General features: G+C 40.4%; 1 protein-coding gene across 3 annotated transcripts; it reads left to right on the forward strand.

Moving 5' to 3' along the window:
* The first annotated feature begins 36243 nt into the window (after nucleotides 1-36243).
* TUBGCP5 (tubulin gamma complex component 5) lies at nucleotides 36244-93889 on the forward strand. 3 transcript variants are annotated; one of them, XM_079924838.1, is made up of 23 exons: nucleotides 36244-36619; nucleotides 38979-39032; nucleotides 39150-39258; nucleotides 60369-60465; nucleotides 60874-60953; nucleotides 61355-61490; nucleotides 65127-65241; nucleotides 70629-70718; nucleotides 71481-71574; nucleotides 72073-72319; nucleotides 74047-74249; nucleotides 75310-75425; nucleotides 76924-77192; nucleotides 78168-78366; nucleotides 79849-80037; nucleotides 80848-81030; nucleotides 86673-86757; nucleotides 86990-87110; nucleotides 87586-87761; nucleotides 88851-88976; nucleotides 89976-90064; nucleotides 91702-91802; nucleotides 93340-93889. In XM_079924838.1, exons 1-23 carry the CDS (start codon nucleotides 36315-36317, stop codon nucleotides 93393-93395), a joined length of 3240 nt encoding a protein of 1079 aa, XP_079780964.1. In that variant the 5' UTR covers nucleotides 36244-36314; the 3' UTR covers nucleotides 93396-93889. The 3 variants fall into 3 exon arrangements, with proteins under 3 accessions (XP_079780964.1, XP_079780965.1, XP_079780966.1); XM_079924839.1 differs by lacking the exon at nucleotides 36244-36619 and adding an exon at nucleotides 36629-36898; XM_079924840.1 differs by lacking the exons at nucleotides 36244-36619; nucleotides 38979-39032; nucleotides 39150-39258 and having other exon boundaries at nucleotides 60373-60461.
* Nucleotides 93890-120924: the final 27035 nt, after the last annotated feature.

A 120924-nucleotide genomic window follows, 5' to 3' on the forward strand; every position in this document is an offset into this window, starting at 1 on the left:
AGTATCATTACTGCAGTTCAAGAGATCATTTGAACTGCAATTTATAGATAAGTAAATGAAAGTGTGAGAGATGAGTCCAAGGTCAACAGATCCAGAATAAGAAACCAGCTAGTTATGGTTTTTTCAAAGGCATGCATCAGCCACTTGGATACTTGATATGCTAACACTGTCCACCTAGACTTTAAATCCAACCTCACTGACCCATATATGAGGTGGTCGAGAAACATTCGGGTGCTTACTTGAATTCTTATTTAAAAAGTACCCTAGGGCTTTCCAGGGAATCCCTGGTGGCGCAGTGGTTGAGAGTCCGCTTGCCGATGCAGGGTTCGTGCCCCGGTCCGGGAACATTCCGCGGCCTGCGTGCCGCGGAGCGGCTGGGCTCATGGGCCATGGCCGCTGGGCCTGCGCGTCCGGAGCCTGTGCTCTGCAGCGGGAGAGGCCGCGACATTGAGAGGCCTGCGTACCACAAAAAGTACCCTTTACTGCTGCAACAGTGAAGTACAGTTCCTTAGTACATAACACTCCTTTTTTTTCTGGTCTACATTCTGGTTCTTTGTCACTATCCTGGGTTCCAAGTGAATATGAAAACACAAGGGGAAATAGTTTCCTTAAAATTACTAGTTCAACTGGTTTAACCTATTTACAAAAACAGGAAGGTCTGTCAGAATGAGAAAGTTCTTAGAGACCAAGGAGTTGGTACATGGGCACTCCAGCAGGTGACCACTACACCAACCATTCTTTTTTCAGATCATTATTCCTAGGGGTTTATTGATTTTATAAATCAAGTTTGGGCTTTGTTAATTTTCTCTATGGTTATTCATTTTCTATTTAACTAATTTCTGCTCTTTTTATTTACTTCACTTACTTGGGTTTGATTTGCTCTTTTTTTTTTCTAGCTTCTTAAGAGGAAACTTGGATAACTGGTTTTAAACTTACCTTTTTTCTTTTTCTAATGTAAGTATTTAAAGCTACACATTTCCCTCTAAGCACCACTGTAGCTACATCTTACCAAATTTGATATGTTACCTTTTTATTATCATTATTTGAAATATTATATAATTTCTTTGTTATTTCTTCTCTAAAGCATGGAGTTTTATGAAGTGTATTGTTCAATTTCCAAATATTTAGGGCTTTTCTAGACATCTTATTATTACTGTTTTCTAATTTAATTCCAGTGCGGTCAGAGAACATAATTTGTAATATTTTAATATATTGGTATACATTGACCCAGAATATCTCAGTGAATTTTCCATGTTTACTATGAAAAAATGTTATTTTTTTCTACAGTAGTTAGGTGGAATAGCCGATAAAAGTCAATTGTGTCAAGATTAATAGTGTCATTCAGAAACCTTCTATGTACATATTGATTTTTTGTGTAGATGTTCTATCAGCAAACTTTAATTATATATTTTATTCTTCCAACTTCTTTTCCAATATACACTTTTATATTCCATGTTAGTAGTTCACTAAAATTATATAACTCATCTTTGGAATTTCATAAACAATTTTAAACTGTAAACAATACTTATTAAAATTCAATAAATACATATAGGTGGTAGCCAAACCAACTTAATTATTAATTAACTAATTCATAGTGATCATTAAATAGGTAATGTTTTAACATTACAATTCCCTTCTAAGTGTTTTTATTTCCAGGTAACCCAAGTCTTTATAATAAGTTTATGAAATTTCAGTTTCTCATTTGGTCAGTCAGTGTTTCTAACAGGGCATTTTTAATTACTATTAAGAAATAACAATAATAAAGTAATGAAGTTGCAAAGAAAAGAAATAACATAGCATAAATTGTTCACCAACTACTGTTTTACATCCAAAATATTGACCTTCCTTCAATCCAAAATATTGATAGCCTTTACTTTGTTTTTTCCCCTTTGCTTACTGATATATCTGAAAATTAGATTGAAGGATAGCTGAGTCCCTTACATTTGATCTCTTTTAGAACACTAAAGATAAAGCTTAAAAAGTCAACACTTAGGGCTTCCCTGGTGGCGCAGTGGTTGAGAGTCCACCTGCCGATGCAGGCGACACGGGTTCGTACCCCGGTCCAGGAAGACCCCACACGCCGCGGAGCAGCCGGGCCCGTGAGTCATGGCCACGGAGCCTGTGCTCCGCAACGGGAGAGGCCACAACAGTGAGAGGCCCGCGTACCGCAAAAAAAAAAAAAGAAAAAAAAGAAAATCAACACTCACATTTTCACTGAGTTCAGGTTTTCCTCTATGTCTATAGGGACTAATTTTCCAACAGAATGTCCATGTCTTTTATCCATTCAACTAACATCAGTCGAGCACCTAAACTGTGTCAGGCACTGAGGTGGAGGGAGGACCTGCACAGCTACCAGCTAAAAGGTCAGAGGCCATCCTGACTTCTCCATTTAAATTAGCCTCCTTTCCACATAAGGGGTGTGTAGAAGTTCTCTTTGAGGGAATGATAACACCTGCGGGATGTGCAGGTGATGAGCAGGAAAAAGAGTATTCTAAGCAGAGAGGATAGTACCAGAGATAGGAAAGAACTTGGTGTGTTCAAGAAGCTGCAAGAAAGTTGGCATGATCAGAGGATAGTGAACAATGGAGAGAGGGTCAAAAGGTGAGATGCAGAGACAGGATACAAATCAGGCAGGGTATTGATCAAGGATTTGTGGATAATGCATTCTCTTATCCCATGATATTCTTCTCATGCATTGGTTTGAAAAGAGACATTTATTTTCTACTGCTGAAAGACAGAGAGAAAACATAAACAGGGAAGAGAATATATATCTGTATGTATGCAAGAGAGATCATAGCATCTCTGTGCCTGAAACTAAGGGATGTGTTAAGAGTGAACCAGAAAATGAGAACATATCTCTGCCATCCCATCACAGAGAAAAAACAACTAGCAAGACCCTGCAAATAGACAGTTCAATAATTCAGTGCAACAAATATTTATGATTTCGTCTGGGCAGGTCCCTTTGTTAGACACTGTGTGAAATCCTGAAAAGAGTGGCCACAGACCCTGTGCTCTGGTAAACATTTGTGAGGGGGGTTCAGTGGGAAAAGTCTAACAAGAGATGGATGGGAGAGACAAGAGAGGAAAACCCATTAGAATCTAGCATTGCTGATTGGAATACAGCCATTCAAATATAATGAAGTCTAGAGGAAGGATTCTTGGTGAGGATAGGAGAGGTTTGTGTCTGTGTGTTTATGTTTTGGAGACAGAAGGGACAAAGTAGAGATAACAAACATAGTTTTAAAAGTTGAGATCAGCTACACTTTTCTTATCCTCTCGCTCCGAGTTTAGTGGTTCTCATCCCTGTCTTCCCATTAGAATCACCCAGGGGAAACTAACAAAAACAGACAAACAAACAAATAAAGCTTAATATAAGACTCCATCCCATCCCGTCCCATCACATCCCATCAAATCACATCACATCACATTACAATTAGAGCAGTCTCCAGCAGTGTGGCTGGATAGCAGCATATTTAAATATTTACCCTGAGTATTTTAAATTGCAGCCAGAGTAGAGAACCACGAGCCTAGCCTCTACTTTGGAAGAAAGTCTAAAACGATGAAAGCCTCAATATTTGAATTACTTTCTGGATATTTTTTATTGTTTCTGGAATTTCAATAAATGGTCTCAAAATACACGATGTGACCAACTGAATGATTGCCTTAGAGACTAAAAGGCTTTCAATGCATATACACTTTACTAATGCTTTTCCCTTAATTTACAAAACTACTTTCTAATGGAAATAAAATCAATGTAGTTCAGATTAAAGTAGACACAAATCTTTCAGTTATGGTATGTATAAAAGTTTTTTACAGTTAAAAAACCCTCCGGATTTTTTTTAAAAAACAGGATACTACAGAAGGAAATAAATTGCATAACACAACTTCATCAATTCTTTTCTTTTTCTCCCCTAAGAACTGGACAGTAATGGTAATAATCTGAAACCAGAAAGGAAAAGATAATTTACTTCTCTTAGACCTCTCAGAGCAAAACTCCATCCCATTAAGGTAATAAAACCAATTGAGATAATCACTAAAATAGTAATGATTATGATAATAGTTATGGATTGAACACTTTGGGCCTCAAATTTACTTTTTTAAGTTAGTTTATCCCTTCACAAAACTATTAGTAACCTCCAATGTACATGAGTGTATGTGTATGAGTTGGAAGGGGGCAGGATCAGAGCTGGAGGATGAATAATGTATGCACAACCACAGGGAGCCTTTTCACACATGTAGATCTAAACATTGGATTACCCGGGTTGGGTGGGGAGTGGGGTCTTCTGCACTTTAAAAAGTTAGCTTATTAATTCTGGTACATTTTCCTTCTGTACGGTTGAAAACTACCATTTAAAACTACGAGCCATTCAAGATGAATAAAAATCAAATAACATAAAAATATTTTAAAGTTTTCATTTTAATAGTAAAACTGGGAAAGTCCCAAGCAAAGTGGAATGATCAGTCACTCTAGTATAATCATCTATGGTACATTTTAACCCATATGCACCTTGAGAAATTTCTACTGTGGAGTGATGTCAGCATCATGGCAGAATAAAATGTCTCATTTTTGTGCCCCTCTCAACAAGAATTATTTGGCATCTGTCCATGGATTCAAGTGCCTTTGAGGGAGCTGTGGAATTCAGCACCATATATCAAGAGACCTGGGAAGAATCTCACCCACCCATGAATCGGGTAATAGGCATACAGACCTCGGTCCTAGCTGTGGTCCTAGCCCATGGATCAGCTCTAACCGCTCTTGGCCATGGTCCAGTACCCTCTGGAAAACAATATTTTAGACAATGACCCAAGAATGAGAGAGCTTTTGTGGAAATCCAGGTTTCCAGAAGAGAAGTTCCAGCACACCACTGGAACAAAAACAAAAACATATGAGTTTGGGTGCAATGGAGAGGAGTACTGAGTCATGAGCTGCAAGAATGGACGGTGGGAAAAGACTAGGAGAGTGGCAGATGGCACTCTCTGAGAGAATTAAAGGGCCACCGATCCTACTAACTGCATCACAAGTTCTATCAAGAAGCCTGCCCACAAGCTTCTGGGAGCACCTTACCTGAAGATACTCTGGATGGCCCACAGGCATCCCAGCACTCAGTATGCCTCACTTTTCCTCTACCTTCACCCCTCCGCCCCTGGGGCTAGCTCCCAACACAGGCACACTCCAGACAGCAGCAGCAAGAGTGAGATTTGGCAGACAGCTGGTGGGCATGCACAGATAATGGAACCAGATCAGGCCAGGAAGAGACCACAAACTTGAGTTTTAGTGCCACCTTATGGAAAACAAAGACTGTCAAAATCCAGCCTGGTGCATTGCAGGATTGAGGGCAGGCATACAATCTTAAGAATTTTACACTCCCTCTACCACCAAGAGGGAACAAGAGGGGTGGTGAAGATGTAACCACAAAAGGCTGGAGAAAGCCTCAGAATCACTAGCAGCACTGATAGAAGGTATTTCTCTCCTGAAGGCAGTAAAGACTGAAGGAGGTGACTGCTATTTCAAATGCAAAGACAGCAATGAAAAACTTCAAGGAACATGAAAAATCAAAGAAACATGACACCAGGACTTCCCTGGTGGCGCAGTGTTTAAGAATCCACCTGCCGCTGCAGGGGACACGGGTCAAGCCCTGGTCTGGGAAGATCCCACATGCCACAGAGCAACTAAGCCCATGTGCCACAACTACTGAGCCTGCACTCTAGAGCCTGCAAGCCACAATTACTGAGCCCATGTGCCACAACTACTGAAGACCGCGCGCGTAGAACCTGTGCACCACAACAAGAGAAACCACCACAATGAGAAGCCTGAGCACCACAACAAAGAGTAGCTCCTGCTCACCACAACTAGAGAAAGACTGCATGCAGCAGCAAAGACCCAATGCAGCCATAAATAAATAAATAAATTTATTTTAAAAAAACAAAGAAACATGACACCACCAAAGGAACACAATAATCTTCCAGTAACCAGCACCAAAGACATGGAGATCTGCAATTTACCAAATACAATTTCAAAATAGTTATTTTAAGGAAATTCAGTGAGCTACAAGAAAACACAGAAGACAATTCAACAAAAGAGGGAAAATAATACATTAACAAAATGAGAAGTTTAACAAAGAGATAGAAATCATACAAAAACACAAATTCTGGACCTGAAGAATAAAATGAATGACATGAAAAATGCCATAGAGAACATTAACATCAGAATGGATCAAGCAGAAGATAGAATCTGTGAGATAGAAGACTAGAACTTTGGAATTATCCAGTCAGAGGAGAAATAAGAAAAAAAGACTGAAAACGAGTGAGGAAAGCCTATTTGATCTACGGAATGACATCAATAGAGCCAATTTGCAAATTATCAGAGTTCCAAGGGGAGAGGAGAGGGAAAAGGAGACAGAAAGTTTATTTAAAGAAATAATAGCTGAGAATGTCCCAAATCTGGGGAGAGATTTGGATAACCAAGCTTATGAAGCTCACAGGTCACCAAACAAAATCAACTTAAAGAGTTCCTCTCAGTGACACATTATAATATAACTCAAAAAACAAAGACAAAGAGAGAATCTTAAAGCAGCAAGACCAAAGAAATTGTAATTTATCAGAGATGAAGAGAACTTAAAGAGATGAAAAAAAGATATTCCATGCAAATGGTAAACAAAAGAGAGAAGAAGCAGCTACATGTAGACAAAAATAGATCTTAAACTAAAAACAGTAACAAGAGAAAGACAAATTCTTGATGAATTGACCTCTTTATCATTATATATATAAAACATTCGTAAATATATGTGCACCCAACATCAGAGCACCCAAATACATTAAACAAATACTAACAGAGCTGAAGGGAGAAATAGACAACAACAGTAGGGGATTTCAATTCCTCACTTTTAACAATGGATAGGTCATCCAGGCAGAAAATCAATAAGTAAACATTGAATGTGATCTATACTTTATACCAAATGAACCTAACAGACATGTACAGAACATTCCATCCAACAGCACCAGAATACACATTCTTCTTAATGCACATGGAGCCTTCTTTATGATAGGTCATGTGATAGGTCACAAAAGAAGTCTCAGAAAATTTAAGAAGATTGAAATCATACAATGTATCTTTTCCAACCACAATGGCATAAAACTAGAAATCAATAACAGAACAAAAGCTGGAAAGTTCTGAAATACTTGGAAATTAAACAACACACCCCTGAATGGGTCAAAGAACAAATCCAAGGGAAAAGTCAAATATCGTGAAAAAATGAAAAATAGAAACAAAAAATATCACAACCTATAGAATGCCACAAAAGCAGTTCTAAGAGGGAAGTTTATAGTGATTAATACCTACATTAATGAAGCAACTGACAAAGATTAATCTCTAAAATTTACAACCAGCTCATGCAGCTCAATGTCAAAAAGCAAATAACCCAATCCAAAAATGGGCAGAAGGCCTAAATAGACATTTCTCCAAAGACGATATACAGATTGCCAACAAATACATGAAAGGGTCAACATCACTAATCATTAGAGAAATGCAAATCAAAACTACAATGCAGTATCACCTCACACCAGTCAGAATGGCCATCATCAAAAAATCTACAAACAATAAATGCTGGAGGGACTTCCCTGGTGGTGCAGTGGTTAAGAATCCACCTGCCAATGCAGGGGACACGGGTTCAAGCCCTGGTTTGAGAAGATCCCACATGCCGTGGAGCAACTAAGCCCGTGTGCCACAACTACTGAGCCCATGTGCCACAACTACTGAAGCCCATGCACCTGGAGCCTGTGCTCCACAACAAGAGAAGCCACTGCAATGAGAAGCCCGTGCACCACAACGAAGAGTAGCCCCCGCTCGCCACAACTAGAGAAAGCCCGCGTGCGGCAACAAAGACCCAAATGCAGCCAAAAATAAATGAAATAAAATAATTTTAAAAAAATAAAAATAAAAAAATAAATGCTGGAGAGGGTGTGGAGAAAAGGGAACCGTCTTGCACTGTAGGTGGGAATGTAAATTGATACAGCCACTATGAAGAACAGTATGGAGGTTCCTTAAAAAACTAAAAATAGAACTACCATACGACGCAGCAATCCCACTATTGGGCATATACCCTGAAAAAACCATAATTCAAAAAGAGTCATGTACCACAATGTTCACTGCAGCACTATTTACAGTAGCTAGGACATGGAAGCAACCTAAGTGTTCATCGACAGATGAATGGATAAAGAAGATGTGGCACATATATACAATGGACTATTGCTCAGCCATAAAAAGAAATGAAATTGAGTTATTTGTAGTGAGGTAGATGGACCTAGAGTCTGTCATACAGAGTGAAGTAAGTCAGAAAGAGAAAAACAGATACCGGATGCTAACACATACATATGGAATCTAAAAATGGTTCTGACAAACCTAGGGGCAGGACAGGAATAAAGATGCAGATGTTGAGAATGGACTTGAGGGCACGGGGAGGGGGAAGGGTAAGCTGGGATGAAGTGAGAGAGTGGCATAGACATCTATACACTATCAAATGTAAAATAGCTAGTGGGAAGCAGCTGCATGCATCGCACAGGGAGATCAGCTCGGTGCTTTGTGACCACATAGGGGGGTGGGATAGGGAGGGTGGGAGGGAGATGCAAAAGGGAGAAGATATGGGGATATATGTATTTGTATAGCTGTTTCACTTTGTTATACAGCAAAAACTAACACACCATTGTAGAGCAATTATACTCCAATAAAGATGTTAAAAAAATAATGCTAGAGAAACAGAGGCCTGTTGCTCAGTGAAAAGGCTTGCTCTTATCTTGAAAGCTGGGGATTGTCACTGAAAGCTTTTAGCATGGGAGTGACATGATCTGTGTTGTAGAAAAATCACTTTTTCTAAATGTAAGACTGACTTGACAAGAGGAAGACTGGTTAGGAGATGGTTGCATCCAGGTGAGGATGGGAGTTAATGAAGTAAGTCAGGGCAGAGGTTTGAACAGGAGCTAATATGAGAGCCACTCAAATCTTCAGGTTCTGGCATTGGGTTGGGCAAAAGTGGTGAGAGGGAGGCACTGAGGACGACCCTGAGGTTTCTGGCATGGGCAAATGAGTAGTGTAGGATGGTGGGTGAGACCTCTAGCCTGGGAGTCAGAGACACTTGGTTCTGGATACAAAAATTAAAAAAAAAAAAAAGGATCCCTGTCCTGGTGGGGGATACAGACTAAAAAATACTCACTTTCAATACCAAGTAGTAACAGCAAAGATAAAGATAAGCACAGGACCCAGCCTGGGAGGGGGAGGCGTGGCAGGAGAGTGGTTTAAGGCATGCTTGCTAGAATTATACGGCATTGGAGTAAAGAAGGTGAGAAAGGTGCTCAGGATGGAGGGGGCTACATGCCTAAGACACAAAGGAACAAACAGGATGGTGGCCTGGGAGATGTCCCTGACTCTCTGGCTTGGGTTCCACTCACCTGCTAACAGCACCCAGATCCACATTTCAGGCAGACTGCTGCCTCTGTCCACTGGCCACCGCCACATCAAAGTTCCACCTCAAAGCAGTGCATCTGTGAGTCTTCCCTGCACATGCAGCGCCCCCTCCTGAAGTGCCCACTCAATCTGCTCCTCACCCGCCTGGCCCAATGCCACTCCCATCCACACAGGCTACCACTTCTGGGATCCTGAGAACCAGCCTCCACTCCTGCCTCCCCTGCCCCATACCCAACCTGTCACCAAATTCTATTCCACTGTTTCAAAAGTTCTAGGACCTGCTCCATCACCATTACTACCTTTATTCCAGTTTCCAGCAGCCGTAGGAGCACCTCTCTCTTTTCACATTATTTTAATTGAAATATAGTCTACATACCACAATATATCCTTTTAAAGTGGCCGATTCAGTGGTTTTTTAGTATTTTCACCATGTTGTGCAACCATCACTCTTATCTAATTCCAGAGCGTTTTCATCACCGCAAAAGAGAAGCTCTGTACCCATCAGCAGTCCCCATTCCCCCCTCCCGCTTCCCTCTATCAACCACTAATCTACTTAATGGCTCTATAAAGTCCCCTGTTATGGACATTTCACAAAACGGAAATCATACAATATGTAGCCTTTTGTGTGTTTGCTCAAGAATCCATCTCAGGAATTCCTCGGATTTCTTCACTATTAATGGCAGTGATTTCAAAGCCTGCTTCACTGTGAATTTCATATCAAAATGAATTAAGCATAATGTTTTTAAGTTTCATCTATGTTGTAGCATGTATTAAACATGTTTTTTATTTTCTGTTTTCTGATGCTTTGACATCTGGGGCCTTGCTGACTCTGGAGGGATGGCCTCCTCTCTCAGGGCTTGCTAATTCCTAGAGATAGTAAATGACTTCTCTGCAAAGTGTAACTTTCATTTGCAAACCAACCAACTCACCACTGCCCATCTACTTTATCTGGGTCAATACCAATATCCACCTGTTCTAATCACCCCAGGTCCAGGTACCAGACAACTAGGGACAGCCTCTATGCCCCAGAGCCCACTGAAATTATTCAAAGTAGTCAATCTTAACCCTGCTTCCCCTGCCTTGCCCATTACTTGCCATGGAAACCACAATAAGTGTTTTCTCCTCACTCCCTCTGCCTCTTGAAGCTGGTGCTTCCCCGTGTGACTCCCTGTGGCAGGGTGTGCCCCCTCCTTTTGGGAACTGTGAGTAACAAGTATCTTTTCAATGCTAATTGTCTCCTGATCTGTTGCCCTTACTAAAACCCTCAAATTTTCTACTAATACACTGTATTTTTTAACAGTTGGAAAACCACTTATCTTTATTATCAGTGTCAGGGGTCCACCTTCAAGAAGGTGCGGCTCACCTGCATCACATCAGGATCCCCAAGTGCACCTAGGTACCTAGATCTGAACTTCATTTGTTGAACTTGTTCCAGGAAAATCCTGTGGTTTCTTCTTTTGCTTCCTCAGCCCTGATTAACCTGGACAAGAGTGAGATTTTAGCCACTCTGGCTTGTGATGGAATCCAAGATTGATTCAACATTCTTTGTTCTCACCTCTCCTGCACTGACTGACCCAATCAGTCACAATTTGTTTATTTTGTCTTCCAAGCTGGGCTCTAGCACCATCCTGGTGGAGGAAGCACCTTAGCAGACTGTCCAATCTGAGTACAAACATGGAGTAGTCTTTCCGTACTTTTGACACACAGCTTTCAATCCAGTATATAAATGCTGCTACTTTGCAGCCCGCTTTACCCTCTCTCCAGGGCAGCCAGGGAAGTGAGGGGTTCCAAAGCAGAGGTCCTAGGGACACTAAGTCAGCACACAGTTTTCAGGCTGACCTCCATCCACTCACACAGAAACACATTTCTCTCCTTCAACAATCATCATCCTTGTACCATTTCAATGGTGTGATCTAATCATGACTCAGCATGCTGTTTGTCTATTGTTATGTAACAAACCACCTCCAAATTTGGTGGCTTGAATTGAAAATAGAGTGTCAAATACATATTTCTGTACCCATATTCATAGCTGCATGATTCACAATAGCCAAAAATTAGAAGCAACCCAAGTGTCCATCGGCAGATGGATGGATAAACAAAATGTGGTATATCCATAAAATGGAGGCTTTACAAGGAAGGAAATTCTACACATGCTACAACATGGATGAACCTTGAGGACATTATGCTAAGTGAAATAAGCCAGTCACAAAAGAACAAATACAGGGCTTCCCTGGTGGCACAGCGGTTGAGAGTCCGCCTGCCGATGCAGGGGACACGGGTTCGTGCCCCCGTCCGGGAGGATCCCATGTGCCGCGGAGCGGCTGGGCCCGTGAGCCACAGCCGCTGAGCCTGCGCGTCCGGAGCCTGTGCCCCGCAGCGGGAGAGGTCACAGCGGTGAGAGGCCCGCGTACCGCAAAAAAAAAAAAAGAAAAAAAAGGACAAATACAGTGATTCCAGAAAACCTAGAAGAGTCAAATTCATAGAAACAGAAAGGAGAACAGTGATTGCCAGAGCCTTGCGGGAGGGAGGATGGGAAATTATTGCTGAATGGGTCTAAAGTTTCAGTTTTGCAAGCTGAAAGAGTTCGGAGATGGACGGGTGATGGCTGCACAACATTATGAATGTACTTAATGCCACTGAACTGTACACTTTAAAATGGTTAGGATAGTACATTTTATGTTATGCATATTTTACCACAATTTTAAATTTTTACTGGCTTAAAATTATGCTCTGTTATTATTTCTCAGAGTTGTGTGGACTGACCGGGCAGGGAGACATATTTGGAGACTAGCTACCACAATCCATCTCAGGGATTTCTCAAGTTTATTCTCTTTTTTTTTGGCTGCATCAGATCTTATTTGCATCACGCGGGCTCTTCCTTGTGGTGTGCGGGCTTCTCTCTAGTGTGGCGTGCAGGTTTTCTCTCTCTAGTTGTGGTGCACAGGCTCCAGGGTGCATGGGCTCTGTAGTTTGCGGCAGTCAGGCTCTCTAGTTGAGGCACAAGCTCAGTAGTTGTGGTGCATGGGCTTAGTTGCCCCGCGGCATGTGGAAACTTAGTTCCCTGACCAGGGATCGAACCCGTGTCCCCTGCATCGGAAGGTGGATTCTTTACCAATGTACCAATGGACCACCAGGGAAGTCCTTCAAGTTTATTCAGTATTACAGCAGTGACTTCAAAGCCTGCTTCATTGTGAATTTCATAGCAACAACCAAGTTCCCAGAGAGCTTGTTTCAACTTATAGAGCACTGGAAAAGTTGTGAGCTCTTCTTGGCATATCTGCTACCAACCTCCTTTCCCATTCTAGAAAAAAAAAATCTTAATTTCTTATGAAACTATGTGTCCTTTGAGATTAGGTTAGAAGTCAACTTCTAATTGGTAATTCATGAGGGCGTATTTTAGATAGGGTAACCACTCATATTTCAGAGTATATTTTGTGTTTCTATTATCAATGCCTAGCCCTTTCTCAGTTAGCATCGAATTTCCTGCAACCCAGGAAACCCATCAGCCTTAGGCAAACCAGGATGGGTGATCACTCTACTTTTAGACCTTCTCAATTTTATGAACTCACCTAATGTTACATAAGGCTGATATTCTCAAACCATGTATATGTCTTAAAATTGTGATTCTAATCTTGAGATCTCTACAAAATTCCTTTGTCTTTCTGGTGGTTGTCCCAATCCATGATGCTTTGTGTCTGGTGCACTTGACTCCAGAGCTCTATAAATCCAACGATCTGGCAATAAAGATGCATTTTTAGATTGGGCCTATGGTGATTATTTTAATCCAAGATACACTTGGACACCATATCTTAGATCCACATTCTCATATGATAAGCCAGTGTTAAAACGCAACACATATAAACCAGGGAGTTCACACAACCCAGACTTGATGGGGTTGTCGTAGTCAAAGAACCAGCAGTTTGGCAGGAAAATATAACAAAAAGCAATTCAAATTTTATTTGGCTTGTGAATACTAATAAACTACTAGTTTCCTCCTTGTTATAATAGCATCAAACATCACAAAGTAGAAAGATTTCTGAGTAGACTAGAATCCTGCTGAGCGGCTCTGTGCCCCGGGTGCGGACAGTGAGGAAGGATACCCAGCTCTGCTCCCTGAGGTCCTCATTAGAATTAGAAGACCCCTCAGAAATCAGTCAGCGTCAGTCCCTTTAAGTAGTTTTCTACGATGTCTCTGTTCAATGAATTCTGGGTGATAATGTTCTTGGATAAATTTAATCTCTTAGCCTCAATGCCTAACATATTTCATATTTTGGTAAAGTTATGAGCATCTGTATTCTAAGATTTAAAAAATATAGATAATATATTAAAATTTTAATGACAAATAATGATGATCCTATGGAAACTTTTCCATATGATCACTCTTTTTCATGACTACATTGACTTCAGCAATATTATGTTTGGAGATAGGCTCTACTTTGACTCTTTGTGTTTCCATTATCAGTACATTGTCTTATCCATAACTGACCCCTACGTCGCCTCATCATTTTTGATTCAAGGAGGCAGACAGCAGCCCACAGGAGGGTAGGTAGAGCTGAATAGTATGAACCTCAAAGGAGGGAGGCTATTGCTTAATGCAAGGTAAATGATGGCTTGAAAGTAAAAAGTGGGAAGGAAAGAAAGACAACAGCCCTGCTGGGCTCATGGAACTTGGGAATACGCAGAAAAATTATCAGGACTTGTTCCAGAGGGCTTCAAGGGAACAATACCCTCAGGGAAAACCAGGAGGTAGAGCAGGACTTTAGGAAATTGGGAAGGAAGTTGAGGACGAGGAGAATTTCAATTGCAGGGAAAGAAAGATTTAAGAGGGCTCATTGGAGCATTGGGAGGAAGAGCATAGAGAGGTGGTGGTGATCCCACAGGCCTGATGTTCCCCAGCACTACAGGCTTTCTCCTCCCCCCATGGTCCAAGGATAGCTGCATCACTGGAGAAGCCGCTTCCTTCTCTTCAGAGACAACCTGAAGCTCCCACCAACCCCATGCTGAGACTGAGGCACTGCCAAGTGAAGACCCAGCCCCCAGGACCTTGAGCTTCCCACCTAGGTAGGCCATTGAATATGATGTGCTGTTCCAAGTCCTCTTTGCATCCTTCCACCCTCACAAAAACAGCCCCTGGCCACAGAGAACAGTAACTGAGATCAGAGGCTTTAGAATTGGTAAGACCTGACACATAGCAGCCACAGAACCTACAACAGGTGAGTTATTAGCCATTCTAACCCTCAGTTTCCTCATCTGAACCATAGGGATAATCATAACTCCTTATAATAGTACTGGCCTCTCACTGAGAACTTAATTTGGTTTGGGCAGTGACGCTCTTGTAGAAGGTTGAGGTTTGGGCCTTCTAGCACAGGTATGCAAACTCTGCATTCACAGCCCTGCACCCTCAGGAGCCTCTTCTCCTACTCATTCTTGCTGTCCATCATGCCTGCCCACTTCAGTTCTGAAGAGGCGAGCACTCGTTTTGGGACTTACTCCCATTGGCTGCTTCCATTTTACTAATGCCTTTTTTTTTTTCTCTTTCAGTCATTTCTTTTTTTTTTGCGGTACGCGGGCCTCTCACTGTTGTGGCCTCTCCCGTTGCAGAGCACAGGCTCCGGATGCGCAGGCTCAGCGGCCATGGCTCACGGGCCCAGCCGCTCCGCGGCATGTGGGATCTTCCCAGACCAGGGCACGAACCCGTGTCCCCTGCATCGGCAGGCGGACTCTCAACCACTGCATCACCAGGGAAGCCCTCTTTCAGTCATTTCTAATGGAGAAACATATGCTACAGCTGCTGCCACTTGATGTTACAGAGCCAAAGGAACTGAAAACCATATTATGATTATGTGTGATATGAAGACAGGCAAGATATTTCTACTTATTTTGGTGCTTCCATAGTACTCACTGGTAGATATAAAATAGTTAAGCAGTCATCCTCTTGGAGCCCTTGCAGAAGACGGCGGGTGGGGATTTTTTAAATGGTACTAAACAGAAAATGTTGTGATGTCCTTCTTTTTGACGGGTTTTCACGTTCAGCTCCTACCCCGAATTGGGAAATTCTTTTTCCTACCAAAGAGTGAACCAGATAAATCCTTTCCTTCACCACAGTACAATAAGAGTTTCACAAAAAGCAGGAATGGCTGGCTATAGGGTCAAACCTCTGACTTCAGCCTCAGGGTCAACAATACAGGGGAGGTGGTGGACACAGAGAGATAGAGGAGGAGACATAGGAGAGAGAGAGACAGAGACAGAAAGCGACAGAGACAGAAAGAGAAAAAGAGAGGCCACTCCCTGGAGAATAAGTAGCAATAAACCTTTGAAAGAACTAGTAGAAGCAGATTTCTCTGTAACACCACAGGTTAGGACTCTGTTCTTAAATTTTGAGCAAACATATAAGCAGAGGCACAATACAGAAACATTCATTAGGAAATTGGAATTGAAACCAGAATCTCTGGGAAAATTGTTTATAGTATGTCTAATATCGTTTCCAAGTTAACTGTACGGACAGTTGCATGTAGCTCCTGTTCTGTTTGAAGACTCTCAGCCACTTTCAACTAATCCTTTTGTTGTCTCCATAAAATCCCAAGTTAAGTCCCCACTCCCTGAATATGCCTTAAGCAGACTAAATGTGGCCTCATTATCCCACCACAAATTCTGATAATAATCTCTGTGCTCTACTGACTTGTCACTAAAAGAAAATTACTAAAGTGGCTATTCACATATGGCATGTATTCTGTTTTCTAGTCTAGTTAACTTCTTACCTTAACCCAGGAACTAAAGCCAGGATGGCTCTGACCTCACAGCTGTGGTTGGTCATCACTGAATCCCAGACTGAGTGTCTCTGCAGGAGAGAGGGAGGTGGTGGGAAAGGAGGGAAAATAATCAGTATTTACCACGTGACTGCCTCGTCCCTGGCCCTGTGCTACCATGGATGTTCTGATTAATTGTCCTAACCACTTTATATCTACCTTCCAGATGGGGAAACAGGCTTAAAATGTTTGAGTAATTTGCTCAAGATCCCAGGTTAAGGACAGAGGAAAGCCAGAATTCCAACAGAGCTGTCCTATTCCAGTGCCTATGGTCTCTTCACGGGAGGTTTATGCAAATATCACCTAATCTCGAGCCTTTACTCTCAGTCTCAAATCACACAGAGCATTTCCAAATACACTTCTGATAATAGCATTATTCTAAGGCATGCTAAGGAGTCATGGGAATGATGTTTCATTATGGGAAGAGACATAGAGATGGAAAAAGAGTAGACAAAGGCAGACAAGAACTGAAGTGGTTTTACCGGGATAAAGCCAGTGTACCTAAGATTGCCTCAGACCTGTGTACTGCCTGGCCATCCCTCAAGCTTTGGCTCAAAGGCTGCCTGACCCCTGTGCTGTCCTTCATACTCCCCGCCCCTGAATCCCTTTGGCTCAATTAAAAGGCATTCATGTACCTGACTGCCATCCCAGGGTGAATCTATTCCACCATGCCTTCCTTCGCCCCACCCCACAATGCCCCAGGCAGAAATAGCTTCTAAGTGGGTAGAAAGGATCCTGAGCTACTAGGCCTCTGTCTCCATGCCAAAATGAACTCAGAGGTTCAGCCTGTGGCTTCAGTTCAAGGGAGCAGTAAGGACAGGACCAAAGGGGACCTACTAAAATGTAACTTTGAAACAGGCAAAAACCGTGCGCATCTTGCCGGATAAACCTATCAGTGTTACTCCCAGACTGGTGGTTCTTAAACTCTTTGAACCTCTAGTAGTAATAGTAGTGGTAGTAAATACTCCAAAGAGGTTTATGTGAGTACAAGAGTTTAGCCAACTCTGAAATTAGAGGGAACACAGTACACAAGATTTCCCTTACTTCTGTCAACAACTGCAAGTTTAGGGGTCCCTAAGATCACCCTTGGGTGTGATATTTCCCTAGAAAGACTCACAGAATTCACTGAAAGCAGTTATACTCATGATTATAGCTTATTACAAGAATACAGATTGAAATCATCTTACTGAAGAGTGCAAAGAGCAGAGTCCAGGAAAAATACCACACCTGGAGCTTCTACAGTCTTCTCGCCATGGGGTCAGGATGCCTCACCCTCCTGGCATGTGTGACAGCATGCACAGAGTGCTACCTACCAGGTGGGCTCACTCAGGTGTCAGTGTTCAGCGTCTTTACTGGGGCTGTATTAAATAGGCATGGGTGATCTTAGGCTCCAGCCCCGCTGAGGGTGACACAAAGAAAGACCCCACTCACACATTGATAGTCTTTCTGGTGTAGCCAGCGCCCGGTCTAAATCATATTGTTAGACTATCCAGTGGGACCCAAGGTTTGCAAGCAAACAAAGGTTATCTCCCGGAAGCTAAGGGCAAAGGGCAGAACTCTATTTGGGCAAAGTTAAATTTTTGACTATGCAGTGGGATATATCTATGGATGTTTACTAAATTAGAAATTAAAACAAAAGTTTTAAAATATTTACTGATTTGTGTAAAAATTATATATACCAATTACATGTTAACAAAAAATAGTAATTTAATGAAAAGCTATTTTCCCAAAACAAAAAAGAAATCAGTAAGAAGAGTTGCAATGTTTTAAATTTTTGCATATCTCTTTAATGATTGGCTTACTTTAACTTATCTTTTCAGGTAACTGTGGATACTCTTCTTTGATATGACACTAAAACAAAACTAGCTGTAGTTTCTTAAAGGTTAATTACAGTGTGGAATCTGAAGCCTTAACAATGAACTTTGTGGATTCTGTTATATTACGGTTTGGCTTATCTTGCACTTTAGATGCATTTTTTACCCATAAATGATTGTAAAACATCACTGTGATGGTTAATTTTATGTATCAACTTGACTGGGCCACAGGGTGCCCAGATATAAGGTTAAACATTACTCTGGGTATGTCTGGATGAAACTAACATTTGAAGCAGTAGACTGAGTAAAGCAGATTGTCCTTACAATGTGGGCAGGCCTCATCCAATTCACTGAAGGTCTGAATAGAACAAAAATTTGAGCAACAGAGAATTGCTCTCTCTGCTTATAGTCTTTGAGCTGGGACAGTTCCTCTGGTCAGACTCGGACTCAGACTAGAATTTACACCATCCACTCTCCTGGTTTTCAGGTCTTTCGACTTAGACTAGAATGATACATAACTCTCCTGGGTCTCTCTAGCCTGCAGATTTTGGGACTTCTCAGCCTCCATAATCATGTGAGCCAATTTCTTCATAAACATTCTGTTTCTCTGGGGAACCCCAACTAATATAACCATGCATTGATCATTTGAAAAATATGGGTTCACTGAGTTATGCAGCTATTCCAAGTATTAATATACTTCCTTATCCAATATCAAAAATTACATTTGCTTCACTGTTGAATAGAAAAGCCTTTAAGGACTGGGAAGCCGTCAAGCTCATGGTGAATACAAGTATTTCAAAATTATAATTTTTCCTTCCAAGCCCAGATTTTAACACTGGCAACACATTCTTTCAGTTGTTTTCCTTGAAGTCAGAGACTCACTTTGATTATTTTTAAAAAATAACTACCAAACACCCAAGTCTGAATATTCATAGTGTTACTGAGTCTAAGCTCGTACTACTCACCGCACGACAGGCCAATAATCAAGAGACGAGTTTTTGGGACAAGGAATAAGACTTTATTTGGAAAGCCAGCAAACCGAGAAGATGGTGGGCCCGTGCCCCAAAGAACCATCTTGCCTTAGTTAGAATTGAGGCTCCTTTTATACTAGAAGGGGAGGAAATAAAGTGAAACACTTCTGGGGCTTCCCTGGTGGCGCAGTGGTTGGGAGTCCGCCTGCCGATGCAGCGGACGCGGGTTCGTGCCCGGAACCGGGAAGATCCCACACACCGCGGAGCGGCTGGGCCCGTGAGCCATGGCCGCTGAGCCTGCGCGTCTGGAGCCTGTTCTCAGCAATGGGAGAGGCCACAACAGTGAGAGGCCCGCGTACCGCAAAAAAAAAAAAAAAAAAAGTCAAACACTTCCTGGTTCCCATCAGCCTCCAGAGGGAGAGTTTAATTTCTTCCTCTCTGCAGTCATTCACAGGTTGGCCTGGTCAGGATGTTTCCTGTAAGCTAAACAAAGGTATTTGAGCCTAATGCTCATTACCTGGGAAGATTCCCGGAGATGGACCATTATGTATTATTTAAGCTTATAGGCAACATCCCTGTAGTGATTAGCTTGTAATAGAATACAAAATGTTCTTCCCTATTACAATACTTTATCATAGTTGTTCTTCTGAGTAAAAATGGTGTTTCATTAAAAAAAAAAAAACAGTACAAATCACAACTCAACAATCACCCCAGTGTGTGCCTCAAGAGCCCATCTGGTCTGGGACAGAAGTAACAGGCACAAGGCTGGCAACATGGAGCCCCTGACCTCAACAGCACTGCACTGCCTAAGCACAGGTAACGTGAACTCACCTAGCAACTGGTACCTGAGCACTTAGGGATTAGGGGCCCATGGTGAGTGCCCCGTTCTCACAAGGGAGCAGAGTGGGGCTGCCCACTTCATGCCATTGAAGGGCTTGATCAGATCACTGAGCCACCAGCAAGCAGCTGGGCATATCTGAGTCAAATTCTAGCTCCCTGTTGCCTGTTCTGATAGAGCACTGGAAGACTGCCCACAGAGCATCTGGAAGCCCTGAGTGGTCCACAGGGGCACCTTTTCCCTGGGATTTGATAGGGCACCTTGGGAAAGAAAACAATGTTGTTGAGGCCAGCAGTTCCTTTGCTGTGTTTACAACAGTGGAAACTCAGGGAAAACTCAGCTTACAAGGGCTACAGTTAGGGTGCAGGTCATGGCAAAACCTCAGACAAATAGCAAACGGTGGCAGTGGTCAAAGCACAAGCACTCCAGCGGGGAGTGATGCCTTCCAGGCTGCCTCCACCATTCAGCAAATCCTGTTAGTAAGGCAAGAGCAATCAGGTGTCATCTGTCTCTGGGGACAAACCACCCTGCTCACTGCAGATTGTTTTAACCATAAAACCTTGGGTGAGGTGTGGTAAGGTCAAGGGCAGATCAAGGGAGGGAAAATGGGAAGAATTTTACAGTTTGTTATACTCAGAGTCCTCTGAGAGAACGTGCATGCCACACAGGCCCATTCAGGGGAAGTATCGGGTTCAGTCGGGAGGCAGAGGGAGATAGGGGAACTGTGGGCACTTTACTGTGGTTTCCACAGGAAGGAACAGGCAGGGCAGAATAAGCAGGCTCATTAGCTAGTTTGAATACTTTCACCAGCTCTGGGGCATAGGGGCTGTCCCCGGTTACCTGGTACCTCACCCTGGGTGATTAGGGCATGTCGATAGTCAGAGTGTGAGAGTCAGATAAGGTAGGTAGTTGGGGGTGTGGAATTCATTGGCTGCTCAAGAAGGGAAACTGACCAGCCTCTAGCCAGGGTCTCAAAACTAGGTCAAGAAGACATTTATAAAAACTTTATTACAAGTGGCATTGAGTATATTCACAATGTTGTGTAACCATCACCACCATCTTTTTCCAGGACATTTTAATCATCCTAAACAGTAACTCTGCACCCATTAAACAATAACCCTCCACTCTTCACTACACACACACCCCCAGTTAACCCCTATTCTACAATACTTCTGGCTCTATGAATCCGCCTATCTTAGATGCCTCATATAAGTGGAATCATACAATATTTGTTCTTTTTAATGTTCGAGGTTCATCCATGTTGTAGCATTCTCTTCGGTTCCTTTATGATTTTTATCTCTTTACTGATATTCTCTATTTGGTGAGAAATGTTTCTCCTGGTTTCCTTCATTTCTTTGTGGATGGTTTCCTTTCATTCTTTGAGCATATATAAGACAGTTGGTTTAAAGTCTTTGTCTATTATGTCCAATGTTTGAGCTTCCTTGGGGACAGTTTCTGTTAATTTCTTTTTTCCTATTAACGGACCATACTTTCTTGTTTCTTTACATGCTTCACAATTTTTTTGTTAAAAACTGGACATTTTGAATATTATAATGTGGCAAATCTAGAAATCAGATATTCCCTCCTCTCCAGAGTTTCTTTTTTTTTTTTTTTTTTGCGGTACGCGGGCCTCTCACCGTTGTGGCCTCTCCCGTTGCGGAGCACAGGCTCCGGATGCGCAGGCCCAGTGGCCATGGCTCACGGGCCCAGCCGCTCCGTGGCATGTGGGATCCTCCCAGACCGGGGCACGAACCCGTGTCCCCTGCATTGGCAGGTGGACTCTCAACCACTGCGCCACCAGGGAAGCCCCTCCAGAGTTTCTTGTTGCTACTCACTGTAGAGTGTTTGCTTAGTGACTTTTCTAAACTATATTTGTAAAGACTATATTCTTTGTTATGTGAAATGCCTGAAAAGAAGAAAGAAAAAAGAAAAGCCTCTTTACGAACTTTTAAGATTCTGGCAGGCAGAGATCTACACTTGTCTTATGGGCTCCAAGACAAGCCTGGTATGTAAGTTCCCTTGCTTATGAAACCTGTCACTTACCAGTCTGGAGTGGTCTGCCTCTTGCTTCAGTTTCTCTCTGCCCTCCATCCAAGGGGGCAGGTTTCAGATTTTACCCAGGAAGCCCTTGAGTGTGTGAACCAACGAAATGCTAGCAAACATAATTTAACAGACTATTAAAAGGATTATATAATGGTGTTGGGAAAACTGGATATCCGCATGTAAAAGAATGAGGCTGAGGGCTTCCCTGGTGGCGCAGTGGTTGAGAGTCCGCTTGCCGATGCAGGGGACACGGGTTCGTGCCCCGGTCCGGGAAGATCCGACATGCCGCGGAGCGGCTGGGCCCGGGAGCCATGGCCGCTGAGCCTGTGCCTCCGGAGCCTGTGCTGCGCAACGGGAGAGGCCACAACAGTGAGAGGCCCACGGACCGCAAAAAAATAAAAATAAAAAAAAAATAAAAAGAATGAGGCTGAAATCTTACCTTACACTACATACAAAAATCAACTCAAAATGGGTCAAAGAACTCAACATAGAGCTAAATGTATAAAACTCAGAAGAAGACACAGGGGAAAACCTCATGGCATTGAATATGACACCAAGAGCATAGGCAACAAAAGGAAAAAATAGACAAATTGGACCCCATAAAAATTTAAAACTTCAAAGTTTTTATTTATTTTTTTATTTTTAAATAAATGTATTTATTTTATTTATTTATTTTTGGCTGAGTTGGATCTTCGTTGCTGTGCACAGGCTTTCTCTAGTTGGTGTGAGCAGGGGCTACTCTTCATTGTGGTGTGTGGGCTTCTCATTGCAGTGGCTTCTCTTGTTGCGGAGTACGGGCTCTAGGTGCGTGGGCTTCAGTAGTTGTGGCTCACGGGCTCAGTAGTTGTGGCGCACAGGTTTTGTTGCTCTGCGGCATGTGGGATCTTCCCGGACCAGGGATCAAACCCATATCCCCTGCATTGACAGGCAGACTTTTAACCACTGTGCCACCAAGGAAGTCTCAAAGGAAAGTTCTTATGAGACACTGTTTCTTTGTGAGAGGCTCTACCTGGAAAAGCATTGTGCTAGGAGGTATTGCTCTATGGGGATGTATTGTGTTTCTGCCCCCTTCCAGAGCTGAGACCTCTCTGGAGGCCTAAGGGGTACTCTCTCCTTTGGTTGTGTCTGCCCCAGTGCCCAACACATACCTTCCAGAGTCACAGATACATCTAATTCAAGTGGTACCCCTGACTGGGAGGTGCTTAGAGCTTTAATCTGCTTCACTAACATCTTTCCCTTGTCAAAGGTGGCTTGTTGCCCTGATACCCAGTCCTATATGTGCCTTTCTTTACCAGATGGTGAGAGATGGAGGCATTGTGCCAGATGGGGAATGAAAGTCCTCCAAACCCCAAAATTCCTACAAAAGCTTGCACTTCTTTTACATTCTTAGGGATTGGATAGGTTTGTACCTTACCAATCACAGCTTCTGAGACAATGTACATCTTATCCAACAAAACAACTCCCCAAAACTTTATCATGTTGCCTGGGCCTTGAATTTTCTGTGGGCTCACCACCCATCTTCTCCCTTGCCGATGTTAGCAAAGTCTGCAGAGTGTCCTGCAGCACAGGCAAGTCTTTACATTCAACATAATATCATCAATGTAAGGGGCCTGTTTTACTGATGTGCGAAGGAGAACAGGGGCAGGTCTCAGGCTACTATCCATGACATATGGTGGGGCTGTGCAGGCAGCCTTGGGGAACCACTTGAAAGGCCCACTATTGTCCCTCTCACATGAAGGCAAATTGATCTTAGTTACAGAAACCTGTATTTGTCAGAGTCTTTTCCATGAATCTCCTTGAAGATGAAGCACTTTTGCAGGAACTTTTGCAAACAGCAAAATAAACAATAACTGTCTATAAATGAGAAAAGACTTTAAAAATAGCCATGGTTAAAGATCTGATGAGAGTTCATTATAATGCAATTGACAAGGAAACTTCGTTATCTCTGTGACATACAATTAAAAATTATGAATGATAACATCATACCAGGATATATCAGATTTTTAGGAATTTCATACCAATATACCCTAAAGAAAGTTTAGCATCTGCTTCCCAGGTAATTTAACATATAAAATAAGCCCAATTAGTTTAATATCTCTCTTTTATAAGGAAAAAGAACATATCTTTTGAGATAGTTCAGGGACCCTCTGGAAAATCCCAAAGTTAGTTCAAGGTCAACAAGACCTCATTTAGAATTTGATTTTGGGGAAGCTTGTCAAAAATATCAAAAGGTTTTAAAACACTTGATTAAATAGGATCATCGTTCACTGTGAAACAATACTTAGTTATCCATTTAACTAGGCAAATATAGAAAGTTACATAGTTGTAAAAAAAAGTAACTCTTTTAACAGTTTTCTTAAGTAATCAAAAACCTGATAAAGACAACATGAAGCACAGGAAATTATTTTACTAGAAATTAGAGACCTTTTACAAATTAATTTTGGCAATACCCTCTGAAGGTTAAAAAAAAATCACATATACATAACATATATCCATAGATATACATAAACGTAGAGACAGACACAGAGACCCCATAGCATTTGTTCCAAAACCTTAGCCATACATCAGGTATAACAATACAAAACTCATTAGTTTATAAATAACGGTTGAATCCAAATTGTGTCCCTAGCAGGCAGAATAAGTTAAGGTTACCCATTCATACAGCTAAAGATTTTACTAATATTTATAGAGAAGACAATATTTGTATTTGCTCATGACAAATAACCTTATGGAGGCTGTGGACTAAATCTGGGATGAGAAAGCTTCTGTATTTTAAAAAGTCTCTTTATCCCCTTTTTCCCTGAGAATCTGTGAGCAGTGTTTGAGTTATCTCCTGGCATGTTTACATTTCAAAGACATGATAAGATTTACAACTGCAAAGGACAGAGAAACAATGAGGTTTTCTCCCAAGAATTTTGGGGTATATTCCTCTACTATCAGAAGTCTAGGGAAATTACTATTTAAATTTTTCCTTTGTATTAGGGCACAGGGCGCTCCAACCATTTCACTGTTAATATAACAATTCACCCTCCTCACTTTCCCAGGGATTTCACTTCTTAGTGTCCCAATCAGGATTTATCACAAATGCTTGGATTTTCATCCATAGCAGCTTGCACCCTCCTAGCTTTGCAAAACAACACACTAAGGTCTGCAACTTATTATCCTGCTTTCCCACCTAGTCTGCTAACCCTGAAGCCAGCAGAGCAGTGGACACCACAAGTCATTCTCTAACCTCAGCTCTTCTTCCAACATTCTAACTTGACCTTCAGCTTCTAGCTGGGCATTGGTGGTCAGCCCACTGTGCAGCCATGCATTCCACTTCTCTGCCACAGTGAGCTCTGCACAGTTCCTCAAACAAGTGAATTAGACCAGCCAGCATTTTGTGCATCCCCTTATTCACGTGGCAGTTCACAAGCACCTAACATACGGATCACCCTCCCCACATAGAGACTGATGGCCAACTCAGTATTTCCCCTGAGTATGCCTCTCTCCCAAGGCCCATTTCTTTGGTCGCCTGGCTGGCTCACCAATTGTTCGTTCACACACTCAGGAGTTTCCTGGGTGAAATCTGAAATGGGCCCCCATATACAGATGGTACGGAGAGACTAAAGAAAGAGGCAGACACTCTAAATTGGTAGGTAGCAGGTTTAATAAGGAAGGGAACTTGCATACAAGGCTTGTCTTGGGCAGCCACAAGTAGACCTCCATACTCACCCACTAGAATCTTAAAAGTTTATATAGATGTCTTAACTGAGTTCCGTCAGACGTATGCCATCAGATGGTCTCAACAGCACTTTATTATCTGAAAGTTGTGTCCCTGTGGCAACTTTTAGTATGGGGAAGGCAAGTGAATAAACAATCCAAGGACTGGGTAGAAGATGAGGAGCCTCAGATTGCCTGGGTCTAGCTCATGGGTCAATCAGCAGTGACGTCTTCTCAATGACTTCCTCCAGCACATTTTGTGGAGAGTCTTTGCATCAATAGTCATAAGGCATATTGGTCTGTAGTTTTCTTTTCTTATGGTTTCTTTGTCCAGTGTTAGTATAAAAGAAATTCTGGCTTCAGAATAAGTTTGGAAGTATCCCCACCTCTTCAATTTTTTAAAGAGTTTGAGAAGGATTAGTGTTTATTCTTCTTTACAAGTTGGGTAGAATTCTGCCAGTGAAGTTATCTGGTCCAGGCCTTTTCTTTGTTGGGAGGTTTTGTGATTGTTTAAAAAATTGTGGTAAAATACATTCTTTGTTGGGAAGTTTTTGATTACTGTTTCAATCTCCTTGCTAGTAATAGGTCTATTTAGATTTTCCATTTCTTCGTGATTCAGTTTTGGTAGATTGTTTTTCTAGAAATTTGTCCATTTCATCTAGGTTATCTAATTTTTGGCATACAACTGTCCATGGTACAGTTGTATACCTCTCTAATAACCCTTTTCATTTCTGTAAAATCCATATTAATATCCCCACTTTCATTTTAGTTATTTGAATTTTTGTTATCTGAGTCTTCTTTTTTCATAATCTAGCTAAAAAATGTTTATCACTTTTGTTGATCTGTTCAAATAACTAAACTTTTGTTGTATTGATCTCTCTACTGTTTTCCTATTTTCTATTTCATTTATCTCTGCACTAATTTTTATTATTTCCTTCCCTCTACTATCTTTGAGTTTAGTTTGTTCTTCTTTTTCTAGTTCCTTAATGTGTGAAATTAAGTTGTTGATTTGAGATCTTCCTTCTTTTTTAATGTAAGCATTTACAGCTATGAATTTCCCACTGAGCACTGTTTTTGCTACATTCCATAAGGTTTTTTTTAATATAAAATTTATTTATTTATTTTTGGCTGCGTTGGGTCTTCGTTGCTGCGTGCGGGCTTTTCTCTAATAGCGGTGAGGAGGGGCTACTCTTTGTTGTGGTGCACGGGTTTCTCATTGCAGTGGCTTCTCTTGTTGTAGCGCATGGGCTCTAGGCACGTGGGCTTCAGTAGTTGTAGCACATGGGTTTAGTTGCTCTGTGGCATGTGGGATCTTCCCGGACCAGGGCTCAAACCCGTGTCCCCTGCATTGGCAGGTGGATTCTTATCCACTGTGCCACCAGGAAAGCCCCTTCCATAAGGTTTTGTATGCGCTGTTTTTGTTTTATTTTGTCTCAAGATATTTTCTAATTTCCCTTGTGATTTTTTTCTTTGACTCATGAGTTATTTGGAGTATGTTGTTCAATTTCCACATATTGTGAAATTTTCAGTTTTCCTTTTGCTATTGATTTCTAGTTTCATTCCACTGCAATCAGAAAATATACTTTGTATGGTTTCAATTTTTTTAATTTTTAAGATCTGTGTATCCTAATATATGGTCTATCCTGGAGAGTGTTTCATGTGCACCTGAGAAGAATGTGTATGCTGCTTTTCTTGGGCAGAGCGTTCTGTATATACCTGTTATGTTCTAACTATTATTGAAAGTAGGGTATTGCAGTATCCAACTACTGTTGTAGAACTATTTCTCCTTTCAATTCTGTTAATGTTTGCTTCACATATTTAGGAGCTCTGATGTTTGGTGCACATATATTTATAATTGTTAATATCTTCTTGGTGATTTGACCCTTTTATCAATATATTATGTCCTTTTTTGTCTCAAATAACAGTTTTTGACTTAAAGTCTATTTTGTCTGATATTAGATAGCCACCTCTGCTCTCTTTTGATTACTGTTTGCACAGAATACCTTTTCTATCCTTTCACTTTCTACCTATACATGTCTTTTAAACACAGGTATGCAGGTCTAATTCAACAAGTAATTGATATTTGAAATATCAATGTAATTCATCACATCAATAGGCAAAAGATAAAATCATATGATTATATCAATAGATGCAGAAAAAACATTTGACAAAATCCAACACCAATTCTTTTTTTTTTTTTTTTTTTTTTTTGGCCATGCTGCGTGGCTTGTGGGATCTTAGTTCCATGACCAGGGATTGAACCCAGGCTCTCGGCAGTGAAAGTGCAGTGTCTTAACCACTGGACCGCCAGGGAATTCCCTAACACCAATTCATATTAAAAACTCTCAGTAAAATAAGAATAGAGGGGAATTCCTTAACTTGATAATAAACATCTACAAAAAAACCTACAGCTAACATTATACTTAATGGTGAGAAACCAGATACAAAGAACTCTTAAAACTCAACAATAAGAAAACAAAAACTCAATAAAAATGGGCAAAAGATCTGAACAGAACCTCACCAAAGAAAATATATAGATGGCAAATAAGCATGTGAAAAGATGCTCAACATGATAACTGCCAAAAATGGAAACAGGTGAATATCCTAGGTGAATGGATTAAAAAAACTATGATACATACAAACAATGGAATATTATTCAGCAATAAAAAGAAATGAACTATTAAGCCATGAAAAGACATGGGGGAAACTTGAATGCATATTACTAAGTGAAAGGAACCAATCTGAAAAGGCTACATACTGTGTGATTCCAACTATATGATATTCATGAAGACACAAAACTATAAAGACAGTAAAAGTACCAGTGCTTGCCAAAGGTTTCCGGGAAGGGAGGGGTGAATAGTTGGAGCACAGGGGATTTTTAGGGCAGTGAAACTATTCTGTAAGATACTATAATGGTGGACAAGTGACATACACATTTGTCAGAATCCATAAACTATTTAATGCAAAGAACGAACCCTAATGTAAATGATGGACTTTAGTTAATAATAATGTATAAATATCATTTCTTCAATTGTAACAAATGTGCCACACTAATACAAAGTGTCAATAAGAGGGAAACTGTATGGGGGTGAGGAGAGATGGGGTACACTTTCTGTACTTTCCCTCAATAATCCAGAAATTCCACTCCTAGGCATATACCCAAGAGAAATGAAAACATACAGCCACACAAAAACTTGTACACAATTATGCATAGCAAGATTATTCATAAGAGCCAGTAAGTGGAAACAACTCACATGTTTATCAACTGATGAATGGGTAAATAAAAAGTGGTATCATAGGGCTTCCCTGGTGGCTCAGTGGTTGAGAGTCCGCCTGCCGATGCAGGGGACGCGGGTTCGTGCTCTGGTCCGGGAGGATCCCACATGCCACGGAGAGGCTGGGCCTGTGAGCCATGGCCACTGGGCCTGTGCGTCCGGAGCCTGTGCTCCGCAGCGGGAGAGGCCACAACAGTGAGAGACCCGCGTACTGCAAAAAAAAAAAAAAAAGTGGTATCATAAAATTATTTGGAAAAAAAGAAATTAAGTATTGATAGTTAATATATGCTATGTGGATAAACCTAAAAACATTATGCCAAGTGAAAAAAGCCAGTCATCAAGGACAATTTATTGCATGAATCCATTTATATGAAGTGTCCAGAATAAGCAAACAAAAAAGTAGATTGGTGGCTGCCTAAAGCTGGAGGGAATGGAGGTTGCGAGATAATAGCTAAGAGATCCAGGATTTCCTTTAGAAAATTAAATTTTCTAAAACTGTTTATGGTGAGGATGCACAACTCTATACTAAAATAGCCATTGAATCATATGGTTTAAATGGGTGAAGTATATGTAGATGAGTTAATATCTTACTATAACTGTTTAAAAAACCAGAATGGCAGATGAACTTATGAATACAAAAATAGGTTTAAAACTGACAGATGAACAGAAAGATAGCTGAAAGATGGACAGACAGTCAGATAAACAAATAGTGTAAAGGTAGACAAAGACAGATGGACAAGTGGCCACATAGAAACACATACAGAAAGAGAGTATGTAGATACTCCCTACATACTTGCATAGGGAGTTAGATAGATAGAGAGACAGGCAGATGGCTAGATAGAGGGGTAGATAGATGGACATTCAAGCATTCACACAGACAGACAGGTAGGTAAATAGGAAGAAAGAAACAAAAACAGAGATGATAGAAAGTAGGCATAAATATAGACAAAAAGATAGGTAGAAAGCCAAAATGACAGACATACAGAGACCTGTAGATAGACAGTTATTAGGATTGACAGACAGAAAGACAGATCTAGACAAACAGAATGACAGAGATACAGACACACAGAAAGATACAGAAACAGAAAAAAAATCAGGAAAAAAAGAGACAGAAGGACAGATCAATATTATGATAGTGATAGATGATGAAATGGATAAATAGACGTATTGACAGATGGACAGAGAGACATATTGACAGCTATATAGATAGGGAGCAGAGAGAGACTTAGAAATAGAGAAACAGAAAAATAGGCAGACAGAGAATCAGACAGAAAACCAACAGAGTAAACAGACGGTCAGATAGGTGAACAGAGATTAAGACATCTAGACAGACAGAAGACAGACACATTGAAGGGATATAGACAAATAGATGTATAAATGGATGGACAGAGAAACAGAATACAGACGCAGATAAATAGAAAATAACTAAGCATTCAGACACACAGACAAGTAGATAAACCAGAAAGAAAGATGGACAAGGGTTCCACTTACGTGATGCTGGCATGAGAGGCTCTGTGGGCCATCAAAACAAGCGGAGCTGTGAAAACATTTAAAATATCTGAAAATAGTCCTAAGGACATACTGTACAGGAAATGAAGAAACTTTTGTTTTTTTAATTTTTGGCTGTGCCGTGTGGCTTGCAGGATCTTAGTTCCCTGACCAGGGATCGAACCTATGCCCTTGGCAGTAAAAGCTCAGAGTCCTAACCACCGCCAGGAAATTCCCAACATTTATTTTTTAAATCAATTAACACTCAATAAAAACAGCAACAGTCTACAGCATTTGAGGCACAACCAGCTCTCTTCCTCCCCAGCCTTCTCAGTGTGCTGAAAGCTCCTCTCCAGGTGGTGGCCAAGAAGGCAGGGCTCCTCTCCCCTCAGCCCCCCACTGACCAGCATTTCACTGGGAGAATCAGCATTTCTCATCCCCTGCAACTCCAAGTAAAGAAGGTAACTTCCTGGTTTGTGCAGCTGAGCAGTTGGGGGATCCCTTTGTCCACCCATCACCCAGAGAAGTGACCAAGGATACTTGAAAACAATCACCCTCTTAATTAAGAGCAAGGAGCAAACTATGGCCAGCTGGCTCACCACCCAAAGCAGGGTGGAGACAGCTAAAAGAGCCCTCCTGGGGTCGAAACACAGTGATCACAAATACACAAACCACTCAACACAGTGTCTCTCTCTTTCTCACACACACACCCCACTCCAATAAGCTTCGAGCCCTCATACTCACAGTGTCTCACACACAAAGCCCACCCAACACAGTGTCTGCCACAAACACACAACACTAAATACAGTTTCATATACATGTGTTTCTAAACAGTGAGTTGGAAACATCTGCTGAAGGTGGTTCAATAAAAAGGGCCACGTGGACACTTCTCGGCCCGTCTTGGCTGGCTTCATCTCCCCTCTGAAGCAACACAGAAAACCTTCTGGAGGTGCATCCTGCAACAGGGTCCCATATCCTCCTACACCTGACACAAGCTGACTTTGGTGGAGTCCCTACCACCCTCCCCAGGACTTCCTGGCCCCCCTCCAGAGAGAGACAGAGACATCTTCATGGTGTGCAACCACTTGCACCCTGTGAGGGTTGTGGTGGGACTGGGGCACCTCCTTGGCCCAGTCCTGGCCCTCTCTGAACAGTCCTGGTCCTCCCCCCGCCCCGCCATTTGGACATTTTTTGGTGGAGGCTGCTCATTACTGAGACTCCACAGGACTGAGGCATGACCAGGTGTGCAACCTCTAGGACCCCTGGCCAACCCAGACCGCTGTCCTCACTCCAGGGGGTGGCCTGGAAATGGTAAGGGAGAATCATACGCTCACCAGGGCCCAGGTGGAACCGTGCCCAGCCCCTCACCTCACCTTGGTGCCCCCAGGGCCTGCCTGTCCATCCTGGGTTGTCCCCATCACCAGAGGGGGACAGAAAACATTGGGAAACGCACTGACCAAGCAGAGTCAGCCAGGCCCGGGTGCCCCCTGTCAAAGATAAACACAGCGAGACATTAGTTAAAGCCAGAAAACAGGTTTTACTCAGTAACTTCTGACAGTAGGGGATAGAGCTGAGCTCTGTTCCAATAAGTGCAGAGCTGATTTGGGCATTTTAGGGGAGAATGATGGAGGGGCGTGTGACGGCTGGGCACAGTCAGAGAGCTGAAGAAGTACACAGTGTTGCTCAGTGCAGATGCAATGTGTTCATCTGTGTTTGTTCACTGGCAGTTTTGGAAGTTAGGACAGAGACTGGGAGACAGAGGCCTTATCTTAGTGATTACATTTCCAAGGAATGGCTCTCAGGTCCTTGAGAGAGATGCTTCTGAGTTGCAAGAGATAGATACAATTACAGACTCCTTTCAGTAAGTCCTCTAAGAAAGGGAGGGCAGGGGCCAATCGTCAGGTGTCGGCTGGAACACTTCATGTCAGCACTGGGCGTTCCCAAGCAGGTATTTTGTTTGGGGTGGGTGGTGGGTGGGACCTGGGGTCATCCTAGAGACACATGCTGCCAAAAGACAAGCCACAGTTTGCTCAAGTCTTTTAGTGGAAGGGTTTGGATGGAGTTGTTCTGTGCCATGAGTTCTTGCAGTTCTTACTCTCTGGGCCTCAGAGGGTGGGCCCTGTGCAGCGGTGTGGTGTGTGCATGGACAGCTTCCACAGTCGCCCCTCTCTGCCTGAATCATTCCAGGACTGTACAAAACATTGTGTGAGGTGCTCCCAATGCTGGGGAAGCCAGTCCCAGACTTCCTCTCCAAGCCTCCCTAGGTCCAGAAGTGGACATGGAAACATTTTCTAAAGGGGCGTGTGATGACAGGGGCCCATGCGGGACTGTGGCTGGACCATCTGCCCCTCCACAGGCATCTCTGGCTGGCCACTCCAGAGACACACATCTCTGTGTGTCTCTGGAGGCACATCTGACCACCGAGCCACACCTAGGACTGTGGTCAGGACGGTGCTATCACTGGGCCTCCCTGTCCAACCCAGATCAGTCTCTGACTCCAAAAGGGACTTGGTAAAAATTTCAACAGACACATGTGGTAACCAGGCCCCACGCAGGACTGTGTCTAGGCCCCAGTACCACCCCATGGCATCCCTACCCAGTGCTACGCACAGAGAAGACTTGGAGACATTTTCCACAGTTGACCAGGGCCCATGCCTGACCATGCTCAGGACACTCCGTGGGGCTCCCTGGCCATCCCAGGCTGGTCTCCACCACTGATGAGAGATTAGGAAAGTGGTTGGGTGCCGCCTCCAGTGACCTGCCCTACAGAGGACCTCATGGAGTCTCGGTGGGATCTCAGGGTGCATCTGACCTGCCTGCAGTGCCCCCTTCTCTGGTCGGGACATGAAAACATTTGGGGGGCTGCATGAAACGACCAGGCCCACATGGGATACCACCAGGCCTGGGCACGTCCTTCTTGATTCTCACTGGCTCCCCATCATTGGAATGGGTCTTAGGAATGTTTTAGGAGTGCCTTCTACGACTGGGCCCCATAAGGGACCCTTCCAGGGGCCTCTCTGGCCAGCTCAGACCAATCCCCATTTGTAAGGGGGATACAGAAACAACAGCTGAGATGAAGACTCCCTCTTGGAGCCTCCATGTCAGTCACAGGCTGGTGTTCACCACCAAAGTGGGACATAAAATTTTCTGGGGGCACATCAAAAACTGGACCTCACACATTACTCTCCCTGGGCAGCCCTTGCTGACCTGGGCCAGTGCCCACGTCCTTCAGAGGTGAACATCCAGAGGCCATCCAATGACCAGACCCACACAGGCAGGGCCTGACCCTTAGTGCCCTCTCAGACCTCCCTGGCAGGCTCATGGTGGCACACACCCACCCTTTGAGGGGAACTTGGAAATGTTTCTGGAGGCACACCGATGACTTGGGCCCATGCAGGACCAGAGCTGTGTCCACGCTGCCCTCCCCTGCTTCCCATCTGGCTCGGCCAGTCTCGGCCAGAGCGGGGCTAGGAACACTCAGGTGGGTGCTGCTGACAGCCGGGCCTTTGTGGGACTGTGGCAGAGCCCAGAGCCCTCCCCAGGCCTCCCTGGCAGGCCGTTCACATCTCAGCCACTGGAGGGGGATTGAGAAACGTTTTGGGGAGGCACCCTTTTCATTCAGAGTCAGGTACCAGCCCAGGTCAACAGGGAGGCCACAGGGGGCACCCCAGTTCTGGCCATGGTCCCACTTGGAGACTAAAAGGTGGGTGCACATTCTGAAGATATTGATGTCTCCCTCTTGAGGGGGGGTCATCACCAAGACAAGCCTGGAGGCTGCAGAGGCACCTTGGCCCTGGCTGTGCTCCTGCCTGGTGACTGGTCCTTGGAGATACCTCAAAACATTTCTAAGCCTCTCTCTGGTGTGGAAAGGCCTGGGCAGGCCAGGGAAGCCTGAAGAAGGAGCCTGGATAGGTCCTGGTATTGGGATTCCCACCCCCAAAGTTTCTAATTGCCCTTCCAAGGCCAGGACCAGCCCCATTAGTACAGACAGGCCTGGGGAGGGCACTCTGACCACAATCCTGCATCAGTCCTGGTCACTGGCTATATCTCCCCCAAACATTTCCAGTTTCACCTCCAGAGGTGGGCATCACCTCAGGTTGGCCATGGATGAAGGGAAGGGCATTGGACCTCCCCCAAATTTTTGTAAGTTCCCTCTAAAAGCCAGTCCAACTTGGCTGGGCATGTAGATCTGTGGTAGGCATCCCTAGACTGGCACAGTCCCATATATGGCACATTCGACAGAAACACCCCTTAAATATCTCTAAGTCCCTCCAAAGGGGACATTGGGACAGGCTGGACAGGAGGATGGGGATGGCACCCTTAGCCAGGCTGCCACTGCCTGGGGCCTATTCTTTGCATGCACTTCCAGAAAATTTATCCAAGGGCCATTCTGGAGGGCTGCACTGGCCTAGGCCAGCAAGGGACACATGGCAGTGCATCCAGCCTGTTTGCTATCCTGTCTTTGTATGTTCTTTCCAAAAATGTTTCCACATCCCCTGCAGAGTGGGTGACCAGCCTTTGAGGTCCACAGAGGATATCTGGGGGCCAACTGTATTTTGAATGGGGCTCAGTCATCAGAGGCACCTCTAGAAAAAATTTCCAATTCCCCTTCCAGAATGGGAACACTGGCCCAGGCCAGCCAGGGAGGCCTGGGAGACTAGCTCAGTCCCTACTGGGTCCAAGTCATTGGGAGCGCCCTGTGGAAAGTTTTCTAAGTATCCCTCCAGAGGTCAAGACCAACCAGCTACATAGGGAGGCAGGAAAGACACATGTAAGTGTGTATGTATACTTTGATTTTGGAGATGTACAATAAGCAATTATAGATTTGGAGTGCTAAGGAAAATGTGAGCTGCATACACAAATTTGAGAGTTATAAACACACAGATGATAGTTGAGACTGGAGTAGAAAAGACTGCCTAGGGAGAGAGTATAAATTCCATTTCACAGAATCATTTCTACTGCTATGATTTTCGCCTTCTTGTGGGATTTGTGCACTTGTGTGCAGCCTATGTTTTAGGTAGTTGTTTGTATCCCCTCAAAATTCATAATTTGAAATCCTAATGCCCAATATGCTGGTATTCGGGAGGTGATTAGAAAAGGAGGGTGGAGCCCTCAAGAATGGAATTAGTGCCCTTATAAAAGAGGCCCCAGTGAGCTCCCTTACCCCTTTCACCATGTGAGGACACAACCAGAAGTCAGCTTACAGCAAGCGGGCCCTCACCCAATCATGCTGGCACCCTGATCTCAAAATCCAGCCTCCAGAACTATGAGAAATAAGTTTCTGTTGTTTATAAGCCACCCAGTACGTGGTACTTTGTTACAGCAGCCCAAACAGACTGAGACAGTGGTGTATCAGCTATCTTTTACTACGGTAATGCAATGTAATAAACCACATGAAAACCCAGTAGATCCCTAAAAGAAAAAATTAAAGAGTTCTATGTAACAAGTCTTGGAATGGTTACGAGCAATTCTTAACGGAAACAGTTTTAAAGTACAGTTTTAATTACGAACAACAGCAAAGACATTACTCTACCTCTGGCCAACGATGTTTACCAAATTCTCCTTTGGCCACTGGGAGTCACTGGCAAGAGCAGGAGGTGTAGCACTCAGCCTGTGTGGGGGACAACGCACTTTCCTTACACCTGCCGGAGCGTGGGCCATGTACTGTGGCCCTTGTAGGCAGTGAGGGACCGAAAGATCACTGGAGATCACCTCTAGGAGAAACTGAAGCTTAGAGAAGAATGGGCAACTAACGGATCATGGTACCTGAAAGTTCAGGTGCAAACAGATACACCGAATGAGAAGTGGCTGCTCTCAAAACATTAGGAGTTAAACCATCAACCAAGGTTAGCCAGAGACTATTATTAATAAAACTACTAATAACGTCTACCCCTTTTAAGGCGTTCCTAAACTTAACCACATGAGACCCAAGCCACCAACAAAAATCAGAGCCAGGGCTCAACGCGATTGCAGCGCGAACTCTCGCGAGAGAGGCCGCAGCCTCGCTCAACTAGGCGGTAGCTCGAACCCTCGCGAGAGCGGGCGAGACCGGGCGAAGGACTGCGGGAGCGCCGGAGGTATGGCGTCTCCGGCGCCGTCTTGGAGCCGGCTGGACCGACGGCAAGAACGCGACGTGCGCGAGCTCGTCCGCCTTGTGGCGGGCGTCCAGGACGAGGCGGACCCCAACTTCCAGCTCGCCTTGCACTTCGCTTGGTCCAACTTCAGGTGCGGTCGCGGCACCGGAGCCGGGGACGGAAGGGGTCTGGCGAGGTGTGCGGCGCGTGGCGCGACCGGCAGAGCCCCAGCGCGCCTTGCCGCTCCAGCTGCTTGGTGACCTCGCGCCTTCTGGGTCCCTGACGCAGTGACACACGCAAGCTCGAACAGTGGGTTGTGGGTTGCTGGGGGTCGTCCTCCAGTCTTAGAAGTGCGCCCCTAGGGAAGGGTTCTGTCTATCCAGTTCCCTGCCCCGCCCACTGCCCATCAAACAATTTTTTGAATGGATGGGTGAGTAAAGTTTTAGAGCAAAATAATGGCCATACCCAATTTTAAACTGTATTCTCGCTGACTCTCCCTCCCTGCTTGGGCCACTCCAGATCTCTTTTACCCTGCTCTTTTTCTTTTTCCAAAACGCGTAGCATGACACATGGGATAACTTACCTGTTGTTACTGTTTGTCGTCTCCTCCCCCACCTTCATGCAGAATACAGCTTCCACCAGGGTAGGGATCTTCGTCTGTTTTGTTCAGTTCTTATTCCAGCACCTAGAACAGTTCTTGGCATAGAGTACACCAGGCCACCTAATGCAACTTCTAATACAGTTTTTCATGTAATTAATTTTTAAAGATTTATTCCGTTTAGGTACTTAGGTGAAGTCAGAGCTCCCATTTTTCTTTATGGAACATGTAAATTAGACGATACTGTTTTGATCATTACCTGTAATTAAATTATTATTTTTAAAAAATTATCAGAAGAATGTTAGTCATTGTTAATATTCTACCTGTTTAATTTCAATAGAAATCTTATTGAATAGTAAACAGTTTTGCAAAATCTGTAATCTTGATTATCAACCTTAATGATCATAAAGTGCCTACCTGGTTTATAATAAGAATAGATGAGTCTAACAGCCCCCCAAGTTTCTGAAATAAAATACTCAGTTCTTAAATGTAACTTATAAATATAACAATTCCTGAATAGGTGATATAAATAGAGAAATTTAAATGCTGTATCTCAAATAATTTTTTATATTATTATTTCTAAATGATAGTAGGTAAGTAGACATCATTTTAGAGTTGAGAGAGACATTAGCAGTTATTATCTACTTTTGCACACTGAGAAACTAAATTATTATAAGTAAAGTGGTATTCCACTCAGCCATTTACTGGGTTAGAATTTGATATGTTATTTAGTAGTATAATTTACTTCAAGTACAGATTATGTGGCTTTGATACTAAAAGATGAAAAACAAGAGTTGAGTGAGCTATACTATAATTTCATGATGCTTTAATCCATCAGAAAAATGAACAATTCATGTTTGTTTTTTAAAAAACTGACCACATTCTAGGCCTTAGAAATTCATAGATAGGCAAAATAAAGCTTCCGTCCTTTGGTAAGACAGACAAAAATTAATTACATATGATGTAGAATAGGACTTCTTAACCTGAGGGCCTGAAGATAGAATTCAGATGTTATGGATTTGGACAAGAAAAAAATTACACTAATCTCTAACTAAAAAGTAGCATTTCCTTCAGCTATGAATGAAAGCAACAAGCAGTTACTTATTATATGACTGTGTCACCAGCAGAAATCACATATTTCACTGCCATATTGTAGTTATTGCAGATATTTTTAAATGTCATTTACTGTTACATAGTTATGAACCCACTGCTAGATTTTGTTATTTAATGCTGTAACAAAGATATATGTCTCTTACTGTATCACAAACTTTAAAAAAATATTTCACAAATAAATAAATAAATAAAAATAAAAATATAGGGCTTCCCTGGGGGTTCGTGCCCCAGTCCGGGAAGATCCCACATGCCGCGGAGCGGCTGGGCCCGTGAGCCATGGCTGCTGAGCCTGCACGTCTGGAGCCTGTGCTCCGCAATGGGAGAGGCCACAACAGTGAGAGGCCCGCGTACCGCAAAAAAAATAAAAAGTAAAAAAAATATTTCACAACTGTATTTCACTATGCTTGGCTTCTTTTGTATTTCATTTTATGATTAAAAGCATTATCCTGAGAAGGGGTCCCTAGGATTCACTGGGCTTCACTGGCATAAAAGGGTTAGGAACCCCTGCTATAGAATGTATTGTGCTAGACTTAGACACATGGCATTATGAAAAGACAGAGGAGCCAGAGAACAGGGTTGGGTAGCTCAGGACAGCCTGTGTCCTATGGAAAGAATGCTTGAGCAGTCTCTCAGATTCAGTGGTTGTTTACATGAATGATAGAGGTGATACAGGGAGAGAGGTGCACTCACTGGAAACATATAGCTGAGGATAGGGTGTCGGGGAGATGTGCATGGTTGTGAGACTAATCTGCATAGCTATATGACAAGATTGTTATAAGAATTACATTTTCTCGTTTAGATTTCATCGTTTCTTAGATGTCAACAGCCACAAAGTAGAAAAGACAATAGAAGGGTAAGTTTATATGTGTGTATATATATGTGCATGTTCAGATATATATGAATTTTCTTATAGACCTTTTTGTTAATATAGTTTTACAGTTACCGGTTGATATTTTTTTTAACGTTTTAGGATTTATGAAAAATTCATCATTCATTCTGATCTCAGCAAAGCTGCTAGTTGGAAGAGATTAACTGAGGAATTTCTAAATGCATCACTTCCAAGCATAAAGGAAATCAAGGTATGCTATATTGTGAGATCTCTGTTGTATTTTACTGTTTCTAATCTGATTATTGTCAGCCTGTTTCTATTAACATTTAAACATTCATTCTGTTTTAGTATTGTCTACTAACTAGAACCAGAATCTCCTGGAAATTGACTTAAGTGTTGCCATCAAATCCAGTGTGTCTCAAGCTTGTGATGAAAGAAGTATGTTCTTGTATAATCATCTTAGCCCCAACCTACTATGGAAATTGAGATCAGAGATTGGCAGAAATAATAGCACTCTCTGGCTATCCTTAAACTTTTAAATGACTTCTCTGCACTTGGCAATAATAATTATCCATATATTGCTCACTAGATGCCAGGTGCTTTTCTAAGGACTTCCATATTCTGTCATGGGTCCCCAAGACCACCTTTAGGCTCAATGATTCACTGGAAGGATTCACAGAGCTCCCCCCAAAAAAATTGCTCTCCTTTTTGTTATGGTTTATTACAGTGAAAGGATACAGATTTAAAATGAGCAAAGGGAAAAGGCATGGGGTGAAGTCCGGGAGAAACCAGGCACAAGCTTCCAGATGTCCCTTCCCAGTGAACTTGCATGGGGATGCACTTAACTCTCCCAGTGACAAAATGTTGCAAACTAGGGAAACTCTCCTGAGTCTTGGTGTCCAGGATTTTCTTGGTGTCCAGGATTTTCTTGCCCATGTGGCTGACCTTAGCTACTCAATCTCCAGCACTCCCAGAGGTCAAACCAAGGACTTCAGACCTACAAAATCGCTCACCATAAGTCACATTGTTAGCATAAACTGTCTGGTCAGGCTGATAACAGTGTGGCCCAAAGAATGGCATACTGTACTAGCAGGATATTCCAAGGGCTCAGAGGATATCTCAGGAGCCAGTCAAGGGCCAGTCCTGAAGATCTTTGAGATGTTCAGGGTTTGGGCAACCCAGGCCTCCTGAGTTAACCCTTTAGTGCGTACATATATTAACTCAATCTTCACAATAACCTCTGTGGAGTATTCTGTTATTGATAGACTTTCCCTTTGTCTACACTGAGTTGGTGGCCTAAGAAAGAAAGCTTTAGATAATTTTTAAAACTGTCCATAAATTTAAGGAAGGGCTATAAAGGTATTTCTGGAGGAGAGAACTGCAGTGCTATGAACCCATGCCCTAAGGATTAGAAATACACTTCTGTGTACTGTTCCTGCAAGGATCATTTTGAAAGAGAAGGAGGCAAATCTTTTTTTATATCTCTTCTTGATTCATTTTGTATAGCTTTCTGGATAGACTATAGAACTTAATAATTTAGGCGCTATGACACCATAATATTAATAATAAACATAAAGGCAAGCATTTTTAGGGCATTTACTACGTGCCAAGCACTGTTAGTCCAGTAAAGACCATCTTCAGTACGTACTGTTACTATCATTTTGCCAGGCAAATGCCCTAATCTCAGTTTCATCTGTACCAATGAAAATACCTATGTGGTGCAGAATAATTAAATGAAACATTGAGTGTCACTTCTGATTCCTACTTTGACCTTTTTGTTGCCATCTTTGGTTATTTTTCTGTACACCCCCAGTCACAGGGCTCACTGAACACAGTGAAACCACATACCCTAGTTCTTCTGTGGCACATCCTATGTCCTGTACCTGCCCTTCCCCTTGTGCCTGAGGAATCTCATCATTTAATGTTAAATTCAAATATTGTCTATACATACTTTTACCTTGTTTATCATGTTTGTTATTGTTTATTTCCTATCTTCTCATTAACATAGGAGTTTTACAGGTGTAGACTTTGCTTCTGATGTGTTCTCAGGCACCTAGAACTGAGTAGACAATAGATATTTGTTGAGGAAATAAATCTGTGTATTCCTTTCTGCCTTGCTGTCCCTCTCTGTCCTTGGCTTCTTCCCCACTTACACAGGCAAAGTTGGTTGGTTGCCCTTTTCTCCTTTGCTGTGGTGTCTTTGACACATCTCTTGTAGTGCAGCAATAACGTCACATTTTTTCAGCTTTATTGATATATAACTTACTATAAAATTCCTCCATTTTGAATGTACAGTTCACTGATTTTTAGTAGATACGTAGTTATGCAACCACAGTCCAGTTTTAAAACGTTTCCGTCACCCCAGAAGTTCTCCTCAAGCCCAGTTTTTTTGCAGTCAATGCCTGCTCTCACCCCAACCCCACACAACTACTGATCTACTTACTGTATGTATAAATTTGCCCTTCTGGATATTTCATATAAATGAGATTGTACAATATCCAGTTTTTGTGTCTGCTTTACTTTCATGATGTTTTTGAGGTTCATCCATGTGTAGCATGTGGCCATATTCTATTCCTTTTAATTACTAAATGGTATTCCATTGTATGGATATGGCCACATTTTGCTTAATCACCAGTGGATGACATTTGGATTGTTGCCAGTTTTTGGTTAGTATGAGTAATGAACTGCTGTGAATATTCTCATATGAGCTTTCTTCACGCTTCTTGGTAGATTTCTAGGAGTGGAAGGGCTGGTTTAAATGGTAAGCTTAGGTTTAACCTTTAAAAAAACTGCAAAATTATTTCCCAAAGTGGCTGTATCATTTTATATTCCCACTAACAGTGTTTAAGTGTTCCAGTTTCTCCACATCCTTTCCAACACTTGTTATAGTTTGTCTTTTTGATTGTAGACATCCTAGAGAGTAGGTAGTAATGTCTCCTATGGTTTGATTTACATTTCCTGAGTGACTAACGATGTTGAGCATTTTTTCATGTGCTTTTTAGCCATTTGTATGCCTCTGTGATATTCATTCGAGTCTTTTAACCATTTTTAAATTGGATTGTCTTCTTATTAAATCCTCAGAGTTGTTTGTGTATTTCTCATGCAACTTCTTCATCAGGAAAATGATTTACAAATATTTCCCTCTAGACCCTACCTTATCTTTTCATTTTCTGAGTGATGTTTTTTTGAAACTCAAAAAATGTTTTCATTTTAATGAAGTCCGTTTTAGCTATTTGTTTCTTTCATGACTCATGCTTTTGATGTCATATCTAAGAACTCTTTGCCTAACCCAAAGATATACTTTTCTCCTCTGTTTTCTTCTAGCACTTTTAGTACTTGCACATAGATTCGTGACCCACTTTGAGTAAATTGTTGTATATGTTGTGAGGAAAGGATCTAAGTTTTTTTTTTGTTTTTGCCTACGAATATATTCTTCTGTCCTATCACCATTTGTTGAAAAGATTATTCTTTTCCTATTGAATTGTCGTGGCAACTTTGTCAAAAACAAATTTATCATATAAGGATTTATGGGCTTTCAATTATTTCATTAATCTTGTATGCCTGTCCTTACACAAATACTACATACTACACTGTCTTTATTACTGTAGCTTTATAGTAAGTTTTGGAATTGGGTGATATAAATCCTCCAACTTGTTTCTTTTTCAAAACTGTTTTGTCTATTCTAGACCCTTTGAATTTCCATACACATTTTAGGGTCAACTAAACTTCTGCAAAAGCCAGCTGGGGTTTTGGCAGGGATTGCATTGAATCCATAAATCAGTTTGGGAAGTATTGCCATTTGTTAGGTTGAATTGTGTCCCCCAGATAGATATGTTCAAATCCTATCCCCTGATAATCTGTGCATGTGACCTTACTATAGGGTCTTTGACAATGTAAGCAAGTTAAAATGAAGTCAAACTGTATTAATTCATTGATTGGTGTCCTTATAAGAAAATAGAAATTTTAATACAGAGATACACATGGGGCAACACCATGCAGGGAAAGAGGCAGAGATTGGAACAATGCAGCTATGAGCCAAGGAACGCCAAAGATGGACAGCAACCATGAGAAGCTAGGAAGAGTCAAGGAAGAATTCTTCCCTTGAGCCTTCAGAGGAAGCATAGACTGCCAGCACCTTGATTTCAGACTTCTAGCCTCCAGAACTGAGAGAGAATAAATTCCTTTTGTTTTAAATCACATGGTTTGTAGTATTTTAAGGAAACCCTAGGAAACTAACACACAATCTTAACAATATTAAATCTTTTTTTTTCTTTAATAATGCAGTGTATTTATTTTATTTATTTATTTATTTTTGGCTGTGTTGGGTCTTCGTTTCTGTGCGAGGGCTTTCTCTAGTTGCAGCAAGCGGGGGCCACTTTTCATCACGGTACGCGGGCCTCTCACTATCGTGGCCTCTCTCGTTGCGGAGCACAGGCTCCAGACGCGCAGGCTCAGTAGTTGTGGCTCACGGGCCTAGTTGCTCCGCGGCATGTGGGATCTTCCCAGACCAGGGCTTGAACCCGTGTCCCCTGCATTAGCAGGCAGATGCTCAACCACTGCGCCACCAGGGAAGCCCCCAATATTAAATCTTTTAATCCACAAATATGAACTCTCCATGTACTTAGACCATTTTTAATTTTTTCACCAATTACCTCATTTCTTTTACATTTATTCCTAAATATTTTATTCTGTTTGGTGCTATTATGAATGGAATTGTCTTAATTTCATTTGTGGTTTGCTTATTGCTAGCATGTAAAAAATAGAACTCATTTTTATACTGATTTTTTTTATGCCTAGCCTTGCTAAACTCATTTATTCTAGTAATTTTCTTCTGGATTTCCTTAGTATTTTCTACACTTAGGATTGTGTCATCTCTGAATAAAGACAGTTTGACTTCCTCCATTCCAATGGGAGGTGTCTTTTTGGTTTTTTGTCTTATTGCACTGGTATCAATACAATGCTGAACAGAAGCCAAAGTTCACATCTTTGCCTTGTTCCCAGTCTTAAAGGGAAAGCTTTAGTTTCAACCATTTATTATGATGTTAGTTTTAGGATTTTCACAGATGCCCTTTATCTGAAGGAGGATGTTCCTTTGTATTCCTAGTTTGGTGAAAGTTTTTACCATGAATGAGTGTTGGATTTTGTCAAATTTTTTTCTGTGTCTTTGAGATATCATATCATCTTTTTTTGCCTTGAATCCTATTCATGTGTCTTAGTCAGCTCAGGTTGCCGTAACAAAATACCACACACTGGTATTTTGGTGGCTTAAAAAAACAAATTTATTTTCTCACACTTCTGGAGACTGGGAGTCTAGGTCAAGGTGCTGGCCAATTCGGTTCCTGGTAAGGACTGTTCCTGGCTTGTAGGTGGCTGCCTTCTCACATGGTGGAGAGAGAGAGAGCTCTCTGGTCTTATCCCATTGGACCAGTTGCTCCACCCTCATGACCTGATTACCTCCCAAAGGCCCCATCTCCAAATACCATCACAATAGGAGTTCGATTTTCAACATATAAATTTGAGGGGGACATAGTTCAGTTCATAAGATATAGTGTATTACATTAAGTGATTTTTGGTTGTTAATCTGATTTACTTGTGTGTGGACTGAGAAGTACATTCCTACTTAAGCTCTTTTCAAGACTGTCCTGGCTTATACTTTGTGTGGGCTCTCTCATCTCTGCACATGAACTCAGTCTCCATCGGCCAAAGATGTGGGTGGCTTGGGTCCACTCCAGTCTCTGCTGTGCACATCACAGCTTCTAGTCAACCCAAGACATGTGGAGAGCTTAGCAAGCCCCCTTTCATTGTCTTGCATCCAGGAGCTCCCTGATAAACCCTCAACTGTTCTGCTGGTCCACTGCTTGCCCGACACTCAGGTCTGCAACTGCTGGTTTCCCCACTCACTTGCCACTGCGATCACCACTAAGACAATGGCAGCAAAGCTGCTAGTGTTCACTTGCTGTCCAGCCCTGGCTGAAGTACCACTCTGATGGAGCTGGTGGGAGAAGGGAGATAGCTTTAGGCGTACATGCCTCAAACTCACACTGTTCTTACCTGAGGTTATTTTCATGGATAAACACTGCATTTGTATACCTATGCTTGATCCAGAGCGCTGAAATGGTTGTCTTTGGCAATCTTGTCCAGACTTACAGTTACTTTTTGGGGAGAAGATCTGAAGGCCATCTTCCTCCATCATGCCAGAAGTGAATCTCTAACCCCACTTTACTTAGATTTACAAATAGATAGACATAGTTTCCATAGGAGTTACTCAGTAAAGGACACCTTACCTCCAGGCTTGAAACGATGTTTGGCAAAGGAGAATTTAGGGTTATTTGTTATTCCAGAAGAAATAAGCAAAGACTTTGGCATATCTGTAAAACCCCACTGGAACTAGGAATTCTGGCTCTTTGTAGCTTTGGACTTCAGAGGATGTGGAAGTAGAAAATTATTTCTAACTTTGAGATTCAAGGCCACCTCTGATATAATGAATGTATAGCACATGGAATTGCTCTTTCAATATATATGTACATGTATTTCTTGACTTTCCATAGAGTAGCAGGGATTGTGCAGGTCTTCTTAAGACAGACTATGAAGGGACACGTGACTGATTTAGAGATGAAGCTCTAACTCTTTACTTTCATCTCTTTGCGAACAGGTAGCATAAAAGAGCAAATTAACCGGTGTTTTAAAGGTTAATTGAAGTATAATTGACCTACAACACTATGTTAGTTCCATGTGCACAGTACAGTGGTTTGATATTTCTAGTTACCGTATGTCACCATACAAAGTTATTACAATATTATTCCTATGTTCCCAATAGGGTACATTTCTTCCCCATGACTCATTTATTTTGTAACTGGAAGTTTGTACCTCTTGATCTCCCTCACCTATGTCACTTATTCCCCATCCCTCTTCCCTCTGGTGACCACCTGTTGTTCTCTGTATCTGTGACTCAGTTTCTGTTTTGTATGTTTGTTTTGGTTTTCATTTGTTTTTCTTTTTGATTCCACATGTAAGTGAAATCATACAGTCTTTGTCTTTCTCTGTCTGACTTACTTCACTTAAGCGTAGTATCCTCTGGATCCATCCCTGTTGTCGAAAAAGGCAAGATTTCATTCTTTTTAATGGCTGAGTAATAGTCCATTAATACCACCACCACATCTTTTTTATCCATTCACCTGTCAATGAACACTTAAATTTCTTCCATATCTTGGCTATTGTAAATAATGCTGCAGTAAACACAGGGGTGCATATATTCTTTGAATTTAGTGTTTCTGTTTAGTGGAATTGCTGGATCTTATGGTAGTTTTTGTTTTGTTTTGTTTTTTCTTTTTTGGTTGTGCTGCACAGCTTGCAGGATCTCAGTTCCCCGACCAGGGATTGAACCTGGGCCATGGCAGTGAAAACCCAGAATCCTAACCACTAGGCCACCAGGGAACTCCCTATTTTTTATTTTTTGAGGAAGCTTCATACTGTTTTCCATAGTGACTATACCAATTTACATTCCCACCACCAGTATACAAGAATTCTTTTTTCCACATCCTCGCCAACACGTCTTATTTGTTTTCTTTTTCATAATAGCCAGTCTGACAAGTGTGAGGTAATATCTTGTGTGTTTAATTTGTATTTTCCCTGATGATGACTGACGTTGGGCATGTTTTCCTGTGTCTGGCCATTTCTTTGTCTTCTTTGGAAAAATGTGTATTCAGATCCTCTGCCCATTTTTTAATCTGATTGTTTTTTTTAATATTGGCTGTATGAGTTCTTTGTGTATTTTGGATATAAACCCATATTGGATATATGGTTTGTAAATATCTTCTCCCATTCAGTAGGTGGTGTTTTCATTTTGTTGATATTATCTTTCATTGTATAAAAGCTTTTTATTTTCTGTAGTCCCATTTGTTTATTTTTGCTTTTGTTTCCCTTGCCTGAGGAAACATATCCAAAAACTATTGCTAAGACTGATGTCAAAGAGTGTACTACCTATTTTTTTTTTAGGGATTTTATGGTTTCAGGTCTTATATTTAGTCTTTAATCCATTTTGAATTTATTTTTGTTCATGATGTAAGAAAGTTGTCCACTTTGATTCTTTTGCATGTAGCTGTCCAGTTTTCCCAACACCATTTATTGAAGAGACTGTCTTTCCCCATTGTATATTCTTGCTTTCTTTGTCATAGAATAATAGCCCATATAAATGTGGGTTTATTTCTGGGCTGTCTGTTCTGTTCCATTGATCTGTGTGTCTGTTTTTGTGCCAGTACCATACTGTTTTGATTACTATCACTTTGTAATATAGTTTGAAATCAGGGCATGTGATACCTCAAGCTTTGTTTTTCTTTTTCAAGATTCTTTTGGCTATTTAGAGTCTGTTGTGTTGCTGTACAAATTTCAGAATTATTTGTGCTAGTTCTGTGAAAAATGCCTTGGTATTTTCATAGGGATTACATTGAATCTTCAGATTGCTGGGTAGTGTGGTCATTTTAACAGTATTAATTCTTCCAGTACATGACCACTGTAGATCTTTGCATTTCTTTGTGTCATCTTCAATTTCGTTCACCAGTGTGTTATAGTTTTCCAAGTATAGGTCTTTTACCTTCTTAGTTAGATTCATTCCTAAGTATTTTATTCTCCTTGATGCAACTGTAAATGGGATTGAGTTCCTAATTTTTCCTTCATTAGTTCATTGTTAGTGTATAGAAATGCAACAGATTTCTGTATATTAATTTTGTATCCTGCAACTTTAGTGATTTCATGAAATGGTTTTAACAGTGTTTTGGTGGCATCTTTAGGATTTTCTTATATATATTACCATGTCATCTGCAAACAGTGACAGTTTTACTTCTTCCTTTCCAATTTAGATTCCTTTTATTTCTTTTCCTTCTCTGATTGCTGTGGCTAGGACTACATTGTATGAAAGTGACAAAAGTGGGCATCCTTGTCTTGTGTCTGATGTTAGAGGAAATGCTTTTGCCTTTTTTTTTTAACATTTTTTTTTAATACAAACAAAGTCACAAAAATTATAATCATCCTCATCAGTTCACTCAGTCCCATTAATTTTTTTTTCATCTTGATCTTTTGTTAGCACTTCTATGAATTCATCAGTTTTCCATTAGAGTTCTGAAAATGCTTATTCATTCAGCAGTATATTTCAGCAGTATAGTCAGTTGCCAGAAACCTGTACTTGTCAGAGTCTTTTCCATGAATTCCTTGAAGATGAAACCCTTTTACAGGAACATTTTTGCAAAAGCATCAGAGTACACCCAGAACTGTCTGTAAATGACAAAACACTTAAAAATGACCACGGTTAAAGATTTGATGAAAGTTCATAATAATACAGTTGACAAGGAAATTTAGTTATTTCTGAGATATACATTTTAAAGTAATAACTAGAATTATGATTTATAACATTATACCAGAATATATAAGATTTTTAGGAATTTCATGTAACGGCTGAAACATTTATATTGATATATTTCCATACAAATAACCCAAAGAAAGTTTAGTATTAGTTTTTTTGTTTTTTTGTTTGTTTTATACAGCAGGTTCTTATTAGTCATCAGTTTTATACACATCAGTGTATACATGTCAATCCCAATCGCCCAATTCACACCACCATCAACACCCCCTCACAGTGTTCCCCCCTTGGTGTCCATACGTTTGTTCTCTCCATCTCTGTCTCAACTTCTGCCCTGCAACCCGGCTCATCTGTACCATTTTTCTAGATTCCACATACACGCGTTAATATACGATATTTGTTTTTCTCTTTTTGACTTACTTCATTATGTATGACAGTCTCTAGATCCATTGACATCTCAACAAATGACTCAATTTCGTTCCTTTTTATGGCTGAGTAATATTCCGTTGTATATATGTACCACAACTTCTTTATCCATTCGTCTGTCGATGGGCATTTAGGTTGCTTCCATGACCTGGCTATTGTAAATAGTGCTGCAGTGAACATTGCGGTGCATGTGTCTTTTTGAATTACGTTTTTCTCTGGGTATATGCCCAGTAGTGGGATTGCTGGATCATATGGTAATTCTATTTTTAGTTTTTTAAGGAACCTCCATTCTGTTCTCCATAGTGGCTGTATCAGTTTACATTCCCACCAACAGTGCAAGAGGGTTCCCTTTTCTCCACACGCTCTCCAGCATTTGTTGTTTGTAGATTTTCTGATGATGCCCATTCTAACTGGTGTGAGATGATACCTCATTGTAATTTTGGTTTGCATTTCTCTGATAATTAGTGATGTTGAGCAGCTTTCCATGTGCTTCTTGGCCATCTGTATGTTTCTTTGGAGAAATGTCTATTTAGGTCCTCTGCCCATTTTTGGATTGGGTTGTTTGTTTCTTTAATATTGAGCTGCATGAGCTGTTTATATATTTTGCAGATTAATCCTTTGTCCGTTGATTCGTTTGCAAATATTTTCTCCCATTCTGAGGGTTGCCTTTTGGTCTTTTTTATGGTGTCCTTTGCTGTGCAAAAGCTTTTACGTTTCATTAGGTCATTTGTTTATTTGTTTATTTTTGTTTTTATTTCCATTACTCTAGGAGGTGGATCAAAAAAGATCTTGCTATGATTTATGTCAAAGAGTGTTCTTCCTATGTTTTCCTCTAAGAGTTTTATAGTGTCCGGTCTTACATTTAGGTCTCGAGTCCATTTTGAGTTTATTTTTGTGTATGGTGTTAGGGAGTGTTCTAATTTCATTCTTCTACATGTAACTGTCCAGTTTTCCCAGCACCACTTATTGAAGAGACTGTCTTTTCTCCATTATATATCTTTGCCTCCTTTGTCATAGATTAGTTGACCATAGGTGCATGGGTTTACCTCTGGGCTTTCTATCTTGTTTCATTGATCTATGTTTCTGTTTTTGTGTCAATACTATATTCTCTTGATTACTGTAGCTTTGTAGTATAGTCTGAAGTCATGGAGTCTGATTCCTCTAGCTCTGTTTTTTTCCCTCAAGACTGCTTTGGCTATTCGGGGTCTTTTGTATCTCCATACAAATTTTAAGATTATTTGTTCTAGTTCCATAAAAACTACCATTGATAATGTCATAGGAATTGCATTGAATCTGTAGATTTCTTTGGGTAGTATAGTCATTTTCACATTATTGATTCTTCCAATCCAAGAACATGGTATATCTCTCCATCTGTTGGTATCATCTTTAATTTCTTTCATCAGTGTCGTATAGTTTTCTGCATACAGGTCTTTTGTCTCCCTAGGTAGGTTTATTCCTAGATATTTTATTCTTTTTGTTGCAATGGTAAATGGGAGTGTTTCCTTAATTTCACTTTCAGATTTTTCATCATTAGTGTATAGGAATGCCAGAAATTTCTGTGCATTAATTTTGTATCCTGCAACTTTACCAAATTCATTGATTAGCTCTAGTAGTTTTCTGGTGGCATTTTTGGGATTCTCTATGTATATTATCATGTCATCTGCAAACAGTGACAGTTTTACTTCTTTTCCAATTTGGATTCCTTTTATTTCTTTTTCTTCTCTGATTGCCGTGGCTAGGACTTCCAAAACTATGTTGAATAGCAGTGGTGAGAGTGGACATCCTTGTCTTGTTCCTGATCTTAGAGGAAACGCTTTCAGTTTTTCACCATTGAGAATGATGTTTTCTGTGGGTTTGTTGTATATGGCCTTTATTATGTTGAGGTAGGTTCCCTCTATGCCCACTTTCTGGAGAGTTTTTATCATAAAAGTGTGTGGAATTTTGTCAAAAGCTTTTTCTGCCTCTATTGAGATGATCATATGGTTTTTTTCTTCAATTTGTTAATATGGTGTATCACATTGATTGATTTGCGTATATTGAAGAATCCTTGCATGCCTGGGATAAATCCCACCTGATCATAGTGTAGGATCCTTTTAATGTGTTGTTGGATTCTGTTTGCTAGTATTTTGCTGGGGATTTTTGCATCTATATTCATCAGTGACATAAGTTTGTAATTTTCCTTTTTTGTAGTATCTTTGTCAGGTTTTAGTTTCAGGGTGATGGTGGCCTCATAGAATGAGTTTGGGAGTGTTCCTTCCTCTGCAGTTTTTTGGAAGAGTTTGAGAAGGATGGGTGTTAGCTCTTCTCTAAATGTTTGATAGAATTCACCTGTGAAGCCATCTAGTCCTGGACTTCTGTTTGTTGGAAGATTTTTAATCACAGTTTCAATTTCATTACTTATGATTGGTCTGTGCATATTTTCTATTTCTTCCTGGATCAGTCTTGGAAGGTTATACCTTTCTAAGAATTTGTCCATTTCTTCCACATTGTCCATTTCATTGGCATAGAGTTGCTTGTAGTAGTCTCTTAGGATGCTTTGTATTTCTGCAGTGTCTGTTGTAACTTCTCCTTTTTCATTTCTAATTTTATTGATTTGAGTCCTCTCCCTCTTTTTCTTCATGAGTCTGGCTAATGGTTTATCAATTTTGTTTATCTTCTCAAAGAACCAGCTTTTAGTTTTATTGATCTTTGCTTTTGTTTTCTTTGTTTCTGTTTCGTTTATTTCTGCTCTGATCTTTATGATTTCTTTCCTTCTTCTAACTTTGGGTTTTGTTTGTTCTTCTTTCTCTAGTTCCTTTAGGTTTAAGGTTAGATTGTTTATTTGCAATTTTTCTTATTTCTTGAGGGTGGCTTGTATAGATATAAACTTCCCTCTTAGAACTGCTTTTGCTGCATCCCATAGGTTTTGGATCGTCGTGTTTTCATTGTCATTTGTCTCTAGGTATTTTTTTTTCCTGGGTTTAAACTGTCTTTTTTTTTTTTTAACATCTTTATTTGGGTATAATTGCTTTACAATGGTGTGTTAGTTTCTGCTTTATAACAAAGTGAATCAGTTATACATATACATATGTTCCCATATCTCTTCCCTCTTGCGTCTGCCTCCCTCCCACCCTCCCTAGCCCACCCCTCCAGGCGGTCACAAAGCACCGAGCCGATATCCCTGTGCTATGCGGCTGCTTCCCACTAGCTATCTACCTTACGTTTGTTAGTGTGTATATGTCCATGACTCTCTCTCGCCCTGTCACAGCTCACCCTTCCCCCTCCCCATATCCTCAAGTCCGTTCTCCATTAGGTCTGTGTCTTTATTCCTGTCTTACCCCTACGTTCTTCATGACATTTTTTTTTCTTCTTAAATTCCACATATATGTGTTGGCATACGATATTTGTCTTTTTCTTTGTGACTTACTTCACTCTGTATGACAGACTCTAGGTCTATCCATCTCATTACAAATAGCTCAATTTCGTTTCTTTTTATGGCAGAGTAATATTCCATTGTATATATGTGCCACATCTTCTTTATCCATTCATCCGATGATGGACACTTAGGTTGTTTCCATCTCTGGGCTATTGTAAATAGAGCTGCAATGAACATTTTGGTACATGACTCTTTTTGAATTTTGGTTTTCTCAGGGTATATGCCCAGTAGTGGGATTGCAGGGTCATATGGTAGTTCTATTTGTAGTGTTTTAAGGAACCTCCATACAGTTCTCCATAGTGGCTGAACCAATTCACATTCCCACCAGCAGTGCAAGAGTGTTCCCTTTTCTCCACACCCTCTCCAGCATTTATTGTTTCTAGATTTTTTGATGATGGCCATTCTGACTGGTGTGAGATGATATCTCATTGTAGTTTTGATTTGCATTTCTCTAATGATTAATGATGTTGAGCATTCTTTCATGTGTTTGTTGGCAGTCTGTATATCTTCTTTGGAGAAATGTCTATTTAGGTCTTTTGCCCATTTTTGGATTGGGTTGTTTGTTTTTTTGTTACTGAGCTGCATGAGCTGCTTGTAAATTTTGGAGATTAATCCTTTGTCAGTTGCTTCATTTGCAAATATTTTCTCCCATTCTGAGGGTTGTCTTTTGGTCTTGTTTATGGTTTCCTTTGCTGTGCAAAAGCTTTGAAGTTTCATTAGGTCCCATTTGTTTATTTTTGTTTTTATTTCCATTACTCTAGGAGGTGGGTCAGAAAGGATCTTGTTGTGATTTATGTCATAGAGTGTTCTGCCTATGTTTTTTTTCTAAGAGTTTGATAGTTTCTGGCCTTACATTTAGGTCTTTAATCCATTTTGAGCTTATTTTTGTGTATGGTGTTAGGGAGTGATCTAATCTCATACTTTTACATGTATCTGTCCAGTTTTCCCAGCACCACTTATTGAAGAGGCTGTCCTTTCTCCACTGTACATTCCTGCCACCTTTATCAAAGATAAGGTGTCCATATGTGCGTGGGTTTATCTCTGGGCTTTCTATCCTGTTCCATTGATCTGTCTTTCTGTTTTTGTGCCAGTACCATACTGTCTTGATTACTGTAGCTTTGTAGTATAGTCTGAAGTCAGGGAGCCTGATTCTTCCAGCTCCTTTTTTTCGTTCTCAAGATTGCTTTGGCTATTCAGGGTCTTTTGTGTTTCCATACAAACTGCGAAATTTTTTGTTCTAGTTCTGTGAAAAATGTCAGTGGTAGTTTGATAGGGATTGCATTGAATCTATAGATTGCTTTGGGTAGTAGAGTCATTTTCACAATGTTGATTCTTCCAATCCAAGAACATGGTACAGCTCTCCATTTATTTGTATCATCTTTAATTTCTTTCATCAGTATCTTATAATTTTCTGCATACAGGTCTTTTGTCTCCTTAGGTAGATTTATTCCTAGATATTTATTCTTTTTGTTGCAGTGGTAAATGGGAGTGTTTTCTTGATTTCAATTTCAGATTTTTCATCATTAGTATATGGGAATGCCAGAGATTTCTGTGCATTAATTTTGTATCCTGCTACTTTACCAAATTCATTGATTAGCTCTAGTAGTTTTCTGGTAGCATCTGTAGGATTCTCTATGTATAGTATCATGCCATCTGAAACAGTGACAGCTTTACTTCTTCTTTTCCGATTTGGATTCCTTTTATTTCCTTTTCTTCTCTGATTGCTGTGGCTAAAACTTCCAAAACTATGTTGAATAAGTGTGGTGAGAGTGAGCAACCTTGTGTTGTTCCTGATCTTAGTGGAAATGCTTTCAGTTTTTCACCATTGAGGATGATGTTGGCTGTGGGCTTGTCATATATGGCCTTTATTATGTTGAGGAAAGTTCCTTCTATGCCTACTTTCTGCAGGGTTTTTATCATAAAACCCTGTTTTGAAGGGTGTTGAATTTTGTCAAAAGCTTTCTCTGCATCTATTGAGATGATCATGTAATTTTTATTCTTCAATTTGTTAATATGGTGTATCACATTGATAGATTTGCGTATATTGAAGAATCCTTGCATCCCTGGAATAAACCCCACTTGATCATGGTATATGATCCTTTTAATGTATTGTTCAAGTCAGTTTGCTAGTATTTTGCTGAGGACTTTTGCGTCTGTGTTCATCAGTGATATTGGCCTGTAATTTTCTTTTTTTGTGTGATATCTTTGTCTGGTTTTGGTGTCTGGGTCATGGTGGCCTTGTAGAATGAGGTCAGAAGTGTTCCTTCCTTTCCAATTTTTTGGAATAGTTTCAGAAGGATACGTGTTAACTCTTGTCTAAATGTTTGGTAGACTTCACCTGTGAAGCCATCTGGTCCTGGACTTTTGTTTGTTGGGGCTTTTTTTGATTACTGATCCAATTTAATTATTGGAAATTGATCTGTTCATATTTTCTATTTCTTCCTGATTCAGTCTTGGGAGATTGTACATTCCCAGGAATTTGTCCATTTCTTCTAGGTTGTTCATTTTATTAGGCATACAGTTGCTCATAGTAGTCTCTTGTGACCCTTTGTATTTCAGTGGTGTCAGTTGTAACTTCTTATTCATTTCTGATTTTATTGATTTGGGCCTTCTCTCTTTTTTCATTTTTTTTTGATGAGTCTGATAAGCAAATTACCAAATTTGTTTATCTTTTCAAGGAACCAGTTCTTAGTTTCATTGATCTTTTCTATTATGTTTTTGTCTTTATTTCATTTACTTCTGTAGAGCTTTATGATTTTCCTTTTATTAACTTTGGGTTTTATTTGTTCTTCTTTTTCTAGTTCCTTTAGGTGTGAGGTTAGGTTGTTTATTTGAGATTTTTCTTTTTTCCTGAGTTAGGTTTGTATTACTATAAACATCCCTCTTAGAACTGCTTTTGCCGTGTCCAGTAGATTTGGATCATTGTGTTTCCACTTTCATTTGTCGCCAAGTATTTTTTTATTTCCTCTTTGATTTCATCAGTGACCCATTGGTTCTTTAGTGACATGTTGTTTAGCCTTCATGTGGTTGTGGGTTTTGCAAATTTTTTTCTTGTAGTTGATTTCTAGTCTCTTAGCAGCATGGTCGGAAAATATATTTGATATGATTTTTAGTCCTCTTAATTTTCCTGAGACTTGTTTTGTGGCCTAATGTGTGATATATCCTGGAGAATGTTCTATGTGCACTTGAAAGAATGTGTATTCTGCTTTTTTGGATGGAATGTCCTACATATATCTATTTAGTCCATCTGATCTAACGTATCATTTATGCTACTGTTTCCTGATTGATTGCTGTCTGGATGATCTGTCCATTTATGTAAGTGGGCTGTTAATGTCCCCTACAATTATCATGTTATTGTCAGTTTCTCCCTCTATGTTTGTTATTATTTGCTTTCTGTATTTAGGTGCTCCTATGTTGGGTGCATATATATTTACAGGTATTGTATATTCTTCTTGGGTTGATCCCTTGATCATTATGTAATGTACTTTGTCTCCTTTTACAGTCTTCGTTTTAAAGTCTGTTTTTGTCTGATTTAAGTATTGCTACCCCAGCTTTCATTTCCATTTGCATGGAAAACCTTTTTCCATTTCCTCACTTTCAGTCTGCCTGTGTCTTTGGATCTGAAGTGAGACTCTTAGGAGTGGCATATATATGGGTATTTTTGTATCCCTTCAGCCACTCTGTATCCTTAGATTGGAGCATTTAGTCCACTTACATTTAAAGTAATTATTGATAGGTAAATTCTCATTGCCATTTTGTTAATTGTTTTGGGATTGTTTTTTTATTTCTTTTTTGTTCCTTCTTTTGTTCTCTTCTCTTGTGATTTGATGACTATCTTTAGTGTTATGTTTGGATTCCTTTCTCTTTTTGTGTGTGTGTATCTATTATAGTTTTTTGGTGTGTGATTACCATGAGGTTTGTATATAGCAAGGTAATATATACACGTGATTATTTTAAGTTGCTGATTTCTTAAGTTTGAACACATTTTCACAACCCTGCATTTTTCCTCTCCCCATAACATTTAATGTTTTTGACATCATGATATATCTTTTTGTTTTGTGTATCCCTTAATTTACTTATTGTGGATATAGATCATTTTACTACTTTTATCTTTTAACCTTCCTGCTAGCTTTATAAGTGGTTGATCTACTACCTTTACTGTATATTTGCCTTTACCACTGAGGCTTTTACTTTTGTAATTTTCTTATTTCTAGTTGTGACCTTTTCTTTTCCAGTTAAAGAAGTCCCTTTAACAATTCTTGAAAAGCTGGTTTGGTGGTACTGAACTCTTTAAGCTTTTGCTTGTCTGTAAAACTTTTGCTCTCTCCTTCAAATCTGAATGATCGCCTTGCTGGGTAGAGTATTCTTGGTGGTAGGTTTTTTTCCTTCCATCACTTTAAATGCATCATGCCACTCCCTTCTGGCCTGCAAAGTTTCTGCAGAAAAGTCAAATGATAGCCTTATGGGAATTCCTTTGTAAGTAACTTGTTTTTCCCTTGCTGCCTTTAAGATTCTCTCTTTAACTTTTTTTTTTTTATTTTATTTATTTTTGGCTGCATTGGGTCTTCATTGCTGTGCACAGGCTTTCTCTAGTTGTGGTGAGTTGGGGCTACTCTTCATTGCAGTGCACGGGCTTCTCATTGCGGTGGCTTCTCTTGTTGTGACGCACAGGCTCTAGGCACGTGGGCCTCAGTAGTTGTGGCTTGCGGGCTCTACAGCGCAGGCTCAGTAGTTGTGGCGAACAGGCTTAGTTGCTCCGCGGCATGTGGGATCTTCCCAGACCAGGGATTGAACCCATGTCCGCTGCATTGGCAGGCAGTTTCTTAACCACTGTGCCACCAGGGAAGTCCATCTGTCTTTAACTTTAATTTTTGCATTTTAATTACAATGTGTCTTGGTGTGGATCTCTTCGGGTTGATCTTGTTTAGAACTCTCTGTGCTTTCTGGACCTGGATGTCTGTTTCCTTTCTCCCAGGTTAAAGAATTTTGCAGCTATTATCCTTCAAATAAGTTCTCTGCCCCTTTCTCCTTCTTCTGGGGCCCCTATAATGTGAATATTAGTACTCTTGATATTGTCCCAGAAGTCTCTTAAACAGTCCTTATTTTTAATTTTTTTTGTTCAGGTTGCATGATTTCCACTACAGTCAGTTCACTGATCCATTCCTCTGTATCATCTAATCTACTGTGAATTCCTTTTAGTATATTTTTTATTTCAGTTATTGTATTCTTCACCTATGTTTGGTTTTTCTTTGTATTTTTTAACTTTTTGTTATGCTTCTCATTGTGTTCAATCTTCTCCCAAGTTTGTTGAGCATCTTTACAGTCATTGCCTTGGAAACTTTACCAGGTAGATTACTTATCTCCACTTCGCTTCTTTCTTCTGGCCTTTTTTTTTTTTTTTTTTTTTTTGCGTTATGTGGGCCTCTCACTGTCGTGGCCTCTCTCGTTGCGGAGCACAGGCTCCGGACATGCTGGCTCAGCGGCCATGGCTTATGGGCCTAGCCGCTCTGCGGCATGTGGGATCTTCCTGGACCAGGGCACGAACCCGTGTCCCCTGCATCGGCAGGTGGACTCTCAACCACTGCGCCACCAGGGAAGCCCTCTTCTGGCCTTTTATTGTGTTCTATCATTTGGAACATGTTTCTCTGTCACCTCATTTTGCCTAATTCTCTGTTTTCACTTCTGTTCATTAGGTGGAATGCTTACGTTTCCCAAACTTGAACAAGTGGCCTTATATAAGAGATGCCCTATGGGGCCCAGCAGACCACTCCCCTCTGGTCACCAGAGCTATTTGTTCTATGGGTGCCCCCTCTATGGGCTGCATGGACCCTTCTGTTGTGGTGGGCTGACTACTATGGGTGCAGTGGTACACAGGACGGTCCTCAGCACAGTTGGCTGCCAGACTCAGCCTCAGTCAGGTCTGTCCGGATGCTGGTGGGCAATGCCGGGTCCTGGCACAGCTGGCTGCAGGACCCAGGAGGTCCTGGGGCTGGGTCTGGCCCACTGGTGGGTGGGGTTGGGTCGTGGGCACACTGGTAGACAAGGCTGTGTCTCCACATGGCTGGCAGCTGGCCTGGGGGCCCTGGAATTGTTACAGACTGGCTGGTGGGCAGGTAAGCCCCCTGTGCTAATAAGCTAGAGGAGGACTCTAGCTTATTGTGGTAGAACAAGCTCCCCACGATGGCTGCCAGCAGCATCCTTGTGGTAGAACAAGCTCCTTGTGGTAGAACAAGCTCCCCACGATGGCTGCCAGCAGCATCTGTGTCCCCAGGATGAGACCCAGTTACCTGCTGCCTCTCTGGGAGGTTCTCCAAGATCAGCAGGTGGGTTTGACCCAGGCTCCCTTCAAATTAGTGCTTCTGCCCTGGGTCCCAGAGCATGTGAGATTTTGTGTGTGCCATTTAAGAGTGGAGTCTATATTTCCCACAGCCTTCTGGGTCACCTGAATATAAGCCCTACTAGCCTTGAAAGCCAAACATTCTGGGGGCTTGTCTTCCCAATGCAGGACCCCCAGGCAGGGGAGCTCAGTAGGGGGCTCAGACCCCACACTCCTTGGGAAGAACTTTTGCAGTCATAATTATCCTCCTATTTGTGGGTCACTGACCTGGGATGGGAGCATGGGTCTTGACTATACCATGTCTCCACCCCTCTTAACCATCTCATTGTGGTTCCTTCTTTGTATCTTTAGCTTCAGAAGATCTGTTCTGCTAGTCTGCAGAGCATTCTCACTGATAGTTGCTCTGTAAATAGTTGTAATTTTGGTGTGCCCGTAGGAAGAGGTGAGTGCAGGTCTTCCCAATCTGCCATCTTGGACGGTCTCCTGTATCATCTAAATGTTAAGTTCCAGGGCCCTAACTTTTAGCAGCAGTCTTCTTTGTTCTTTAATGCTATTAGTGACTTCAGTTAAAACGTGATATTAGCTGATTGATAGGTTATGTTTTAGCCATTAATGCTAATTTTTAGTTCAGTGATTACCTCAATTAATCAGTCTTCTAGGTGTCAAGCTCCCTTACAGATGTTAGCAAAAAAATGAACAAGGGGTAGGGGAATGGCCTCATCCAGGTCCTCTTCCCAGGACCATGTGCTGCTTTTGTGCATCACCATGCAGCTACAGGGCGGTAGTTCTGGTCCTTGGCAAAGTAGGGAGGTCTGCAAGGGCACTGTGTGTGCTCTTGCTTTTACTGTACATGGTTCTCTCCTCTTTCACTGGTAACATTCACCTGTTTCAGGTGTACAAAGTTCTTCCAAAATAAGCAATCTGATGTTAGCAATTATTACTAAATAATAGATTTATATATTGGGAGTTATTTTCTTCAAGTATTTACATTTTAGACTACTCTTCTCTATGGAATGAAAATTATTTTTTTTTGTTAAAGGAATTTAACGCATTTCTAAGCAGAGAATTTGTGATATATTGCCTTATCATTCCCAGGAAAGTTTACCAAGTGTCTACTGTGTCCCTGTCATCACTGGGTGGTAGGAATACGGAATAAACAAGACATGATCATCACTACCCAAGTAGTTGTGAATAGCTATTTAATTATAATTACGATAAACACTATGAAGCTGTACATAAAGTACTATAGAACATATAATAGGGAGAGGTAACCTGAGACTTCCTTACCTTCCTTGATTTTAATTCACCTCCTCTCTCCTTTCCATGCATAGTTTATGACTATTTGCATATTTGGAGTATTTTTCATTTTTGGCAGCTTTTTTAAATGTGATTTTTAAAATACAATTTAAGTTTTAAAAAAACTTAGAAGTTGAAGAATACTAAAAGGAACTCCTGTGTACTTTTTGCTTGGGTTCACCAGTTGGTGTCCTTTGATCTGGAACATTCCTCACCCTTTCTTTTTTTGACAGTGACATTATTGAAGAGAGCAGGCTAATTATTTGGTAGCTTGTCCCTCAGTTTAGGTTTGTCTGAGATTCCTCATTATGATTCAGGTAGTGCATTATTTGACAGGTTCCTTGTCTGTACATGTTTGAACTATAAAAACAAGTTTAGAGTTTGAGATTTATTTAGGTATGATTTGTGTTTTCTTAAACCAGGAAAAAAAATTGAGGACATAACTGTCATGGGGTTATCTTTTCTTTACTCAAACTAGTTTAGAAAACTCTTACCAACCTCAGTGATTCATATTTTTCATTTCTTGTTTTAAAGACAGATGCACATTATTCCATACTGTCACTTCTTCTATGTCTGTCTGATTCTCCTTCAAACAGCAATTATGTGGAAACACCAAGAGATAAAGAAGTGGGTATGTTACCAAATGCTTTTCATATATATAACAAATAAAAGAGAAATTGGTTTTATGACTTAATTACCAGACTTTGAGATTTTATAAAAAGTTGTAAAAAAAATCTGAAACTAAAATATTTCTGTTGTCTTAAGTGCAATTGTAGTTGTAAATTTTCTTTTAAAATATGAGTTCTGACTTTGTAAGTTAAACTTTCAGTTATATAAAGAGAAAAATCACTTTTGAAGATAAAGAAATTAAATTTTTTAATGTATTAGAATGTCAACTTATTGAGTGTTTCAATATTTTTGAACTTTCATTTCCCAAGTGTATTTTATTATGAGTTTTGTTAGACTTCTTACTGTAATTTGGGTTTTTTTTCCCACATATTTTTGATCAAGCTGATGAAATTCTTCTGCTGTATTTTAGAAAAGAAAGACGATTTCGACTGGGGAAAATACTTGATGGAAGGTGAAGAAATTGACCTTGGCCCGAATGTAGACACACCAGTAAGTAGCAGTGGTTTTGCTACTGAAAATATAAATACATGCCAAGATATTTAGATGATTTTTATGGGTCCTTCTGCCCTATAGCAACTTATCTAAAACAGGAACACTCTTGACTAAATTAGAGTGGTTTATTATGGAAGTTTTATTAAGATTTTGCACCCAAACATCGGTACTAGGAAGTTGATCAGAAAATATATGTATCCCTTAAGGAGCTGTAAATCTTGGGATTTTGCCACCAAAACTAATTCCATCCTATAATAGTAACTTTCAAGATATGTAGAAAAAGGTTTTTATTTGATAAAGTTTTTGCTTTTCTTCTGAAATTTTCTTGATCTTTTAGTCTAAATAGCTCCAGTTGTTAGGTGCTCTAAGGGTAAGGTGTATTGCCTTCTTTTAATCAGAATTGGTCTGAAGAAAGTGAAGATGAAGATGATCAACAGCCTTTAAGCAGAGAGGACTCTGGGATTCAGGTGGACAGGACACCATTAGAAGAACAAGATCAAAACAAAAAGCTGGGACTTCAAGTCAGCTGGAAAGGTAGTGTGTGTTCTTAGATAATGGCATCATTTTCTGATAGAAGAATTCTCTAGAAGGAAAGGCAAGCTTTGAGAATCAGTTCCATGTGGTTTAAAATATTGGTAAGCTCTGCCGTCCTTAAAAACAAACCTTTTTAAACCATTAGTAGATCTTTCTTCTGTAGTGCCTAAGAAGTAGCTCTATAGAATTAATGTTGAAAGGGCATTTACAGTGCAATTTTGGTCTTTTTTTAATATAGTTCTGAGAACTTTGTTAGTCCTAAATGGTTTTCTTTTCTTTTCTTTTTCTTTTTTGAGAAGGATTGGCTTTGCTAAAGTTAGTGACTAAATAAAAGGAAAAGATCCGTACAATTTAATTTTAAATTTGAATGTCTGCTTTTTCAGTTTTTAGTAAAAAAAATATGAATTGGTAGAATCCAGAAAGAGCTGGAAACAACCTTAGAGATTAGAACATCTAATCCTACTTCTCATTTTGTAGATAAAAAACAGAGGCGTGGTTACAGTGTTTTTCCCACGGTCACAGCGGGGGAAGCTAACCCCAGAAGCTGGGGTCTGTGACCTAGCCCTGTTCATTGTACCTGAACCTTGCCAAATGCACATAAAGTAGTTAAAGCTGATTTAGCATGCTAACGATTTTCTGCTTTCTTTTCTCTTCCCTTTCTTTTTCATTCTTGAATTGGACCTTTAGGGTAGAGTGTGGGTTAATCAGCTCAGAGCATGTGAGCAGCAGCAGCAGCCCGTGCAGGGCCTTTTGGTTTAGTTTATTTCTTCTCTTCTGCCCTTTCTGATTCTCACTCACTCCCCTTTCCTTTTCTCTGCCAGCCCAGTGACAGGCTCCTGTTCTAATGTATTTGATATCTGTTCTCAAACATGTTGAGTTCTTGTAAAGTACATTGTTTTGGTTGGTTGTATTCCTTTTTTAAAATTACATACTGGTATTATGCTTTGTGTAAACTCTGTTCTGTTCTTCTTTTCATTTAACTCTGTTTTAATCTGTCCATGTCACTCTGTGCATATCTCTTCTGTTGCTCCTAATGGCTGAGTAGGATGCTGCAGTTTGCAGTACCTCATTTCTGTAATTGCTTCTCTTGTGGACAGGCCTGAACTGCCTTCAGCCATTCTCCCTAATGCCATGCCGAATTATGGACCTGGTCCACAATCTCATCCCTACTTGATTAGGACCCCGCCTCTGATTTGGTCTGCTGTTTTCATTTGCATTTGTCTGACTACACAGGATAAGTACTTGGGATCAGTCTTGCCCCTTCTACGATGTATCCATTGACATCCTTTGCTTGCTTTTCTTTGGAGTTTCATGTCATTCTTGCCCATCCCCACACTTCAGAGTTCTTTGTATATCTAGATAGTAATTCCTAGGTTTTAGACATTGCGATTTTCTTCCTCTAGTTAGTCACCTGTATGTTCATGGTATCCTTCAAACAGAATCTGTGATTTTTAAAAATACCTTATTGTACTCAAATCTGAATTTTTCATGGTATGGTTAGAATTTGGGCCTTGATATTTTTCTCTAAAAGAACATTCCCCTGTATTTTCCTTCTGTTTGCTTTTTTAGAGCTTGTGTTTAGCTCTTTAGTGACCACCAGATCCTCTTTTATGTATGAAGTGAGGTTAAAAGGTCCAGCTTATTTTTCTCCCATGTCATGAGCAGATTTCCCAACAGTCCATTCTTTCCACACTGCTTTGTGGTTCTAACATTATTATGTATCTATACACTTATTTATTTCTGAACATTCAGTTCTCTTCCCTGAGTGTGAGTTGTGGAGGAACAGACTTTTTATTTATATGGCTTTGTACTGTGTTTCAACACATAGAAGGCAAGTTTCCCCCTCACCTCCTTTACTCTTTTTCAAAATAGGCTTAGCTATTTGTGGGCTTTTATTCTTCTAAAGACATTTTAAAAGTTCCTTTTTAAAAATTCAGCTGGAATTTTTATTGGGATTGCATTGAATTTATAGATTTAGCTTGGGGAGATCTGACATCTTTACTATGAAAATATCTGCATTTATTCTAATTTTTTAATGTCTTACCAGATTTTGGAAATTTTCTTTGTAAAGACCTTAAGTCTTTGTTAATTTCTATGTATGTTAATAGTTCTTATTGTGAATAGTGTCTTTTTTTGTTTTATTTATTGCTGGAGTAGGGGGACACTTGTTTTTTGTAAATTGTTCTTATATCCAGCATTCTTGCTGAACTCTCATACTGCTTATATATTGTTGATTCCATTAGGTTTTTTGCGTAGACAATCAGTATTGTTTGCAAATATTGACAGTTTTATCTCCTGCCAGTTCTTCTTTTTTTTAATAAATTTATTTATTTTATTTATTTATTTTTGGCTGTGTTGGGTCTTCGTTGCTTTGTGGGCTTTCTCTAGTTGCGACGAGCGGGGGCTACTCTTTGTTGTGGTGCGCAGGCTTCTCATTGCAGTGGCTTCTCTTGTTGCAGAGCACGGGCTGTAGGCTTGTGGCCTTCAGTAGTTGTGGCGCGTGGGCTCAGTAGTTGTGGAGCACAGGCTCAGTAGTTGTGGTACACGGGCTTAGTTGCTCTGTGGCATGTAGGATCTTCCCAGACCGGGGCTCAAACCCGTGTCCCCTGCATTGGCAGGCAGATTCTTAACTACTGTGCCACTAGGGAAGCCCCTCCTGCCAGTTCTTATACCTTATATCTTCTTAATGACATGTTAACCGTGTCTCTTTCCTGGCCAGCCCTCTAGTCTGCAGAGGAAGCAGTGACAATGAGCATGGGTTTCCTGGAGTGGTTTTTATCCCAAGAGGGTTGCCCCTGAAATTCCTTAATTAAGTGTGATAGTTTTTGGCATAGGTTCTGGATATGTGTCCTTTGTAAAATTAAGACTTTTATTCCTGTTTTTCTAGGAGTCTTTAATTATAAATAAGTATTGAACTTTATCAAGTGCTGTTCTTTATCTGTGAGATAATTCTATAATTCATCACTTTTACTCTAGTACTTTACTGATAGATTTTTTTGATAGTGAATCATCCTTGAATTCCTGAGCTAAACTTCCTTGATCATTCTGTTATTTTTTTACTATAGTATTGGATTGGGTTAGCCTGTTTTAATTGAGAATTTTTAATCTTTATTCTTCGATGAATTACTTTTTCTATCATGTCTTTATCTGGTTTTGGAAGCAGGGTTATATTGGCCTCATAAAATGTTAGACAGCTCTCCCTTTTTCTGTTTTCTACAACAATCTGTATAAGATAGCTAATCCTTCAAACCCTGCTACTAGTCCTGAGGCTTTGGGGGTGCTTGGGAACATCTTAGGTTACATTTCAATTTCTTTTATGATTATTGAATTATTCAAGTATACTGATTGTGTCTTTTTATTCATGGGTCATTTTAAAATCGAGTATTTTTTTTTTTTTTTTTTTTTTTACTTTCTAGCAGTGACAATTAAATTTTGTATGTCTGTGTGTGTGTGTGTGTGTATGGTTTTAAGTAAATGATTATATATATAAATGTTGTTGGGTAGCTGTTATTTTAAAGACCCTTTGTCAATTGAATATTTGAATGGAATCACAAGTCCAGATATTGTAGCAAAGCTGATCAAGTATTTTGTTGTTAACTCTTATAACTTAAATGTAAATAAATTCCCTTCCACTAGATGAGTCAGATGCCCGAAGCTGGCTGGAACAACATGTGGTCCGTCAGTACTGGACAGTCAGGTCCTCGAGGTTTCCTCATAGTTTACATTTGCACTCCAATCTAGCTGCTGTCTGGTAAGAAGCTATTTTCCATTTCATGTGTTGATAGAGGAAACTTGGATGTTTTAATATTTGGTTTTGAATTGTGACTTAAATCAAATGCTTTCTTGAACTTTAACAGTTTTCAAAATTGAAGTATTGAATTTACAGTGTTGTGTTAGTTTCAGGTATACAGCAAAGTGATTGTTATACATACATACATTTATATATGTGTGTGTGTGTATATAATCCTTTTTCAGATTGTTTTCCATTATGAGTTATTACAAGATGTTTAATATAGTTGCTTATCCTATACAGTAGGTCCTTGTTGTTTACCTGTTTTATATGTAGTAGGGTGTATATGTTAATCCCAAACTCCTAATTTATCTCTCCCCCCGTCTGCTATCCCCTTTGGTAGCAGTTTCTATTCTATGCCTATGAGTGCAATTATGTCTTATAAATAAGTTCATTTCTATCATTTTTTTAGATTCCACATATAAGTGATATTATGTGATATTTGCCTTTCACTGTCTGACTTATTTCACTTAATATGATAATCTCTAGGTCCATCCATGTTGCTGCAAATGGCAGTGTTTCATTCTTTTTGTGGCTGAGTAATATTCCATTGTGTGTATATGTGTGTGTGTGTGTACCACATCTTCTTTATCCATTCATCTGTCCATCTTTTGATGTACATGTAGGTTGATTCCATGTCTTATCTATTGTAGATAGTGCTGCTATGAACATTGGGGCTCTGTTTTTAGTTTTTTAAGGAACCTCTGCATTGTTCTCCATAGTGGCTGCACCAATTTACATTCCCACCAGCAGGGGAGGAGGGTTCCTTTTTCTCCAAATCCTCTCCAGCATTTATTATTTGTAGACTTTTTTTTTTTTTTTTGTAGGATGCGGGCCTCTCACTGTTGTGGCCTCTCCCGTTGCGGAGCACAGGCTCCGGACGCACAGGCTCAGCAGCCATGGCTCACGGGCCCAGCCGCTCCGCGGCATGTGGGATCTTCCCGGACTGGGGCACGAACCCATGTCCCCTACATTGGCAGGCGGACTCTCAACCACTGCGCCACCAGGGAAGCCCTATTTGTAGACTTTTTAATGATGGCTATTCTGACTGGTATGAGGTGATACCTCATTGTAGTTTTGATTTGCATTTCTCTAATAATTAGTGTACTGAGCATTTTTTCATGTGCCTGTTGGCCACTTGTATGTCTTTGGAGAAGTGTCTTTAGGTTTTCTACCCATTTTTTGATTGGGTTGTTTGTTTTTTTTCAAATTAAGCTGTATGAGCTGTTTATGTATTTTGGAAATTAATCCCTTGTCATTTGCATCATTTGCAAATATTTTCTCCTTGTCAGTAGGTTGTCTTTTTGATTTGCTTATGGTTTCCTTTACTGTACAGAAACTTTTGAATTTAATTAGGTCCCATTTGTTTATGTTTCTCTTTATTTCCATTACTCTAGGAGACGGATCCAAAAAAATATTGCTGCGATTTATGTCAAAGAGTTTTCTGCCTATATTTACCTCTAGGAGTTTTATAGTGTCCAGTTTTATATTTAGGTCTTTAATCCATTTTGAGTTTATTTGTGTATATGGTGTTAGAGTCTGTTCTAATTTCATTCTTTTACATGTAGCTGTCCAGTTTTCCCAGCACCAGTTATTGAAGCGACTGTTTTTCTCCATTGCATATTCTTGCCTCCTTTGTTGTAGATTAATTAACCATGAGTGTGTGGGTTTATTTCTGGGCTTTCTATCCTGTTCCATTGATCTATGTGTCTGTTTTTGTGCCAGTACCATACTGTATTAATTATTGTAATTTTGTAATATAGTCTGAAGTCAGGGAGCCTGATTCCTCCACCTTCATTTTTCTTTCTCAAGATTGTTTTGGCTATTCAAGGTCTTTTGTGTCTCCATACACATTTAAAATTTTCTTGTTCTGGTTCTGTGAAAAATGGCATTGGTAATTCGATAGGGATTGCATTCTGTAGATTGCCTTAGGTAGTATGGTCATTTTAACAGTATTGATTCTTCCAATCCAAGAATACGGTATATCTTTCCAGCTGTTTGTATCCTCTTCAGTTTGTATCCTCTTCAGTTTCATCCTCTTCAGTTTCTTTCATACGGTATATCTTTCCAGCTGTTTGTATCCTCTTCAGTTTGTATCCTTCTTCAGTTTCTTTCATCTTACAGGTCTTTGCCTCCTTAGGTAGGTTTATTCCGAGGTATTTTATTCTTTTTGATGCAATGGTAAATGGGATTGTTTCTTTAATTTCTCTTTCTGATATTTCATTGTTAGTGTATAGAAATACAACAGATTTCTATATATTAATTTTGTATCCAGCAACTTTACTGAATTCATTGATAAGCTCTAGTTGTTTTCTGGTAGCGTCTTTAGGATTTTCTTATATATATTATCATGTCATCTGCAAACAGTGACAGTTTTACTTCTTTTCCAATTTGGATTCCTTTTATTTCTTTTTCTTCTCTGATGCTGTGGCTAGGACTTCCAAAATTATGTTGAATAAATGTGGCAAGAGTGGGCATCCTTGTCTTGTGTCTAATGTTAGAGGAAGTGCTTTTGCCTTTGAGTATGATGTTAGCTGGGCTTATCGTATATGGCCTTTATTATGTTGAGGTATGTTCCCTCCACACCCATTTTTTTTAGAGTTTTTATCATAAATGGATGTTGAATTTTGTCAAAAGCTTTTTCTGCATCTATTGAGATGGTCAGGTAATTTTTATTCTTCAATTTATTAATGTGATGTATCACATTGATTTGCAAATATTGAATCATCCTTGCATCCCTGGGATAAACCCCACTTGATCATGGTATATGATCCTTTTAATGTATTGTTCAAGTCAGTTTGCGAGTATTTTGCTGAGGACTTTTGCATCTGTGTTCATCAGTGATATTGGCCTGTAATTTTCTTTTTTTGTGATATCTTTGTCTGGTTTTGGTATCAGGGTGATGGTGGCCTCGTAGAATGAGGTCAGAAGTGTTCCTTCCTCTGCAATTTTTTGGAATAGTTTCAGAAGGATACGTGTTAACTCTTGTCTAAACGTTTGGTAGACTTCACCTGTGAAGCCGTCTGGTCCTGGACTTTTGTTCGTTGGAATTTTTTTTGATTACTGATCCAATTTAATTACTGGAAATTGATCTGTTCATATTTTCTATTTCTTCCTGATTCAGTCTTGGGAGATTGTACATTCCCAGGAATTTGTCCATTTCTTCTAGGTTGTTCATTTTATTAGGCGTACAGTTGCTCGTGGTAGTCTCTTGTGACCCTTTGTATTTCTGTGGTGTCAGTTGTAACTTCTTATTCATTTCTGATTTTATTGATTTGGGCCTTCTCTCTCTTTTTTTCTTTTTTTTTTTTTTTTTGATGAGTCTGATAAGCAAATTACCAAATTTGTTTATCTTTTCAAGGAACCAGTTCTTAGTTTCATTGATCTTTTCTATTATGTTATTGTCTCTATTTCATTTACTTCCACTGTGGAGCTTTATGATTTTTCCTTTTACTAATTTTGGGTTTTATTTGTTCTTCTTTGAGTTAGGTTTGTATCACTATAAACATCCCTCTTAGAACTGCTTTTGCTGTGTCCAGTAGATTTGGATCGTTGTGTTTCCACTTTCATTTGTCTCCAGGTATTTTTTTATTTCCTCTTTGATTTCATCAGTGAGCTGTTGCAGACTGTGGTTTTCTTGCTTCTGGTGTCTGCCCCCTGGTGGGTAAGACTGGTCCAGGGGCTTCTTCAGGCTTCCTGCAGGAGGTACTGGTGCCTGCCCACTGATGTGTGAAGCTGGGTCTTGTCCCTCTTGTGTGCAGGGTTGTATCTGCGGGCATGTGTAGGGGTGGCTGTGAGCTCAGGAAGTCTAGGCAGCCTGTCTGCTGAGGTGAGGGGCTGTGTCCCTGCCCAGTTTGTTTCACCTGTGGCATCCCCACACTGGAGCCTAGAGCCTACTGGGTGGGACCAGGTCTTGGTGCCAAGAGGTCAGCCTCCATGAGAGCTCACACAGGTGAATGCTCCCTGATATAGCCACCACCAGTGTCTTTGTCCCCAGGATGAGTCACCAGCCATCCCCCACCTCCCCAGGAAACCCTCCAAGACCAGCAGGTAGGTCTGGCCCGGGCTTCTATCATATTGCTGCCTTTGCCCTCAGTCTCGGTGCTCATGAGATTTTGTTTGTGCCCTTAAGAGTGGAGTCTCTATTTCCTTCCATCCTGTGGAGCTCCTGCAGTCAAGCCCCACTGGCCTTCAGAGCCAAATGCTCTGGGGGCTCCTCTTCCCGGTGCCAGACCCCCCAGACTAGGGCATGCCTCACGTGTGGGAGAACCTCTGTAATATAATTATTCTCCGGTTTGTGGGTCACCCACCTGGGGAGTATCAGATTTGATTATATCACGAGTCTGCCTCTCCTACCTGTCTTGTTGTGGTTCCTTCTTTAATATTTTCTGGTATGTTTCAGTGTTTTTTATCAGTTTTTCTTTCCACAGTTAGTTGTAATTTTTCTGTGCTCATGAGAGGATGTGAGCTTAGGGTCCTTCTACTCTGCCATCTTGGCCGCTCTCCTCAGTCACTTATTCTTCATAACACTTTGCACTTGCCACTTAACCTGTGATCAGTTCCTCATCGAACTAGCTCCGTTTGCCTGATGAGCAGCAAGCCAAATGCTGAAACTCCAAGGTTTGCAGCAGAAAGGGTTTATTCACAAGGCAGCCAAGTGAGAAGGGAAAACAAATCTCAAATCTGCTTTTCCTTGAAATTTTTAACAATTCCAATTAAGCAGGGTTTTTTTTGTTGTTTGTTTGTTTGTTTGCGCTACGCGGGCCTCTCACCGTTGTGGCCTCTCCCATTGCGGAGCACAGGCTCCGGACGCGCAGGCTCAGCGGCCGTGGCTCACGGGCCCAGCCGCTCCGCGGCATGTGGGATCTTCCTGGACCGGGGCATGAACCCGTGTCCCCTGCATCGGCAGGCGGACTCTCAACCACTGCGCCACCAGGGAAGCCCTAAGCAGTTTTGTTATTTAATTATTATTTTTAAAGTGAAATTATTTAACTATAATCTGTCTTTTGATTTGTTATTTTCAAAGTGAATGGATTGGTTTATATTAGGCCATTTATTTGATTTCTGTTTTAGTGTACTTACTGCAAAAATAGTTACTATTTTTCCAAAACAACAATACATAGTTTTAAGTCGGCAGTAAACTTAAAATTGCTCTGAAAGTGCTTCTCTGAGAGTATTTCAGTTGACTTGTGAAAATGAATATGGGAGGAAATTTAAAGTATGTATTATGTTTATTTGCTTATCAATTACTGGTTTAATTACCACTAAATTACACATATTCTTTGAGACTTCTACTTTTACTTAATGAGAAATCTTTTCATTGACATTTGATGTTTGTTATCTAATAGGGACCAACACTTGTATACCAGTGACCCATTATATGTTCCAGATGACAGAGTTTTTGTTACTGAAACGCAGGTTATTCGGGAAACCCTGTGGTAAGACCTGTTAACCTAATTCATAGTCTAAAGACTTTATTAATGAGAAGCAGAATTTTGGTTTTCTGAAGAAAGGTGTTTGAGGGTTTTTCACATGCATATTAGAAATAGACCATTAGGTATGAACCCAAATCAGGTCCCTGTCGACACCTAAATTTGGATTGGGAGACTCAGTAAGCCCAAACTTTAGAATCGACCATGGAGATTTTGGTATATTTACCTCTTTTCCATTTAAATACTGTCATATATGATTTAACCAAGATTAGACTATCACTTTTTAAATATCTGAATTCAAGTTAAGGTTTCTAATTTTCTGCTTACTGCTTTTTAGGCAGAGCACATCAGTGAGAGTTACCTGTGCCCTGTACCTAGAAACCAGGAATCTCAGAATTTAGACTGTGTTCATACAAAAATGAAGATGAAGAATGTAACATGTAGTGCTGTTACTACTGAGATTTCCAATTTCTGGTTCTCTCTGCCATAAAATATAATACTGACATGCTTAAAAGTGGGAAGATCTGTTTGGACCATCATGTATGTGAGGAAATGTTTTGACAATACTGTTTTGTACTTTCTTAAAGATGGTATTGAAATAATCAGTCTTAAAGTAATCAGATAAAAAGACTGATGTCTTGTTTTCTAATTATCTGACCTCTTTGTCCTCCCTTACCCTCCCCTTCTGAATCTTTTATTAAAATTTCTTAGGCATTACTGTAGTGTATATTTTTCTAAACTTAAAGTACATTCATCTTTTTATTTCAGGTTACTTTCAGGGGTAAAAAAGCTCTTTATATTTCAGCTGATAGATGGAAAGGTAACTGTGAGGAACAACATTATAGTAACTCATTTGACAAATGTAAGTTATTTGTATTTATTGTAATTAAAATTAAATAATAAGATTTATGTAAATCATGGTTATGTAACTTTAGAACATTTTGCAAAATTAAAATTAACTATTAAATATATTTAAGTTCCAAAAGGCAAAATTAAGTGTGTATTTTTATAGTGCTTAGAGAATTCTTTTATATTGTTTGTGGTGTTCATATTTAGTTCTGATTTGTATTTTCTGTCATTCTTTATTGGGAAAGCTGTCTACTGTAATTTTTTTGCCTACAGTACATTTACCTTATATTTATGTGTTTTTAAAAAGTGTAAGCCACAGTTCTATATTTTATAAAAATTAATGCTTACACTGTTTCCTCTGAATGTAAAACTAAATACTCGTTTTACTTTGTCTTTTACTAAGCATACTGTTTAAAAAAGTCACAAAAGAAATATTTTACAGTGAGGGGATATTAATTAGAATGCCTACAGAAGACTGACTTTAAATCATTCTGGTTTGCTTCTGTTGTAGAGCTGTTTACGATCAGTGCTAGAACAAATAGCAGCATATGGCCAGGTTGTGTTTCGACTCCAGGAGTTTATTGATGAAATCATGGGGCACAGCTCTGAAAGCATGTTACCTGGAAATGGTTCCGTTCCTAAGAAGTCGACAGAAGCACCTTTTAGAACATACCAGGCTTTCATGTGGGCCCTGTACAAATACTTCATTAGTTTCAAAGAGGAACTTACAGAAATTGAGAAGTGCATCATCAATAATGGTATTTAAATATTCTTCCCTTTTATGCATAACACATGTAACTCATATTTTGAATGCCATTTAGGTTAATAATTAAGATAAGATTTGAAAATTACATGGCAAATAAGTAATTCTCCTGGATACACTCATTTTTTTAAATTATTTTTAAGCCATTCATATCTCTAAAAATCCAAGCAGTACAGAAAGATTTACAGTGAAATTTTTTCCTGCTGCGTTAGTTCCCCAGCCCAGAGACAACCAACTGATCTATTTCTTGTACATCCTTCCAGAAATAATTTAGACATGTGCAAGCAACATATATTCATATACACATGCCTAGTAGTCTTTTAACTGCTCTCTTCAAATTGCTTTCTAATTTAAATTTTGAGGAATATACCATACAAGTATTTAAAGAGCCTCCTCGTTCTTTTTTACATATTGAGCATCTTATTGTATGGATGTATCATAGACCAGTCCCCTTTTGATGGACATTTGGGCTGTACCTGATCTTTTCTTGTTGGCAACAGTGCTGCAGTGATAACCACTTACATATAAGTAATTGTACACATGTGCACCAAGTTAGCTATAGCACAAATTCTTAAGAGTGGAATTGCTAAGTCAAAGAGTATGTGATGGCATATGTGATTTTAGTAGATATTGCCACATTGTTCTCTACGGAGGTACAGATAAATAACTTTACACCCTTGCCAGCAATATATATGAGTACCCGTTTGTTCCCAGTCTTGCTAGCAGTGTGTTATCAAACTTTTGGGTCTTCATCAATATGACAGGTGAAAATGGTAACCCAGTGCATGCAGGTTTTCCCCCTTAACTTTTATTTACAACTAATGCAAAAAATAGTGCATTGAAGTCCCATGTTCCCATCACCCAGCATCCTCCAGTGTTGACACCTATAGGACGTTATCAAAACTAGGAAATTGACATTGGCATAGTACATTAACTAATCTGCAGGTCTGACATGGGTTTCACCAGTTTTGCAGGGCCTTGTTTTTTTGCAAGGAGGTAAGCAGTATCTTTCTGCTGTTCTTTTACATTTTATCACATGTGTAGATCTCTATGACCACCTCCATATTTAGGGTTCAGAGCTGTGCCATCCTGACGAAGGGACTTGCTCTTGTTACCTTTAGTAGTCACCCTCTCCGCCTCCCCTCACTAAAACAGGAGCCCATTGTAGTCTGTTTTGTATTTGCCCAGAGTAGTTTTATTCTGCATTCATTTTTCATAAGTTTGGTTGAGTATCTTTCTGTATGTTTAAGAATTGCTTGAATTTCCTTTTCCATGAATTGTCACTTCCTTTATTCATTATTTTTCTGCTGAGTTGTCTTTTCCTTCTTTAGGGGGTTCTTTTTTGGGGGAAATCAGTTCCTTGTAACATGAGATTAAAACCTGCCATCCTGGGCTTCCCTGGTGGCACAGTGGTTGAGAGTCCGCCTGCCGATGCAGGGGACACGGGTTCGTGCCCCGGTCCGGGAAGATCCCACATGCTGCAGAGCGGCTGGGCCCGTGAGCCATGGCCACTGAGCCTGCGCATCCGGAGCCTGTCCTCCGCAACGGGGGGAGACCACAACAGTGAGGGGCCCACGTACTGAAAAAAAAAACAAAAAACCAATAAAAAACCTGCCACCCTCCGGTTTGCCATGCCTTTCCATAAGTAGGTTAGCATTTATATCACATTTTGAATGCAGATATTTTTCCTTGCTAATAAGTTTGATTTCTTGATATTTGCAGATACTACAATAACTCTTGCAATAGTGGTGGACAAGTTGTCACCTCGATTGGCTCAGCTCAAGGTTCTGCACAAAGTGTTTAGTACTGGAGTAGCAGAAGTTCCACCTGACACTCGAAATGTTGTTCGAGCATCTCACCTGCTCAACACCCTGTACAAAGCCATCCTTGAATATGACAATGTTGGAGAAGCCTCTGAGCAAACTGTATGTGGGGATCCTTGTCTAGTCCACCGTGTGTGACTAATTCTGCTCAGCCATAGGAGTGGTCAATAGCCTGTCATAGATATTTGTAAAAATAGTATGTCAGACAGTTGTTGTGAGTTTTCAAATTAGATTCTAAATTTGAGGCTGCAGGAAACCAGCTTTTCATCTGTAATTGCCAAGATCACCAGATGGATGAGGCAAGAATAAAACAAAACATAAAAGCAAGATGTGAAAAATACCTAGCTGATTTTTATAGATATTTGTAATAACTCTTTCTTAAATAAAAATACAGATCTATTATATGAGGTATCTAGAGTAGTCAAATTCATAGAAACAGAGAAGAGAATGGTGGTTACCAGGGACCGGGGGAGAGGAGAAAATGGGATAGGTAATGGGTACAGAGTTTCAGTTTTGTAGCCTGAAAAAGGTTTAGGAGGTCTGTTTTCATAACAATATGAATACATTTAACACTACCAAACTGTACACTTTAAAATGGTTAAGACAGTGTAGTTTATATTATGTATTTTTTTACCACAATTTTAAAAAATACAAATCTAGACTTTAACCTAGAAAGCCGCATGTTTCTTTGGGCACATAATTTAGGTGTTTTGCCTAGTTTGTTGGTGTGACTCTTTTTCCTCACCATTTTGATACTGCATTTCAATAAAAAGTTGATTTCTTTCAGCTCTGTAATTTCTTTTTATTAGGAACTATAGTAGAACAGAATCACTTCCTTGTTAATGGACATTTTGCTAATAGCACTATTTGGATAGGATAACCATATACCAGTTTGGACTGTCCAGTTTAGACCTGTTGTCCCTGGGTAACTTTCACTCCTAAGAGGGTCCTGCTATGGACAATATGGTCTTCTCATATTTAGGTGAGGTTTTTCATAAGGATTTTATAGCATATGGTTAGGATTTTTAATTTCTTACTTTGTTTCAAAAAACATAGAAATTGGATCACTTTTTAAAAGGTGCTTCAGAAACGCTCGAACCTCATTTAATCCAGAGACGAGGGAGTTCTGAGAATGGATGTGCGTGCTGCACTGTCTCCTCAGGTCTCCTTGCTGTTCTCGCTCTGGGTGGAGACCGTGCGGCCCTACCTGCAGACTGTAGATGAGTGGATCGTGCATGGGCACCTGTGCGACTGTGCCCGGGAGTTCATCATCCAGAGGTGAGGGAGGCACAGCAGGAGCTGGCTTTACCTCTCTTCTCCCATGTGGAGATCGTACAGTTCTGTTAGCTTCACCTGATCCATAGGCAGGTTCTTTTGCATTTTTATAGAAGACATCAGGTACCAGTGCAAAAATATTTTTCCAAGTTTTATGTCAATCACAGCTTTGCTTATTAGCAAATTATATTTTTGAGCGATAGTGTGTTTTGGGCTGGCTGGTATGGTAAAAGGCACACTGAGTCCCTTAAAATGAATTAGGTGATGTCAGATGGCTTCATTAAAGGGAACCAATGGGAATAAATTATCTATGAGACAAAAGGTGTGAAAATATTACAGAATATGCCTCTAATATATTTATTCCTCCTAATTGGCTGCTCTTTTTACCTTTTTAGCATAATATTTAATAAAACAATTAAGGAAAATCTTGATCATCATAAAATCTATGATGATTCCCCTTCACTTAATTGATTTTTCTGAACAGAATCATGGAAACTGCAATGTAGAACTATTTGCACTCTCTTAACTCAGTCTTAAGTTCTGCACTCTGTACAGATACATGTTTTTTGTTTTGTTTTGTTTTAATTTATTTATTTATTTTATTTTTGGCTGCGTTGCTGCATGAGAGCTTTCTCTAGTTGTGACGAGTGGGGCCTACTCTTCGTTGCAGTGCATGGGCTTCTCATTGCGGCGGCTTCTCTTGTTGCAGAGCACGGGCTCTAGGCATGCGAGCTTCAGTAGTTGTGGCTCGCGGGCTCTAGAGCACAGGCTCAGTAGTTGTGGTGCATGGGCTTAGTTGCTCCACAGCATGTGGGATCTTCCCAGACCAGGGCTCGAACCCGTGTACCCTGCATTGGCAGGCAGATTCTTAACCACTGCACCACCAGGGAAGTCCCTGGATACATGTTTTTATTGATAGCTATCCATTTAACTCATCAGGGAGAGTAACTTAGAGCTACAGAAAGGTAACCCTGTTTACACAGTGCTCATATAAAAGAACTGGCCTTTCTTTAGCTGAATCTTGGGTCTCATTATGTCTTGTTTCTTCTGTTGCACATGAGGATTTTTGTAAAAACAGGATTCTGACTATCCTTAGGGGGTGATGAGTACACCTTGTTTCATTGTTAAAATAGTCCAGTGGAAATAGTTGTGGAAAAAAAGATGTGGAATTCTGGAGTTTACTTTCAGAGGAGATGGGTAAACTTTTATTCTACCTTTAAAGAGAACCAAATTAATCATATTTTGTTTAATTCCAATTCAGGAAACTTTATGCATAGTTAGATTTTACCTATGCCATTCAGAGTATTTGTCCACTTTTCTGTGTTAAGCTGAAGTCAGGTAAAAACATCTGTCCCATTTTACCTAAAGATTGCATTGTTTTACTAATAATTGATATTACTGTGTTTTGGAATGTTTGGACAACATGCCTAAGCTAGAATAGATATACTGTTGTTTTTAAGGAAGAGAAGTTAAAGTTTAAAATTCTTTTGAATCCCTATAGAAACAAGAATGTTCCGGTAAATCACAGAGACTTTTGGTATGCAACTTACACGCTATACAGTGTATCGGAAAAGACAGAAAACGAAGAAAAAATGAGTGATAACGCTAGTGCGAGTTCTGGCAGTGATCAAGGGCCCTCCAGCAGGCAGCACACCATGGTGTCCTTCCTGAAACCCGTCCTTAAGCAGATCATAATGGCTGGCAAGTCAATGCAGCTGCTGAAGAACCTGCAATGCATGGAGAGCACCACGTGCCAAGCCACAGCCAGAGGTAACCCCTTAGTGGTGGAGCAGCTGCTCCAATCTTCACGCTTGCCATTCTGAGATATGACATTATTTTGCAGTTTGAAAGTTATCAAAGCCTTTTATTTTCATGGAACTGATCACCATGATCAAATTGATAGATCATGCTGCTCTGACTGAAAAAAGATTGTCCTCGTTGGAAACTTTTATCACGGTGTTTGAAAGGCAGTGATAATACGTTCCACATGCATTTTACTTACTCTTGATGCCTTAGAACTTGGTCCTTTAACAACAATTCTCTGGTATTTCTTAATGCAGAGCAGCATTTGGCACCTGAGGACATGAACTCTGGCAGATAGGAATTTGTTGGTGAGCGGTTCAGACTTGATCATAGGTTTTGAGAAAATCTTGATATAATTTCTGGTCTTTTTGGATGTAATTTAAGCAATATACTTAAGGTTTTATCAACTGTCTAAAAAGGCTTTGAGAGGTATAGATGTGACCTTAGTTGTTTTGTTTGTAAATCATCTTAATGTTACGTTAATTAGTTTAAATTATTATATCTACTTTAAGTAATATTTTCACTTTGTGGAATGTTTCCCTTTTAACTGAATAATAAAACGTAAAGAACTTTCCAGGGCCACTGTTCAAAGTGTTTTTCCCAATGTAATTATGACTCCTATTAGTGTTATCATAGTGCTATCTAGTATAATGGTAACTTTACTTTCAGGCTTCCTGCTTAAGCTGTTACTCTGTTCAGAAAAAAACTAGCTTATACTTTGAATGTTTAACCATGAACTTTGCAATTGTCTAACAGAGGTTATAAAAATGTTTAGTTGTACTAAGGGTACTATACTGTAAGGGTAACAAAACAGGGATAGACCTTCATAGGCCAAAGGAAAAATACCAGGCTATAATATATTTAGATAAGTTTACTTAATATTTCTTAATGTTAGTTATTTACTAGAACATAATGCACCTTACACATTTCTTTATGTTTCAGATGCAGAAAGAAAAAGTCTGTATACCCTGTTTCTGGAGTCTGTGCAGTCTCGTCTTCGACACGGAGAAGACTCCACTGCACAGGCCCTCACTGAGCAGCAGGCCACCAGAGAGACCCTCATTAAGATGCAGTCCATTGCCGAGAGGCATCTTGAACTGGATGATGTTCATGATCCGCTGCTGGCGATTAATTTTGCAAGGTGATACGCACCTGCAGGATTTTCAATGATTGAAATGGCAGAATCTGTGCTGCAATATTTAGTAACTGTTTATCTCTGCCAGGTAGGGCTTTCCAGCCTTAAAAATAGAAACCTTTGTAGCCTCTCCTTTCTAATGAATGAAATACAAGAATATATTGCATTCACTTATTTCAGATACATAACTTAGCCTCTTTATTATTTGTGAAAGTCCACCGATTATCATGAGCCCTAGGCCCATTGGCAGCGCTGTCACTCATACAGAAGACGCTCATGGAAGTTAGGGGTCCTGGGACATGTTGAGTCAGACCCTCCCGATGTATCTTGGCCCTTAGGGGCTTTTAGATAATTGCCCCAATGAAATAAATTATTAATACCCACACAATACCCTGTTTATTGTCTAATGGCCGTCATTCACTACTTTCAACCCTAAGGGCTAGAAAGACCTACTCAGTACTTGATCTTTTAGGCAGAAGCAACTCTGTGAAGGTCTGCTTCACACAAAGAATACTTTGAGGAAAAAGATTTTTATTTCTGTAATAGTTGGTAATTTTACGACTAAAGGTAAATATGGGACTCCAGAGTTTTGATTTAAGAGAATTCTGTTGAGATGAATGAATAAAGAACATGTGGTGTATATGTATACAGTGGAATACTACTCAGTCATTAAAAAGAATGAAATTCTGCCATTTGCAGCAATATGGATGGACTTAGAGGGTATTATGCTTAGTGAAGTAAGTCAGATGGAGAAAAACAAATAATGTATGATATCACTTATATGGGAAATCTAAAAAATACAGGGCTTCCCTGGTGGGTCAGTGGTTAAGAATCCGCCTGCCAGTGCAGGGGACACGGGTTCAATCCCTGGTCCAGGAAGATCCCACATGCTGCGGAGCAGCTAAGCCCATGAGCCACAACTACTGAGCACGTGTGCCACAGCTTCTGAAGCCCACGTGCCTAGAGCCCACGCTCCGCAACAAGAGAAGCCACCGCAATGAGAAGCCTGTGCACCGCAATGAAGAGTAGCACCTGCTTGCCACAACTAGAGAAAGCCCACGCGCAGCAACGAAGACCCAACGCAGCCAAAAAATAAATTTTAAAAATAAAAAATACAAGAAACTGGTGAATATGACAAAAAAGAAACAGACTGACAGATACGAAGAACAAAATATTGGTTTACCAGTAGGGAGAGAGAAGGGGGAGGGGCGAGATAGGGGTGAGGAATTAAGAGATAACAAATTACTATGTATAAAATAAATAAGCTACAAGGATATATTGTACAGCACAGGGAATATGCCAATATTTTATAATAACTATATAACCTTTAAAAATTGTGAATCACTATGTTGTACACCTGAAACTTATATAATATTGTAAATCAGCTGTACCTCCATTAAAAGACAAAAAAAGAATTGATGTCTTTTTTTAAAAAGAATTCTGTTGACAGCAACTCTTACAAAGAAGACTCATATTTTTATATTAAAGGTTGTATTTGGAACAGAGTGACTTTCACGAGAAGTTTGCTGGTGGAGACATATGTGTGGATAGATCATCAGAATCTGTGACTTGCCAGACTTTTGAATTAACGCTGAGATCTTGCCTCTATCCTCATATTGACAAACAGTATCTAGATTGCTGTGGAAACCTCATGCGAACTCTAAAAAAAGATTACAGGTATGAGGAGTGGTTTCATTTGGGAGGTAGTTGGTAGTTTATTGTACTTTAAGAATAGCTGAAGTTATTTTTAAACCTAGATTTCAAGCTAATTTTTATTAGAGTAGGGAATGGTTAGGCAATAAACAATTTTCTTTTGAGAAGATCAGTAGACCATCAGTGTTTTCCTAACTTTATTGTGAAATTTGTTTCTGAGAATTTATCCCAAATGAAATACAGAAAAAGCTTGTTACACAAAAATGCTTGTCACGAAGTTTGCTATCAGAGAAAAAACATGAAATTACTTAGTAATGGATGACTAGTTCTTTAAATTGCGGCATATCCATAAATATGCACATCCATATTAAAATATGGCGTATTCATTTCCATGTATGAACTTCTAAAGTTCATACAAATTATGTTTATACAGAGTTTTAAATAATGTAAAGTTTCTTAAATCTTAAAAAATAGAATATATATTATAGTAGGAACTATTTTTTTAATGCATGGAAAAAAGACTGGGAAGAAATACCCTAAATATTAACAGTGGAAATTCATCATGAATAGATTTGGATTAACTTTTTTTATTACACTTTTGTGACTTTGCCAAATTTTCTTCAATGTTATAGAAAAATAACTTCTTTCTGATTATTAAAAGTAAACCATATGCTGTTTTTATTATTTTTGAAAATCTTTACGATGTATTAGTATTTCTAATTTTAGTAAATGTACAGTGTAAACGCGTTTCACTAAAAATGATACCTGATCCTGATCTAGAATCCTATCTTATGAGCCTAAGATTTTTCTGTCACTTATTTTCTCTTCATTCAGGTTGGTTGAGTACTTACAGGCCATGAGGAATTTCTTCTTAATGGAAGGGGGGGATACCATGTATGACTTCTACACGTCAATTTTTGATAAAATAAGAGAAAAGGAAACCTGGCAGAATGTGTCTTTTCTTAATGTCCAGCTTCAAGAAGCAGTAGGACAGCGTTATCCTGAAGACAGTTCACGGTAAAATATGGGAGGACCTTTTATTTTAAAAATTATAAGATAATCCATGTGTCACGAACTCTTCTCTTTTATATGTTATCTTATTTAATCCTCACACCAACCCCTATGAGTTTTACTAATGTTATTTTACACATTAGAAAACTGAGGCAGGGACTCCCTGGTGATCCAGTGGGTAAGACTCCAGGCTCCCAGTTCAGGGAGCCCAGGTTCGATCCCTGGTCAGGGAACTAGATCCCACATACCGCAACTAATAGTTCATATGCCGTAACGAAAAAGATCCCTCATGCCACAGCAAAGGTCCCACGTGCTACGACTAAGACCTGACACAGCCAAATAAATAAATATTTTGAGAAAAAAGAAAAGCTGAGACAGCAGCGACTTGCCCACTGAATGAGAGGAGATGTGAGATGGCACCGTGTGGTCTCTCAGGGTCTGATGGCCTTGCTCACATGGCTGGAGTCCATACTGGCCGCCTTCCTGACCCACCCTTGCCCTCCAGCCGGCTGCACCAGCCTTCATTGTGATGTCACAGGCGGTGTTCTGAGAGAGTGAGAGCAGAGCCCTTGGCACTGGCCAAGGCCTGAGCTGCAGGCCTCACCACAGACCCTTACTTCCACCACAGACCAAGTCAGAGGCCAGCCCAGTTAGAGGGGAAATAGATTCCACCACTTTTCACAGACAGCGTTGCCTGTTTTCAAGCTGTTTGTTGTACTGGTTTATCCCCGGCTCGGGAACTCGCCTTCCCTCCTCCCTGTCAGTCGGCCTGCTGAGCACCTGGGCCAGGTCTGTGGGTTGATGCCATTAAATCTTTGTATAACAGAGGCTCATTTTCCACCCTGCTTGTTCGTCCTTTTTCCTGTTCCGTGTCCTTGCTTGGCTACCTTTCTTGGCTCCCTCAGTGGCCCTTGAAAAGTAATAATGATAATAATTAACATTTATTACATGCCACTTAGGACATTATTTTCCTCACAGCCATGCCAGGTTATTGACCGTCTACTACTTAGTAGTAGATAAAATAATTCCTTTTATTTATGTCATGTGTTACCTTTGATGATTCCATAGAAGTAGAATTTTCATCAATTATATGATTAGTAAAAGCAGGGTAACCGCTAGATTCTTTTCATAGTAAGGAATTAGTGCCTAGTAATCCCCAGGGGGGGCCAGGGAAGGCTAAAGTTATATTTTTCACTATCAATAGAAACTCATGAATTTTGTTATTTTTAGTATGTTTCAATCTATTACAGTTATTCTTTTTTTCTTGCTCAGACTGTCCCATCTTTACCCAGACGGAACTCCTTCACTTGACTCTAGTAATCTTGGAGAGCATCTTTGCTTTCAGGACTGGATGTCTGGACTCATCTTGTGCACTTCCTGCCCCAGGCTCTGCACCTCTTCCAGGATCACTGGTCCTGTCTGTTCTGTGGCTTTAAAAGCCCTTGGTCTGTGTCCCAGAGTGTTCGTCTATACTGGATTATCAGTACTTCTGGGCTCACTCAGTGGATGGAGCTAGGAAATATGTAGAAAGAGGAAGATGAATCATAAGCTCATATTGATATTTCCAGTATGTATTAAAGATTATAGGATTTCACTTTTTTGATTTTCTTTTGTATCTTCCCTTGAGTGCTTACTAACTCATGAACATAAATATTTATTATATTTATTCTATAATAAATCATAATAGTTCCAAAGTAACAATAACAGCAACAAGCCCACTGAGAGTTTAAAACATGCTTGTGACTATATTCTCTTCCTTTACTTTCAAGTCATCAGAATCCTGTATTTCAGGGTCACCTGGAACAATTCTCAATGTGATTATACCACAAATATAGGGCTGGGTTCATTTGTTTTATTTTCTACTTTTAGGAATCACTTCATTTTTATTTTTCTTGATTCCATTTTGTTTTTTAATTGTATAAAACAGCTATATATTTCTTAAGTTAAAATCATTGATACAAAATTACTTTTAGGGAGCTCTGGCTTCTGTTCCTATTCCTGTCCATTTTCTCCCTTTCCTCATAACCTTTTTTATTAGATTTTATTTTATCCTTCCAGTGTTTATTTTTTGGAACCAAAACCGTATGTGTACATATTCCTTTTTCTCCTCACATGTTACAGAAAAGGAAGCACACAGTGTGCACTCTGTAACACCTGCTTAACTTTTCTTTAGTAGGTAATACATCCCAGACCCACTGCATTGCAGGCTAGAGAGCTTGTCCTCACTACTTTACAGCTGATTGTGTTCATTCAACCAGGTGTCCTGTTGGTGGACACGTGGATTCTGTTCTTCTGCGATGTATGTATGCAGTGACTGGTCTTGTGCATTTCACTTCTTATTTTTGCCTGTGTAACTTTGGAGTATTTTTCTAGAATGGGATTGCCAGGTAAAAGGGTAAACACCTGTGTACTCTGCTAGCTGTTACCAAATTCCTCTTCATAAAGGCCGTATTTTTTCTAATTCCCACCAGCAATGAGGCTTTCTCCACAGCCTCACCAACAGAGTATGTTGTCAGACTTTCGGATTTCTGCCAGTCTGATGATGAAAAATGATGTCTCAGTGTAGTTTTAATTTACATTTTTCCATGTGAGCATAGTTATCTTTTCATACGCTTATTTTTGCATTTGTTTAAAAGTGAACTCTCCATATCTTTTGCCACTATTTCTGTCAGTATCAAGTTGTTGGTCTTCATCCTCTCCATTTTTAGAAGCTCTTTTTTTCTTTTGGCTGTGCCACGTGGCTTGTGGGATCTTAGTTCCCCAACCAGGGGTCAAACCCACGCCCCCTGCAGTGGAAGTGCGGAGTCCTGACCACTGGACTGCCAGGAAGTTCCCTAGAAGCTCTTTTTATAGGTTTCCCAGTTTGGCATTTGTCTTTTTGTTCTGCTTATGGTATAACAATTTCTTGTTTTGTCATGAAGATAGTTTTTAGTTTTATAATGTATCTTTTTTATTACTTCTGAATTTTAAGTGATAGTTAAGAAAGTTTTACTGTATCCAAGTGTATAAAGAAATTCACCCATGTTTTCTTTTAATGCTTGAATGGATTTTTTTACATTTAGGTGTTGATCCATTTGGAATTTATTCAGCTAAAAAACATGAGAAATAGATCCAGTTTTATCTTTTTTCCAAATGACTGGTTGGTTGCCATCACTTATTTCTTTAAAAAATAATCCACCTTTCCCCATTTATTTGATACCCCTTTATCATTAAATTTTCATATGCACTTGAGTTATATGCATTGGGTCTCTCTCTGAATTTTCCATCCTATTTCACTGTTCTGTTTATTCACATGCCAATAGCTTTCTGTTTTATTAATAGGGTTTTCCTGGCTATTCTTGCTTATTTATTTTAAAAAATGTACTTTATTTATCATCTTGTCTAGCTCCATCCACCAAAACAAAAACAAAAACATAAACATTCGTGGTATTTTTATTGAGATTCCCACTCATAGATTAACTCAGGACAAATGGGCCACCCCATTGGGACCCCTTCTCCTATGGCTTCCATGTGTTCTAGGTGCCTGTCTGTGCCCTCAGGCTCCCTGAGTCTGCACCCAGAGGTCTCCTTCCTGGTTCCAAGCTCCCCTGCCCTGCCCATACCCCTCCCTTGTCACTGGTGCTCCTTCTGCATCCTCCCTGTGAGCCCCTTGCCCTCCGCCCACCCTTAGCATAGCTTCTCGCTCTCCTGCCTGGGGCACCTTCGTTCCATGTCGATGGCTTCAGCGACCGCTAGTGACCTGCAGGTCAGTACCTTTAGCCCAGGTGTCTGCACAACCAGTGCCTCATGACTTTCCTCAGATGCCATGTGTCCAAAACTGAGCTTCATCGTTTTCTCAGCCCTTTGTTTCTTCTGGATGGGACCACTGTTCATCCCAGTGCCCAGTGTAGCTCACCTTAGATTCCTTCCTCTCTGCCGGCCCCCACATACCCTGGTCCCTCGGTTCTGCCTCCTGGATGACATTCCCCATGCCCTTTAGCGCTCACTGGAGAGCACCTCCCTGCAGCCTGCTAACCAGCTGTCTCGGCATCTCTCCCTTCCACTTGGCCCTCCAGGGCCACACGGGACACTAGCCGCCCCACCCCCACGCATGCTTGGGCTGCTTGGCGCCTTGGAGCAGATGGGCCGAGCTTCTCCTGAGAGAGAGAGCTTTTCACTGTCGGGCTCCCCACCTCGCTTCTTGTGCACACAGAGACAGACACATCACCTTCTCTCTCCACCATACTTCCCACTTCAGGGATTTGGGACATTTCTGTTTTCCCCGAGAGCTGTACTCTCTCCCCCAGGAGCCTTCACGTGTCTGCACCCTCCAGTTACCTGAGTTAGCTGCTCTCCCATGGGCATGGCCAGCAGTTGTCTGCACTCCTGCAAAGCTCTGCCCCCCTGGCTTGGTGACTGGAGGGTGACTGCACGTGTTGTATGCTCTGGGCTATAAGCCCCTGGAGGGGGGCAGGGATTGGCTTTTTATCACCTGCTTAGTGCAGCACTTGACAAGGTATTCAGTAGCTGCCTACTAAGTACTTGGTAGATGCACGTGTAACAGACTTACAAGCTAAAAAAATTCTGACTAGTCTGTGACATGGAATGAATTGGCTAAACTCGTAAATCACACACCGGCCCTTACATCTCTGGTTGTAAGGCTAACTCCTGCCTTGGCCTTCAAGTTAACCTTCCGTGGGCTGCATCCAGGCATCGTCACAGGTGCCTCTGTATCCTGGGAGAGTCACGTCCTTTCTCAGCACAGTGACAGAACTGCTCTGAGGAGTGAAGGAAATAAGTGCCTGGCTCAGGAACATTTCCATGCCCTATGGTAGCTGCATTCTATTGAGAGTCACGCTCAGACTAGTTGGGCAGGAGTGGATGAAGCCATGTGTGACCCTTTGCTTTAGAAGCAGACCCCATTCTTTGTTTGTTTGTTTGTTTTTTTAACATCTTTATTGGAGTATAATTGCTTTACAATGGTGTGTTAGTTTCTGCCCCATAACAAAGCGAATCAGCCATACACATACATATGTCCCCATATCTCTTCCCTCCTACACCTCCCTCCCTCCCACCCTCCCTATCTCACCCCTCCAGGCGGTCACAAAGCACTGAGCTGATCTCCCTGTGCTCTGCGGCTGCCTCCCACCAGCTATTGGTTTCACACTTGGTAGTGTATATATGTACATGCCACTCTCTCACTTTCAGACCCCATTCTTGCCCACACACTTGCGTATGCCTGCTCTCCAGGGCGAGAACAGCCTCTCCCGCCACCAGACACACACACACACACTCCCTCTCCCTCTCTCTCCCTCTCTCTCTCTGTCTCTCTGTCTCTTCCCACCCTCTCTCCTGCCACCCCCAACAGAGTGTCCGTCTCCTGAGCCCTGAACTCTACCAGGACTAGGCACCTGCCAAATACAGTTAACCTTCCCTGACTTTGTCTTTTTTCCTAAGTAATTTACTATAAGTATCTTCTTTTTTATAGCTAAACCCATTATTTAAAAATGTTGCCCCCTTCTTTATTTCTAAAACCTGATTTCTATTCTGGAATATATGCTTAGAAAAATATGGAATATCTGCATTCCTTTTATGAAATGTCTTTTTGGAATATATAAATTAAATAACTCAAAGTGCTAAATAACTAAAACTTATATTTCTTTATCTAGTCTATCTATATCTTTTGAAAATGTTGACACCGCTAAGAAGAAACTCCCTGTTCATATCTTAGATGGTCTGACCCTGAGCTATAAGGTATGTACTGATACTCTAAGAACATTTTCTATTAAAATTAAGGCATACAAGGGACTTCCCTGGCGGTCCAGTGGTTAAGACTCCACACTTCCAATGTAGGGGGCGCGGGTTCGATCCCTGGTCGGGGAACTAAGATCCCACGTACTGTGCAGCACAGCCAAAAAAAAAAAAATTTGAGACATATGAGTAATAGGTTACTTTCTATTCTAATTTTCTGTTTTTGTTTTCATAGGTCCCATGGCCTGTGGACATTGTTATAAGTTTGGAATGTCAGAAAATTTATAATCAGGTGTTTCTTCTCTTATTGCAAATAAAATGGGCAAAATATAGTCTGGATGTTTTACTATTTGGTGGTAAGATTTGTTTTCAACAGATAAATTATAATTTAATTTTAGCACTGAAAAAAAGGTTGGCAGTCTTAGGTCATTTTTTATATATACACAAGTGCCAAAATGATATGTATTTATGGCCATAGCTTTACAGACATCAGAATTAACTTCCCTGAACGAGTACAGTTAATCTGAAATACAATAACTAAATTAGGAATTTAGCCAGAATAAAAATTCTTAGGTTATGTGAAAAAGTTTTAATGACAAGTTAATAGGACTTTGTTTTTATATTTTTGATGACAGTGATAATCAGGGTGATATGGCAGCTTTAACTGCTTCACCTTCCAGATAGGGAGGATGGGGTCCCTGCTGTGCATCCAGCCGAGGGCCCTTTACAGGGCAGACGACCACACCATTGCAAGTCCTGCTCTGTGCAGTGGTGCCGGTGGGGTCTGAGTGGATGCTCTTCCCACCCCCTCTCCTCTTCGTTCCTTTACAGAACTAGCTAGTCCTGCTGAAAAACCACAACTTGAAGGACTCTTAGGTGGACAAGACACAGCTGCTAATTTTGGACCACAGAAGGAGCCAGTAAGACAGCAGATTCATCGTATGTTCCTCTTAAGAGTAAAGCTCATGCACTTTGTGAACAGCTTACACAACTACATCATGACCAGGGTTCGTGTCTGTCCATCCACTCAGTTCTGTCACCGTGTATACATCTGTTCGTGGAGAATTACTTGTAATATATTTATAAATACAAACAAGCACACAGATACTTAATAGACTGTAAATGTGAAGGTAGCACATACTAAAAACTTGATCATAAAATAACATGGCAGCAGGGGGAAGTGTTTTTTAAAACATGCCAGAGCACATGTTTCCAGACACTGTGTCTCTCCTGTCTAGTGACCCCTTGAGATGACACACCCAGAGCGCTTCTTTTGGACTTGCCATCAGAACTTGCCACATAGTCCTTTAAATGTCAGCAGTGGGAACAGGGCTGTCCCTGGAAAATGGCTTCAGTTTTTTGTAATGGAAGCCTAAAAACAAATCTGTCAGGCTAGTACGGGATGTAAGGAGGAAAATGCAGCCAGATTATATACTTTTTTTCTTAAATATAAGAAGTAACTCGTACAGTAAATAAAACTGCTTTTCTTACACATATTAAAACCAGTTCTAGAGGAACTTCTGAAGAGGAGTTCAGATGTTTGAACAGTAGCAGTGTTATTCGAGGACAGTACTCATTGGTATTATAATGGTTGCTAAAAAAGAATTTGTAGTCATTCTGGTAGATAGGTTCTAAGAACCCACTTTTGTTTGGTTGAAGTGAGCCTTTGAAGCCTGTGTTTTATACATGATACACATGGCAGAGGTTCTCTCTTTCCCGTGCACTAGTGGCCTTCAGAGGACCAACCTTAAGCCCTTAATTGTTGAGAGTAAATGGTTAAGTTTTTGTTTAATTTGTTTTTTGTGTTCTACTTGAAGTACAGTTATATTCCTTTTAAAGAAAGACCATTATGTAAGCAGTGGAATTTATTAAAACATATAAATTCAATTTATCTGGTGACGTTTTTTAAAAAAATCAATGCATATCCTATACAGTTCATATACTTGCCCCTCCACACAGGAGCAGTCTGTTAGTCCAGAGTGAGGCATTCCCTCCCTGTGCAAGTGAATGTAGAAGAGGTTGGTAAAAAAAGTTTTGTGTGTGGCACATTAGTTCTCAAAGAAAAAATCTATTGATTAAATTTGTCATCTTTCAAGATTCTTCACAGTACAGGGCTGGAGTTTCAACATCAAGTCGAAGAAGCCAAGGATTTAGATCAATTGATTAAAATTCACTATAGATACTTGTCAACCATCCATGATCGATGTCTGCTGAGAGAAAAGGTATGTGAGGTGTCACCTGTGAACTTGGCCACTGAGGCAGGAATGAAGCCAGCCAAGGGAAGTTGTCTCTCTACTTTGGAATTTTATACTTATTAAGCTTCTGATCTGCAAAATATTTTTTTGACATCTTTATTGGGGTATAATTGCTTTACAATGGTGTGTTAGTTTCTGCTTTATAACAAAGTGAATCAGTTATACATATACATATGTTCCCAGATCTCTTCCCTCTTGTGTCTCCCTCCCTCCCACCCTCCCTATCCCACCCCTCTAGGTGGTCACAAAGCACCGAGCTGATCTCCCTGTGCTATGCGGCTGCTTCCCACTAGCTATCTACCTTACGTTTGGTAGTGTATATATATGTCCATGCCTCTCTCTCGCTTTGTCACAGCTCACCCTTCCCCCTCCCCGTATCTTCAAGTCCGTTCTCTAGTAGGTCTGTGTCTTTATTCCTGTCTTACCCCTAGGTTCTTCATGACATTGCAAAATATTCTTTAAGGAAGGACCAGATCAAATAGGTTACAAATTTGTGCCATATGACTGGAAATTACATATAAGAGAAACAGCTGACAACTTTATTGTGACGGTCTGCACTCAGCACTGTGTTTGGATTCAATACGAAAATTTTATCTGCAGTTATGGAATAATAGTGCTTTGGTCAGGAAATGTGTCCAGCTTGATGTGAATATATTAAGTCATCTTACAGCCATTGGAATAACTTGCCCCATTTCACTGGTGAATTCAAATGGCTGTCCCAGGAAAAGGTAGCTTGCTGGCTCTGTTGGTCAGACTCTGCTGCTGATATACCTGTACTGTGGGTGCAGCAGGCGTGTGGTCCAATTCCAAGTGCATTTTGTTCAGAGCCTAGTACCCTTCCTTATACCTAGAAGGCAATGATTGCACTGAGCTTTTTCTGTGACTCATTTAAATTAGGTGAAAGTGTTGGTGTCAGTGTCCAGACATGGTCACAGAGCCTATGTTCTTCCATGGCTTTCTCTCCAGGTCAGTTTTGTGAAGGAAGCCATCATGAAGGTGTTGAACTTGGCCCTCATGTTTGCAGATGGTTGGCAGGCTGGCCTGGGGGCATGGCAGTAAGTACGCAGCTTGTGGGGCCTCTGTGCTGTCACCATTTCAGTTTCACTTTTAGCTGGCTTCATTCTGGGAGCCTTGTTTTTCTTCTTGGCAACACATCACATACACTTATAATTATGGAAAGAATTGAAGAATTGAATTTGTTCATCTAAACTAGGCAACATCAAGAATTATGCAATTCTTTTCTGAGCGGTAAAACAAGAAAAATCTGAAGTCTTTTGATTAGAACAAGCAAATATCCTTAAATTACATTCCTGTTGTATAGGTTTGCTAAATTTTTGTTAATGGATGCCTTCGAGCATACACAGAAGCGGGCGGGGAACATAACAGACCCTGGGGTCCATCACTCCACTTCAGCAGATGCCAGTGACAATCAGTTCTGTTTTGTGTTTACTGCCCACTCCCACTCCCATTCACTCAATTATTTTCAACCAAATTCTGGACATCATGCTAGATCCTAGTCCAAAATTGTATTTTAGAGAGCTCTAAAAGAATGATTGTATATTTTACTTTTAGGGTGTTTATTATCTACACCTATCACATAGAAAGAGGACCCAGGAGCTCTTTCTTCCTATCCAGAGTACCATCCTCTACTGTTACCTTGAATGTGCAGCTCAATAGTTTGTCCCTGTCTTGTTTATAAAATTAATGTAATCTTGCTATTATTACTTCCTTGAAATATATTTAAAAGAGCAAGTCTGGTTGACTGGGCTGTTGGGATAATAGCTTGTACTTAGTTGTTATTAGTAAGGAGCCGAAAGTTCGTTATAGCACTAATCTAAAATCTTAACGTATGGCTGTGTCAGAATACTCTGAATGGTAGATAAAATTCCTCATTGCAGGGGTGAAAACAGAAGTCTTACTTTATTATTGCTGTCTCAAGTGTGTGCAGCAGACTTCCCCCTCCATGTCACTGTCAGGTGGAGGAGAAGGTAATAACACTGTTGCATATTGTTGGCTAAAATTGAACTGTTTCTTCAACAAGGGGGTGAGGAGGACTTAAGAGGCATATTAACCATCACAGTTTATGGAAATTAACTGATCTTGATTCACATTTAAAGCAGAAAGTGAAAAATTTTTAAAGCAAGGTGAAATTTTTAAGCAAATGGTATGGTGGCTATGATTTCAAAGGAGTATTTATCTTTAGTGTGTACACACTGAAATATTTATGACTGAAATGCTATAATGTCTCAACTTTGCTTCTAAAGATATGGGGCTAAGGGTATAATTGGGACTGCCTGCAGCGGGGTGACTACTGAAGCTGGGTATGGGTGTTTGCTATTTCCCATAATAACAGTTTTCTAGTAAGTTTAAAATGTAAGGTTTTATATCTTTAATGTGCTGTTTATTTGAAAGAAGGTGTGCTTGTGAAAAGTAAAAGTATAGAACTGTACAATAGAAAAGGGAATATCCTCAGTTATCCTCACTCTAGAACTCACTACCATCCTGAAGCAGCAGTTTTGTATCCTAATGACACTTTCCTTCAGACTCTTTGAAAGTTTGGCAGGAAATTTTATATTTTATTTTAGAATCTTTAGAGTTAGGATTCTACATAATTAAACTGAAGCACATTTGAAATTACTCCAAAGGTATTTTATAGCCATTTACCTAAATTGAAATTTACTTTCTTTCCTAGAATGGAATCTATAGAGAAAATGGAGTCTGATTTTAAAAACTGCCATATGTTTCTTGTAACCGTTTTAAACAAAGCTGTCTGTAGAGGATCCTTTCCCCATCGTGAGTATTATGTTAAAATATTACTGCTTTTATATTTTCTGGTAACTAAGTCTACCTGTTATTGTTTTGGTACTGATCTCATGAAAAATTAGAATTTTTCACCACTTTGAACCTGGAAAGTCCCTCAGCAGTTGAATTGTTTTTCCCAAATTACAGTGGGGTGAGTGAATCAGTTGTAAAACATTGAGACTGAAGATTTTGCTTTCTAGTATATCATGTGTTACACCAATGGATTTCTAAAACCATTGTTAATTAAAGCAGATGGCAGAATAGGTTTCAGTACACTTCACTGTCATGTGTAGCCTTTGTAACTATTCCTTTTCAAAAGATAGGGTTTGCGGGGGTGGGGGGGTGTTTGTTTTTTGTTTTTTTAGCAATTTTAAAATTCCCAAGCCTGCCTCTTACACAAGGAAATGCAGGCCTGACAGTTCAGTACACAGACAGTGTGTGAAGCAGACAGAGGTCTCTGGGGTGAGTCATGGAGAGAAGACAGTCATTTAATCTACAGACACAAAGGACTAAGTAGTATTTCTTGCAGAGCTTTTTTGGGAAAAGTATGCAGGACTAATTTGTTCCCTATTTCTGTATGTTCAAATTGTGATATGCTCATTAAAAGTAGCTGAACATTTTTTAAAATACTGTTAGAGTAACGAGTGAACATAGAATAAACAAACAAAAACATATCATCAGAAAGTTGTGAATGCAAAGAAATCTAAATAAATTCTGGGATGAGATGAGCCCTTCAGTGCTGACCTGCTGCACCCACAGTTCAGGTAGGCGGGGCAGTGACCGGCCAGAGGCACATAATCTTTGCCAGGATAGAGAAACTCGTTGTTGGTGTGGCAGACTGGAATCCTAGAGGAGCGCACGCAGAGCCAGTCCTCCTGACCCCCAGCCCTCCCCGAATGCTCTGCGTAAGTGGTGAAGAAGCTGGGGGCTGGCCAGGCAGGAAAACAGAGAAAGTTCTGATCTCACAGTGCTTACTTAGAGCCCTATATTCCTGTGTCGTGTGACTTCTACAACGAAGAGGCATTTGTTTATTACGCAAGTATTTAAAAACAAATTACTGTTGTAAGCCCCTACTGCCACCTCTCAGCCTCCCCCATTTTTACACCTGGCCAAAAAAAAAAAAACCATACTGTGTTAGAAATGTGTTAGAGGAAACATTGATACATTTGTCCATTTTTGCACTGGGTGACTGGTAGGCAAGGAGATTCCACTCATAGCTCAGAACATGGCGTTTTGTTATGAATTGAGGCCAGATTTTATGACATTTTGAAAAATGTGATTTGCTCAGTGTAATGCCCAGATTTTTTTTGTTTTCAAAACTAAAATGATCTGAAATAGAAATAAATCATACTTTCTCAATTGTATTTAATAAATGATTATCATCTTTATTGTATGTTAGAAGTAATGAGTATTTTAATTAAAAATAGAAAGTGTCTCTAAATACTTTTCAAGACATTTATTAGAGCCTATTTAGCCATTTTCAAACATTTAAACCTATTTTATTAACCGATTTTTATTCTTCCCACAGTGGAATCTCTAGCACTGTCACTCATGGCTGGCATGGAGCAAATATCTTCAGTGTAGTAAATGCCTCAGATTTCATCTTCATACATGTACATTTCCGCCACATGCAGCTGCGAAACGGGAGTCTATTTTGGTTTGTTTTTAAAACTGTTCTCTACTGTCTAGACAAGTGGGTTTTATGTGTTTTCTCTGGAGATTATTGGTTAGTATATTGGGTTATGCATATAAAACTGTATCAATAATGCAGAATGTGTATAGGCTGTTTACACTTATATTTCCTACTATAAGCTATAGATTTATGGTATTGATACCTTTAAATATAAAATAATTGTTTTTGAAAATGTAATTATTAATATTAAAAATAAATTAAAGCACTTTATTCCCCTTTTGCTTAGTCACAGAAGTTTTGTTTTTTTTTTTGTATGCCTGGGAAGTTCCAAAATGGAAAATAGCTTCCACCAATGTCAATAAATGTAAAAGCCCGCTGTTGATACATCCTACTGTATGGCTTTTGTGAGCTAACCACAATTAATTAAAACTATATTTACTGTTCAGTTTTCCTACATTTTCTTTATATACTTCTTGGCATGTCTCTAGCATTTATGACTCAGCCTATATTTACTACTTATTTTTTTAAAAACAACTAGTGAAGTCCACATAGCCTCAGAGCTGAGCACCAGGGGCCTCTGCCCAGTCTCAGTCATTTTACAGCATCAGCATTTCCTGCATGCAGATGGCAAAGTCGGCTAATAAGCCCTCCTGGGAATGAGCCCAGGTCTCAGGCTTTACTTTGAAGTCTTGGAGGAAGTTCACTGAGGAGGCCTTCAAATGCCAGGGATGAATAGTTACTTCCAGGTCTCAAGAAAACACTGCAGTATAACCTAACAGCTATAAGATATGAGAAGTATTTCTTGATCTGGTGCTTTAAGTCAGAACCCTGTAGAAACTGATGGAAGCATAGGCTCGCATAAAGCAGTCATGATGGAGTCAAGGTTCGAACAATGATGGCCTGGCTCTTTTGGTAAAGTTCTTTATGCATAGCAAAAATCATCACATCAAACATACCAAAACATAATTCTTTCATAAACTGAATTATGTTTATTATCAGTGTTTCTAAACCTGGGATAGAAGATACATTTATTTATAGGATATTTAGGAAAGTAAATATTTTCATTTTAAAAAATGAGTATTTGGAATTTGTTGTTATCTTAGACTGATTTTATACTGTATTTGTTCTTTTCTCATGACTTTAAGAGTTTCCAAGGGAAGATTAGCAAAGTTTAAATTGGGGGAAGAATAGACTTCACAAAGTGTCACCAGTTGGTTTCTTTGGGAAGGAGCCTCCAAGATGCAGAGTGCCCAGTGGGAGGAAGGGAAAGGGCGATGAACTGGCTGGAGAGAAAAGCCAGCCCTGCAGGGCTGAGACAATAGGCTTCTATCCCCCATCTTCATCAGTCCTTGGTTGTGAGTCCCTAGGGCAAGCATGACCTCTCCAGCTGAGGCCACCCCAGGAGCAGCGACACTGCAGCTGTGTGCTGGCAGTGCACCAGCACATCAGCTACACTCATCAGGTGATTCTTGAGTCATCTAAATAAAGGACTTTTACACTAACTCTAAGTAAGAACTGCTCCTTAACTAGTTTGTGTAGGAAAGTTAATGCTGCGATGTACATTAAATCGCCTTCTCCTCTGTGTGGAATAGATGGGATCTCTTTTACTTAATTTTTCTTCTGGTTCTGTTTGGACCTTTAATCTTATGGTTTTCCAGTTGGGCATGTTAGGAGCTTGGAAGTCATCATTCCCATCCTTGGAACAAGAAAAAAACTAAACAAAATGGAGATCAAGGGCTTCCCTGGTGGCGCAGTGGTTGAGAGTCCGCCTGCCGATGCAGGGGACACGGGTTCGTGCCCTGGGCCGGGAGGAGCCCACATGCCGCGGAGCGGCTGGGCCCGTGGGCCGTGGCCGCTGGGCCTGCGTGTCCGGAGCCTGTGCTCCTCAACGGGAGAGGCCACAACAGTGAGAGGCCCACGTACCGCAAAAAAAAAAATAAATGAAATTTAAGAAAGGTCCTCTCCACTCCAAGATTTTATAAAATTTCACATTATTTCCCTTAGGAACTTTTAAGTTTTCATTTTTATATTTAACTGTTTGTTCCATCTAGAATTTATCTTGATGTAAAATATAATGTGTAAGATCAACTTGGGAATGATTTCCCATGTGAACGGATCCAGGAAAGCCTCCTTGAGAGGTGACATTTGAAAGTCATGTCTTATCAGTCATGTAAAAGGTGGGGATGGGAAGAATGAGCCTGGGGTGTCCATGACAAAGCAAGACCTGTGTGGCTAGTGCACAGAGAGCAAGGGGCATGTCAGGAGACAGGCTTGGAGAGGTAGTTGGGTGGAGAGGGGAGTCCAGGAGGAACCCCTGTGGACAGGAGCTGGTGCCACTGACAGGGCTAAAACTGTGTGTGCTACTCTACTCGGCAGTGGCCTTCCAATTGGAGTTTTTGTACCCTGGGGTACATGAAGACTCTCCAGGTATTTTATGGGCATGAAAAATTTAAGGGAATCTACCAATCCTAGAATTAGGATTCAGAAGTGACATGGTTGGCCTGGGCTAACACCTATGAAATTTAAAAATGAAGTCAGACATTTTCTGATAGGAAGTAATCTGACTTAGCTCATTACTTCAGTCAGAGAATGGTTTTGCCAATGAGGACTGGTTTTGCAATTACGTTAAACTTGGGGATATTTGGCATAAATTGCATAGGTAATGTGTAGCTTTAAAAATTTAATGAAGATGTATTGAAAGCATTTGTGATAAGCCAATAGAGCAGAACCTATAGCCTTTGCAAAGTTAAGAGAAAATGTTTGAAGACCACTGAGTTAGAACATAGGCTCAACTTCTGTAACAAAGAGACCAGAACACATTTCCATGAGGAAAGAGAAGTTCATTTCTCTCCCGTGATAGTGCAGAGGTCCAAGTGGGGTTCAAGGTGGCCGAGTGGTTCTACACCATGAGGTTGAGGACAGAGGTCCCTTCTGGCTTCTTATTGCCAATGATGTTGCCCTTGTTTGAATAGCCAAGGACAGCTGGCAGCCCTCTGTCTACTTTTCAGCCCACAGAGGAAGAGAGGAAGCAGAGGGCAAGCATCTGTTCTACATGTCACACGTAGTTGCAAGAAGACTGAGTATTTAGTTAAGGTACCTAGAGTTCCGGCCTTTTTCAAATACTGAGATATAATTTACCTACACTTATTCACTTTTATCAGAGATTGATCTGAGACCTGATCCAAATTCTCTATCTCAGAAAATGCCCTACATACTTCCACTGGTGCAGGTGTGAGTTTGCAGTAGGACTTCATGTGCCGTAGATGGAGAGAATATACAGTTGAGAAGAAACCAGTTGAGTCTTTGACAAGCAATGTGGTCTGGTAGGATGGATTGGAAAGTGAAAGCTGCGAATGAAAGATCAGTCACTTACCCCAACAATTTTTTCCCCCAGTCCTGCTCAGATTTTGCTGAGAAGGTGGCAGTAGATAAAAAGCTGGGAGTATAGTAGTCCTGTGCCTTCTCGGAGTGATCGTATTCTGGAGCCCTGTCAAAGCCAAATCCAAATGTGGACCAAAAGTATCTGAAACTGCAGCCCAACCCCTCCTAGTTCAGATATTCACAAGATTAAAGAGGCGGTGGTATTAGAGGCTAGAGATTGGGAACCACAGGTTCAATATGATTAGTGCAGCTCAGCTGCAATTCAGTTCAAACCTAGGAGGAATCTGTAGAATCCTTCCCTGTCACCAAATATAGGACTCAAGATTCTGACACTCCCATTCTGATGTGTGTGTTTTTCCCCACACTACAATTCTGACACCAACTCGCTGTCATAATTCAACTCAGTTCTGACATTATCCACCTGCAGATAGTGTCAGATCAGGTTAAGGGCTCAGTCCTACCGTACTGCTGTGTACCCCACTTCAGATGCCAATCACAAGTCCGGGTTGTCGCCTGCTCTTCTGACTGATCGGCTGTAAATCGGAGGTGCCCACGACCCCCTCCTTGGGTTTGATTTGCTAGGATGGCTCACAGAACTCAGAGAAACATTTTACGTACTAGATTACCAGTTTATTATGAACTAATATAATTTAGCAGCAGCCAGATGGAAGAGGTGCATAGGGCAATGCATGGGGAAAGGGTGCGGAGCTTCCATGCTCTCTGAGCGCAACACTCTCCCTGCATCTCTATGTGTTCACTAACCCGGAAGCACTCTGAAGGCCATCCTTTTTAGGTTTTTATGGAGGCTTCATTACATAGACGTGATTGATTAAATTATTGGCCATTGGTGATGAACTCAAGTCTCCAGCCGCTCTCCCCTCTAATCACATGGTTGGTTCCTCTGGTGACAAACTGTCATCCTTAGGTTACCTAGGCTAGGGGCTTTCAAAAAGTCACCTCATTAACGAAAGGAAACTGGAAAAATGTCTTTAAAGTGTTGAGAAAGACTGCAGGTTCTACTGATGGCAGAGTAGTGCATATCGGACTAATATTTTTACCAGTAGTGATAAAGTCCAGACAAAATGTTTACAGTGGTACTAAAAAATAAAAGACACCTTTGTTGCTCTCATCACAGGAAATCCTAAGGATTTTAGGAGCTCTTTGTCAGGAGCAGGCATAAAGACCAAATATATATTTCTTATTATAAAACACAGTATCACAAGGACAGAGTTGCATTCTCTAGGAAATTAAATAAAGCAATATTATACTACAGTGTCCAATGTTCTTTTTATAGACAGTGTCTAGATTACCATTTTAAAACTTAGAAGATGTGTAACTATCACCATATATAACAAAATGGGACCCATAATCAAGGAAAAACATAGTCAATAGAAGCACACCCACAGTTAGTTCAGTTATTAAAATTACCAGGCAAGTACTTTGAAATAATTTCATGATTGTGTTGAAGAATTTGCAGGAACAGATGACATACATGGTGAAGAAGACAGGTATTTCAAGTAGAGAAATGGGAAGTCTAAAAAAAAAACTAAAATATACCTCCCGAAATTTTAAAATTTATTAGATGGATTTATCAGCAAATCTGCTGAGACCGAAGACAAAAAGGTTAATAAACTTGAAGACATTACTAAAAATTACAGGAAGAAAGAGAAAAATTGGGAATGAAAAAGTATCACTAATTTTGTGTGATAATATATAATCTAACATACATGTAATTGATGACCCAGAAGGAAAAGACAGAATGTGCCAGAAAAATATTTTAAGAAATAATGGCTGCCTAAATAGACATTTCTCCAAAGAAGATATACAGACTGCCAACAAACACATGAAAGAATGCTCAACATCATTAATCATTAGAGAAATGCAAATCAAAACTACAATGAGATATCATCTCACACCAGTCAGAATGGCCATCATCAAAAAATCTAGAAACAATAAATGCTGGAGAGGGTGTGGAGAAAAGGGAACCCTCTTGCACTGCTGGTGGGAATGTGAATTGGTTCAGCCACTATGGAGAACAGTATGGAGGTTCCTTAAAAAACTACAAATAGAACTACCATATGACCCAGCAATCCCACTACTGGGCATATACCCTGAGAAAACCGAAATTCAAAAAGAGTCATGTACCAAAATGTTCATCGCAGCTCTATTTACAATAGCCCGGAGATGGAAACAACCTAAGTGCCCATCATCGGATGAATGGATAAAGAAGATGTGGCACATATATACAATGGAATATTACTCAGCCATAAAAAGAAACGAAATTGAGCTATTTGTAATGAGGTGGATGGACCTAGAGTCTGTCATACAGAGTGAAGTAAGTCAGAAAGAAAAAGACAAATACCGTATGCTAACACATATATATGGAATTTAAGAAAAAACATGTCATGAAGAACCTAGGGGTAAAGCAGGAATAAAGACGCAGACCTCCTAGAGAACGGACTTGAGGTTATGGGGAGGGGGAAGGGTGAGCTGTGACAGGGCGAGAGAGAGTCATGGACATATACACACTAACAAACGTAGTAAGGTAGATAGCTAGTGGGAAGCAGCCGCATGGCACAGGGATATTGGCTCGGTGCTTTGTGACAGCCTGGGGGGTGGGATAGGGAGGGTGGGAGGGAGGGAGACGCAAGAGGGAAGAGATATGGGAACATATGTATATGTATAACTGATTCACTTTGTTATAGGGCAGAAACTAACACACCATTGTAAAGTAATTATACCCCAATAAAGATGTTAAAAAAAAAAAAAAGAAAGAAATAATGGCTGAGGGACTTCCCTGGTGGTCCAGTTGTTAAGACACCGTGCTCCCAATGCAGGGGGCCTGGGTTCCATCCCTGGTCAGGGAACTAGATCCTGCATGCTGCAAATAAAAGATCCCGTGTGCCGCAACTAAGGCCGTGCGCGGCCAAATAAATATTAAAAACAAAAAAGGAATAATGGCCAAGCCCTGGTTGGTTTGGTACCCGGGGACATGGATCTAGGGTGCAGTTGCAGGGTCGCTTGCCTGTTACCACACCCCACCCACCCCGGGAGTGTGACACAAGCAAGCCTGGGTGTAGGGTGCCTGTCTGTCTCTATCTGGGTGTCTGAGTTCCAAAAATGTGTGTCGTTTGTTCCTCCTCATCCTTTTCTAGGACTGTTGTTTTTTCAGAGCTTGATTGTGAGAGAAAAGCTTGTATGAAATCCCCCCTTTGCCTCCGCACCTCCCCCCAAATAAAAGGGGGAATAAACATTGGTCCCCTGAAGAAGCCCTGCCTGGGGGAGGGTGGAGCCAGCCTGCTGAGAGGGCAGTGCCCTTGGGGCTGGGGCTGGACTAGGGCTCACACTGGAGCACCTACTTTCTTTGCACACAAAGAGCACCCCATTTCCAACAGCAGAGGGGAGTCCCTGCAAGGTGCCCACACCGCCACGGCTCCAAGCCAAAGAGGTTCACGATTGCCTTGTGTTTGTTGGGCCCAGACTGCTGCCCTGGAACCCATACATGCCAAGCTGTTCTCCTCACTTGATAGCCCTCAAAGCATCACATCTTCACACTAGGTGCCGCTTCCCCTTGCCCGTTATTCAGCAGTGGCTTCGTGGTCACCGTCAGTGGCTCTGGCCCTGCCACAAGGACCCTGCTCCTCCTCTTGCTTTTAGGCAATCTTACCCAGCAAGGTAATTGTCCCAAGCATGTTGGCTTCCCTCTCAAGAGCAAACCCTTTCTGTACACATCTTTGGAGAGGTGAGCTCCTTGCAGAGGCCAGAGCAAGTGCAAGCCATGGAGTAGGGCTGGAAAGAGTCTGTGGTCCTCCCAGGGCCTGGAGGCTCTTAGTACCATTCATCCTGCCTCTTCTTGCTGGTTTGGGTTCTGAGCAAGTCCTAGAACCCCTCTTCTCCCCTGCCTAGTGGGGCGGCAGAGGCTACCCTCTCAACCGCGGTAGTCTCAGTTCCTCGGACTCTTTCCCAAATGGCAGGCTGCCTCTGGGCAGCACCATCAGTGTTTGGCACACACGAGGTGAGGCAGGCACCACCCTTAAGGACCTGAGCCCAGTGGGGGAGGCGGAGGGGCTCAGGCTTGAGAAGAGCCTATCTGTGTGCACAGAGTGAGGTGTGTGTGGATGTGTGTGCACGCGTGCATGATTTTATTCTGTTCTCCATGGGGACAGTTGAATTCAGGGCATTTTTCTACAAGAAACAGCCTTCTCTTCCCCCAGCAAGGACTGGCTGTAACCTTATGTCCATCTAAGACCCTTCCAGCCAAAAGAGAACCTCACCATGACAGCTGGTGTGGCCTGAGGGTGGCCAAGGTGGGAAGTGGGCATAAGAATAAATGCCTCCCCAAATTCAATGTGAGCCCCAGCAGGAGAGGGTGTCAGGGTTGCCAGGGCCCAGAAATGCAAGCTGACTCCCTGCCTGGCCTTTTCTTTGCTTCCTTGAGTAAACCTGGAGCAGCAGTAGCTGCCTCCTCCACCTGGGTGGCCGGTGGCTGGGTGTCTGTGGTGGGGCCTCATGGTGCCTGGGAGGAGATGAAGGTGAAGAGGTTTTTCCTTACTGTATAAATGAATATTTGTATGGTTAAATTAGTGCGCGCGCGCACACACACACACACACACCAAAAAAAAAAAAAGAATGGCCTAAAATTTTCCAGATTTGATGAAAAACATGAACCCGTAGATCCAAGAAGGTGAATGAATCTCAAGTTAGATAAAGACAAACAAAACCATACCTGGGTCCATCATAGTCAAACTGCTAAAAACAAAAGATAAAATCCTAAAAGGCAGCCTGAGGAAAAGAAATACATTACATACAGGGTAACAATGATAAGAGTGATACTGACATATATGAATCAAGGCAACTAAGAGAAACTGGAACAACATCTTTAAAGTATTGAGTAAGATTGCTGGTTCCAGTGACGGCAGAGTAGAGCATTATTAAGCTAAAATTTATGCCAATAATAAACTCTGGACAAAATGTTTTTTAAAAAGGTACTAGAGAATGAACAAAAGCAGAAAATTCGGGGTATTTAGAGAAGGAAACCACATTATTTGAAACCCACATTTACAAGGGTTTCTCTAAGAGCACCCCAGGATACACAGCACTCCAGGATGAACAGAGAGAGCTCAGCTGGAAAGCTGAAGTCTCACTGGCTTGGACTCCAGGACTGCCAGGAAGGCTCAAACCCTGAAGGGGAGCCCTATAATCTGTATTAAACTCCTCTCACATACTTGATTGACTCCTAAGCATGCGTGTGTATGACAAGACCTCAAAGAGTGAAGAAGTAAATCAACAGCTGACAGTCAAAAGCACTGAACAAGGACTTTGAAAGATACTTCCAGAAGAAAAGGTGGTAAGTTCAAGACCCATTTGGTTAGACTCAAAAAAGCTGGAGAGGGCTTCCCTGGTGGCGCAGTGGTTGAGAGTCCGCCTGCCGATGCAGGGGACACGGCTTCGTGCCCCGGTCCGGGAGGATCCCACATGCCGCGGAGCGGCTGGGCCCGTGAGCCATGGCCGCTGAGCCTGCGCGTCCGGAGCCTGCGCTCCGCAACGGGAGAGGCCACAACAGTGAGAGGCCCGCGTACCGCAAAAAAAAAAAAAAAAAATTATTTATTTATTTGGCTGCTCCAGGTCTTAGTTTCGGCACGTGGGATCTTCGTTGCGGCATGCGGGATCTTAATTGCAGCATGCGGGATCTTAATTGCAGCATGCGGGATCTAATTCCCTGACCAGGGATCGAACCCGGGTCCCCTGCATTGGGAGCATGGAGTCTTAACCACCAGGGAAGTCCTTTGGAAAAGAATTTTTAAAAGAGTGAATATGTGTATATGTATAACTGATTCACTTTGCAGAAATTAACACAACATTTTAAATCAACTATACTCCAATAAAAAAAATTTTTTAAGTTCAGTTTGAGATTTCTTATGAAAAGTTCCAGCAAAGCCAATTCAAAAGAGGCTATATGATAAATTACACTTATGTAAATAATCAGGACAAGCTTATTGAAATGAGAATTATTTTACAAACAAATTAGCCTCAATTTGGCTATATCTGGTAAGAAATTAGGGTAATTTTAGAGAGAAAAGTTTATGGTTTCAATGGATATTAAGTTCTGGTGCTGTTGTTAATGGTTTTGAGGTTCAGTATATACTGCCTAAGACTCACTTCCTAGATGGTTCCTTGATGGTATGTTATATCATGGTAAAGTTTAATTGAATTATTAAAAGGACATTCGAAGTTTGTTTCTGAAGCTTATATTAATCTATATTTGAATGAAGGTCAGATGCCCCATGACCTACAACCACGAGATTATGCATACTGGAAAAGACACCACTTAAAGGACTGTCTCCAACTTAGATGGAAGGACCCTTATCAGGTATCTCATGCACAGCAAAACTGAAGGGAAATAACTCTTGAATTCAAATTTCCCACTTAAAAAGGGCCTCTGGGGACTTCCCTGGTGGTCCAGTGGTAAAGAATCTGCCTTCCAAGGCAGGAGACGCAGGTTCGATACCTGGTTGGGGAGCTAAGATCCCACATGCTGCGGGGCAACTAAGCCTGCACGCCACAACTACAGAGCCCACACACTCTGGAGCCCACGCGCCACAACTAGAGAGAGAAAATCCGCATGCCACAGCTAGAGAGAAGCTCATGTGCCACAATGACGAGCCCGTGCCTCAATGAAAGATCCCGCATTCCTCAATGAAGACCCCACGTGCCGCAAATAAGACCCGACGCAGCCAAAAAAATAATAAAAGAAAATAAAAAGTAAATAAATATATATTTTAATAAATAAAAGTAACGTAGTGAATGCATGGTGTTTATTAAAAAAAAAAAAAGGGCCTCTGCCCCAGACTGATGAACAGAGAGGACTACTGACCTCAAACTCACCTTAAAACAATGCTCAAACAGAGAAATGACACCCACACCAGGATGAGAAGAAGACAACAGCATTGGTAGACAGTTGACCCAAGAATGCAGACCAGGCCTGTAAGACCCATCCTACCAGTTCAATTGAACTGTTTACCAAATGTTTGTCTCCCTATCAAAATTGAAATTTATTATTCTAAGTATACTTTTGCCCCAGTGTTCAGGATGGAAACAAAATTCTTTAGTGAAGTTGTCACAGAGTATAATTACTCATGACATGTATTGCCACTTGTTTTATGTCTACTGCTAAAAGTACATGTACAATGTTTGTGTGACAATTAGATATAATTGAGAAGATATATAATGTTTCCCTATTAGTATAAACCTCTGTGCTTGTTCACTATGTCCAATTAGTTTCCCCCAATTAGTTTTCTAGCTATCTATAAATAAAAAAGAGGCCTAGCACTGAGGGACATTATGGACTCAGGGCAGGCAGCAAGCACCCTCGAGTCAAGGGACAAATATTCTGATCATCAGTGCTTTCTATCAAAAGATTTGTGATCAAAAGGGAGAAACAATGGAAGAAGTTTTCACCATGTTGAAATGGGGAAATCATTCTGACTTATACATGGTTTAATTTGAATTTTATGCTAACTAGAACAGCCTGGTTGGTGACGTATCAAACACCCATTGCACATCTGTTTTAATCATTAAAGAAAATGGTGGGTTGTCCAGAGTAAAGAATGACTGTTTTGAAGATAGAGATAAATGCCTCCCTTCCTGGGATGCCAATGCTAGTACGCCAATGATAAGCCTCCCTTGCCAGGTTCCAAGGCCATACTGACTGTACATGCTGATTTGTCTTTTTGAAACCTTGAAAAAGTGTACCCCTGCCATGTTTGATATTCTTTGTTCTGATGAGATATAAAACTGTGCGGAAAACTATGAAACCATTTTGGACCCTAACCAATCCTTGCTTAACAAGCCTTACTCCTTGCCAACTCCAATCCTAATTTTTGGTAAACAACTTATGAAATTTTTTAGGTTTTGTCTTTGTAAACCTTCCAGCAAAGGGCTCTAGATTCTTTAGTCAGAACAGTACTAGACAATAGAATTGCTTTAGATTATATTTTAGCAGAACAAGGAAGCATATGTGTAGTGGTCAATAGCTCCTGTTGTGTATATATTAATACCTCAAAAGTTAAAACCCACTCAGGTAAAATTAGACAACAGGCAACTAGGCTCCAACAAATGTCATCACAAGAACCTGGATCTGACCTCTTAGGAAATATCTTTTCGTGGGTCGCATCAGAAATAAGGTCTATATTTAAGGGATTATTTAAACTAGGTGTCATTGTTTTGTGCTTACTAGGATGTATATTCCTTCTTGTCAAACTCTGTATCTGATGTGTGCCTCCTATCCTTAGACCCCCTACCCCAACCCATATGATGATCATTCAACATACAGGCCCAAACCCAAAGCATTGGCCTCATCCTGGAACTCATGAATATTTATAATTAAATGCAAAACAATTTCATTCTTCAAACCGAAACCTGTACCCCTTACCAGAAGGAAGCAGCTAGAGCTGTCATCACACCCTATCCTTCAAGACTGAAGAATGAACAACAAAAAGGTGGGATTTATAACTGCAGAACCAGCTCAAACTGACCCTATCCTTTATCTAATAAGATACTGAGTTGTTTTTCGGAGACAACAGGACAAAACTGCCATCATGCAGCTGAAGCATTTGCAGAGGAGAAATTTTGACTTCAAATAACACCCAGAACCAAAGTTTACCCTTCACCCCCATGGAACCAAAAAACAGGGACACGACCAGAACCTCAACACTGGAGCCCTTTCAGAAGTGAAGGGTCTGTTATCCAGGAAGATCCAGTGCTGAAACCCCTTTACCACACTTTACCATAAATGTTCCAAAGTTCCAAAGCCCTCCAATGGAATCCTGCCCCACCAGTATTTCCACATACCAACCCTCTTCCCCTAACTCATAAAAGTTTAATTGAACCCCAGAACAGGGAGACAGATTTGAGCCATGACTCCTGTCTCCTTGCTGGTGGACCTCACAGAAAAGCTCTTTATTTTCTTAGAAGCCAGTGCCATAGTGTTGGCTTCTATGCTCAGTAACAACACTACAGTACTACTATGTGATCCAAAGTTGGTTGAATCTGTGGATGTGGAACCATGGATACAGAGAGCTGACTCTAAGTTATACTTGGATTTTCAACTGTGTGGAGGGGCAGTGCCCTAACCCCTGCATTGTTCAAGGGTCAACTGTAAACCCTTATCTTCCTTGGATTCCTCCTGAGGAGTAGCCTCCTTAAACTTACTAGAGACCCTATGGTCTGAAAGTGTCTATGAGGCACACCCTTGATCTAGTCCTCTATGTGACTGAGGATAAGCTGGGGCACAACTTTTGAGTTTTCTGAAGTCTTAAGACAGTATTTTATAGTCGCACCCTCCCCCTTATCTTCAGACCACGTTGTCTTGGCAGTGAATTATATTTGATATTGGCACAGCAGCCATTTTTTAATTTTAGCATCATTTGCCACATGGAGAAACTGAACATCTTCAAACCATTAATTCAGGCTCCTTTTCTTTTTTTAAGTCTTTTCTGCTACTTTTTTTTGGCCCCGTGGCATGTGGGATCTTAGTTCCCCAACCAGGGAGCGGACCTGCGTCTCCTGCATTGGAAGGCGGATTCTTTACCAGTGGACCACCAGGGAAGTCCCCAGCCTCCTTTTTATTTAAAAATCTTTTCTAAGTTATCACTCTCCTCTCACATTTTACTAAAACTGTCAAGAAGAAACCAGGCAGCATCTGCAATACTTTGCTTGAAAACCTCATTAGCTAAATTACTCACTTCATTAGATATATTTTCTTCTCTCCATAAAACTGCAGGCAACAGCATTGTTAAATTTTCTCCTCCAGTTTTCAATGATATTTTTCTCCCTTTACTCTAAGCCCTCTCCAGCAACTTCCTCAAAGTCCTTGTCTGCAAAAACACTGTGTTTCAGGCACTTGAAGCTATCATTAACACACAGGTGAAACCCTGGTTTTAAAGTCACACCCACGTTTTAGGGTTTTGTTACAGCAGCATCCCTCCCTAAGTAACAAATCCCGTAACAGTCAAGATTCAATCCAAGAAGCAGAACCACTAATATATATATTATTTGTGTAAATATGGATAATCACATATGGACTTGTCACAGGGATTTTTCTGTAAAGATTTGACCTTACACGGTTGTGGGAGCTGGCTTCTCAGTCTCCATAAGGCTGGGTCTGCATCTGATGCTGGAGTGTGTTGTCCACAGGGCCAGTGGGCAGGAGAAGATGGATATGAAGTGAGGGAAAGAACAAGCTGGAGAACTTGTGTTTCCACAAGCATATGCCAGAAACCCCATTTTGGATAGACTAAAAGCCATGTCTATTTCTGTTGCCTCTGACTTGGCAGTGTGGTTGTCCTGCAAACCTAGGGCCCTCCTTCAGGAAGCTAAACATATGAATTGCTGTATGCGTCAGAGGATCCAAGGAAAGGCAGTGATTGGAGGCCTTGCCACTGCTTCGAGTTAACTGTCCGACATATGACACGTGTAAACTACAAATAACTGCTGCCTCACCCACCAAGTCTCCCTTAAGAACCTCTGTTGTCATCCCTCAGGAACACACAGGAAAGAGAACACAACTTGGGTCAGGTGTCCACCCAGGTTTAATAAATGTGAGATAAGGTGGCGAGAAATATGAGGTCAGAGTGTACAAATACAGCTACTGAGATCCTGTCATTGTGAAATGGTGGGATCAGCTAAGAAATTATTAAGGTTCTGCTTAATGAAATAAGAAAAAAAGAATTAATATTGGAAATGAGACAAAATTATCATCATCTGAAGATAATCGAATTGTCTTTCTAGAACCCTCTCCCCTCAAAATGAGAGAACAATGCTCTGAAACTAGTAAGAATGCTTTCCTATATACCAATAATAAGTTAGAAAATATACTGGAGTAAAATAATCCATAACCCTGAAGATTTCTGCCACATTCAGACTAAGTTGTGTGGACTTTCTCCTGTGTAGAATGAGGAATGTATCAGGATTAGATTCAACAGAAATGATAGAAACCTCAAAATACCAAGGACATATAGAAATTAGAAGTTTGAAATATCGTATATTAACGCATGTATGTGGAACCTAGAAAAATGGTACAGATGAACCGGTTTGCGGGGCAGAAGTTGAGACACAGATGTAGAGAACAAACATATGGAAACCAAGGGGGGAAAGCGGTGGTGGTGGGGGTGGTGGGGGTGGGATGAATTGGTTAGGATTGACATGTATACACTGATGTGTATAAAATTCACGACTAATAAGAACCTGCTGTATAAAAAAATAAATTAAATAAAATTCAAAAAAAAAGAAATTAGAAGTTTGTTTCTCTCTCTTGCAAAAATGAAAAACAAAAGGCCACTGAAATTAGTGCAGCTCAGGTATGGAACATCTTGGTGACAAAGTTGTGGACAAAGAGTGTCGCCTGCCATTTCAGTAAACGAAGTATGTTTTGGGCCATCAGCCACTGCAGCTGCTTCCAACGGCACATCCTGAGGGATTTCAGGATGGGAAAGAAGAAGATAGTAGATAGTTAAGGTGCATATAAAAGGGATGATTTCAGTGAGCTCAGACTCTTGCATCTTCCCATACATAGAAAAGTGCTAAATTCATCAACTTGATGATGTCTGGTTTTCTTTAATAATTAGCAGTAATCTTGTTTTGTTGTTGTTGTTGTTGGTTGCACCGTGGCATGGGGAACTTCCCCAACCAGGGATCGAACCCATGTCCCCTGCAGTGGAAGCACAGAGACTTAACCACTGGGCCATTAGGGAAGTCCCAGTAATCTTTTTTATTATTATTATTAATTTATTTATTTATGTTTGGCTGTGTTGGGTCTTTGTTGCGGTGCACGGGCCTCTCATTGCGGTGGCTTCTCTTATTGCGGAGCATGGGCTTTAGGCGTGCGGGCTTCAGTAGTTGCGGCTCACAGGCTTAGTTGCTCCGCGGCATGTGGGATCTTCCCGGACCAGGGCTCGAACCCGTGTCCTCTGGATTGGCAAGCGGATTCTTAACCACTGCGCCACCAGGGAAGTCCCCAGCAGTAATCTTTTGATGTTCAACTACTTGTTTTTGTTTTTGTAAAAACTCCTATATATCCTGGCTCCTCTCTTACCTCTTCAGAACAGTCCCTCAGAGCATCTGAGAGGCTGTGTCCCAAGTGTAAGTCCTCAGTAATGCCCCAAATAAAACATGATTCTCAACTTTTAGGTTGTGTTTTTTTTTTCAGTCAACAAAGTTGTAGGATTCTTTCTATCTTTTTGGCCCTCTACCCCCAGGTTTCATTTCATATTTCATGAGGGTTATTTTATCAGTCAGCAGGAGAAAGAAAGTGCTGGAGGCTGGCATATCAAGCCCTTTAAAGACACCTTCCAGAAGCTGCACACCCACTTCTGCTTAAGTCACATTGGCCAGAACTTTGTATCTAACTACACCTAACTATAAGCAGGCCAGGGACACATGCACCCAGCTAATCCTGGAGGTGATCCATACACTAACCAGAAAAGAGGTGAAGCAGGTATTGATGGCCATTAGCAGTTTCTACCACAATAAAAGAGAAAAAAATGAGCACCACCACACTTTACTTTTTATTTTGTTTTGATTTTGGTTCTTGTTGTTTTAAAAAATAATTCTGGGAACAAAACTGGAATAGGCAGCTCAGAGGGCCCTACCCCAACAAAAACATGAAAAAACAAGCAAGAACTCTAAGAATCAACTTTGTCAGAACCCTGGAATAGTTGAAGGTTAACAGCAACCAAGCAAGTACTGAATCAAGATAAAGCTAAATTAAAATGATGGGAAAGCTTTGTACATTTTTATTTGCCCTTGTCCCATCCCCTCCTCAACTTGCTGGTGACTTTGAAGACAGAAGCTAACGTTCCCAGTGCAGGACCCTGGTGGTCCCTGGCTTCAGAGGGAGCACAACTTATTTACAAAGAATTGTGTTTGCCTCTTCCAGACATCTGCAGCTACCTGAAGGACCAACATACGGTAATTGCCTTTGTTTTACCTAATTTAGAAAAGAGTTACTCAGGGAAGAAAAGAAGTAGGAATTCCTCAAAAACATTGTAAGACAAAAAGCAACACACAGCTACCTGGGGCAAAAGATTACAAATGAGGCATACCATACCATACCATACCATTTCTTCCTAAATCCTGGGAAGAAAAGCTGAAGAAAGTATTTCTTGAGGAAATTAACGCATTCGAAGTGTCTTGTGGACTTCCCTGGTGGTGCAGTGGTTAAGAATCTGCTTGCCAATCCAGAGGACACGGGTTCGAGCCCTGGTCCGGGAAGATCCCACATGCAGCAGAGCAACTAAACCTGCGTGCCACAACTACTGAGCCTGTGTGCCACAACTACTGAACCCTGTGCACCTAGAGCCCATGCTCCACAAGAGAAGCCACCGCAATAAGAACTCCGAGCACCGTGATGAAGAGTAGCCCCTGCTCACCGCAACTAGAAAGCCCATGTACAGCAACAAAGACCCAATGCAGCCAAAAATTAATTAATTAATTATTTTAAAAAAGTGTCTTGTATAGAAGCAATTGTGCCTACTGTGATGAAGCCACCATAAAAACCCAAAAGAAGAGGGTTGGAGAGCTTCTGGATTGGTGAACACGTGGAGATTCAGGGAGAGTAGCATACTCAGAGAGGGTATGGAAGCTCTGTGCCCTCTCCCCATTCCTTGCCCTATACATCTATTCCATCTGGATTTCCTGTATATCCTTTTATAATAAACTGTAATCTAATGGCTCTTCCAAATTTCTTTTTCCTGAAAAATACAATAACTGAATTGAACATTTCACTAGAGGATTTCATAGATATTTGAGCACCCAGAAGAAAGGATAAGCAAAATTGAAGGTAGATGGATATAAATCACCCACTGTGAGTAGAAAGAAGAAAAATGCAAAAGCCTAGGAGACCTGTGGGATACCACCAAGCGTATCGATATGCAGATAATGGAACTCCCAGCAAAAGAAGTGAGACAAAGGGGTAGAAATAATATTTGAAGAAACAATGGCCAAAAGCTTCCCAAATTTGATTTTAAAAAAAACAAAAACCTACACCTTCAAGAAGCTCAATGAATCCAAGAAGGATAAACACAAAGAGATGCACACAGAGACACATTATTATCCAATTGTTGAAAACCAAGGACAAAAAGAGAATCCTGAAAGCAGCAAGAGAGAAATGATACATCAGCTAGAGGGGATTCTCAAAAAATTTATCAGCTGGAGGAGGGAGTTGAGACTGTGGAGTGAGAGGACGTGGAGCTCACCTTCCCCCCAACAAACATCAAAAATACCTGTGGGGGCTTCCCTGGTGGCGCAGTGGTTGAGAGTCCACCTGCTGATGCAGGGGACACGGGTTCGTGCCCCGGTCCGGGAGAATCCCAAGTGCTGCGGAGCGGCTGGGCCCGTGAGCCATGGCCGCTGAGCCTGTGCTCCACAACGGGAGAGGCCACAACAGTGAGAGGTCTGCATACCACAAATAATAATAATAATAATAAATAAATAAATTGTAATAAAATACATATAACATAAAACTTACCATCTTAACCATTTTTAAGTCTGCAGTTCAGTGGTACATTCATATTGTTATGCAACCAACACCATAGTCCATCTACAGGACTCTTTTCATTTGCAAAACTAAAACTCTGTACCCATTAAATAATAACTCCCCATTTCCCCCTCCTCACAGCCCCTGGCAACCACCCTCTACTTTCTATCTCTATGTATTTGACTATTCTAGGTACTACATAGAAGTGGAATCATATAGTATTTGTCCTTTTATGACTGATTTATTTCACTTAGCATAAGGTTCTCAAGGTTCATCCATGTCGTAGCATGTGTCAGAATTTCATTCCTTTTTTAAGGCTGAATAATATTCCATTGTATAGATATAACACATTTTGTTTATCCATTCATCTGTCAATGGCCACTTGGGTTACTTTCATCATTTGGTTATAGTGAACAATGCTATTATGAACATGGGTGTACAAATATTTCTTTGAGACCCTGTTTTCAAGTCTTTTTGGCATATACCCAAAAGTGGAATTGCTACATCATATGTTGATTCTATTTTTCATCTTTTGTGGCATCACTGTACTGTTATCCACAGCATGTGCATCATTTTACATTCTCACCTATAGGGCACAAGGGTTTTAATTTCCCCACATCCTCAGCAGCACTTGTTATTTTCTGTTTTTTTAATTAATTTTAATTAATAGCCATCCTAATTGATGTGAGGTAGTATCTCATTGTAGTTTTTTTTAACATCTTTATTGGAGTATAATTGCTTTACAATGGTGTGTTAGTTTCTGCTTTATAACAAAGTGAATCAGCTATACACTCACTGTAGTTTTGATTAGTATTTTCCTAGTGATTACTGATGTTGAGCATCTTTTAATGTACTTATTAGCCATTTGTTATTTTCTTTGGAGAAATATTTTTTCGAGTCCTTTGCCCATTTTTGAACTGGGCTGTTTGTTGTTGAGCTGTGCAAGTTCTTTATGTATTTTGGATATTAACCCGTTATTAGATATATGATTTAGAAATACTTTCTCCCAGTCCAAGGGCTGCCTTTTCACTATGTTGATTGTGTCCTGTAGTGCAAAAAAGTTTCAAAATTTGATGGCAGTCCAATTTATCTTTTTTTTCTCTTTTTGTTGCCTGTGTTTTTGGTGTCATAGCCAAGAAATCATTGCCAAATCCAGTGTCATGAAGTTCTCTCTTATGTTTTCTTCCAGAAGTTTTATAGTATTTTTTCTTACATTCAGGTCTTTGATCTATTTTGAGTAAATTTTTGTGTATGGGTTAAGGTGATGGTCCAACTTCACTCTTTTGCATGTGGATATCCAGTTTTTCCAACACCATTTGTTGAAAAGACTGTCCTTTCCACATTGAGTGGTCTTGCAATCTTGTTAAAAATCATTTGACCATATATGTAAGGGTTTATTTATGGGATCGCTACTCTATCCCATTGGTCTGTCTGTCTGTCTTTATGCCAGTAACACACTGATGTGATTACTGTAAGCTTTGTAATGTTTTGAACCAGGAAGTTTGAGTCTTCTGGTTTTGTTCTGCTTTTTCAGGATTTTTTGGCTATTTAGGGTCTCTTGAAATTTCATATTAATTTTAGGATGGATTTTTGTATTTCTGCAAAAAACACCATTGGGTTTTTGATAAGGATTGCATGAAGCTACAGATCATTTTGGATAGTATTAACATCTTAAGAATATTGTCTTCCAGACCTTTTTCCAAAGACAATATTCAAGTGGTCAACGTGTACTTGAAAAGATGCTCAACATCACTAATCATCCGGGAAACGCAAATCAAAACCATAATTAGATATCATCTCACACCTGTTAGAATGGCTAGCATCAGAAAGACAAGAGATGGGCTTCCCTGGTGGCGCAGTGGTTGAGAATCTGCCTGCTAATGCAGGGGACATGGGATCGAGCCCTGGTCTGGGAGGATCCCACATGCTGCGGAGCAACTGGGCCCATGAGTCACCACTACTGAGCCTGCGCGTCTGGAGCGTGTGCTGCGCAACAAGAGAGGCCGCGATAGTGAGAGGCCCGCGCACTGCGATGAAGAGTGGCCCCTGCTTGCCACAACTAGAGAAAGCCCTCGCACAGAAACAAAGACCCAACACAACAAAAATAAATAAATAAATTGCTAAAACTCCTACCCCCAACATCTTAAAAAAAAAAAAAAAAAGATGAGATAACAAATGTTAGGGAGGACTCAGAGAAAAGGAAACCCTGGTGTACTGTTCATGGGAATGTAAACTGGTTCAGCCAATATGGAAAACAGTATGGATGTTCCTCAGAAAATTAAAAATAGAACTACCATACTATTCAGCAAATCTGCTTTTGGGTACATATTCAGAGGAAACAAAATCGCTATGTCAAAGAGACATCGACAATAGCCAAGACATGGAAATAACCTAAGTGTACATCGACAGATGAATGGATAAAGGAAATTTGGTATATATACATATATATAATACATATATAATATATATATATAATGGATACTATTCAGCAACAAAAAAGAAAGAAGTCCTGCCCTTTGCAACAACATGGATAAAACTTGAGGTCATTATGCTAAGCGAAAGAGAAAGACAAAATATTTTATGATCTCACTTATATGTGAAATCAAAAAAAAACAAAAACAAACAAAACACAGAAAAAAATCAGATTTGTGGTTACTAGAGGCAGAGGCTTGGATGTAGAGCAATTAGATGAAGAGGGTCAAAAGGTACAATCTTCTAGTTATAAGATAAATCAGTACTGGGGATGTAGTGTACAGCATGACTATAGTTAACACTGCTGTTAACTATATTTGAGAGTAGATCCTAAAAGTTCTATCACAAGGACATTTTTTTCTTTGCAACTATATGAAGAGATGGATATTAACTATACTTACTGTGGTAATAATTTTGCAGTGCATGTATTTTAAGCCATTATGAGGCACACCTTAAACTTATATAGAGCTGTATGTCAGTTATATCTCAATAAAACTGAAAAAAATTGTCTTCCAATTCATGAACATGAGATGTCTTTTCATATATTTGTTCCTTGTTTAATTTCTTTTAGCAAAGTTTTGTGGTTTTAAGTGTACAAGACTTTGCCTTCTTCATTTAGTTTATTCCTAAGTATCTTGTTCTTTTCGATGTTATTGTAAATGGAACTGCTTTCTTAATTTCCTTTCCGGATTGTTCATTTTTAGTGTATGTAAATGCACCTGACTTTTTAATGTGTTAATGTTGTATCTTGCAACTTTGCTGAATTGTTTTATTACTTCTAACAGTTTTTTAAAATGGGATCTTTAGGTTTCCTACATGTAAGATCATGTCATCTACAAACAGATAATTTTACTTCTTCCTTTTTATTTTGGATTTTTTTTTTTTTTTCTTGCCTAACTGCTCTGGGTAGGTCTTCCAGTACTATGGTGAACAGAAGTGGTGAAAGTGGTTTATCCTGGAGAATGTTTCCTGTTCACTTGAGAAAAATGTGTATTCTGCTGTTGTTAATTGGAGTGTTCTGTATATTTCTTCAGGTCCAATTGATTTCAAAAAATTATTATAAAGCTACAGTAATTATGACATACAGTAATCACAACACTGTGGTACTGGCATAAAGACAGACATACAGACCAGTGGAATAGAATAAAAAGCTCGTAAATAAACCCTCACATACATGGTCAAATGATTTTTGACCAAATAAGGAAAGGAAATAGAGTACTTTAACAATGTTCCCTTAGCATATTAATCATAGTTTTAAAAAAAATTCCTAATCTGATAATTCCAACATTCTTGTCATATCTGAGTCTGGTTCTGATGCTTGCTTGGTCTCTTCAAACTGGTTTTTTTTTTTTTTTTTTTTTTGCCTTTTAGTTGTTGACTAAAAGTATATATATATATATATATATATATATAAAAAAATATACATATATATATATATATATATATATATATATATATATACAGCCTAAAAGTTGAGAATTATGCTTTCTTCTGTGGACTAACTGAGGACTTCAAGTCCAGGAGGCAGCATCTCAAGTAACCCTGAGAAAAGTGCTCTGATGAGGCAAGGCGGGAGCTAGAATATATAGGAGTTTTGCAACAAAGGGCAGGTGGTCTGAACATCAAAAGATTATTGTTAATTAAAGAAAGCGAGATAGATCAAGTTAAGGAATTTATCACTTTTCTATGTATGGGAAGATGCAAGACTCTGGGATTACTGAAATAATTTCGTTGATATGCACCTCGGAAGGGAGTGGCTGCCGTCTGATGGCTGCTACACAGCAGGTGTTCTGTGTTTCCTTCCCCAGCTCATGGAGGGTTGCAATCGCTGAGGACGGTGACATCGTGTTTACTGATGTGGCAGGCAATATTTTATTTCTCATAGTATGCCTTGTAATTTTTGTTGAAAGACAAAAATGTTGTACTGGATAAAACAATCTGTGGTAAATAAGCATTTACAGATGTGGTGGTAAGGTGTGGAGGGATGGGTAGCATTCCATAGACCATGAAATATTAGTTCTCAGTCTTTTAGGGAGACTGTACCCCTGAGCTGTGAACTTCACAGCTTTCCCCCTCCTTTATGTGGGACAGGATGGCTAGAGGGGCTGGCATTATTTCCCTTCATTCAGGTTGGTTATGCTCTGATAAAGCTCCAATAAGTTACGCTTTGTTGAGGTAGTTCTCTTGAGGGCAGGCTTTGTTAAGAACAGGCTGCTCTGGCATATTTCAAAATGGTTCCTTTTCCCCTCTCTCTGTTGTAATCACAAGGCAATTTTTTTTCTCTAATCCTTACTATAAGTAACTGGTAAGGCTCCTGGAGATCAAACACACAAAATCACAAGCACACCTGTAACAGGGACGAGTCAAATCTGACCACACGTTGGATCTGTTTCTTGTACTTTAACCTTTGCTTCCTGTTGCTTTTGTTCACTAAAAGGATACTGTCTATACACAATGGCCTGCCTCAGGGAACCCTGCCCCTCTGCCTGAATGTTAAACCAAAGTGCCTTTGTTCAGGGAAGCATCCTGACCCTGTCCACCTGTGGATGGCTGCAAGAAAGAAGAAACTAACACATCCCCTCCCCGAGGCTGGCCATTCCACGGGACATTTGAAAATCTTATGGATTTTTCCCTTTACTTCTTCATCTCCTCCCCCTCTCTGTTCTATAAAAAAAACTGGCATCCAAACCCTGATAAGATGTTTTTTTGAGACTTTAGTCTACGCTCTTCTCGGTCTGCTGGCTTTCAAATTAAACTCGTATTCCTTACCTCAACACCTCGTCTCCCAATTTATTGGCACGTATTGGCCTGTTGGGTGGTGAGCAGAGTGAGCTCGGACTCGGTAACACACCCATCTAAGAATGGTCCCTTCTGGAGTTTTAAACTCTCAGACTTTTCCACACTGAGCCTCCAACAATTCATCAGTTTCAGTTTAGGATTCTTACCCTGATACTAGCTCCCACAGAAGTTTCTATTCATGGGTTTCTGCTTTGGTGAGTTCTGATTCTCTGGATCTCCTTGTGTGTCTCTCTGATTTATGGGTCAGCAATTTGCCCTGTGACCTCACTTCTCTAATGGATCTAAGAAGAGTTGTTGATTTTTGGCCATTTAGGTTTCTACTTGTTAGGACACAGGGACAACTTTCAAGCTCCTGATATGCTAGATCAGAAACTGGATCTCTATAATTTCTCTCTCTTGTAGATATTTTCATTTTGTTCATATATTGATTTCTTGATTTCCTTTAGTTCTCTGTATGTGTTCCTATTTAGGTTATCAAGCTTAATCACTAAGACAATTGTTTCAAAGTGTTAGGTAAATTTGAAGCCTTTCTTTAGGGTCATTTTCTGGAGATTTATTTTGTTTCTTTGAATGGGTCATGCATTTGTTGAAAACTGGGCATTTGACAATCAGATACCTCTCCCAGTCTTTGCGGCCTTACTCTGTGCAGGTGTCATTCCCCTAATCAGTGCATCATGAGGGCTCAGGGTCTTCTCAGGTGGTATACATCTTCCTTGGGCCTGTGTGTGTGCTTTCCCCCCTAATTCCTCTATATACACAGCTGCTTTTCAAAATATCTTATGTCCCTAAGAGTCTCACCCTTCTTCTTCTCAGGGACTTGAGTGTTCTATTGTATTCCTCCACCCACAGTCTCTTGCCCCCAGGTGCCCACAGGTCAGAAATCCCCCTGAGGCTCTCCACTGCGCCCTGCACCACACTGCTATCATCAGCTTCCAATCTGATACCCAAACTAATCCACCATTCGTGTCAGCACTCTGAGTCAGGGGAGAAAAAATAGACCCTCCAATAGCCCCCAGAGAAGTCAGAACAGTGTAGACAACTTCCTTCCGCCGTAAGGGAGGGATCGGGAATTGACTTCCTCTCTCTGAGGTATGCCTGGGTGGGGGTGGGCAAGGGTGATCAAAAATGCCACAAAATTTTCGTTTGGAATGTTTTGAGTGCGGCTGTTTCTTGGTTGTGCATTCAGTTGGCTGCTGCAGATCCTTAACTGGTTTCTAAAGTTCTCACAAAATTACTTAGGTCGGTATGATATTTACTTGGTGTTTCTGTGGGGAAATGAGGGCCTGGAGCTTCCTACTCTTCTTTCTTCCTCACATCAACCAATATCATCTTTTGTACCTGGTAAAATTACATGATAATTTTGAGATTCATCTATTTTGTGATATTACTTGGATCAGTCATTCCTTCCTTTTTATTACTAATGTTCCATTGTATGAATATACCACAATTTGTTTATCTACTTTCCTAATTATATACTTTGAGTTGTTTTTAGTTTTTTGCTATTATGAATGAAGTTCATTAGAATATTCATGTATAAGTCTTTTTGTAGAGATAATTTTCATTTCTCTTAGGTAAATACATAGAAGTAGGACTACTGTACCATAACATATATGTATATCTAACTTGATAAGAGACTTCCAAAGTAGTTTCTTCTTTGAAGTGTCCTATTTTTATTGGGTTGGCATTTTATTGTTGATGTGTAGGGGTTCTTTGTATATTGTGGATACAAGTCTTTTGTCAGTTATCTGTGTAGCAAGACTGTCTTCCAGTCTGGCATTTCACTCTCTTAACATTGTCTTTAGATGAGAAGTTTAAAAATTTTTTTTTTGGGGGGGTACGCGGGCCTCTCACCGCTGTGGCCTCTCCCGTTGCAGAGCACAGGCTCTGGACACGCAGGCTCAGCGGCCACGGCTCATGGGCCCAGCCGCTCCGTGGCATGTGGGATCCTCCTGGACCGCGGCACGAACCCGTGTCCCCTGCATCAGCAGGCGGACTCTCAACCACTGCGCCACCAGGGAAGCCCGAGAAGTTTAAAATTTTTGACCAAATCATTTATCATTTTCTTTCTAAAGGTACTGACCAAAGAGGTGAATACATTTTCTGTTCTAAGACATCTTTTCCTACCTCTACCCTAAGGTTGTGAAATTATTCTCTATGTTTCCTTCTAGAAACTTTAGCTTTCACATTTAGGTCTATGATCCATATCAATTAATTTTTGTGTATGATGTGGGCAAAAGGGTCAGTTTTTTCCACATAGTTATGCAATTACTTAGCACCATTAAAAAAAAGACTTCCCTTTCTCCATTGAATTACTTTGGCATCTTTATTAAAAATCAACTGACTGTAGAGGTGTGGGCTTATCTTAGTCTGTTTGGGCTGCTATAACAGAATACCATAGACTGGGTGGCTTATAAACTATAGAAATTTATTTCTCACAGAGTCTGGAGGCTGGGAAGTCCAAGAGCAAGGTGCTGGCAGATTTGGTGTCTAGTCAGAGCCCAGTTCCTGCTTCATGGACCTGTAACCTCACATAGTGGAAGAGATGAAGGCTCTCTCTGGAGTCTCTTTTCTATGTGCTCTAGTCCCATTTGTGAGGGCTCTATTCTTATTACCTAATCACCTTCCAAAGCCCCCACTTCTAAATACCAACCCATTGGGGGTTAGGTTTCAACACATGAATTTTGGGAAGAGGCAAACATTCAGTCTATAGCAGGGATTATTTCTTACTATTCTGTTCCATTGATTTATTTGTGCATCCTTAGCCAAGGCTATGCTATTTTAATTACTGTGGCTTTGTAAAATTGGTATTACTTCTTCCTTAAATGTTTTATAGAATTCACCAGTGAAGCTATATAACCTTGGAGATTTTCTTTATAGGACGGTTTTAAATTACAGATTCAACTGTTTTCTTCTACCAATATAGGACTATTCAGATTTTCGATTTTTTTCTTGTGTCATTTTTGGAAAGTCATATTTTTCAGGAAATCTATTTCTTCTGAATAAGTACATTTATTGCTATGAAGTTATTCATACAATACTTTTTATACCCTTTTATTTTGGTAAGAAACTATTGGTATCACCCTTTTTATTTCTGTTGTTGGTAATTTATGTTTTTCTAAAAACAATTTTGCTAGGGTGTAACAATTCTATTACTTTTTTTAAAAAGCCAGTGTTTGTGGGGAGGGAGGGATTCTCTTTCTATTTTTCTTTTTTTGAAGTATAGTTGATTTACAATATTATGTTAGTTTCAGGTGTACAGCAAAGTGATTGAGTTATCTATCTCTCTCTATATATATTCTTTTCCAGATTTTTTCCATTATAGGTTATTGTAAGATATTGAATATAGTTCCCTGTGCTATACAGTAAGTCCTTGTTGTTTATCTATTTTATATGTAGTAGTGTGTATCTGTTAATTCCAAACTCCTAATTTATTCCTGGGGGAAGGGGTGGATTTTCTTATTTGTTCATCTGTTTTCTAGTTCATTAACCTCTGGGTTTTTTTTAATATTTATTTATTTAGGCTGCACTGGGTCTTAGTTGCGGCATGCGGGATCTTTGTTGCGGCACGTGAACTCTTAGTTGCAGCATGCGGGCTTCTTAGTTGTGGCATGTGAACTCTTAGTTGCAGCATGCGTGTGGGATCTAGTTCCTTGACCAGGGATCGAACCCAGGCCCCCTGCATTGGGAGAACAGAGTCTTACCCACTGGACCACCAGGGAAGTCCCTGACCTCTGTTCTTATCTTTATTATTTCTTCACTTGTACTTTCTTTGGATTTAATTTGCTTCTGTTTTTCTAATATTTTTGAGGTAGAAGTTTAGATAATTGATTTTAAACTTTTCTTGTTTCTGCTATATGTATTTGGTGTACTAACTTTCTCTTTGAGCATTCATTTAGCTGCATCTCACTAATTTTGATGTTATTTTTTCATTATTTCATTAGTTCAACATATTTTCCAGTTTCCATTGTGATTTCTTCTTTGATCAAAGGAATATTTAGATGTGTATTATTTAGTTCTCTAATATTTGGGCATTTAAAAAGTTATCTTTTGTTACTTCAGTTCAATTTCGTGGTGATCAGAGAAAGTTCTGTATGATTTCAACCCTTTGAAATCTATTGAGACTTGTTCCTAACATATGTTATATTTTGTGCATGATATTTGAAAAATTTAATTCTTCTCAGTAATACCTTGAGGATTCAGTATAAAGGTTTTAAACATCTTTCATCAAATACAACGTATTCTGTATTTTGTTTTGTGAGGGTTAAGGGCAAATAGGTCAATTGCTTTTAACTTTT

This window comes from Stenella coeruleoalba (genome assembly GCF_951394435.1).
Source record: "Stenella coeruleoalba genome assembly, chromosome: 6".
Taxonomy (NCBI): domain Eukaryota; kingdom Metazoa; phylum Chordata; class Mammalia; order Artiodactyla; family Delphinidae; genus Stenella; species Stenella coeruleoalba.

Bases quoted from the DNA above. Each gene is read 5' to 3' on its own strand.
- TUBGCP5 (XM_079924838.1), top strand. From the start codon at position 36,315: ATGAGACCCAAGCCACCAACAAAAATCAGAGCCAGGGCTCAACGCGAT. The intron at 36,620-38,978 runs GTGCGGTCGCGG...TTTCTCGTTTAG, and splicing joins TTCGCTTGGTCCAACTTCAG to ATTTCATCGTTTCTTAGATG. The intron at 88,977-89,975 runs GTATGTGAGGTG...CTTTCTCTCCAG, and splicing joins GATGTCTGCTGAGAGAAAAG to GTCAGTTTTGTGAAGGAAGC.